The sequence below is a fragment of the Castanea sativa genome, chromosome 12 (genome assembly GCF_040712315.1).
Source record: "Castanea sativa cultivar Marrone di Chiusa Pesio chromosome 12, ASM4071231v1".
Classification (NCBI taxonomy): domain Eukaryota; kingdom Viridiplantae; phylum Streptophyta; class Magnoliopsida; order Fagales; family Fagaceae; genus Castanea; species Castanea sativa.
Window position 1 is genome coordinate 11437478 of NC_134024.1, and position 144179 is coordinate 11581656.

Sequence of the window (144179 nt, forward strand, 5' to 3'; positions counted from 1 at the left end):
TGTTGCCTGAGAAGCAAGGTGTGAATTGTGCCTTCCCCACTGATAGGCTGCCCATTGAAGATGTTCAGTTGAAGACTTGTATAGCTTCCTAATAAATTATTTTTTTGGAGGAAAAGCCTCCTAATAAGATAAAACACCATATATGTAATGTACATGCATACTCACGAACACGAATAATTTCAAAATCTATTCTTTCTTGGAAGATTTATTTTTATTTAATTTTTATAAAAAAATATCTTGCACATTAACAAGCAAAGGGTGAAAAAAAATTTATTTTACAACAATTTAACAAAATATTGATGTGGCCAACCTCTTGTTAGTTTTCATTTAGATCTACCATTAATATCACTTTTTCATTTACCAATAATCACTCACTACATCAGCAGTTTATAAAATATTTTGTAAAATAGTTTGTATCTCTAGCATTATTCTTTTTTCATTTACCAATAATCACTCACCACATCAACAGTTTGTAAAAAAATTTGTAAAATAGTTTGTATCTATAGCATTATTCTTCGCATAAAAGTAGTATTAAAACTTTCCTAAAATGTATTGTTAACCATTGCTCTCAAGGTAACCATTAGCATGACCCATACATTAATACCTCTTTATATTCACATAAATGGCATTTTTTAAGGAATTTAGAAACCAAAAAAAACTTAATTCCTCTATGATATGGTTACAAAAATAAATAAAAATAATATGAGTTAGGTTAATGAGAGCTCTTAAAACATTTGATACTGAACCATTTTAGGAAAGTTTTATTATAATTTTTATAGGAAATATAAAAAAAATTGTTAAAAAATCAAAAAAAAAATTTTACATAAAAAGTTTTGGAAAATACTTTTTAAATCAATGCCTCATCATCAATTAACTTTTTCCGAAAATCAAATCCTAACTTTATAAGGTAATTTTACATTTTAACTACCAATTAAAATCACTTTGGAGTTTACACACATCCCCATCCCTATTACCTCAGGCATGGTTTTTCTTGAAACTCGTCAAGCATGTTAATTATATGAGTCCTTCTTGTGCCACAAAAAATGGCACAAAAAAAGCCACAACTCGCCACATGGGTGAGTTGTGGTTGGTGAAGGTGTGGTGGGACACCCTTCCACCAACCACAACTCGCCACATGGGCGAGTTGTGGCTTTTTTTGTGCCATTTTTTGTGGCACAAGATTTATCCTAATTATATTGTTAGGTATCTGTCATTTTGCCTTTTTACTTACCATGTGCTTTTCATACTAGTAGAAGATGCAGAGAGTCTTTATCCGGTGAACTAAATCTTGACATTAGCTAACTTCCATGCTCATCATCTATCTTCTTTGTTTTTAATATAACATACTCATTTATCAACGCATATAATAACGGCATAATCAATCCCAAGTGAATTGGTTTAATTTCCATGGTTGTTAAACTTGGATTAGCGAGTCCGGTCAAATAAATGATCCAGTGAATTGATACTTAAGTTAGTTTGGTTGTTTAATTATGAAAAACTCACTAAATGTATAAAACACTTGTGAATGTTTAGACCCCCAAATACAAATTTTTTAATACAAGCTTATATTCAAACAATATATGTGCGGAATATGAAATATAAGCAATACCCAAATTAGCAAACTACTCTAAGTCATTAATTAATCACAACCAGCAAAAATTAAAAGCTAAGAGTAAGGGAAAGAGATTCAAACACAAGATAACAACAGTACATGTTATCGAAAAGAAAACCAAAGAACTTAGGGAAAAACCTCTCCGCCGTCCTCCAAGCGATAAATGATCCACTATAAAATCAATTGAGATACATGAATAGCAATAGACCCTCCAAGTCTAATCTACCCAATGCACCTAAGCCCTCCAAGCTTCTTGCTCCAACAAGGTTATGCTGAACCGTGTCTTCTCTAACTTACCGAATCCCGCAATTAGCCCATTGCATCAACCAATATGAATTATTTCTCTCTCGAACTGCTTCCCAAACACCAAGAACCTTCTCACTACTTTGAATTTGGTGAGGTAAGGATTTGGTTTATGATCCTCTCATGGGTATGACAATGGAGAAGGTGAGAGTAGAAGAATTTGGAGAATCAAGTGTATAAGATTGTGAATGAATCATTATTGTTTTTTTCTAGGGTTTCTCTCTCAAAATTCTCTCTAGAAACTCTCTACATTTCGTGAGTATAAGGGTATTTATAGTAAGGTATGAGATGGAATGTGAAAAGTCACTTTTCAGCAAAACAGAGTGCACTGGCGAGTCACTTGCGACTGTAATGAGTCGCAAGTTCCAGTCACCAGTTACCAAACTAGGCCAAACTGTACTTTTTGTTTAGTAGTGATCCAGGTAGCATGACTCTTCATTTTCCTGCATGCTTCACACGTGTGCTTCGTTTTGGTATGTCACCACTCGCGAGTCAATCACGAGTCACCTTCTTATTGCACACTCTTAATCAAATCTTCACACTCTCTCACACACAACCCTTACTTATTCCCACTTAAATACAGGGTTTCTAAATGCTGAATTACTAACAAATTTAGCACAGAATAAAGCCAACACATAATTGAATAAATTAAACTTTACAAATTAGATTACTTATACGATTAAACTGATAAATCCAGTCAGACCCAATGGGTTTTTTTGAAACCCGTGCAACTCAGCCAAGTAGTCCATTGGTTTTATAATTCTGCACAAAATCACCTCTATAAGTCCATGGTAGTACTGTTTTTTTAATAAATAGGGTAATGAAAATAGAGGAGTTTATAATGAATTTATGCTGGATTTTTCGATGAAGATGAGTTTTAAGTACTAGCTCAGATTATAATTCATAGGATTGGAGTAGTTAGGGAGATTAATATATATGCAATATCCATAAAATGTGATTTTGGAGTTTGAGATATGCTTTTGTAATTTTTAAGACCTAGTATAATATTTAGTAAAGACTTCACTGCATTTTATGACATCATCTTTTTATTTTATGTTTTCTTATTATATGTCTAGTTTTTTAGGCTTTATTTTAATTAGTAATTTAGGTATGCCTTTATTTAATTTATATATTTATATTACAATCTCTTAAACTTTTTTTTTCTTATTTAACCTTGGGTCACCATATCCAATTTGGATTTAATAACTATATGTTCATGTTTTTAGGCATATTAGGATAGGAAAAAAGATTTTCTCCATTTGAAATCATTTAATTTTTATGATTTGAATTAAATATTACAATAGAATATATATTGACTTTATAACTGTAAGATTGATGTCATTTCTAAGTCTTATTAGATTTGTGATTTTTTTTTCCATATAATTATAGGGATGGAATGAAAAGGATTATACGTATAATGATCATCCAATGATACCTAGGTATAACATAACAATGTTTCAGTTTTTGAAAGCATATCTAAGCACTAAAAACGAATTGCCTTATAATATTTAATCATGTAATTTTGTAATTGGGGTTGTGTGATTATGGCTAGAAATTAAGAGCTAGTAGTCATAGGGGTTTTTTTTTTTTTTTTTCCTTACTCTCTTTTTCGATGAGTTATTCATCGGTGCTATCAGATCGTAATCATTATCATTCTTTTGATGGCAGGTATGGGAGCAAACTCTCCATGACATTGTTGACAAACTTTTTACCGAAATATATACTCTCTGCCCATCCTCATTTCCATTTCGTCAATCAAACGCTACATAATATATATATATATACACACACACATACGTGCATGTTTAGAAAACGTGTTAGGCAGGAAGTGAAAACATTAGAGCAGTCACATGAAGCTTGTGAAAAGCATGGTTCAATTCGTATAAATGTTCTGCCATATATGGAGGGAACTTAAATTTCTTTACCTGTACGAAAGTAAACTAGCTAGGCCTCAGGCAAAACTTGTATATTGAATAATATTAGCGAAAGATAATAACTCAAGCTTTACTTTATTGAATAAACTTGGCGAAGGAGTAAAACTTAAGCTTGATTGAGAAAATTGCTATTGCATTTAACAGATAATAGTATTCCCTCCTTTCACATTTATAATGATGTCCTCTTGTTAAATTTATGATAGGGTCCATCATGAATGTATAAGAGAGAGGGAACACAATTTCTCCATACTCTGAGCAAACCTAAAATTTTTTCCCGCATTTAAGTCATTTCAGAGAAGTTTCGTCAAAGATAAATAATGACTCTGTGAATGTGACTCTGTCCCATATCTATTTCTCTTTGATTTTCTTCATCACAGTGCTAGTAATTTCCTTTTGAAATTTTGTCGTGTGCAGTGTGCTCATGACAATATATATGACATGCTGCTGAAAGATAAAAGGCTCTTGTGAGGAAATGTCAAATAAACAGCCATTTGGCCCATGTCAAATTATGTTTACTTTGTTTTCATTTCTTTCTCTCTCAGACCTTTTTCTTTTTGGGTCTGATAAATTAGATTATTGAAATACAAACACACAAACAATTAAGCAGATTGTGTTTGTTTAAAAACAACTTATCTAACTTTTTCTGAAAATACTGTAGATAAAAGATAAAAATAAAATAAAATAAGTATAGATAACTTGCATGAAACCCACTAATAGTAAGAAAAATAAGCAATAAGCTAGCTTATAAGTGCATCCCAAACATGCATTAACCTGCCAACAATCATGTCATACATACAAGCTGCTCAAGCTACACAAACAAGATAACCAAGGCATAATCAAGGGGGTCATGGCTTAAAATAGATTCTAGAACTCCCAAAGAGAATATAAAATCATGTTATAAAGGTGTGTGTAACATGTAACATCAAGCTAGACTAAGATTTAGCCTATTATGAATATCTCTCAATAGATTCATTGCGAAACATAAATCTTAATAGTAATAGTACTGCTATCATAGACTTTTCATCGTAGATGTTGGCTGGGCCGAAGAGGCAAAACCACGTTAATGCCATGTATTCTCTCTCATTCCTTTAATTTTGTATTCATGTTTACTCACACACTACATGTGATTTCAAATTTCTTGCATTTATCACTCTCTCTTGTTGAGACTTAAAAGTCAGTTAGGGAAGGGAAAAACAGAAACATATGCAAATTATTGAGTACTCCCAAAGTACAATAAATGCATACTCACTCCTCTCACATAATTGTGGGTCTCACTAATTAAATTCATGGTGGAACCCACAATTAATATGAAAAGAGGGAATACGCATTTATGATACTCCAGAAGTACCTAATAATTTTCCCTTAAAAGCTGATCTAGAAAGGGAGAAACATAAGTATTAAGCCAATCATAGATTGGTTAGAGTAAATGGCAACTGATTGCATTATAGCAAAAGCCAATCTGTACAGAACTTTCCCTTGGACAACCAATCTGTTTAACAAAATTATAGTTGTTAATACTTAATACCATATAAAATTATCAAACACAATTTCACCTATACATTTTAGGCATTAGAATGTATGTAGTGGCAATTCAAGATAATATATAAAAAATTTGTACACATTCAAATATTCAGATTTATTCGTCATGTATTTTCAGCTGCATTTGTGTTGGCACTAAATATTTTCTCCATCTTTTAGGTGTTTAGCCCAGTTGAAAATATTGATACAACAAAAAACAATTTTGGTTTGACAAGGAAAAACACTTTCACAGAGTGTAAATCGTTTAATGCATCACATTTACATCAAGCCCCTCCTTCAAGGTTGAACTCTTTCACCTCCCTCTACCATCATTGTACCCAATCTCTCTCTCTCTCTCTCTCTCTCTCTCTCTCTCTCTCTCTCTCTCTCTCTCTCTCTCTCTCTCTCTCTCAACAATTTCAATTTTTTGTTTAACGTACAAGATGATTTTTTGAAATGAATAAAATTAAATCTTTTGAAAATGAATAAATTTTGTGATTGTTCGTGTTGTCAATATGCATGTACATATATGGTGTTGTTCCTTATTAGCAAAATTACTATTTTGAAAATATGCGAATATATTTGTTTTTACATAGCCAAATGATAGATAATGTTTTTCTAAACATTTTCAGGAATGCAATCAAATATAGGAAAACAAAAATGTTATCAAAAGTTTTGCATGCTTCATTTTCTTTTAATTAACCATAATTAGTCTTTTTTGGGTGGTCAGGACTTATCGGCATGCTGTTATACCCAAACGTGTTAATGGCCCAATCTTATCACAGTGATGGAGTTGGGCCACATCCAATAAGCAGACATCTTTAGTTTCAGATCAAATCCATAAAGGAGATTTTTAAGGATGGTAATCGAAAAGGAGATAAAGCCCACGAGGCCCATTTAGAGTCCAATTCGATTGTTCTTCTCTAACTGGACAGCTCCAGTAGGCTAATATAAAGAAGGTAGTCTTTTCTTGTCCAAAAACTCTTTCAGATTGAATTCCAAGGAGTCACACACTTGAAGAAAAAAAAAAAAAAAAAGATATCTTCACTGATGTCATATGCCAAAGGTTAAAAAATATTAATTAAAAAGCACTTTTTAAAAAATATATATATATTTACTATTTTTTTTCAATGCATAATTCAAGATGGTTGTGTCATTGTGTGTTTTTAATTTTTTTTTTTGAGTTTTTCTTTTTTATAGCCTTTTTTTAAGTGCAATTATATTTCTTTTTCCACTTTTAGTAAATCAGTCAATAAAAAGCTAATTAATCTAAAGGCACGTAAACCCTGACAAGTAGTGTGTGGATATGGCGCCACAGCATGAGACGATGATGCAACAACTCGAACATTCTAGGCTAGCAACTCAACTATGCCTAGCTAGTCTTGGTGAGAATCGACGAAAAGTCCAATGGTTATAGTCATAAAATGACATCTAGCTAAAACCTAACTGGCACCGAGAACTCTGGAATTAATCACTGTTTTTGCGAAATATTATCCTTGTCGTTTTTTGTGAGATATTATATCCATATATATCAGCTGGAAAACCACTTGCCATTGATTTGGATTTCAACCTCATACTTGGATGATGACTTAAGTTCTTCTCCTATCAAGCATAAAATGAAATGAGAACTCATTTACAAAGGAACCTTCCCGCCAATCAACCCCCAATGATTTTTTATATGTTTTATTTTTCCTTTATAACAAATCATTTACAAAGGAAGCATGGAAGATTGGAAAGTCCTATAACCATTCTCCTATCCTTTTATCATATATACACGTAATTCAATAAATTAACACTATCAAAAGTAGATAACATCTGCACTAATTAAATAACTTGCTAAATGGAAAATTAAAAATAAGGAAAAGTACTAGAAAAGTACAATTTTAGGCTCAGTTGGGTTGAATTAAAGACAAATCTATTGGCAAAATAAAAACAAAGTTTGGCATACTCGTATTTACTAAATTTGAATTAAATATTAAAGTACAGAAATAAAATGTTAAAAACTAATTTATTTTATGAAGAAGTTGTAGTTCACGTGGGTTGGTGTGATAACTGATAAGTGTTAAGAGGGAAAAGTGGCAGACTGCTTCTCCGCTATAAACATGTAGGTTTATATTAGTTTAAAGAAAAAAAAATTAAAAACTTAAAAGACTAAATAAAAGCACCGAAGAGACTATAAGAGAGTTTCTCATTAAGCCATTACAAAATAAAGCAAAAAAACCAACAACAATAGAAGAGTGCAATATTGTAACAAAAGAAAAGGAAGAGTAAATAGATGCCAACCTGAAATGAAGAACAAATGAGAGCAATCAACACACCATAAACCTACACCGATTGATGAGTAGCTAGCCATGTACAAAGAAAAAGATGGAGAGTAACAAGGTTATCAGTGAGAAGGGAAAAAAAGGGTGGGGGGTGGTGGGGTGGAATTTGATTTATTAAGAAAATCAAATTTGTATGTAAAGCTATAAATTCAAATTTTAATTAATTGGTGAGAAACAAGCATTGATTTTATCAATGAATTCGTATGTAAAACTATTAATTCAAGTTTTAATTTTTATAGGAACGTTGGATTTTTTTATTTTTTTAAGTTTGCCTCTTCATCTTCTACATGTGGTTTTCTTGATTAAAAGAAAAGGCATTCCATTGGCCAATAAAAAAAGTCCTTATTTTCTTAGATGAATATATTTTATTAATTAATGAAGGGACTTTTTTCCATTTGGGAGCCTAGTGGTTGAATCAAGACTGCCTATAGGTTAAAATTTGAAGTTCTTCTTCTTCTTAGAAATCTTAGGCGATCGACTTAATTGCCTATACTATACTAATTAAGAAAATATTTGCTATCAAATGATACTACATTAGCCGTATCAAAATCTAATAAATGATAGACTTGTGCGCAAAATTATAACCTCACTAACACCCCTTGAGAATAATGGTAGAATACTAATATGGTTATTTTACACCAATGTCTCTTAATTGTTACATTTTGATATCGATAACGTAGTATCACTTTATAGTTAATACTAAATACTTTTCCATACTTTAGAGCCAACCTTGATTATTGCTAAACGTGAAACATTTTATATTACCTAAAGAAATACATAACATGGATTGAGGGTATCACCATCATATCCCTTCACTTAATATTTGGTGTGGTTGAAGCAATATTGTTTTAACAAATATGTTGTACCCAGAATACCCTATTAAGATGTTGATGGTATACTTAGTATTACCTTTATTGTCGACATTGAGTCAATGAGACACACGGAAGACTTTTTTTTTATTAATTTTTTTAAGTTGGGGGTACCTGTTGACACTTGAATTGGTGTACCCAAATTGTATGCCAGGTGTCAACTGTGGACGGCAGTAAACATGACACGTGTCCACTTTTTGGTGTCTAAAGTTAGGCCAATCCGTGTGGGGTGCATTAATGTTACATCGTCAAAAAGTACCAAGTTGTTAAGAAAATAAAATGGAAGCTACGTGGCACTCTATAACTAAGAGAAACTTGAATCTAAAATCCAGAATTACCAATAAAACCCAACGTGGACCAAGTGCAATCTGAGATGTGATTCGCTGTGTTCTCCATCAGCAATCCTGGTGCAGCCCCGTCCACCTTACGTTACTGACATGTGTTGCTTGGGTCTTGTCCACACGTCAATCTCCACTTTACCCTCCACTGCACGCTCCTTAAAAAATCCAAAAATATCAGTTAGTGCCAAAATTGTAGGCATTTCTTTGTTTTCTTTTTCTTTTTCTTTTTTTTAATTTATATAAGAATATTTTTTTAAAACTAAACTTTTATATGGTTTAAAAATGCTTCTAAATCTTGTTTTTAATAAGAAAAAAACTTGATGGCAACCTAGTAAAAATATATATTTAACTCTATTTAAAATGCTTACAAAATAAGATACCTTCTTACTAATTCATGTTTTTATAACAAACTTATCCAATTTTTTTTTAAAGGAAAAGTATGATACTAAAAGAAAAAAACAAAAAAACTATATTGTACACGCAAAGCACGTGTAATGAGGCCAATATAAGAGTTTATTTGGGAACAGCTTATTTAGTTAAAATTGAAAATTTTTTGTTAAAAGTACTATAGATAAAACTAAAAGTTAACTGAAATAGGACAGTGAAACTCATAAATAATAACAAAAAGTGTTATGGGACTCATAAGTAGTAGCAAAAATAAATTAAAATAGTAGCAAAAAGAAGCTAAATAGTAAAAAGTGCTACATTTTGTCAGGCAATGTAAAACACAACTTAAGTAACAAATTCATACATTTAAAGAAAAAAACAATGATATAATATTTAGTAGAGCCGTGTGAGACTCATATGACAATATAATATATGCTATTTATAGTAACGTTAAACTTTGTATTACGTAATAAAGTTTGATAGTGGACATACTCTAGATTGCAAATAAATGATTTTATAAAATGTGTGACCAATAGGGTTGTAAACGAATTGAGATGTTCGTGGACAACACGATTTCACTCAAATTAAAAAAAAAATTAAAAAAAAAAGTTTATGTTTATTTATCTACAAATAACGTAAGCTTTAGCCTAACTTTGAGACTTGTTTGGTAGATGTATCTAGTTCAAACAAATTGTTTTGTTCATGAACAAGCTTATGACCATATGAAACATGAATATATATGCAGAACCTAGGTTCGTCTTAAAGCTTGCTAATAAGATGTAAAAAATATCTACGCATGCAAATTGGCATGGCTTATTTGCAGCTCAGATCTATTCATGTGAAAGTTATCACTTTTGCATTTTCTATTCTTTAGGTGCAGTTTATTCTGAACACAACTTGTTTAGAGGATAGAGTTTGAGCTTGAGTTTGTCTTGAGGGATTAACTCATGAATAACCATACTTGATCCGAATTGACTCAACTCAATTATAATTCTAGTAGTAACATCACTTTTTTTTTTTTTTTAATAAGGTAAGTTTTCCTTATTTGCAACCTCAAATGCAATAATAGATTTAGATTCGAATCTCGCACACACAAAAAATCAATTGAAATCTTAGCCTATATAAGGAAGAACAATTATTATGAAAGGAACACTATAAATTCAATTCTATCTAATATGTGTACATATAAAGAACAAAATTTAGTTACAAAATTTGTTGTAGTCTAAGGCTATAACTTTCCTTTAAAAAAAATAAATATTACTACTGTGGGGTATAGAAATTTAATATGGTAATAGTGTCACGTGTCATACCTGATGCCGAGGAGGCCGGCGCAGTTCCAAGAAGGCCATATCCTCGGACGGCGAGGCCATGGAGGCGCCATGGCTACATCGATGGCACATCACCAGAGGAGGCTTCACTGTAAATGAAGAACTTCAGAGATGGGGATTAGCCCTAACATGACTGGAGAGATGGTAGCTGCCACTACATTTAATGCACCCCACCAAACCTAATGGCCGCAGTTATGTGGAGAAAACTCTTGAACAATGTTGTCTCAATTGCCATAACTCACAAAGGACCTAGGAAAGGCATTTGATGAGACAAACACTCGAATAGCGTCCTGCACAATCAACAAGTGGAAGGCCAAGATCAGCTGAAAGAGGCTATATAACGTAAGAGATCCTCCAAGGGGAGGATCATCTAAAGAGAGGGAAAAAAGATACCGTAGCAACCAAGAATTGAAACTGTAACTAAGTCTAAAGAAATATATTCAAGAACTACTCTCCTCGGACTTTGCTGAGGAGAAATTTTCTTTGCACACAACTTAATTCTCTTTGTTTTCTTATTGTCCCTAAACCCCTGTACGCGTTGCTCAATCTATCGAAGCCTAGTTTTAAGTCCACCCTCTACAAATTTATTGTGTTGGCTTTTTGGGCCCTAATCCAATCACTTCTTGGGCTTAGGACTCAAAACCGACCCCTATAACTACATATTTTTAAAATCTAACTGTTGAATTGCATGTTTTTATGCTCTTAATACACATGTCAAATTTTGTGTCAATCAAATATTATTTATTATATAATTTGTAAGTTTATATTTTATACATAATTATAAACTACAAAAACTTACAATTTAAATAATTTATTGATAACATAGCTATTGATCTTCAATTTTCTATAAATTTTGCAAGTATGGAGGATATAAGAAGAAAATGTAATCCAATAATAGATTTATCAAAATTCATCTTTGATAAAAATATATTGAGTAAGGTTGTCAGTAGCGGCGCCATCTTATGGCCATGGTGGTCTCAAGACCACCCTGACCTAAAAAAAATTATATAATAATTTAAAATTTTATATTTATTTACCTTTAAAAAAAATTTGGGATCACCCTAAATTTTTTTATACTAATAAAATTAAATTTTGATCCATAATTTAAGCAACTTAAAAATATACTGGGATCTTTCAAGCAAAAAGGAAAAACTCAAAAAAAAAATTTTGAACTAAAATCTGAAAAAAAAAAAATTATAATAAAATTACTACAGGTTGGGCAGTGGCTTGATTCCTTCAACTAGGTGCGTTGCCCAATACAACACAATTTTGAATATTTTATTATTTTTTATTACAGTATTATTTTTCCTCACCAGACATATATTATTTACTTCTCAATTTTAATTATTTTTTCTTATTTATTCTTAACCACACGCGTCTTCTGTCTCCTTTATTTTTACACCTCTTACTTTTAAATTTTATCACATCTTCATCTACACTTTTACATCTACATTTTGCCTTCCTTCTTGTTCGTAACTTATGTGTCTTCTACCAATACTAGTGAGGCAATGTCTCTTTTCTAGTTTTAAGTCTCAAATTTCTCAATACGATTTTTTTTTTTAGCTGTACAGGTACCTTTTTTCATTTCTTTTCTTTTCATTTTTTTTTTCCTTTTGAGGTTTTTTGTTTTACAAAATGCAAATTTGTTTTGGTTTTAGGAACAATTTTTTTTTTTTTTTAAGCACAAACTTCATGCCAGCCAAATCTTGAATTTCAGCCAGTATTTATCAAAACACCTGAAATAGACTAGAATGACCCGAAATTTTCCCTGAAGTGGACTAGGGTGTTACTATTCCAGTTTGTTTACCAGCACGGTATTTTCCGGCCGTTTCAACTGGAACATAATGGAATTAATAACATTGAATCAAACCTAATTATCTAAAGGCTAAAAAGAAATAAGATTGTATAATTTATACTTCTTAAGGAACATACTGAACAAAATTTCTGGAGCCGCCACTAAAGGTTGTAATCTTATGTTACAACAAATTTTGTAGCTAAACTTTTTTTTTTTTTTTTGTATATATAGACATAACAATAAGCTTAATTGCAATAGAATAAATTCTGATTATTTATAAATATATCACTTTGGTTGCATATTTTACTCTTTATTATTTTGTGTGCACATCTTTTACTCTCACAAATTTACTATTGTTTAAAAAAGTGCAAGGAGTGCTCAGAAAAAATAATAATAAATAAGAAAGTGCGAGGAGTGAAGCCGTTTCACATCATTTTGTAACAACAAAAATATAGTAGTTTGTTTCTTCTCTAGTTTGCAAGTGATTTTTTTTTTCTTGAATAAATAATAAGGTCTATAGTGTGGACTCATCAACCCCATGTCACGTGATTGTAATGGATAGTATCACATGTACTACATGAATTTTGTTGGGATTATCACTTGAATCGCTCGTCTCTAAATACTGAGATAAAAACTCTTACCATCAGGCCACATCGCGTGTAACGTTTGAAAGTGAAATTACTGAACACCGAACTAGTAATGTTTATGTATAAAAACAAAAAACAAAATAGTTGACAATGCCATAATAACTTTTTGACTGAAACGATAGAAAATGCCATAATAACTATATATACTGTAGTTGATTCTTTTCCCAAAAAGACAAGTTTGGCCGAATAGTAAGTTGATTTATGCATTTGACACATGCCAACTTCGACATGCATACCCAATTTTTTTCCTTTTTATTTATTTATTTTTACATATTAGCAGCTGGGACTTGAAGTTGAGTAGATTAATTTTTGAGCTTCGAATGTTCCTATTAAAAACATTATAAGTGTCAATTAAATTACAAGACTCATAACATATATTCTTATATCTATTTGCACACAAGTTTTTATATTAATAACAACTTAATAAATCACTCCCTACACCTTAGTAACCACTGGGTTTGAATAATGGGCATTCCAATTTCTCTACTTATGCATAAGGAAAATGTCAAAGGAAAAAGCTAACAACGTGGAATTAATCCTAGGTAGAATTGCTAAATAAAATCCAATTAAATTTTAGGACAAAGTAAGATTTTAGACTATCAACTATGAGTTGAATTTAATCTTGTTGATGAGCTTTTTTTTTTTTATAGGGATGAACTATCTATTATGTTAATTTAGAATTTGAGTGACTTCTTTTTTCCTTCTCACAACTAGTGAGCCTTCCTTCCCACGTCTGGTGAGGTTTTTCTACTTCTCACTATAGGTGAGTCAGTTTTTCTCTTACTACCTCAGGCCCAAGTAATTATTTTCACTTGCTCTAGACAACCAAATTCTCTTCAGAGGTAATATGGATTCGGAATTCCTTGAGAGGGTGCAGAATATAACTCTGACCGAGGAAGAAGGGGAAGTGATTAAGGTCAAAAGTACACACAGGGACAAAATACTTGAAGCATGTTCACTAGCCTGCTTGGACGCTTTCTAACAACAAGGCCATACGACCAAAGTGTTGCCAAATCACTACTTCGCTCGGTGTGGAAGATGGGGGCCGATCTGAAGATTGTGGATGTGGGTGATGGACTGTTTTAGTTCAAGTTTGCACTAGAAAGTCAGCTGAAGTGGGTTATCCATAATGGTCCGTGGAGTTTTGAAAATCATCATCTAGTCTTGAGGAGATGGGAGAGGAGGATGACGGCTAGGACGGTTACTTTCAACTCTGTTCCACCGTGGGTTCAAGTGTGGGGTTTACCATTCGACTTAATATCTAAGGAAGCGACTAGGGAAATTGGTGGTGGACTAGGGACAGTTGTGGAGATTGACAATAAAGCTGTTTCATCGGAGCAAGCCCGCTTTGTTCGGGTAAGGGTCGAAATTCCCCTTGATAAACCACTACGGTGGAGTGCAGTGGTAGCTAATCCAGAGGACGATATGGTTCGGATAGGTTTCAAATATGAAAGACTGGTTGACTTTTGCTATCAATGTGGGAAAATTGGCCATGAAGCTAGGGAATGCTCCTGCCCAAGAGACAAAAATCAACGTGGGCTTCTATATGGGGAGTGGCTAAAGGCAGGTTTCAGGGGGTTTGTTAGCAATCTGGACCTACGAAGTAGACAACCATCACACCGAGGCAGTGGAGACGAGGGGGTTCACGGCGGTAGGGTTCCATCCTGCACCACACACACGCCAGGGTCTAATACCGTTAGGAGTCCAATTGGCGTCAAAGTTATTTGAGGAAACGTTACAGATCCTCCGTATCCACCAGGTGCAAAATTAATGGGGAGAAATAATTATGAGGATAATCATGAGGCCAATAATGCAGTAACAGACCAATTAATCTCGGGAAGTATTGAGAGTCAAAAGGAAACCAATTCATCAAATGAGGAAGAAGAGTTGAGCATGAACGTTGTTGCTCTAGAAACAGTTGCTTTATTGATGGCACATCCATGTGAAACTGAAAATCTGATTAGTGTACTTGTTGACTACGTATCTGTGGAAGTGGAACAGCACAAGCTCATTGAGAATTCACATGAGGTAGCACGTAAGTCAATTAATGCACACATGGGGAAAACTTGGAAAAGAATAGCACGTGATCCACACTTCTCCACACACGCCCCTTTTGTGAACTTTGAAACCATGGGTCCAAAGAGGCCGTTCCAGGAAACAATAACAGAGAAAGATGACTAAATGGTGGATAGGTTCAACAAGAGAAGGAAACAGGGCAAGAGTGCGGCAAACAACCATGACAATGACTATACAATGGCGGAGGCTAATGACCAGCCCCGCCGAGCCCAATGAAGATCCTAAGCTGGAACTGTCGTAGGCTTGGGAACCAAACGGCAGTTGACGTACTCTCTCATTTAGTGAGGGAGAAAGCTCCTAATATTTTGTTTCTCATGGAGACAAAGCAATCCGTGGTAGAGATGAGAAGGATACAAGCGGACTTACCTTACCGCTGTATGGTAGTTGTTCCAAGTGTTTGTAGAAGGGGTGGTTTGGCCCTTTCATGGATGGCAGATGTTGATTTGCATGTACAAACCTACTCACCAAATCATATGGATGCTCTGATTACAAAAGACAATTCTTTTTGGAGATTAACTGGTTTCTATGGATGGCTTGAAGAGCAAAGGAAACATGAATCGTGGCAATTGCTAAAGCACCTTCACTCTAGGAGTTCATATCCATGGCTATGTTGTGGAGATTTCAACAAAATTTTGTGTATGGAAGAAAAGCAAGGCCGAATTCCAAGGCCCTAAGGCCGATGCAGGATTTCAGGGAGGCACTATTATTTTGTGGGCTAGCAGACTTGGGTTTTTGTGGTAATATGTTTACTTGGGATAATGGAAGGTTGGGCTAGGACTTGGTGCAAGAGAGGTTAGATAGGGCGTGTGCCAATATGGAGTGGAGAGACATATTTCCTCATGCCAAAGTTAGTCACCTCCAAGTATCATATTCGGATCATGTGCCTAATTTAATATCAACAGAACCACTCAATCCTAGAAGGAGAAAGAAGTTGCCAAGGCGCTTTGAAGAAAAGTGGGTTACTTATCCAGAATGTGAAAGAGTGATCCATGAGGCTTGGGGAGGGCCAATCCGAAATGGGAGTCCAATGTTTAGATTATTTGAAAAAATCAAATAATGTCGACATGCCTTGGTGGATTGGAGCAGGTCTAATTTTGGGAATTTTAAAGCAAAATTACATGAGAAACAAGTAGCACTTGAAGAGTTTATCAAGGGAGAATAAGGCTGACCACATCCAAAGAATTAGAACACTGAAAGCAAAAAGAAACACTATTTTACACCAGGATGAACTCTTTTGGCAACAAAGATCTCATTCCATTTGGCTACCCGCAGGTGATAAAAATACTAAATTTTTTCACCAACGAGCTAGTCAAAGGCGCTGCAAAAATCAACTATTTGGCATTCAGGACGTAGATGGTAGCTGGAAAACATCTAAGGACCAGATTACACAGGTTGTGGAAAAATATTTCCACTATCTCTTCACTTCAAAAAATCCCACAGATATGGAGAGTGTACTGGATGTGGTGGAGAAGTGGTTTACAACAGAGATGAACAATTCTTTATTACAACCGTACACAGCTGAAGAAGTCAGAAAAGTCCTTTTCCAAATGCACCCATCAAAATCTTCGGGTCCCGATGGTATGCCTCCTTTTTTCTTTCAGAAATTTTGGAATATTGTGGGGGTTGATGTAACTGAGGCTATCCTTTCAGTCTTAAATTCTAGACATATGTTGCGTAAAATGAATTATTCTCATATAGTGCTTATTCCAAAAAAGAATGACCTATCACTGATGTTTGACTATAGGCATATAAATTCGGCTAATGTTGTCTCTAGAATTTTATCTAAGGTGATTACAAACAGATTAAAGCTTGTGCTGCTGAATGTGATACCTGACAACCAAGGTGCTTTTGTTCCAAACCAGTTGATCATTGACAATACCATCGTAGCCTATAAATTACTACACAAGATAAGGAATAAAAGAAAAGGCAAGGTGGGACAAATGGCAGTAAAATTGGACATTAGCAAGGCATACGATCGGGTTGAGTGGGGATTTTTGCGGAATGTAATGCTAAAGCTTGGCCTAGACCGTAGATGAGTAGATATGACCATGGAGAAAATTACTACAGCATCTTATTCAATCCTTATCAATGGAGAACCGAAGGGTTTTAACTACCACAAGAGGAATAAAACAAGGAGACCCGCTTTCCCCATACTTGTATCTCCTATGTACTGAAGGCCTATCTGCTCTATTGAGGAAAGCAGAAGAGACCCTATCACTAAAGGGTGTGTTGTCCAGCCGACAAGGGGTATGTATTTCCCATCTTTTGTTTGCTGATGATAGTATGTTATTTTGTCAAGCCACAGTTGAGGAGTGTCAAAGATTGTTAGATATTTTTGGGCAAATATGAAGCGGCATCTAGGCAGGCAATAAATAGACAAAAGACAACCTTATTTTTCAGCAAGAATACAAGGCAGGAAGTAAGGAATGATATTTAGCAAATGTTGGGGGCTTGAGTCATGTCAGAATGTGAGAAGTATTTGGGTCTCCCAATGCCGAATGGGAAGTCCAAGGTGGGAACGTTCAAAGAGCTCCAAGAAAAAATAACTAAAAGAGTGTTGGGGTGGAAGGAGAAATTTATTTCTAAGGCAGGGCGAGAAATCCTTATCAAAACAGTGGCACAAGCCATCCCTATATACTCTATGAGCTTATTCAAACTCCCACGGTCAATATGTGATAGTATCAATTCCATGGTCGCTAGATATTGGTGGGGTCAAAACAGAGAGGAGAGGAAAATCCATTGGATAAATTGGAGTAAACTATGCACTTCAAAGAAGAAGGGGGGAATGGGTTTTAGGGTCCTTCATGCTTTTAACCTTGCAATGCTCGCCAAGCAAGCATGGCACCTAATTCATAATAATGGGTCGCTGTTTTTTAGAGTATATAAAGCAAGGTACTTCTAGATTACTTCCTTTTTGGAGGCTGAGCTAGGCAATAATCCTTCATTTGTGTGGCATTCTTTAATGGCAGCTAGGGATATTATTCATGCAGGGTCCAGGTGGACAATTGGAGATGGCAGAAATATTTCCGTGGCATCTCACTCTTGGCTGCCTCACCCACCAGTTTTCTTGAATACACCCTCATAGGATATGAAGGTGGTGGATTTAATTGACAACGACACTCGGCAATGGGATAGGAGAAAGCTATATGCTACCTTTGATAGGAGAACATGTTAGACCATTTTAGCGCTGCCCCTTACTCAACAGAATTCCCAGGATCAGCTGATTTGGAAGGAAAACAGATCACAAATATTTACGGTCTGCTTGGCGTATCAGGTAGCTCTCCGTTTAAAACATCCAAATCAGGCTGAACACTCATCGACGCATGCACACGGGTCCACTTGGAGGAGGATATGGAAGCTGAATGTGCCACCTAAGGTTCGTACTTTTCTGTGGAGGGCATGTACAGGATGCTTGCCCACAAGGGAGAACCTCCACAAAAAACGGATCAGCGATGAAGAACGATGCGAGCTGTGCTACCACCATAGTGAGACAACAAGTCATGTGTTGTGGGAATGCCCAGCTGTGCAAAATGTATGGGCTTTGTTTAAAGGGACAATCCAAAAGTGCAGCAATGAAGCAGGTGACTTCTACCTTCTGTTCAAAGTGTTATAGCAGAAGCTTTGCTCATTTGAGTTGGAAAAGTGGGCAATCATGGCTTGGATGATATGGAATGCTAGGAATAGGTTCTATTTTGAGTAGACACAAGTACACCCAAAGTATATCTTTGACAACGCAATGGGCCTACTGGAGGAGTATCAACACCTAAATGCAGCGCAAAGAGTGATGGAATGAGTTCCTGCCAATGCGTATGTGTATTTGGTCATTTTTACTTTTCTGGGACATCACAATTTGCCTACTTCTTGTTGTCCCCCAACACTAGAGTTATAAAGTTATACTTGTACACTATTATTTATCTCTTAATGAAATTCTATTGTATTTCGCTCAAAAAAAATTATGTTAATTAAATTATAATTTTGAAAACGATTCACTATTACCATTCTACCACTTTATTCTTTAAAGAATTGTGAATTTTTTAAATTTGTTTTACCAAACAAATAATTCAACATACAGTTAATTAATACAACACTAAAGAATTCAAAGGAGATACAATTTGTAACCTTTCAACCATTATATTCAAATGAGAGCAAAAATAAAAATAAAAAATAAAAAAATTGAATATTTTTCAAAACTTTAAAACTACCGTGTTTGATTCAACTTATTTTCATTTCTATTATTGTCTTAAAATATTATATTTCTTAAATATAATTATATTTTACACAATAATTAATAATTTAGGTGAAATTGAACAATCAAATATAGGGTAAAGATTGAAATAATCAAAAGTCGTGTAGTTTAGCTGCATAATCTATTCTTTTTTATTAGAAGACCCATCAAGAATTCCTCCCCATTATTTTAAAAGAAATGTTATATTCACAACATTCATACAACAAATCTTAAGTGATAGGCTATTATTAGCTATTAGTTTGTTATTGGAGGATAAAAATAATAATTTATTTTGAATGTTTTTGTTAAAAACATTTCCATGTGCTTTAATGTAAAATATTTTCAGGAAAATATTTTCACATTTTACAATGTTTGTTTTGCAGTAAAATATTTTGTCAAAAGTAAAATATTTTTAGTTAACCAAATCAATCTAGGAAAATTTGTGTAAAATATTTTACACTTGAAATTTCAATAAAATATTTTACATTTTTTTTCTCCCTCTTGCCTGATACCTTTCATGCTTTCTCCCTCTCACGCTCTCTCTCCCTCTCATATTTATCTCCATAACCCAAGTTACCCAGCCACCTCTGATCCCTCTATCCCACCACTAGCAAGCTCTAGTCGACACCACCAGCCAACTTCAAGCTCCATCAGCGCCGCCCATCACTAGCTGCAAGCTCTGCTGGTAAACATATTCAAGATCGGTACTGAACTTCACAGAACACAATTCCTTCACCATGCTTGAGAGAAAAATCAGGCCATTGATGCTAAATTTCATCTACTGAAGCTATGACTTAATGTTAAACTTCATATGGTAACTATGGTTGTTGAATGGTTGATGTGAAAACTTTGTGAGAGTGACAGAAACATCATATACCACCCTCATGTGAGAGGGAGGATGCATGCACCAAAAACACCATATACCACCTCGTGTAGAGCATGACTACCATCAAAGGACCTTTTGCTTAAGTTATTGCATGTTAGACATGTGGCATATAATGCTCTCATTTTGAGATATACTCTTATTGTGTGGTCCATCAATGACTGCAACTTTGGAGAGAAAAACGTGTGAGGAGGAAAATTAAAAAGAAAAATGGTTTAATGCTCATATATTGTGAATTGCTAGTGGTTTATGGTCAAATTTATAGTTTAATGGTCAGATTTGTAGGCAGTGGCTGGCATGTTGCGATGGTCGTGGCGGTCTTTTTTCTCTCTTCTAGATCTAGTTTTTTGGGGTGGAGTTTATGCTCATTTGGTGGTGGTTTTGGGGTAATTGGTGGTGGCTTTTGCTCATTTGGGGATGACTAGTAATGGCTTGCATTTTCATGTGTTTTGTCATTCCAAACACTTGAAAATGTTTTCTGTAAAATATTTTACTTTTAAAATTACTTTACATTGAAACAAATGGAACGTAAATATCAGGTAAACTACAAGACTCGTAACATACATACCCATATCTATTTGCACACGAGTCTATATATTAATAACAACATAAGAAATCACTCCATACACATTAGTTACCACTGGGTTTGATTAATGGGCATTCCCATTTCTCTACTTGTCCATAAGGAAAAGGATAATAATGTGGAATGAATCCTAGGTAGAATTGCTAAATAAAATCCAATTAAATTTTTTAAGATTGTAGTCCATCAACTACAAGTTGGAGTTTAATCTTGTTGATGAGCTTTTTTTTTTGGATAGGATGAACTATCAATTGTGTTAATTTAATTATAATTTTGGAAACAATTCAATGTTACTGTAAGGACACAATTTGCACCTAAACCCCAAAAATAAGAGTGGGGTAGGTCCAAAAAGCCCGATACAATGAATTTGTAGAGAGTGGGCTTGAAACTTAGGTTCTAGTGAGGTTAAATAACAAAGATGATGGGTTAGATCGCAACATCATATAAATGGAGTAGTTTTTATAACAAAAATTGTCCTCGGACTCAAGCCGAGGAGGTTGGATCCTATATTTCTCCTTCTTAAAGACAGGTTATAGATATTGATCTTGATGTTTACAGTATTTTTCCTCCTCCTCTCTTTCCGATCCCTCCTCTTGAAAGTCTTCTCTTCCTTTTATATCATCTCCCTTCCTTTCTCCATCTTCCACGTATAGATCAGATTACTGGTTTGGATACTTGTCTCATTAATCCATCCCTAAAGTCTTTGGAGGTAGTTGTAAGGCTGAAACCTGATGCTCAGGCATTACCTCCCCATTAATGCGGCTAGGTGTTTAGCTGCAGAGCATTTAATGCGGTGGTAGCAGCTTTATCTTGGATATTTCACAACCCTTCTTCTTATCATGTACATCCACCACGCATGTCCTTACATGCAGGATCTCCTAAAACATCGCTTCTGGACATCAGACAACCCTTTCCTACCTCGGCCTTATCTAGCTAACAAGGGAATCCTCCTCAAACCAACTTTCGAGATGACGATGATCAATCTCCGCTTCTCTACCCATTAATATTACTTCTTAGAGTTAATATTCCCACATCCTCGGACCATTTAGTGTCCTCGGATTGGGCCTTTGACCCAATACATACTCGTAGGCCCATTGACCCTACCGTTACCATTCTGCCACTTTCTTCTTTAAAGAATTGTGAATTGTTTAAATCTGTTTTACCAAACAAATAATTCAACATATGATCCTCAAAAAAAAAAAAAAAAAAATTCAACATATAGTTAATTAATACAACACTGAAGAATTCAAAGGAGATACAATTTGTAACCTTTCAACCATTATATTCAAATGAGAGAAAATATAAATAAATAAATAAAATTTAAATACTCTTCAAAACTTCAAAAATTACCTTGTTTGATTCAACTTATTTATATTTATATTATTGTCTTAAAATACTATATTTCTCAAATATAATTATATTTTACACAATAATCAATAATTTAGGTGAAAGCAAACAATTAAATATAGGTTAATAATCGAAATAATCAAAAGTCTTGTAGCTTAGTCACATAATGTTTGCTTTTTTATTAGAAGACCCATCAAGATTCCTCCCCCATTATTTTAAGAAAAGTGTTATATTCATAACATTCACACAACAAATTTTAAGTGATAGGTTATTATTGGTTATTAGCTTATTAGTTGTGAATAAAAATGTAATTTAAGCGGTGAGTTTAAATTAAAATTAGTACTGCCTAAGATTTGTTTTGAAAATATTGCAGACATGGAACTTCTCTTATTTTAATCATTAAATAATTTATTAAAAATAGAGAGATATTGAAATAATAATTGAAATGGTGTTAATTAAGGGTTCGTTTGGGATCCGCTTATTTTGCTGAAAGTATTATAGATAATAGATAAAGGTAAAAGTTAGCTGAAATAGTAAAATGAGACCCGTGAATAATACCAAAAAACGCTGTGAGACCCAATATAATTACAAAAATAAGCTAAATAATAAAATAAGTTAGCAAAATTAATCATGCTAAATGAATACTTAAATGTGTGTAGCAAAAATTATTTTTATCAGCTTATTTTTGCTACTATTCATGAGTCTACTACACTTTTTGATACTATTCATGAGTTTTACTATATTATTTCAGTTAATTTTCTCCTTTATCTAGTAAAAAATTTTCAATTTTAGCAAAATAGGCAAATGTCCAACGATGCTTAAGAATGTCATTAAAGGAAATAAAGAAAAAGAATGGTGGCAATTGGTATTTGCATCATTTTCCACATAGTTTCCACAAGTGGTTAAATATTCCTATGATGAGATCGCACGTTCAGAGAAGATGTGGTCTCTGTGCATTTGGAGTATTTAACCCCTTCACTCGAAACGCCAAACCCAGAACACCATACACTGTCCACAACATTCCACACAATCTCTCTCACACACACACACACTCACACACACTCTCTCTCTCTCTCTCTCTCACAGCTTTTTGCAAAGTCTCAAGCTCACCCCAATTGCTCCCATGGCGGCTGGACTCTCCGCCTCCATAACCCCCAAGCCCTTCCGTCTCTTCCAACACTCTCACCTCCCAAAACCCACAACCCTCTTTGCTCCCTCAGTTCTCCGCCACAGCACAATGAAAAAAACCAGAAGAAAAGCTTGCTTAACCGTCTATGTGATCTTGGAGGACCAAAAACAAAGTACCCAGTTGGTGAATCCTAAAGATGAAGACTCTGATGGCCTGACTAAATTTCAGATCCCATCTCCACGTGTGGCAGAGAAGTTGGCCAGGAAAAGATCCGAGAGGTTCACTTATCTAGTGGCTGCTGTTATGTCTACCTTTGGTATTACTTCCATGGCTGTCATGGCTGTTTATTATAGATTTTCTTGGCAAATGGAGGTACTTTCTCTGCCTCTCTCTCTCAAAGATTATGTATTTGTGTATATTATATTTAGTAGTGAAAATTGGGTTTTGTTTTTGGTATAGGGTGGGGAAGTGCCTATGTCTGAAATGTTAGGTACATTTGCTCTATCTGTTGGTGCTGCTGTAAGTTCTCTTATCTTTTCTTTGGGAAATTTTAAGTGATTGGAAATTCAAAAAGTTGTAATCTTTAGGTGATTTTGTAGCTGAATCGAATTGGGTAATTTTGATTTTCAGGTGGGAATGGAATTTTGGGCAAGATGGGCTCACAAAGCTCTCTGGCACGCTTCCCTGTGGCATATGCACGAGGTTTGCTTTCAATATCTCTATCAGAGGCTTGAAAACATTTTTCTGGAAACAGTTTTCAAATAATACAGTTGAAAAAACAGAGTCCACATATATAAAATGACACGACGTGGAAGTATGCCAAAACATCGTACAGTTCCTTTATCGTTTTAATTAAATTTAAACATATAATTGTACTGACATATATAATAAATTAAAAACATTAATTGCTTCCTGATAAAATAAAATAAAAACATTAATTATTTCAAAACAATTAAATTCAATGTCTTATACGTTTGAATTTAATCGAAGAATATAAGCAAGATAGTTTTTTTGTTGGTATTTGCAGTCCCATCATCGACCAAGAGAAGGACCATTCGAGCTCAACGATGTTTTCGCCATTATCAACGCTGGCCCAGCTATTGCTCTCCTTTCCTATGGCTTCTTCCACAAAGGACTTGTTCCTGGTCTATGTTTTGGTGCTGTAAGTCTCTCTCTCTCTTATCTTTCTGAATTTTATTTAATATTCCGTGGTTAACGGTTTAATCGTACTTAATTAACTGGGGATTGCAAATTATTCTTCATGTGTGACCGAAAATGACCCTGTAAATTTCTCATATTGACATTTTTGGACTTTGTACAGGGTCTTGGAATTACAGTGTTTGGCATGGCTTACATGTTTGTACACGATGGCCTGGTTCACAAAAGATTCCCAGTGGGGCCCATTGCCAACGTGCCCTACTTTCGTAAGGTTGCTGCAGCTCACCAGGTAAATACTCACCACTCGTACAAACCAATTATTTTTTATTGTCGATGTACCAAATGTTTATTAAAAAAATCGAGCAAATTACAATTTATCCCAGCTGGATTAGCAGACTGTTAATTGTAGTTTAAAATTTAACATTTTATCTACCTAAAATTAGATTAATTAGATTTTTATATTTCACATTTATTAAAAGTATGGCTAAATATGTAATTTTACTCGGCTTTTATGTCTTGTCTTTCCAAAAACATTAAAAAAATATAAAAATATAATATCAAATAAGATAAAAAAGAATCCAATTAAACACTTGCATAGTAGGATTTCAAATTAAGAAAACTTAAATTTCGGTCAAATTTCAAATAGCTAAAGTGTCAAATTTCAAACTAATAGTAGACAACTAAAATTTTAGGCTAAGTTGTAATTTGCCCAAAATAATTTTAATTTTTGTAATGGTTTTTTTCTCTAACAGAATCTAACGGTCAAGATTTTTTTTTTTTTTTGGTGATCTTTTTTCTGTAGCTCCACCATATGGACCTGTTCGATGGTGTGCCATATGGGTTGTTTCTGGGACCTAAGGTATGCCTTTTAAAGTTAAAAGAATTGGTTTTCTTTGTAAGTTTATTACTGATGCAATCTTAAAGAGGTTGGTTTTGAGTTTTAAGTCTCTTAACCAACAATTTGAGATCATTTTCAAGAAATTTCTTACTCAATGTATGTGGAACATAAGCAATTCTTACATATTCGTAGAGCAGTGCTTCAAGCTCTCATTAAGGGAGTGAGCCCCATGATGGGTCTCACATGTGAAGCCCGCCCTCTTTGTGAGAGCCCGGAGAATTACTCCGGGAGTATGCTAGTTTTTTCTATGGAGCAAGGTTATACTCATCTTGTGATTAGTTATGAGTCTAAAAGTCCTAGACACTGCACTAAAAAATTAAAAATAAAAAGTTTAATACAGAGGCAGGTGGCTGATCTTGTGCATTGTGGTGCAGGAACTGGAAGAAGTGGGAGGTCTGGAAGAGTTGGAAAAGGAGATTAATAGGAGAATCAAATCAAATAGTGGTTCATGACAAATTAGTCCGGGGGACCTCGTTTCCAAGCACAATTATCAGAGTGGGCAAACAGTGCAGTGATAAATATCAAAAGATTTTGAGGCTCTCATTTACTGTCTTATTACAATGATATGAAAAGAGGCAAGAGAATGAAACAGTAGATTAAGGAGGCTTTTACAAAAATTTTACTTGTGTTTTTGTGAGTGTTATATTTAGTGGGATCAATGATCAGAATAAAAAAGATATACAGTAATGGGATTCTAGAATCCCACTGAATTTGATTACTCGCTGGAGTAGACTGTACTTGGCTCTTGTACAAAATCCCAAACTAGTAGATGATATTTCTTAAAATTGTCACACCTCAATCAGTATTTTATTTATTTTTAAAATTTTGCAATTTAGTCAGTACTTAGACTAAATTTTGTGGTGCATGATTTAATTGGAAGGGTAAAATCAGTTTTTTTTTTTTTTTGAGAGTCAAGTAATCGAACTTTATTTAAGGTAAACCAGCAATGTCTGACAATACAATTGAAAGAAAAGGTGGTAGAACATTTTTCATCCACACGACAAAATTTGAAATACTTAAAGCATAATGAGCTAAACTATGAGCGACCATATTACCCTCCCTCTTAACATGAGAGTAGTGTAAATTTGTAAACAACGTTGCATTGAATCTAACATCATCAATTAGTAAACCATCCGTGGATAAAAATGGTGTATCATCAACTAAGGCATTCATCAACACTTGTGAGTCACCTTCAAGGACAACCCGATTGAAGCCCAATTCTGCAGCTAGCGGTAGCGTTGAGGACGCTGCTCTTGCTTCAATCTCTAGTGGGTTATGGAGCTGAGGTAACACCTGTGATAGTGAAGCTAATACATTGCCTTGAGTATCTCAGATAACCACCCCAATATCGGACTTTCCTTCCTTCGTGAAAATTGCGCCGTCAAAGTTCACCTTAACCAATACTTGTTAAGGTTGACCAGTTTGAATCTCTCATTTCCTCCAAAATAAAACAAAAAATAAAACAAAAGGCTTGAACATATACCAAACATTTTAATTATGAGATATATTTTAAACTAGCTATTTATTTATTTATTTATTTTTACTTTATGATACTTGTTCTTTATTACCATATTAATGTATAAATATTTTTTTTTTTTTTGTATAAATGAGATTCAAACTCATGTCTGTAATCTGATTATAAAATGCTTTATCAGTTACTTAATCAAAAGAATTTGAAACTCTGCAGTACAAGATTGAAATGGGCCAAAAACACAATTTTCTGTTGCATGCTTGAATTGGGAAGGAAATCTCAATTTTATGATGCAAGAGAAATTGAAAGGACTTAGGGTTTCAATTTTTATCATAAACCTATTTAATTTATATCAAGGGTGAATACACTTAAAGCTTGGCAAGAATTGAAAATTTTGAGGGACTAGAGGAAAAATTATCAATTCTAAACACAATCAAGCTTTTAAAGTCGTTTGGTATTACTTACAGTCACCCACCTTTTCTTTATTTAGGTAGGTATTATTCCACCATAAAAGGTTTTTCCATTGTGAAATGAAATCCACTGTACTGTCAAGCTCTTTGTTGACCCATCCTAACTTTGCATCACTAATGTTCGGTTGAATTAGTATTTTTTGAAAAATGTGTCTTTTTAAAATTACAATTAAACATTTGGTAAAATATGAAAAAGTGTTGTATCAATTGACCATTTGGATAATATTATTTAGCCCAAAAAAAAAAAAGACTATTTGGATAATATTGGTATAAAATTACCGTTTCAGGTGTTAATTACAAAAAAAAAAATGACTCAACGTAAATTACAGCCTTAACAATCAAGGTTCCTTTATGTTCTCCATATGGAAATTACCCATCACCATTTAATTATGAATTTCACAATCTCATAAATTTTAACAAGGCTTGGGGTCGCATTTCCCTTAAAAGAAAAAACCAATAAGAGTTTTGACAGTACCTCTAAATTGGCATTATGGCCAAAAAGCTTTACCCTCAAGAGGCATCACGTATCTCACAAAAATCAACTTCTCATTAACTTCTTCAAAAACTTTAGGACGAATAAATTTAGCATGTACAAGAATATGCCCACGAACAAGGCTATACCTGAAGTCAAATACCCACTAATGAAATCAATGTGGTCGATACCGCACCGGTACCGGCCGTACCGGCTAGTGCACCGGTACCGGTACACTTCTATATTGTACCGGAAAAAATACCGGCCGTACCGGCTGCGTACCGGTCGTACCGGCCAATTTCAGGCAATACCGGCCGGTACAGAAAAAAGCTTTTTTTTTTTTTTTTTTTAGTTTTGTAATTTTTGAATTTTTGTAAAGGCATAATGGTAACTTATTTACATTAACTTCTTAGTATTATTTGTTTTCTTAGTATGCAATGAACAACTAAGTTTTCTATTTTTTATATTGTGTTTTTTTTTTCTTTTATTTGATACTAAAGTCTAAAACTATGAATAATTTGTTCTGAATTGAGGTAATGTTTTATAATAAACTTTTATATTTACTATAATATAAGTGAAATATTATATGTTTATAAACATGGTTCTAAAGATTTTGGTGTGTGTGTGTGTGTGTGTGTGTGTGTGTGTGTGTATATATAAAATAGCGGTAAACCCGAAACGGTACACCGGTATTGACTGGTATCCGAAATATATCGTACCGGTGACCAAACCGGTACAGCCTCCGGTACGGTATTGACTTCCTTGAATGAAATTGGTACTTTTCTTGAAAAAATGAGAGTTTTGACAGCACCTGTAAATTAGCATCAAGGCCTAAAAGCTCCAGCCTCAAGAGGTATAACATATCTCACAAAAATTAACTTCTCATTAACTCCTTCACAAAACTTTTAAGGCCAATAAATTTAGCATGTACAAGAATATGCCCACAAACTCCAATTCTCAAGGCTATAGCTTAGTCAAATACCCACCAATGAAAGTGGTATTTTTCTTGAAAAAATGAGAGTTTTGACAATACCTCTTTTTTAAAAAAAATAATTACAATATGTTGTTAATCCCATAACTCGAACATTTTTCCCTCTAAACCCCCAAGCATTTTATGCATGGGAATGTGTCAATTCAGTTACAAGGTCTTTAACACGGTACCTCTAAATTGGCATTAAGGCCTAAAAGCTCCAACCTCATCTTGAGGCTAACGTATCTCACAAAAATCAACTTCTCATTAACTCCTTCACAAAACTTTAGGGCCAATACGTTTAGCACAAACATTTGAGTCATTTTCCGCACTCATCACATCACCCCAAATTTACCTACTTTTGTGATTCAGAATCATACATCGTTATACTTGGTTAGCCTATCCATTCTCTTTTGCAAGTTCGTTGACTCAAGTGCGATTTTGAGACGCATCACTAGTCCTTTTCACTCTCCGTGTTGATGCGAGATTCGTACTGGACTTCCCCAACTTAAACCCATATTCAAAAGCTAAGCCAAATCAAAGTTCGCCTACTTTCTACCTTCTAGGTTTATATGGTAAAAAGAGACTACTCCATCATTGGACCACATGGCCGTATTAATAAAATGCAAATCAGAATTCATAAAGTAGGAGAATTTTATACAATGATAGAGCCATTGATCATAGAGGTATCTAATCTAATTTGTTAATGTGCATGCTCTATGGACCATGGGCAACCCCAATCAAGTTTTTTGTGGGACACCTTGTAAAGTATAAACCTACCGGCCATTTTTGTTCTAGATATGGCTACGTGTGGATTACATATAGCTCTAGCATTCCCATTTGGGGTCCTCCAACTTTGTTCTCCAATGCAAAAACGAAACATAAGTGGTTCATGCACTTCACTTTTAGTGGGCTTTCCAAATTGCAAATTCAATACCTGTCAAATTTTGAGAAAAAGTCCCACGTAGTTATGAGATTATGTCTATTAATTTAATTAAAAAGGTCCAAACTCAAAAAGACCAGATCTTCTTGGTCGGAAGATTAAAAAAAAGAAAGAAGAAAGTTTTGATCAATTCATCCAATTATTTTATGTATATAATTATATATTGCTTCCGACATCAAAATGCGCATTTTATAGTAAACTTATCTTCATTTTGATATTGACTACAACCGAAAAATTTGCATAAAGATGGCAAGGTGGACCATCCAATATCATATATAGTTGACCATGTTCCAGGTTCTATGAACAGTAAGCAATCAATTATTCCGAAGAACTATTGTTGAGGACAAAAAATTTACTGTTTGTGTTTGTAATATATACATTTTCATGACTATAATCAAAGCGAGAATCACGTAAAATTACGCCATTTTTATTACAATTCGTCATGTAATAAGTTATAAACAATAAATGTGTAATGAATCGTGTTTATATGACGAGTTATAACAAAAATTATGTAAATTATATGATGTTAGTATTTTTTCCATAACGAAGAGCTCAAGTTTGATGTGATATACTATTTGCCAATAGAGGAGGTTTAAAGTTGCTTAGGGAAAAGGCCTACCTAGCAAGTGTTCCAAGCAACTAGGCTCGGTGTTATGTCCATACGTAATTGTGTTAATTTGCACTAAGATTAATCTTTCTTTTCTTTTTTTTTACATTTTAAAAGTCAATAAGTTTAGACGCATAATTTTGTTGACAATTTTTTTTCATAATTGTTAAAGTTATAGGTAAAACTGATAATAAAAGACCACAAATAGTGTCGGTGATAGATTAAAGTGAAAATCAATCATATATATTTTTTATTAAATAGATAACAATGTGTCATTTTAATATGATGTGAACAAAAATTGTGTTTGTTAATCACTATCTCACAATGTACGTGGCTTTATAATATTGGCACTTCTTTAATAATTGGAGTATTTATTTTTTCTTAAAGTTTGAATGTGGACTTCGTCAGAGTTTAGACAGCGGATTTTCCCCACCGCCCAAGAACATTTAGAACGACAAACATCCATTTGAGTGGAATTTGGGCCCATGTTGTATCTTTGGTCTCCCACTTTATGCTCTGGAAATGGGGAGAAAAGGCCAGCATTTTGACCAACAAAGAAAAAGGAAAGGGTGTGTTATCTTATCTCCGTGTCATCTTATTAGTCATAACTCAACCGATGAGTTTTATGGTGGGTCTGCGTTTGGAGAAGGTGGACTCGAATCACTTGATTTTTTTTTTTTTTTTTGGTAGAAAAAAAAAAGGTGGAAGAGGAGTGAGACTCTATACTCTCGGTCTGTAAGAAACTTACTTATTTTCTTTGAACCATTTGAGATGGAGATGAGATATAAGAAGCACCAATACACAACTAGTTGTTGAAACTAGAACTCAAGTCCTGAGACTTGTCGGCCCGGTATCTAACCAACTAGGCCACTCAATACATGCATCTTACTTCTTCTCATGTGTGAATCTCAACTTGCAAACACAACACAAGGGTTAGGGTTTTGCTTTATGAATTTGGGTCAAATTAGGTCAACATGAAATTGACACAATAAAAAACGTGTCCATTGTGGGTTAACTCGGTTAACCCATGATCACAAGATTAGACATGTTTACTTATTTGTGTAGATACAAAATGACCAATTTTAACACCACTTGTTTAACTTGAACAACAATTAAATATTTATTTTGTTTTAAATGTTATGAGTTATGATTTTGTTTAAAATGGTTGGTTATTAAATTAAAAAAAATATTAATTATTCAAATAGGTTGAAATGGGTTGTGTTTGAAGTGGGTTAAATGGATTGTATTTGTGTTAACCTAATACAACCTATTTATTATTAAGCATGTTGAAACTGGTGGTGTTGCATTTGTGTCAACTCAACATGACATGTTTATTAAGCGTGTCATATGGGTCATATTGTGTCAACCAGCTTTAACACGTTGTGTTAGGGTTTAAAATCAAAACAAGATAAAAGGGATGATGTAGATTTCAGATGCATAAAATATTTATTAAAATATCTCTAAGTCAACGTGACATGCCAACAAGAATTTTCAGCTCATTATATTATAAGAGTGATGATGTAGATTTCGAATGCATAAAATATTTATTGATATGTTTAAATAAGTTCTTTTATTTTAGTTTATTTTATTCAAAAGTAAATTAAGTCAAATTAAATGTTTCATAATGATTATTCTTTATCATTAGATTAAAATACCAATTAATTTTTGACATGAGTGGAGATCAAATCTCAAATCTTATTAAGCGAATTGAAACACATCATTAAAAGTTAAAACAAATGGTTAATTTATAGAGCATCTGCATTACTGGGCATAGCAAATTAGGCTGAGAGGCTGAAATGGACCATAGTCTGAACTCGGCCCAATTCATTGGGCCTATTACAACCACCACTCTTTCTTTTTAGGCCCAATAATAAATATGATCTCCCTGTTTTCAACACTGTCACTTTCCCGGGAAAATCATGGATTTTCCGGTACTATCTCAGTCCAACTCCCTTCGTTTTCCATCAGATTTTCTCGAGAAGCCAAAGCCCTACTTTCCCATACGTCGCAGAAGTACTCCTCTCTGGTCCACAACCAATCACACTCCACCATCTGTCCCTGCTTTGGGTAAAATCAGTAGCATAAAATGTACGGTCAAGGAAACTCAAAATCAAGAACCGTTTCAATCGGAAAATGGTCGAAAGGGTTGGATTCACTTTGTAGGTATTGGAGGTTGTGGATTGTCTGCACTGGCAATGCTTGCTCTCAAACAAGTAAGTGTGTGTGTTTTTTTTTTTTTTAAGTCTAATGCCATGTTTGGTTTCCGAGAAAGTGGAAAAAGAAAAAGGAAAGTTAAAATGAAAGAACAAAGAAAAGTAGAGAAGATAAGAGAAGTGAAGTGAAAAGAATCAGTTTTGTTTGTTTCTAGAGGATGACAGAAGCTCAACTTGACAATGCCAAAATAGTTATGTATTGAAGTTGATAACAAATGGGCTTTACAGTTTACATTCTGTTTGGATCACTAGAAAATTTTGGAAAGTGAAGAAAAATATAATTTTGAGTCTCCTGATTTTGTTTCAACTTAACTAAGGCATAGAATCGTTTTGAGTTTAGTAGAGTTTGTATTTTTTATTTTTTTTTTTATAAGTAGTAGAGTAAAATTCATTGCATCTTGGACCTTGTTACTGGATAATGAAAGCTTAAAGATTGAAAATTTTATATCCCATCTTATGCCCAAATAAAAAAGATGGAACTTTGTTTTTGTTTCGTTCTGTTTGTTTTACAATTCAAATGAATTTTTTTTTAGAAACCAAATTAATTTATTAATTTTTCAATAATCTTTTCATTGGCTGAACCGTAGAAACATGTTTGACGGAATTTTAATTGTGTTGCTTGTTAATTTCAAGGTGTTACAAGTGAATATTTCTTAGGTTTTGAATATTAATAGTGTGAATTGATTATAGGGTTTTGAGGTTAGTGGCTCGGATGTTAAATGGAGCAGCTACATGGACGGCCTGCAAGAGGCCGGTGCACGTTTGCATATTGGTCATTCGGTTTTGAATTTGAAAGGGAGTGATGGGTCAAGATTACCTAATGCGATTGTTGTTTCAAGTGCTATTCCTCATGACAATGTGGAGATTTTGCACGCAAAGTCTGCTGGAGTGCCTGTGTGAGTACATCAATATGTGTCAAATTTGGCATTTTTGGCTACAATACCTTTTTGTGTGTGCGTGTGTAAGTACTTTGGCTCCTTTTCAATGTATTCACATTTGGAATCCTATGGTCTGCTTTTGAAAGGAAAAATTTCTTTGAAATTTCCTCATTAGATCAATAAAAGTACTTTTCAATGTTGCCAATGAGCTCTATCTCAACTGGCACCTCCTCCCCTTGCAAGTGCTAGTTGGACCAGTGAGGTCATGGGTTTTTAGCCCACCAGGTGCGTGTGTAACTTACTAATCCAAAATAACAAAAAGTAATTCCCTGTGTTAGCCATTAGTAGATTGGTTAACTTTGTAGTTCAACTTGTCTAACTGTTTGTTTCACTAGGCAGATGATAGAATTTTTCAATGTTTGATTTATGAAATATAGTACATTGGTTTACTTGATTTTCCCTTAACCCCTTATTTACAGACACAAACGGGATTATTGGCTGGGAAGGCTAACAGAGTGCTACAAGCTTATTGCTGTTAGTGGTAGCCATGGTAATAATATTATAGGCTGTAGTTCAGTGGTTCATACAAATTGTAATTCATACAGACTTCTCTAAACTCTAAAATTGATTTTTTAACTTGTAGCTCACTTTGTATATTTAATATAGGACTTTGATTAGTTGTTCTCTGATCTATTACACCATAATATATGAAATATTGCTTGGTTGATTAGGTGTGGATTTAGAATCATAAATTTTCTTTTGTACTGAATCAACCAAGTTATGAAGATTAGGTTAAATATTTTTTTTTCTATTGTAATCGGAGACCAAGATTGCAATTATGTAAACATTGGAACTATCATTATAGTTTAAGATTTATTTTATTTTTTTAAGTGGTTAGTTTACGCACATACCCAGTGAGTTTGTGAATGTAAGTTTAACCAATCAATTTATTAGAGATTTATATTGAATCTTCCTATCTCAATTAAGTGTTACTACTAGCTTGCTTAAATTTCCAACAACAAACTTTCAATACTGCAAATAAGTTGAATTGAGCAACTAATATGTTTTATTTCACTTGAGTACACTTCTGATAGTGAGCCGAACAAAAAATCAAGTTAGCATATTTTATCTTCTATCCTATTTAGTAAGTTACCACCCTTATTAATCTTCATTTTCCTTGAAAGAAGTATACACATTATCGTTTTTGCAGGCAAGAGTACAACAGCAAGTATGCTGGCTTATGTTTTGAAAGCAATGGGCGATGATCTTACAGCTGTAATTGGAGCACATGTCCCACAGGTTTCTACTTTACTTTGAGCAGCTCTGCAGTAGAGCTTAATTTTACACACATGGGTATCTTTTATTATTTGGCTATACGCTCCAATGAGTTCTCATAATGCTTTCTCCTTTTCTTTGAACTTCGCATTTGCAATTGGTTCCACTACTTGATTGGCTTGTTTTCTGTAGTTGAGACACTTTTCATGATATCACTAGATGCTGGAATTAATCAAAGCTATCCTTTTGCAGTTTCCAGAAGGAAATATTATTTCAGGTGGTGGTCAAAATTTTGTGCTGGAGGTACCCTATCCACTTCTATGAATTGATGAAGAATTTTGTTTCATGGTTTCTGCCCGAAAATAGAAAAATTCAAATTTCTCATTTGTCAAATAATGGAATCTCTCAGTGAAAATATGAAGCAATTTATTAATGAAAAAGGATTGGTATTTCATCACCATTGCTGGATCCCACTCCACATTTCTGTATGGACAGTACAGATCTGATAATTGTAACTTTTTTGTCTGTTTCTACTGATAAAAAAAAAAAACTTTTTTGTCTGTTTCTAGAGTATTGCAACTTTATGCTCGTGCACTTTATGTTCAGGGTAGGCTGATGAATACGATGGCTGTTTCTTGGGATTATCACCTTACATTACTGTAGTAACCAATCTGGACTGGGAGCATGTTGATATCTTTCAAGATAAGGTGTGTTGATTGATAAGCTTTTTATGCATTGGAACTAATATTACAAGACTGTATTTTCGTAGGCATAGTTTAGACTGATTAAATCTATGCTCTGAACATTAGGAGGCAGTTATATCTACTTTCAGGAGGTTCCTTGATCTAATCAAGGTGGGTGGACATCTCATCATATATGGGGACAGGTATCCATCGCCCACTTGTCTTGTTAAGGATATAATCGGTGGCACTAAGTTAGAACTTCTGGGGCATTGATAGTTTTATTTCTCATTTCTCGTTGCAAGTACATAATTCTTGTTTGTATGTGATCAGGCTTGTATAGGGGTGTGATAACCAAGGATTTGGTCCAGTTAACTCTAATTTTCAGTGCAAAAAGCCAAAAACCTCAAATCATGATTTGTTACCAACTATATAAATAAAACTAGTTACACAATTCATGGCTGGGCCAACTTTTTGCTATGATCTTATATATACATATACATACATATACATACATATATATATACATACATACATACATACATACATATATATATATATATATATATTCAAAGTCGGCAATTTACTAAGTCAAGCAAAGAAATTTTTTTGACAAATACTAATAATTTTATTTACAAAGCTCCAATTCATTCAAAGTTCATTTTAGTTTATCAGCATGAGCATCTAGTTAGAATTATTAAATTCCTTGAGCAATTAGGCATAAGAAACTAGAATGTATGAGTGATAAATAGCTAAACTTACATGATGTTGCTTCACATGGATGGTGTGAGTCGGATTGTGATATGAACCTTTTTCAAAGATTAAGGCCCAGCATCTCACCACAATATGGTGAGTCCCATAATCCCGTTACCATAACCTATTTAAGGCAGAGACTATAAACTCAAGTTCTCCACCTCAAATTGCTTCCTCATATTCATATGCTGCAACACCAACGCTGTATAAGAAGTTCATGAATGCTGCTTATATGATTTTATCTATTATAGTAATTTTGGAATTTCCTTGGGAGGTACACAACAGTCCAGATACACGTTCTTTGCTAAATCACAGAAGACAAACGACTGGATCAGAGTATTCCAGTCGTATGATGCCGGCTCCAAACTTGGAGCTATATGATGAGCATTACAGAATAACTACTTATGGAATCTCAAGTCTTAATGATTGGCATGCATCCTCAATTCGTCCCAACTGTCATGGCGGCAGTGATTACACACTGGTGGGTTATAATTTTATTTCTACATCTCTGTTTGCCCCTAATGTGGACCCAACCTATTTATAGAAAGCTAAAGCACATATATATTGAAGCTTCTTTGGTCTTTGGAAAAGGATTTGCCAAAGTTATGATACAAATTTTGGCAGGTAAATTACATTCTTTGATATCGACATGTATCATCTCAATTAATAATTTCTAGATTTGCCTCACTTTTCTTTGAGAGCATTGAATGGTGCCCAGAAAATATAAGCTTTCGCAAAATGTAAGAAAGATATGCATGATCTAAAAAATCTAATTTCATTATTTCTATGGATATGAAACGCTAAATTATTAAAGTAATCCTCCCCCCCCCCCCCCCGCCCTCCTTTTTTTCTTTTTCTTTTTATTTGGGCCTTGAGAAATAAGGTACACTGCAAGCAGAGCAAAATAAAAAAACCAAAACAGCAAAAAGATTAGGAGAAAATAATAACTCAAATAGAAAGGACTACAGAACTAATGTGGAGAGGTGGGGGTCTATTCCTTGTTATATAGTACTTGTTCTTAATACCGATTATTACAGAGTGATTTAAACCAAAAAGGGTCATTATCCAGTGTCAGTCCTGCCTAAGAGAGTTCTTGAAACGGTTTCTTGGATTCAGTTCTAACTTTACTCGTTTTTGCATGAGCTGGTTACTCTAAATTATAATTTAATCTAGAATTATAAATATTTCTTAATTTTAGGATGGTTCTCATAAAAATATAGGTGTTTCAACTTGCATGTTTAGGCTATGTCTTTTGCATGCTCTTGTGATTTATTCCCTCTTCCAGAATTGTTTTTATCAGTAAAATAAGAAATTTTATTGCATCAAAAAATACATTAGCAAAACAGACTACCCCGTACACAGGTGGTGAACCAAAGAATCTATAGAGCTAACAAAAATTACATAAATCCAGAAATTCCTCCAAGGAGGAAAAAGAAGGCCTACTCATAGCAGCCATCCAATCATACAAAAGTCTCGAGAAAAACGGCTTCAACTCTAGCAATGAGTGTTCAATCCCTCTGCCAGAATGCCATCCAAATTCTGAAATTCGTGCCTTTTAACTGTTTACATGAGTTTTTCTAAATATGAAATTTCTAAGACATAATACATTCATCTAATCTAATTTAGTACTTGATTATCTGCAGTTCCATCGGGAGTTTCCAGAGGTAGAGATCAGTCTACAGATTTCGGGAGTTCATAATGTCCTCAATTCATTAGCAGTGAGTGAAAATGTTTACTTAGTTTTACAAAAAAAAAAATCTTAATGCTCAAAAGCTCCAGTTTCTTTTTGTATTTCGTATAGAGTTATAACTTCTGCATCACATCTATTTTTTTCTGATGTCGGTTGGTATTGTAAGTTAGTCAGATGGAGTTTTACGTGCAGATTGACTGTTAATTTTTTCTTTAATAGTTTGATTATTAGGATTGGAAATATTAGAGGTTGATGCATGTGTACTATGCTTCACTTTCTAGTTTCTTGGGATATTGGTCTCTTAAGTTCCTCAAATATACTCTTAATTTTTCTCTCTTTATTGGGTTAAGCTATCTTATTTTATGTTATTGTCAGGTTATTGCCACAGTGATGGCACTTTTTAGTGACAGAACGCAATATTATGAGCTAATCAGTCATGTAAGACTACACTTGAAAAGTTTCAATGGTGTTTCCAGACGTTTTGAGATGATTGGTACAATTTGTGGATGCCATATATATGATGATTATGCACACCATCCAACAGAAGTCCGTGCAGTTCTTCAAGCAGCACGTCAAAGGTTCCCATTCAAGGCTATATGGGTGGTATTCCAACCTCATTCTTACAGGTATTCTCACATAGAATGGGAACAAAAACACTTTTTTTTTTCTCCAAATGGTTAAATTACTTAAGCACTCGGTTGGTCCTGAACCCATGACCTCCCACTATAACTTGCTTTTTACAAGGAGGGAAGGCCTTTGAGCTAGAGCTACAGGTCCATCTGTCAATGTAGTCATTATTTTATATGACTCATTTTACTTTCTGCTTATGGTAGCTTTTTTCTTTTGCAGTCGTCTGGCAGCATTGAAAGATGAATTTGCCACTGCACTCAGTGATGCAGATCATGTTGTGGTTACAGCGGTACAGTCATCTTGGTCCATAATCTTTGTTATTTACAGTTGCTAACGGCAACTAACAGTTTGAGTTATGGTGTCAGGTTTATGCTGCCAGAGACAAAGGTTTTTGGGATGCTAGTGGAAGTGATTTAGCTGCTTCTATTAATGGCCCACCGTGTGAATATATCTCTTCTCTGGTAAGACCTGTATCTTACCTTCACAAATGAGGGACTTTATATGTGATGGTCACTCGTCATTCATGATGTCAGAATGGTAAAAGACTACTTGCTGTGCTCTACTTTGATCAATTTGGTGATTTAAAAATCACGAGAAAAATGTTGTAGAGATTATTTAGAATTAGGTGTTCCATTTGCTCTCCTATGAAGGTCTCTGGTTGCTAGATCTCTCTCCTGAGAGTTGACATCAGCTAAAAACATTCACTTAGTAAATAGAGTTGTCTCATTAAAGGTCTTCATTTTTGTGTAAATCCAAAAGTGAAGTCTTCATTCCAGAGAATAAATACAAGATCAACTCTACAAGAAAAAGCAGCTATGTTATATTGATTGATAGGTCACAAACAAGATGATTTCTTTGCTTTTGCAACCTTTTATTTATTGTCCATCTTGTTCTTTTGTGGCTTGACAGGAGGCTGTAGTTGATAAGTTGGTGTTTCAGATATCCAAGGACCTCCATCGCCAAGTTGTTGTTTTGACCCTTGGACCAGGCAAAGATCTTTACTGCTTACCTTTGGATTTTCTTTCATCACATTTTGCGATTGTCTTAACCCTTTAAACAAACAGGTGATATTACTACTGTAGGCCCCAAAGTGCTTCATAAGTTGCAACAGCAATACAAGTGAACTTGTAGATTCCATGTTGCACCTTCTTGCACATTACTTGATTGATTTTTGAAATTCAGAGATTTCATGATTCCAAACCTTTGAATGAAGATTCCCCAAGACGAAGATAATTCATACACTTCTCCAAGATAAGTGTGAGATGGTCTTGCCAATTGCCACTGATTCTGTCTGGTATGGTACATGGGTATTTATTGTAAGATGACAGCTTCTTTTGTGTGACTTCCCGTTGATTCTGCTATGCAAAGATGAAACCGGTGGCCGGCAAATTATGTTATTAGTAATGAGAGTTTCTTCTATAGACATGGATGGATGTGGAAGTGGAAGTGGAACTATCAAGAAGAAAGCTGATGACGCTGCAACTGCAAATTGTGTTCCATGTAATGAATTTGCATTCCCAACTTGTCTTGAACTATGTTCCCATTTAAGGAAAACGAAAAGAAAAGAATGAATGTTTTGTTGTATTGTGAGGAACTGAACAACAGAGTTCATTTCAAGTCTATTAGAGGCTTGAATGGTTGATTGGCTGGATATTTCAAGAAAATGTATCATCATTTATCGTTAAAAGAATTCAAGAAACAAGCTTGTAAGGAACTCCTCAAACAACTCCAGTATTGGGTACTATCTTATCTTTTCTTATACAGGTTTTCTATGGAAACTCTGTAAGAGAAACTCCACACTCAAATTTGTCAGGCACCATATAAAGAGGATGCAAGTGTAACAGGATAATGTAGTGCTACATTACAAAGTTTGTTTGGACAGACAGTTTGTATGTAATTTCCTTTCCCACTTGCCACTTCAATTTTTAAATCCCCACTCCACCTCCATCCAATCAAAATAGTTTTTAAAGAAAGAAAAGAAAAGATGGTGATTTGATTTCTTGTCAATTTCTTGGACTTTATTAGTGATGATAGTATTGTTTTAATAATCTGGCCCAAAACTAGCCCAAAATTTATAAAAAAATAAAAATTGGGCTTTCAGTTCCTCTGCTTCACAGGAGCAATTTTAACTTTTTTCAATATCCCAACATTTTCAATACGTACAATGTTAATTTTTTTTAAAAAAATAAAATTTTATTACCTAAAACTTAACATTACAGACCATCAATATCAATATCATGTGATGTGTACAACCCCACCTTGTTGGTATTTTTTTTCTCATTTGCAGTGGCTACCAACTTGGCAGATAAAAAGCGGTTGAATTTTAAAGTTTAAACAGAATATATAAATATATATGTTTTATGCACTAATCTGAAAAAGCCTCTATCCCCCAAGAGCTCACGAGAATGAGGAGAAAGCACTCACTCTCTCTGATAAATATATGTTTTAAACAGAATGACGATACATCATTCCTTTTGAATTTTCTCATCTCTCTCTCTCTCTCTCTCGGTGTTTCTTTATTCTTTCACATTATTATTATTATTATTATTATTCAAAGCTCTAAATTACATTATTCTTTCAAGTTTCAACGCGTGCTTTAAACGCCTACTGAGTACTGGCTACTAGTGTCTACAACTACATACAAAACACAAAAACAAAATCCCTTTTTGACTTCACCGTTAAACTTAACCCTAACAATAGTTTTACAATCGCAGACAATCAGATATGTATCATCTCTGTGCTCCTACTCACTATGTCTCCTTCAAACTACTTCAACCACCACTAAGTGCTCCAAAGGTCAGTATCACTCAATTCTCCTTTCTTTTCTTTTTTTTTCTTTTTTTTTCACTCTCTGTTCAATAAAAGTAAGTTAAGTTTAAGAAAGAAACTCTGTATTTCATCACTGTCACAGTGTCAGAGGGAATTCAAAATACTCGCCACTGCTAATGACGCCTCCAACTCCAATTGCATTCCTAAGGCTCCCATTTTTCTCCCCCAAGGCCCATGGAACCAGGTGATCATCTTCTCTCTCTTTTTCTTTCTTTTTTCTTTTACCAAATTTTGCTTTATTTGTCAAAAAAGTACTTTTGTGGAAACAAATTGAGGATATGAAAAGTTAGTTAAGAGGCACATGCACATGCTAGATTTTATGAAATTTAACATGTGATTAATGTGCTACAATTGTATTCTAGCATGTGATAAAATGTAGGTGGGTTGGTTAGTTATGGATGATCTCAATAACTAACCACATGCATTGTAATAGATAGATGGACCGTTGGTAAATTTCATGTGTTTGGACGGTGCTAATTAATTTGAAATCTATGATTGTATAGATTCCTGGGGGAGTCACTGCTGCCGAAGGATTCAAAGCTGCCGGTATGTATGGCGGTTTGCGTGCTAAAGGCGAGAAACCTGATCTTGCACTTGTCACTTGTGATGTCGATGCCATATCTGCAGGTTAGCTAGCTTTAATTTTTCTTAGGGAGTTTATTTGCATTGTAACTCGGATTAGTACCTTTCATTTTGTAGTGAAAAAATATATGTATTTTACAATTGTTTGTAGTTTGAAGTTATTTCTTGACTTGTGTGCACTTCAACAAATGTGGTACTTTGAGAATTTAAGCAAATAAAGGATTTGATTGGAGGTACTTTTTCATTTTAAAATTTATTTTACAGGGGCATTTACTACGAATGTGGTTGCTGCTGCACCAGTGTTGTATTGCAAGAAGGCGTTGGACATTTCAAAAACGGTATCCCCAGAGTTTTGAATGTGCTATGCTCATTTTTGTGTCAATTATGATTATGAGCCGATAAAGACAGGGATGAACTTGTGCGTAGCATGAATTTTAGAAATTATATTTTTATGATCATTAACTTTTCCTGCTAGATTTCAAATGTGGTAGATTGTATTTTTTAAATTATTTTCTTTTGAAATGCTTGTTACCTTGAACATATGCTGTAGAAGTTACTCACATATTTTTCCAGTAGATTTAGGAATATAGTTTTTTTTTTTTTGGGGTCGCTTTTCAGATTCTTTATTATGTTTTCAGTTTCTTGACTATCTTCTAATGACTCAACTTGGCAACTCATCAGGCACGTGCAGTGTTAATAAATGCTGGCCAAGCTAATGCAGCAACGGTAAGATGTCTGATTATCTAGACATTTTCCTTGTACTTTCTTGTCCAGACACGGCATAGTTTCAATCTAAATGTAGTAAAGCACCAAAGAACATCCTTGTTACTCCCCATGGGGGCATCTGTGGCCATGTCCAATCCAAAGACTTAGGATTTCTTCAAGTCACCCAACATGATATTCTGTTGCCCTGTTACTGTGAGATGTATTCATCAAAGAGTGAAAAAATGATGTTGCTTTGAGCCTGAATTATGTCTTATGTGGCTAATTGACCAACCAATGATGTCCAGGGTGATGCAGGATATCAGGACGTGATAGAATGTGCCAGCACGCTTGCTGAGGTATGCTACCTTTAGAGTTTTGAACATCTCATATTAACGGTGTGGTTGTACAGGTTCAATTTGTTTTCACTAATCAGATTAAGAATATTCGTTGTTGCAGCTTCTTCAAATGAGACCAGAGGAAGTGTTTATTGAATCCACAGGTGTAATTGGTCATAGAATAAAGAAGGTAACATGGTGATCTTATGTATGTTATGTTTGATCACATTGATATGTGCTATGCCTGCTGAATATAGATCAGCTGAAAATTTCTGCAGCAATTTTTTTGTCATATAAATAATGTGCCTTGTTGTTTTCAATCTTTTACATATAATTGATGCTTTATTGCATATGCAGGAAGCACTTTTAAATTCCCTTCCAAAACTAGTTGCTTCGCTGTCATCATCAACTGAGGGGTAATGCTCATGCTTTGTTCATTTTAGTTTGTGTAATTGACATTTATCCATGTTTTTAAAGGCACCTTCTTGTCTATGTTTTGTCCTTCTAGTCATATATATATATATATATATATATTCCTATTGTATTCAAGTGATCTCCTTAACAGGTTGTTTAGTCTCCTATATCCTGTTTGTTAAAACATTCTTGAACTTGATCAGCGCATGTGCAGGGCAGATTCTGCAGCAGTGGCAATCACGACGACTGACCTTGTTAGTAAGAGCATAGCAGTTGAGTCTCAGGTGTGCAAGTACTTGATTTCTACGTGTATATATGTTACCTTGACAAATTTAAACTGATGATTATTAGTATTATCCATATATTGGGTTAATTGTGCTACTTGCTTGGATGAGGCATTGAATCTAGATACTGGATCAAAGACCCAAAACAGGAGCAACTCTTAGATTGGTTGCTTGATTTCTAATGCATAATTGGTGACTCAGCTGAAGTTAGATATCAAGAAACAATGTTAAAAGTAAATGGTTTGATTTGGCAACTTCTTGTATTTTATTACGCTTGTTAACAAGTAAAGATCAGTAAACAAATTGAAATTCTTCCTTTGTAGAAAATGTTGTTGGATGTGTACAATAGCCTTATCTCAATTTAATAGAACTTGCACCCAGGAAATTAGAATTCCTTAAATTTTTTGCTTTTGGAAATCAACTTCCTAGCAAATAGACAAACCTTATAAAGTTGATAAATTCCTCAGGTTGGAGGGAGAACAGTAAGAGTTGGGGGGATGGCAAAAGGTTCTGGGATGATCCACCCAAATATGGCTACCATGCTTGGTGTATGTATCCTCACAGTTATCTTGCAATTTTTGCGGGAAGCGTACTTATTTTTCCATTCCTTAATATTGGTTTATGTGCTCCAGGTAATAACAACTGATGCCCTGGTTACAAGTGATGTTTGGAGAAAGATGGTGCAGATTGCTGTAAACAGAAGTTTCAACCAAATAACTGTACAGAATATCAATTCTTTAATCCTGTTCATATCAATAAATATATGCATATGCATAACCTAGTTCCTTGTCTTATAAATTTGCATACAAGTGGTACTCTGTTCTATGAACTATGTGTCATCTTTGGCAAGCATGCTTGTTGATGTTAATGGGCACCCAAGCTATCCTTTCTAACACGGTGTGATTCACACCTGGGACATTATGAAAATTATTATATATAATAGCTGGTTGATTTGGTGCAACAGGTAGATGGAGATACTAGTACCAATGATACTGTTATTGCATTGGCTAGTGGCTTATCTGGATCAACCAGGATAGCTTCTATAGACAGTTATGAGGCATTGGAACTCCAAGCATGCCTTGATGTGGTATGTTATGCTGCCATTAAACTATTCACTCATTTATATAAACTTATAAGTATTATTTTACTTCTCATTGATATAGATCCATTTTCTGCAATACTGGCACCAATTTTTCATTGCATTTGTACTCTGTTCCCTTCGCCCAACAAAACCTCTTTGTTTATTTACTCTAAGTCCTAATATAAAATTACTTCTTTTTTCTCACTTCACTAAGATTGTAAAAGATCCTATTTCTTCTTCTTCTTCTTTCCCCCCCCCCCCCCCCCTTTTTTAAATGTAGTGTTTACCAAACACTTTGCCATTGCTAGTGCTCAAATTTGTTCCTAGGCCTTGGTCCTGCCTCTTTTATGGTTGTACAAGAGGCCTGTAATCAGTCAGAGGCCTCAAATTGTATCTATCTGAACCAATTATTGGGTTTTATATATATAAAGTTTTATAAATGTCAAATTTTCAGGTAATGCAAGGTCTTGCCAAAGCAATAGCTTGGGATGGAGAAGGAGCAACATGCCTAATAGAGGTCTGCATCTAGTATTAATGTTATCTCTACTTATTATGAGCCAAATTTGATGCTTTGCATTTGCCCCATTCTATAAAATGGACATCCAATAGTGACCTACCAAACCTACTCTTGTCGCTGAATCATAACTAGTGCTGGATAAGTGGATATGAACACAAATATGAGCAATGAACAAATCTCTTAAGAGGAGCAATGCAAGCAGGAACACTCACATCTACTATGAACCAGTATCCTCTTATTCATTACATTAAAAAATAAATATATTATGAATAAGTATAATTCTTTCACAAAGAATGAGAATGCAAAAATTTGAAGCTTATCTTAGTGACTTATTCTAGTTCAAATGGCACTTCCTCCTCCCATAAGAATGGGTTTGAGGGTGAGGTTGTGTCATCATGGGTGACCCACTGGGTCTGTAGGTAATTTACAAATAAATAATTAAATAATCTTTGTGACATAATTATGATTTCAAACTCAGCAATATGATATGATTTTAGAGAAGTGACCAGCCTATACGTTAAAATCTTCCAGCTAATTCTACCTTGGTCTTGTAGGTGTCTGTGACAGGAGCAGGCAGTGAGGCTGAAGCAGCAAAGATTGCACGCACAGTGGCATCTTCTTCACTTGTTAAGGCATGATTTTTAAACTTGACAATCCTTCCAATACCCCACTTTAGTTAAGTCTAATCTACTGACAGTTTTGTTAAGCAGGCTGCTGTATACGGCAGAGATCCAAATTGGGGGCGCATTGCTGCTGCTGCAGGATATGCAGGGATTTCTTTCCACCAAAACAAGCTTCGAGTATTGCTAGGAGACATTCTGCTCATGGATGCTGGGGAGCCACAACCGTTTGACCGGTAAGGTTTGACTTTTTAGATTAAAATCTGGGATATAACCAAGAACTGGTTCTTTTCTCTGTAAGATTTGATCTTTCTTATGTTTCTTTTCTTCTCCTCATTTATGCTCTGTGGAACTAGATCATAAGCTTCTTCTTTTCTTCTTTACTTGGTTCTTTTCCTTTTTCTTTTCCTTTTTTGTGGGGAGGGGACTTGTCGCATGTCATGGGGTCACTTGAAAATATTATATATTATACTTTTTTGGTTGCTCAGTATTAAAAAATGTAATCAACTTTGCAATCATAGTTGCAGTTTTGATAGATACAAGATGTAGCCATCATCCAGATGCTAGTGCAAGCGCCTTGTCTCTTTCCCAAGCTAGCATACTTCTAACTGAATTTATAAGGGAGAGGACTCGTATTTGTATATATGTGCATGCAGTTTTTATTGTGTGAATGCATACATGTTGCGTGTGCACTTTGCCTTTTAAGCATGTCACTTTTTGTTTTCCAAATATCTTCTCACCTTGTACCTAAACTATCTCTGATTCTCTCGAGTAATTGGTGATATTTTCAGAGCTGCAGCAAGTAACTATCTGAGAAAGGCTGGTGAAACCCACAGTACAGTTGAAATTCTTATATCAGTTGGTAAGCTTCTGTTCTGAAGTACGCATGAAGCATACATATGCTACTTTTGCTCTCTATTGACAGTGAATTCTAAAACCAAGTCTACTAATATTAGCTAGTTGGGGGATCACACTCGCCTAGAGGGTGGGATTGACATAATTTTGTAAAATATACCATCAAATAATTATCTGCAATTTGGCCTGCTAACCTTTCTTGCACAATGAATACTAATATTAGTATAGTATGTTAGTACATCAATCTAAATCCAAACAATTCAGTTAGGCTCACATTCCTGCTTATGCTGCACATTTGCTTAGTTGCTGAAGCGCTAGGATAACTGAATTCTCTTCTAAAACAATTTAAATAACTACTACACTTTTGAAAACAATGTGTTAGCTCTTTTGCTTCGCAGCAATTAATATGGGATGCATTTCTTAAAGCGAACAAGTCCCCTAGCTGAATTTAGAATTGCTCTTTGACCAGCCATCTTCAAAAATTGAGATTTACTCTAGTATGTAGTTGACAACTCATGTTTAGTTAGCCAACACTTGATGACTCCAAAAGAATAAAAAATTATCACCAGCTAGTCTTGCTTTGATGAGGTTAACATTCCTAGTCTTGTGGCATCGCATATTCTCACTGCATGTGTATCTTTGCAAGTATAAATGATTCCAATGAGATTGAACATCTTTCAGTGAATCTTATTTGATTTGCCTCATATCTTCTTCCAAACAGGTGATGGCTTGGGAAGCGGGCAAGCATGGGGATGCGATTTAAGTTATGATTATGTCAAAATAAACGCAGAATACACAACATAGGAGAATTTGCGTTGTGTCTTCTCAGATTTCTTCTCACTTCACAGAATTTTCAAATAATAAAGCCCACTTATCACATTTTTCTTGGTTTAATATTTTATCATTGTTGTATCTTGTGTGTTTTTCAATGAAGATCTGCCTATGCAAAGCATTTTTCTGCAATCAACACGAGCTATTCCTTGATATTGGATTGAGAGGAATTGATATTATCTACTCAATGTTACAAATATATTTCAAAGCTCATTCCTACTATCATAAGAAATAATTAAAAGTTTAACTGGACATAGCATAGGAAATCAAATAAAGGAGTCTACAGTAAAAGCTCCTTCCCATGATAAACTACATGATCAACCTAAAACGTTATTTATGCAGCAAAAAGCCTACAAATTTGTGGTAAGTTAGCAACAGAAACATATTCCCCATTCCAAACAACCCCTACACATTCCCATATCAATATTTATCTCGAAGGTAAATCTCTACCTTGAAAAAGGAAAAGTATCACCCAGTAACAAGACTTTTATGAAATAGTTCTTCTACAGACAACTTTTATCACAACTTGCTTAAATGGTTAACTGTGAATGGTGGATAATCACTTTCATATTGATCCACCATTTTTTTCCTATCACTCACAGTCAAACACTTCAACAAGTTGTGACAAAATTTTTCCATAGACTTTCCCTTTATAAAAAGACTTCAGAACTGAAAATAAGATTTCGGCCCTCCATTTCAACATAATTTGTGCCCCAGCTCCGGTATTAAAAACCTAAGGTTTTGAATCAAAACCAAACTACCTCCAATGGTCCACTGTTTTTTAACCTGATTATGAGAACTGACAGGCCAGGCTTAGGCAAAGCTATCAAAATGCTGGTTAGACGTGAAAAAAGGTTCTACCTGTTCTATGGAAACAAAAGGAATCCATCACATAATTAGTACTAGGCAGTCTTCTTTCATCACAGACTAGGCATTGATACAAATCTACCAACAGGACAAACTTTGAAATCAATGCCACTATATACAAAAGAGCGAACGCCTTACGTTAAACTAGTTGAAAGTTATCACCACTGTCAACCAAATAACGCATGTATCATCCAAAGCTCTTAGACCATCAGAAACTAACAAAATGACCATATAGATAAATATTGAGAACAGCAAATACATGAAAGTCACGTCATAACAGATCTTTGGTCAAGAAAAAAAGTAGGCAGGCTAAAATGTAATAATGTGTAGGATAGTAGATACATATAGCAGTTCCAAATGATTAATTGCCACAAAGTGTCTCAATTGATTAAGGTACACCTGAGGACGCAGGTTCAGATAACAATGATACCACTGAGAAGAAAGGACAGAAAATTTCTAACACCAAACAAGTTCAAATAACAACCCTGGCACTAACTTTGATGATGTTCAATAGACAAACACATTTTGTGATTTAATTCAAGTACAGATTCATCCACCAACAAGTTGGCATACTGAAATAAGTTGCAATAAGCATTGACACCAGCGCTGATCCTAAACTAAAGTTAGGATTAGCATTAGACTAACCGGAAGGCTAGTTGAGCAAAATATTTGTCACAAGCCCAAAATACACCTAGCAGTGAGCTAGGTTGTTGCTAACCAAACTAACTACAAGCTACAGTGCATAGCCAAGTCTGGATAGCATTGTAAAAGTTAGCAAAATGAATAATTCTCTCTCTCTCTCTCTCTCTCTCTCTCTCTTTTGAGAGGAAATTTCTGCAGAAAGCACTTAGTTGGTAGCCGCAATTACATGACTGGATGTATGACAATACACATGAATCTCACTTACACACGGGGATTAAACAAGGGATGAAACGTAGAATCAAACAATAATATAAACTACATCAATCATCCATCTTTCATTCATATTTACTTCTCTATCTTTCTGAATTTATGATTACATAAAATCCTAGTTTGACATGGTCAGTTAACAAGTATGATACATTCAACAGTCATAAATGATTGATTTCCACAAACTATTCATATCTCAGTTGATCACATTACACCCAAAAGACAGGGCAGAAAATTTGTAAAACCAAATAACTTCAAAGAACAATGATTTCCCAAAATTAAGCTTGAACCTTCCAATTCCACAATGTTAACAAAACAAATAGAGATTTTGTCTTGACTAAATACAGAAAATCAATCCTTGAAGAACCAACATGTTGTCATTACCCTACTGAAAGCATTGAATCTTAACTAAAAGCTACAAGCACACACTCCTAACATTAACACTACAAAACATCTAACAATCAAACAAACAAAACATTAAATTATCAAAAATGAAGACTTGAAGAGAGTGACAAACTTTACTGACCCCACTGTAACTGTACACAGCCTCACCCTTTCCCATCCTCCAAAATTCAACATAATCCCATGCACATGGTGTTATGATGTTCAATTCTTATCCTCCGAAAAATGAGAAGAACCCGCGCTTTTTGGGTTCCTCCTCCATCATCACAGCCTTCATACTATCCTGCTCAACAAGCCGCCAAGCAGCTTGCTCGAAAGCCAACCCGGCCAATGTGGGTGGCTTATTCAACACAAGAGGGTACCCTCTATTGGTACTTCTTATAACTTCCGAGTCCTCAGGAATCACACCCAACAAAGACAAACCCAACATTTCTTGCACATCAAGCACAGACATCATATCCTCACCTTTGATCATATCAGTCCGAACCCGATTCACAATCATCTTAATGTCTCTAATCCCATCACATTCCAACAACCCCGTGACCCTATCTGCATCTCGCAAGCTCGTGATGTCCGGCGTGGTGACGAGGACGGCCTCATTGGCCGGAGTAATGGCGGTGATGAACCCGGCATCGATTCCAGCCGGACAATCAATGATGATGAAATCAGGGGAACCCTCTTGGCGAGATTTCAACGCGTCAACGAGCCAAACCAATGCTTTTCCGCCGAACCCAATTGGCAATTTGGATCTGGGCTTCGAAATACAGAGGAGTTCGAAGTTGGACCAGCGTTTGTCGCGGACTAGAGCTTGGTCGAGGCGGCAATCGCCATTGAGGACCTCGACGAGGGTGTAGTTGACACGGTTTTCGAGGCCGAGGAGGAGGTCGAGGTTGCGGAGGCCAACGTCGGCGTCTACGGCGACGACGGAGAAGCCGAGGCGGGCGAGGGAGAGGCCGACATTGGCGGTGGTGGTGGTCTTGCCTACGCCGCCTTTGCCGGAGGTGATGACAACGACACGCGGGGTCTCTCCGGCCAATTGGGGCTTCCTGTTGTATTGGAGGAGTGACTGGGTTTTGGTTGTGAAGTGGGGTTTGTGGGGTTTTGGGGGTTTTAGAGTGTTTGGGAAATGGGGTTTGAATGTGGTGGAGAAAGGTGGGGTGGAGTTGTTGAGGTTTATGGAGGGTTTGGGGGTTGTGGGAAATGGGTTGTGGAGAGAAAGCATTGTTGCAGTGTTTGTATAGAGAGAAAGAGAAGTTTTACTTAGGGGAAGAAGAATAAAACCATTTTTGTGTGAGTGAGGCAATGAGCTAAAGTTGTAATAAGAAATGAGAAGTAAAGGACTAATGTGAAGTGAGAACTCAGAAGGCCCTACAGCTGGGCCTCTGGAGTCAAGATTCAAGAGCACAGGTTGGTAATTGGCCTTTGTTTGGAAATTCCATCATCTGCCTTCCTTTTTCTTTTTTGAATGCAAATTTTGACAAAAGCACACTAGATTACAGAGTCAAGACTCAAGAGCACAGGTTGGTAATTGGTCTTTGTTTTGAAATTCCATCATCTGCCTTCCTTTTTCTTTTTTGAATGCAAATTTTGACAAAAGTCCGCAACTAGATTACGTTATCTTTAAATGTTTTGTCATACTTGCAAAATTTCAAAGTGGTTAAAAATTAATAGTCATGTCATCAATCAATTGCTTAAATTCAAGTTTTTATAGTTTAAAATAATGCATAAAAGTTGAGTTTATAGATTAAATGTTAAATAACATCCAATTGACATTAAAATTAGCATGAATATTAAGAATATATAAAACATGATTTTCAAAATATGAATTGTATAACAAGTTATTAGGTGGTGTAACATTATATAAAGTTACATCAAGTGTAACTTGAACTCGACACTTACAATTATTATAAAATTAACATTCTTTTGTGAGTTTTGTAACTTAATTGGTTTGACACGTATAAGCAAGAAAGTAAAAACAAGTTAATTAGAAAGGTATTCAATTGACTAAAGCAAAACCAAGTTAATTGTTATATATGGGTTTGCATCTGATAATATAGTACAGTTGGGGCGGTTCACCAAAGTCTTATATTGGCATGAGACTTGGGTTTTAAATTCTTGAGATTGATTCTATGACAGTTCTTTCTTTGTTAACTACTACTAATGATTTATCACCAGATGTTATCCCATTAATCTCTGATTGCAAGAACCTTATAGCGCTTGTGGACTGTCCAATTGCTTCACATATACCATAAGGCTAATGGCTACGCAGATGCTCTAACAAAAAGGGGTCGTTAACAACAGTGTCTTTTGAAAGTTTAAGATACCTGCCCATCCTTTGTATGTACACATTTTATTTAGGATATGAAGCACCTCGGGACTAATAAACTGTGTCCCTTGGAGGTTTTTGATCATGTTGTTGTATAAACTTTTATAAATAAATAAGACTTTCCCCTTTTATCACCAAAAAAAAAAAAAGTTAATTTGAAAGATTCAATTGAGTAAAGCAGTTAGTAATAGAATGATATAAGCATGATGCAAGAAAGTTTTCATGTTGACGTGAAAAGTTGGTGAAAAATGCGATCAAGGAATAGGGATGTTAATACAAAATTCTCATAATTTATAAGTTCATTTTACGAGATTCTAAATAAATAAAAAATCATTTTATGACAAAAATTTAGGTTTGATTTTTTTTTTTGGTAGTTATTATTGGAACTAAAAAGAAACAAAAAAAGTAATTGTGTCTCTTCCTTGTCTTTATCCCCCTTTCTCACTATCTCATGAAAAAATAGTGATTGTTAGGCAATTACCGAAAGAAGAAAAAAAAAAATTATAAAATTATCTTTGGAATTTGGAACACTATAAGCCCCATAGTCAAAACTTTCATAAATGTATATTTCATGGGTAAGGGGTGGGATTTGTATGGGATTTCCGAATTTCATAAATGTACATTTCATATGTAAGGGTGGGATTTGTTTGGAGGTTTCTTTGAGTACATTTATGAAAGTTTAGGGTTTTAAATGTCTCATTTGAAAGTTTTTGGTTTAATATGTTCCAATAATAAAATTACAGGATTATTTGTACCTTCTTCTAATTTTTCAATAAATATAAAGGTATAGAGAATTTAATATATTATTGAGTATAAAGTTGTTGAGAATTTAATATAAGCACTATCATCCGAGAATGCAAAGAAATTTATATTTACATTCTCAAAACCTACTTTATTTATTTTACCATCCTATTTTACAACTCACTCAACATCCCAAATTCTAATTTTACATACAACTCGTTAAATTAATATAAACTATTCTAGCAAATAATATAAAAAATTTGGTTTCTCTCTCTTCTCTTCCATCTCTCTTTTCTCTGTACCTTTTTGTCTCTTTTTTCTCATTAAAATAATATATATCTTTTAGATCATTCTGATCAATTGGTTCTCATATATGAGAACCAACTGTTCATAGTTGGCATAAAAAAATAAAAACCCACCCCTAAATGTGGCTTGATTTTAGCTTGTTGATTGCTAAAATAGCAAATGAGAAGTTTTTACACCTTCAATACTAGTGCTAACAGACAAGAGTTTTCTATTTTTCTTTCTTTTTTTTAACTAATGGGAAGGGAAACCACTTGTATAACTTAAAAAAAAAAATCATATGACTAACTTTTTATATGCCTCATCAAAAAGTTAGTAGCAAATGATTTAAAATTTAATAATGTGTATTTTTTTTAAGGAAAATGCGTGTATCAATAATAATATAAAAAAATAACATGTAATCCTTTTTTTTTTTTTTTTTTTTGATTTGGAATAGAGGAAGGTGAAACTACTCAATATTATTTGATACATGTAATCCTATTTGATACAAGTACCATCTAATTGTAGGATAAGACTTATCACCTATTTGGAAAAAAGAGGAATAAAATAAGAGATTATTTTAATTTCACTTTAGGCCCTAAAAAGAATGAAAAATCTTCCTTTAAGACCCCCTAATAACTGAACTAATTTCAGTATCTACCCTCCAAACGTTGTTAGGTTCCAGAATCTGGACCATAATCACACCCCAAAAAAAAAAGTAACCCAATCAGACGGATCAAAAGTGGTTTATAAGTAGGACCCACATAACAATTCTAATCCACCGCAAATCTTGCCACCTGTCAAAAACCCAAAGCAGTGACACACCACAAACACTGTTGTCGGTCCCAAATCCCAATCCAATGAGAACACAGAAAAGTCAAATATTTCTAGGTTTTCCTTACCTTGTACATCAACCTGGTCCCACAAAATGCCACGTGTCAACATTTCATTGGTAATTCAAACGATTACCCTTCCCCCCCTACCATGTGATTAGTTATTTTCTCTCTCTCACACTCTTCTCTGGACGCAAGAAAAATTCACTTTCTTCTCCTACCCAACTACGTTTCTCTGGATCCAAACACAAAAAAAAAAAAAAACTCCAAAACCCTAGAAATTTTATCCCTTATTTATTCACTACTCATTGCAACTTTGAAAAAGCTTGAGAGCCTCTCTTTCTCTCTTTCTCTCCTCCCTCTGTGGTGTTCCAATCAGGTCTTTACTTATTCTTCTTTTTCTTTTTCTTTTTTGTTCAATTGTTGTATTGTGTTGCAAAAATATATGATTTGGACTTAATTCTTGTTATTTGATTTAGATATGTGCCTTTTGGATTAATGGGTATTTGGATCTGATGCTAGGTTTACTAAAAAATGATGTTTTTGTATCTGGGTCTAGTAGATCACACAGTTGCAGTTATGGGTTTGTACTGGATTAGTGCCTTTTAATTCAATCTTCTAGAATATCTAGGTGGGATTCTAGGAGGCTTATCTTCTATTTTGATGAGAAAAGGTGAAGAATTTATATGGGAATTTTGATTTGATGTAAATAGGGTTATTTTTGGGTTCTAACAAAATTGAGAAACTTAACTGTATGTCAATTGGTTAACATTGGTTTCAGTGGTAATTTTTATTTTCTTGCTTCATATGATGATTTGAATGAGAATTTAGATGCAGATTAAGTTTGTTCTTTCATACAATATCACTGCAACCAAATGGAGAATTAGGGTTTTCAGTTTAGGTAGGTAATACCTATTAGAATTGGTACTGAGAATGAGAATTCAGATCTGATATGCCCTCAGGTAGAGGGTGATTAGGGTGAGCTCCTGCCTTAGGTTCAAGTGGATCTTCTTTCAGGGATTCTTCGTTTCAGTTAGAAATTCTTGACTATTTTGCTGGGATTAGGGATTGCAGTGAGGATGGGAATCATGTACTAGTTGGTTTTCCGTGTAACTGTTGTGTGTGCATCTGTGTGCTTTTGTCCATGCACGTTATAGATTGTAATTTTTCTTGGAAATTTCCTCTTTTTTACATTCACATGATCTACGAGTTTATTTCCTTTTTGTTTTAGGCATGTATTTTAATTTGGGTCACCAAGGATTGCTTGCAGTAGCTAGTCTTTGCAATTGTCAATTTGAAGAATTCTTGATGGTTTATTTATTTAAGTTGTAATTAGTTATTAGACTATGTTATTGAGATCTTCATGAGCTAATTATCTTCCTTAAGAATTTGATAATCCTAATGTTGCTTCAATCATGATAGGCCATGTCAATTGAACATTGTGGCCCTAGCATTACTCGATGGAAGTTTAAGCAATTGAGCCTTTTGTTGTGGTCTGTTATTGACTTATTGTAACTGTCAAGGACTTAGAATAGACTAGTGTCCGCAACTGTTATGCGTACTTGTACCTATCAAAATATAAAAACTTTTATGTGTACTTGTGTGTTTATGCAGTTCAGTGGGATTTGCTGTTTCAACCGAATGACTTATATGCTGATTCTCCATTTCCATTGCAGTAGGGAAGGAATGTGAGCTGTTTGAAGTTTGAACCTCACTATATTTGTGGCTTTGACTAGCATTTCCATCTTAATGGTTCTTTTGGCACAAAGAATGGGTAAATGCAAAGGTTGTGGAAAATTAGGAAGAATGGTGCCAAGGGGTGGATCTGTAAGTGCTTATGACTCTGCTCTTCTGTTGTCTCCTGTTGTTTCTGTTTGGGATTGCATTGTTCGTAAAATGAGGTATTCCTTCAGACCTGAGTGGGTGTAGTTATCAGGGCCATCACATTATAATATTAGTTTTTTTATACTATATTCTATTAGAATTTACTTAGTATTAATTAAAGAAAAGAAACGAGGGAAAGAACAGCTATAGGGAAATGTATACATTTTGAGGAATTTACTTAAATAGTAGTGGAGCAAAGGCACTAAGTAGGTTATTACTTAATGGATAACATGGGATGTAATAAATTGCAACCTGTTGTGAGAAAGGGGAAGAAGAAACAGGTGAAGGATGAAGTCGATCGAATGAAACAGGCTGAGAAGAAAAAGAGGCGCTTGGAGAAAGCTCTGGCTACTTCTGCAGCCATCATTTCTGAATTAGAAAAGAAGAAACAGAAAAAGAAAGAAGAGCAACAGAGGCTTGATGAAGAGGGTGCTGCAATTGCTGAGGCTGTTGCTCTACACGTCTTACTTGATGAAGAATCAGATGATTCATGTAAGATTGTTCTAAACAAAGATGATGGGTTCAACTCTTGGGAATGTCCTGGTAATATTGACCTCTTTGTGAGTGGAGGAACAGGCTTTCCTTATCAGGATTCTGCCAAGCACTCACTTGAAGGGATTGGGTGGGTGTCTAATGCTTATAGATCCGGATGCGAGTGCGGTAGCTCAGTGGGCAGTGACTGGTCACTCGCATCTGGACCTTTTGAGGAAGCAGGTTGGGGGACTACAGGATTCTCTGCTGGTCTCATTGCGGCGCAGGCGGTTTCATCCCTCCAGATTGCAGAGGATGCTCATGAAGACGCAATTGTCCTTAATGGAATGCTAAGAGAGTAGAATGATCGTTCAATCACTTGCCAAGAGTCTTGATCATACATCTTAATAATGGTTGTATATAATTATCATGAATGTGTTATTTCATTCATCAGATACTCGTGTTTGTGTTGCTTCCAGAGTACTGAACAATGTTTAAAGCGTCACGCCCGCTGTCATGATTTTTTATTACTATAATCTGTTGTCATATATTTCTAGAGGATGCAAGTTTTCCCATTGAGTTGACTATTGCCGTCACCCGGAGACATCAAATAGGCCCATCATCTTGTTTGCCTGCGTGGAGTGATTCTTATATTAGTGTCTTGCTGTATTGAACTAGTGTTGCTCCATCCTGAATCATTATATTAAGATCCTTTTGTTTTGCTTTATGAATATTCCAAATTCACAGCAAATTCATTTTGATTTTATCAAGCTTTATCAATTATTAGATCAATTTCTGGTGCTACTTTCTTTTCCCCGCTTCATCTCCATTCATTTATCGTACCAACATTTCTGGGTTACTTTAAATGTCTGTTTGGATAGAACTCACAAAAAGCTTGTAGTTCCTTAAGGTCTTTCTAGTCAGCTTTCGGATCATTACTGCCAACGTCCTTCGATTTCTCCTTAACCATTTTTGCTACAACTTTCTTTTATACTCATTAAGACATTTCAACAAATAGTTTGTGTGCATATCATAATCAGTTAGGCATGCCCACATGAAAAATGCAAAGTAAACTCATATATATCCAAATACAACAGAGGTAGGAAGAGAAACAATGGTATTACACGAAGGATTAAGAAACCCACATACTAGTGTCATGGAAAACACAAAAGAACCACACACAAACACATAAGAACCACACAAAAACGTTGAACACAAAAACCACACAAACTTTGAACACAAAAAACCACAGATTGATGAAGCCTCATAGAAAATAATATAATCACACACCAACAGATCAGAGAGCATGAGAAGTTAGAAACAACTTACCCGTGAATGTAGAAACCCACAGTGGCAGCAACGATGTCCCAAGCGGAGAGAAGGTGAGCTCGAGCGAAGGAAGAGCAGAGGGGATCTTTTCAGAGAGTTCTGCGTAATGGGTTTGCTTGTACCGTGTGTGCTCTGTTTTGATGGTTTTGTGGTTGGTGGGTAGGTGCAATTCATTGAAGAGGATTCGGACAGAGCATTGAAGAGCTTTGATGACATTCTGCCATGGTAGTTGAGAGAAAAGAAGAAAGCTGAAGAGAATGAAAATAGCCGTTGAACAGAGTGCACCGTTTTTATTAGATGATAGTTGTGCTTGTGCAATGAACAGTACACGCACCGTTTTTCACAGTACACGCACACGCCATGAATAGTACACACACGCCTTGGAGTTTAATGAAACAGTGCGTCTCTTTTGCGTTTCAGCTCTTTTCAATTCATTCCTAAATTTTGCTGGCTTTGGTGTCCATGAGCAGTACCTCAACATGCGTTTGGAGTTTAATGAGACCTTGCGTTTCAGCTCTATTCATTCCTGCGTTTCCTTGGCTTTTATTTTGTGTCTACTGTGTAGCGTGGGTCCCAACAAATAATAAACACAAACGTGAAATGCAGCACAAAATGTGGATCCAAATAAATACTTATAGTTTAGTGATGATTGTGTAAAACACTAACAAATACCATATCCAAAAAAACAGTACTTTTATGGAGTACTTTTATGGATAAGTGGGGTTTATTATTTCACTATCATGGAGTGGGATTAATTATTTAATTACATTTTACTCAAAACAACAAGAAGAAGTCTTAATCCTCCTGACTATTGGGGTCGGCTATATATCAGATCCTTTTCTTGCATGCTATTCTATTTGAAGAAATACTTTTTGTTACTTCTTTAATTAATAAGTTTGTTTTAGTACTTATATTTAACTTTTTCTTTTTTCTTTTTTAAGAAGGCCAATTTTTCTCTTCAATGTTTCAAGAGAGGAATGGCCTGCCCTGTGGTGAACGTATGCCGGGACAAAAATTTTGAGTGCTTTCTTTTCTTAAAGCGACTGGCTGGACCACCCTTCACTCCCTTTCATGCCATGTGCGGGAAGATATAAGTTGGTTAACCTTTAAGGTTCATGCTAATTGATTGGATAAGGAAAGCATGTAAGGAATGTAGGGCCACTGATCTGGACCATCTGCTATACAATACTACTACTTTTTATTAAAAAATAAATAAATAAATAAATAAAAATTCCCGGGACCATTGGATTATTTTAGAGGATTGACGTCATTCATTTCTTCTTCTTCTTTGGTTTGATTCGTTTCTGCATAATTAAATATTCGCTCAGGCTAAGCTGTGTGAAACAAAAATTAATGTACATATTTACCCCCATTGCGTCAAGGGAAGCATTGGCATCTACCGTTGCTGGGGACCCTTGAAAGTTTGAAACTAGAGATTAAACATGAAGGACCGCAAAACGAGAACTAATATAGATTTCAATTTTCTATAAGCAGGGTTGAGAAAACGCTCAATAGTCGCAAAGCTTGTGTCAATTGCATATGTAGCCAGAACGACCCTGAACACTCGCAAACAGATTACTCGGGTATCCGGCCATGTGCAGTGCTGTAGTGTGGTAATTTCATTCTTGACCAAGGCCACATTACACTATGATTTTTCCTACAGACTACAGCCATCTGATCCAAGACTCGAGCCACTTCCTAGTACAACCGAAGACTTGGTTCTTCAAATATTAAATTCCATAACAGAGATTTCTTAATCTGCCACTCTGGCACAAGATATATGCAAGTGTAAAGACGATGCTGACAACCACTTGCATCTGATGCAAGCAAGAGTCTATGAACTTAAATGGGCATGCATAAGCCAAGAAACAAATTGAATTAGAAAGATTATATCCATACAAATAGGTCTACATCTAAATATCTAATTGCAGACTTACAAACAGCATACTACACAGAACCTTGCCCCAACCACCATACGAGAGCTTCAAGAATGTGTGGAGATCAATTCATCCTGCCATATATGGTGAAAAACGCTATAAGATGGACAGTCTTCTGTGCTTTAGTCCTTCGGGGGCATCACTGGGCAGAATGTAGCTGATCAACAAATGGAAATTTTACATTGATACACAATGAATAAATGTCAATGGCCTTCGCCAACTACATGTAGTAGTTACACAACCAAGATGACTTCGGAATATACCCCTCACATGTCATGCCGTGGCTGTGACTTTTGCCAAAGAGGTGATTTATCATCATGTTGCTGTTGCAGCCGACTTGCACCCTCATCCTGATTCTCAATTTCTGAGCTACTAGATGGTTTTGCACCATTTGTGATGAGGTTTTTAAACCAAGTACCTTGAAATCTAGGAGTAGTGCCTCTGCTTGAATTTTCAGGTGACTCAGAGTCAGGAGCACCTGTGGTATTGTTAGCAACTCTCACAATAAACTGGTAGGCCACTTTGCTTGCTGATACAATTTCTGTCTTGGCTTGTCTCAACTGCAATAACCCAGAAAATTATCAGAACTAATGAACCTTCTTTTCTTAAGGACCAGAATCTAAGACATACCCCAACCTGCAGCACCCACTACTTAACTAAACAAGCAATGAAACTGGGAAAAAAACATTTGTAAATTTAATCCAAAATGAAAATATAAAGATTCAAAATTGCTTCTTAAATGGTAATGTTCCATCTGATTATTTATCCACATTACCATGCCATTTTGAAATTGCTCCATTGGAGCATGCCAAATATAAGTTCAGTACATGCATCAAGTTGTAGGAAACTTCACACTAAGCACATTAACAATGAGATATCCACTACACTTTTAAATAACAACGGCGAATTTATTTAGTATAATAACGAATACAATGCCCATGCGGCCAATTAAAATCTATAGATGTGAAGCAGCAGGAGATAATACAAAGCTGAGCATCAAGTAATGTACCACATGCATAAATTGATTGGTCCACAAAGCCTGAACTGAATAACTCATGCCCACAAATAGTTTGCACATGTGAAAATATAAGTACCATTTGTATTTATAAAGGAACCATAGCAATTTAATCAAGTGCCCATCAGCCAGCATTAATGATGCAGAGATAACAAATTATTTCAGCAGACTCTGACAATAACAAAATGAATACAAGCTTCTCACCCGCAGTGCCGTATTTCCAGCAACTTCCATGGCAGCATCACCAGCATTGGCAAAACGATTAACCCAACCTGTCAAAAGTAGATGTGAGAATATGCACTACATGCTAATATGCAAAAAGTAATTGTTCTCTTTTCAAATACAAAAGGCACCCACAGGGGGAAGAAGAAGAAGAAGAAGAAGAAGAAGAAGCACTCAGGTGACCAACAAATTCATTATGAATGTAGAGAATTGGTTTCTTCATGTCAAGTTTGTGACGCAGCAGATCGTCTAAAAAAGCAATTTTAGTAGATCTAAAGTAATGCAAACACACACACACACACATTTTAAAAGCAATGGAACAATGCACACGCATGCTAAAATATCAATGTATATTAAAGCAATCAGATTGAAAGATGAGTAAAAAAATCAAATGAGACATTTTTCTAAGATATAAAATGAGTTGCTGCAAAATGTGGACACAACATGAATCAAGTAGCCTAATTAAAGACTTTCATGTAATATGTGAATTGAAGAGAAGGAATTCCTATAAAATCCGGACAGCTTTGTTTAAACCTTGAGAGTGTGATTTCCTGGGTTTTATCTTCTCTTCTTTTTCTTCCATCACTGTTTTAATAACAAACAACCATCACATTCCTTTTAAGATTACTTTTTTCCTCCTAGCCTAATGATCCCTAAAATTGTTATACATCAAACCCCATCTCAGAAGCCTTCAAAAGCCTATCAAGAATCTTGATCTAGTGTTGTTTTCTTAAAACCCTGCATCATATTTAGTATCAAAGTCCACTACTGCTTTCTGTCCTGCATCGTTTAATTATCAAGTTTTGACCAATTTTAGGTTCTTGTGGTCCTAGAAACTCACAAGTGGTATGCTAATAAATAAACAAGAGTTATGTATTTCTCCAATACATCAGCAATAGTACATGGGATCTAAAATAGTTGATTTTCATACAGTAGGTCCAAAATACTCCATATCTGTTTCTTAATCATAAGACTTGTAATGGGGACTATTTCTGTGATTGACTATAGGATTCTTATGAGGTTTTTCAACAAGAATGCAATCAATAGTAGGAGATAAATCATAATTCAATAACAAAAATAAGCAATAAAAAATGGTGCTTTGACAAAAGAGTAAAGAGAAAAAAAGGAAGATGGCTCTAGATGTTCACAAAACACCCTACTGCAGGTGGTCTTCAGGAAAATTCTAATTCTCAATAGTCAAGCCAAATGCAAGCGATCAAGGCATAGGTATATCTTGGTGTTTTTCCACCGATGCTAACCGGGATCAATTAAAAAAGAACAGGCAAGACACGTATCAATATAGAAAGTTATTTGTCAAAAAATAAAAGTATCAATATAGTATGTCACCGAATAAAAGGAGGTAGTCAACACACACCATGTAAATCTTCCATTTGCAATTACATTTTGATGCACCATAAAATTGTGTATTCAGCATTTGCAATTAAAAGGGATAATACGCTGCTCTTAATATATCAACAGTAGATAAAAGTCAAACGTACTATTAGCCAAGCAATCCTGAGTTGCACAAATACACGTTTAAAAATGAAAACACATAACAGAAAATGTAATCCTAGCTGAACTTTACCTGGAAGCTTCTGCACTCCAAGCTTTTCACAAAACTCATCACAAAAGTGATTGCAGTTTTTTGCCAACAAGTCATATGAATTTCCAGGCCATTCTCTACTAAGTTCCCTCAAGATCTGTTTTACCTTTAATATTGAACAGTTTGTTTTTCCAAGAACAATGCATTCACGATATGTATACATTGGATTTCTCTGGGAAGGGCAGCTGAAAACTCCAGGTCCTTGTTCACAGAACCCAAATGACCATTCTTCATCTCCATAAACCTGTAACATACAGCATAAAGGATCCAATTACCTCTACAAGAATTTCTTGTCATCATAATTTGGAACCAAAAAAACAAAAACATTTAAGAATATCTGTGAATACATATGATAATAATATAGTAATACTCAAGCAAAGAAGCTCAACTGGCACCTCCTAGTGTTTCCAATGGAGCTATCCAAGGTTCAAATCCCCCCTCCCCCATTGTAAATATCAAATTATCAAAAAATAACATACAAATACTGAAAACCAAAGAAATGGGGGGAAAATAAGAAACAATTGAGATACACACAATGACAGCATTACATACTCAGTAAGGTATAACCAATAATCTTCAGAGCCTTGAATGGTTAACCTCCCACACTTCTTCTCCACCCCCCCCCCCCCAAAAAAAAGGAGTAATAGAAACAGTATTTACTGTTGAAAAACATATGCTAAACATAGAGTTTGCGATTTAAATAATGCTTATGGATTAACAAAGACAATTCAGGGATTTCATCTGATTAAAGAAATGATTTGATAAAAACTAAGTTTTTCTCAGCAATCAAGGCCAAGCTTCCCATTGGGTCTCACTCACTTACAGGTTAGTTTTGAGATATTGCATGGCACTTTGTCATGCAAAACTGGGCCTATTGTGAACTTAAAAATTGTACAAACATCCATAAAGATAGTAAATATGTCCTCAAGCCTTTGTTTTTGACGATCCATGGAACATGATGTAGGATAAGAGCCAAAGGCCTTATCAACAACTTCACAACCAAATAGAGGTACACAGCTGCATTTCTTCACTCTATTGCATGCTTTCTTGGTGCTATCAGTGTGCTGATTATAAAGCAAGTTTTCGACATCATCTTGATGCTTTACAGTGGTACTTTAAGCACGCGTTTGTGGATAAGAGTAATTCTAGGTTCTTTTAGTATGTAGCCCTTCGGTTACATAAAGGGCCAATGCATCAGTAACGACGGAGCTATACTGATTGCAATGACTATAGATGGCAAAAGCACCATCCAATGCGCCAAATCATTGTTGCTGGAATCATAAGCCAGACATTTGTTCAGCAAAAACATTATTCTTTATCACCAAACAATCTAATCAATCTCACATCTTTATATTTTAGCAAAATACCAAACTATAACGCTAGCTGTTCTTCAAGATTTGCATATTGCATAAATTCCTTTTTTTCTAATTACGCATACTCCAATGAACTAACTAAGCATACTCAAAACACATACCAAAACAACGAACAAGAACTCCTTAAGTATTGAATTGAACTCATGGTTTGAAAATTCACACCTATGCATAGCAAAACCCTAGATCACTGCAAAATCAATCAATATACATACATACAGAGATTGAACTATCACACAACAAAATTAAAGATTTCCAGAAATATTCACCAAAGTGAAAAAAATTCCAAGAACCAAAACTATAACTCAAGATCTCATCTGCCATAACAGAACTCCCTTAGAGAGAGAGAGAGAGACCTGGACAGCGCTGTGGAAAATGCCACCGAGGCCAATACCGTCCTTGAAGATCTTGTTGATCTGAAGAATGGTGCTGTTGGTCTTGTCCGATCCACTATTCGTCACATCGTACACATGCAATCTCACCTCCACCTCCATCGTCATCATCTTCTTCTTCTTCTTCTTCACGAAGAACTCGAACTCAAACCCTAACCTTAACCCTAATTCTAAATCTTAGCTCCTTTTCTCTCTCTCTCTCTCTCTCTCTCTCTGGGTCTAAACTCTAAACACTCGCTTTTGATGAAATGAAATGATTCAATTCAAGAACTCTGGCAGTGCGAGCCAAAGCTTATTTACACTTTTTCCATTTCCGCTTTCAATTTTTTGAGACGAATTGAATTTTTTTTTTTTTTTTTTTTTGAATCGCCTCGATATGCTAAACTTTGTCTACAATGGTGTGAGTATTTTTTTTTTTTTTTTCTCTCTGAATTTTGGCCTAAGTTTCAAAAACCGAAAAAAGTTGTGCGGTAATTTGTAGGTATGTTAATTTTTTTTTTTTTTTTTTTTTTGACTGAAAAGTTAGAAGGTACGTTAGGTTTTAAAACCCCCTTTTCAGTTACTGTTGGTAGGAAAAATGTGTAATTCCCTCTAATTTTGACTTTTTTTCAATTTACTACTTTTTAACTGTCAAAACCTAATTTGTTACTATGAAAAAAAAATTTAATGGACGCCAGAGAGGATTTGTATAAGTTTGTGCAAAATTTTTTGTCTATTTTAATATAGGAGTTTACTTTTTTTATTTTACATACTTACTTTTCAAAACGTCTTATATCATAGTTATTAAAAAAGTAAACTACTTTTACTACCCTAACAAGAGCTTACTTTTTTTATTTTACATATTCATTTTTCAAAACGTCTCATATCATAGTTATCAAAAAAAAAAAAATTACACTTTATCACTCTAAAATATGTCTCACATTACACTTTACACCCTAAACTATTTAGATGCACAGTTTGCATCTAAACTATGACTCTTGTTACACTTTGTTACACTTTGCACACCGACATTAGTTTTACCGTTGAGTTTGATGGAAATGTAAAGCATGTGACTTGCACATGTGTATTATTTAAGTGGGACAAATATAAAAGACCAAAAAAAAACCTCTCTTTCCAATCAACTAAAAACAAAAACTGTTTTTTTTCATCTCTATCTCATGCTTATCAGCCCCTATCCCCAAATCAAAATCCCTACAACCCTAAATCCCTAAAGCAAAATCATCTTTAGCACCACCATTGTTTCACCACTACTATGAAATCCCTAAAACTATGTTCATATTCTTTATAAATTTTTGTAATAGGAGGTAGAATCAACGGAATCTACTGCAAAGTTCAAGATTGTTGTTGGTCACCATGCCATTAGAAGTGTTGGACATCATGATGATACAAAGGAACTTACAAAGTGGCTTGGTGGATATGAAAAAGCCGAGTGGGAATCACATAAGCAATTAAGATTTTAAAAAACCCAAAACAACATGCAGGTAATGTTCCATTTAAAATGAGATGCGTAAACCATTCAAGGACCAATTTCAATTTTCATGGCTACAACAAGCGCCAACCAGAACAAGAAGTGAACAAAGTATAGTTCCTCGTAAAGGTCCTAATCCAAAATCCGATCCAATTACACCACACAATTTAGAGATCTCGCGAAGACTGACCCAATTTTGTTCCCATCTCCTTGTGTAGACTGCAGTGTAAAATTTTTTATACTCTTTATAAATCTACGATGGTGTTAAGAGAGAGACGAAAAAAAAATGTTTTTAATTGATTTGGAAGAGGGGTTTTTTGGTCTTTTATGTTTGTCTCACTTAAGTAAGTAGGGACGAAGCTAGAACTTAGAGTTAGGGGGGTGGTTTTGCTGCCAGTTGTATGCAGTGACTTCGACTTTCGACTCTACTGCTAATTGTTCAAAAAATTTTAAAATGTTAGATTGTTTATTTTGAGTAAAATTGGTTGATTAGGCTTAATTTTTTTTTTTTTAGTTTTACTATTGGTAATTTTGTTGTTGGACTAATTTTTTTAGGTTTGTATATTTTGTTTTAGATTTGGTCTTTAAAATGGAGAAAATGCTAGAGCTATAAACTTTGTTATAGATTGCTGATGTGATAAGTGGTTATTGATAAATAAAAAAAATAATGTAAGTGGTAGGCCCAAATGCAAACCAATAAGAATTTGCTACTTTAACAATTTGTAAAAATGTCGTAGAAAAATTTGTGACTCTAACAATATTTTTAAAAGAATCAATGATATTGTTAAGGAAAAATGTAATTTTATAAAAAAAAATTGCTAAAATTAGTACTTACATATATAATAATATATTTATAAAAAATTGGGAGGGGTCCAACCATGGCTCTATCCATGTAAATAAGTCACATATGCAAGTCACATGCTTCATATTTCCATTCAATTTAACGATAAAACTAACGTCGAGATGCAAAGTGTAAAAAATGTCATAGTTTAGGGTGCAAACTGTGCATCTGAATAATTTAGATGTAAAGTGTAATCTGAGGCATAATTTAGAGTGGTAAAGTATAATTTTCAAAAAAATAAATAATAAATAACTAAAATGCCTCATATCATTTTATCTATTTTACACTACACATTTCATTAAAATATCAATTTTTTTAATTGTTTTTTTTTTCACACAATGACAACTATCATCCACTATTTTCCTTCATCCTCGGATACATAAAAAAAACTAAATACAAAATGAATAGCATTAATGTAAATTTAGATGGTTACTGTAGCAAACTTGTAGACTTATACAATTATATATGGACTTATATGAGTCATTTTTAGGAAAAATTGTGTAAATTTTATACATTCTTTTATTATACACTGACTAATGTGAGTTTTCTAAATATTGGTTTATGAAATATTTTTATAAACTTTTTATGAAAAATGAAAATATTAATTGATTTTTTGACAACTTTTTATACTTCTCATAAAAGTAGTATCAAAACTTTTTTTTAAATAATCTATTAACAAATGCTTTAAGGAGATTTGTTATTTTAAGGTTTTTTTTTGCTTTAATTTATATTTAATTTTTCTAAATTCCTTCCACTATAATTTTTAATATATTTTACTTTTCAAAATGATGTAATTTTGGTGGATTTAATTGTGTCAATTGTGATGAGTATAACTAGGAAGGACAAAAAGGTAGGCTTCCTATTCCTTCCCCTCCTCCCACCCTTATTTCGTGGTGGCCCTTGCTCCTATCCTAGGGGGCACTTGCTGATACTTGTCCCGTCCTAATCTATTTTTTAAAAAAAAATTTATAATTTATTAAAATTTAACTAAAAATATATCATATATAAAACTAAAAACTCATAAAATACACACACACACAATACAACAAGTTAAATCTTAAACATAAAAATAAAAATTCAATAATACAGCTATAAAAGATATCATAAATTCAAGTTCAAAGGTTAAATAACATATGTATGCCCTAAAGAAACAATACAAAATATTATAAAAAGAATTTTTAAAAAATTTATAGAAATAAACATGGGCGAGAAGGAGTTAATCCCATCCATGGGTAAACCCCACTTCATTAGGGGCGAGGTTATGTAGTACCCACCAAACACGTTTAAATTGTCATCTCTAAGCGTAACATCATTTTTATTGGGATCACTACTTATATTATTTTAACTATACACTATCCACAATCCAACATCTTTATAATTGTAAAAAATATAAAATATGTTGTGCCTTTAAACATATTCATTAATATTTATTTATTTGATAAGGTATTTTTTTTCTTATGGGAACATAGATCAATTGATCAAAGATAAAAACACCACAAAAAATTTGTAATTTTATTTGGAAGCTGTTGCATGACAGTCTTCCAACCAGGTAACTTCTAAGAAACAGGGGAATCACTGACATTGCTTTTTGCCCTTATGCAATTGTGAAGAGGAATCCACTTCCCACCTGTTCCTGCTATGCACTTTTGCCAAAGCTTGTTGGCATGGATTACCACTAGCTGTTCACACTTCTGACCTTATTGGTATTTTTGTGCAGCAATGGTTAAGGGATTTGATTGTTTCTCATAATCTAGATGATGAGATTTTTATGGAGTATATGCAGAACATATTCATTACATTGTGGACCATTTAGACTCATAGGAATTTGGTGGTTCATGAGGAAAAACAACCAAATCCCATGGATGTTGTCCTCACAGCTCAAAATTTGTATTGCAGGTACAAAGAAACTTTCTACATCCACCATGACTCAAACAAAAGATGCAGCAGATCAAGAGTTGAACACAACACAGCTGCAGGACACTGGTAGTTGCTAATCAAGGTTGCAGGGGTTATAAACTCAAGGTTTAATAGAAGTGCTTGGGCCTATGAAGCTAAGGATCTACAAGAAGTTATCAAGTTGTATGGTGTAGTTAGTAGTAATGCAGTTTCAACAAATGAGGCTGTACAGGATGCCTTGATGGAAGCAGTCATCACAGTAAAAAACTATGAATTTCATAGGATTATATTTTTTATCAACAACAAGAATCTAGTCCAACTTTTGAACAAGTCTAAGAATCCAGCTTGGCAAGAGAGATCGTTGATTGCTGATATGGAGTTTTTGTACCAAAGTGGACTTGTTTGTAATCTGTTAGTTGTTCCCAAATGTGTTATTGATTTTGTTTATGTTGCTGCAAAATTGGCAATCCGAATGTCAATACACCATAGTTGGGTTGATCCAACTTTTTTATAATCTTGATAAACTCTGTATCTTGCTTAATTGGTATTAAAAAAAAGTTAAAAAGGGTATCCTATCCATCAATTTTAAAAAATAAAAAAGTATAGTTTATAATTTAACAAAAAAATATATAAAAGGAATGGTGTGGTCCATATGGTGTATGGTCCCATGGACATAAATTGACTAGCTAGTGAAATTACGGAAATAGTCGTTTGAGCTATGATTGACTTTGAATTAGATAAAGGGCCCCACGAAGTGATGCACACCATTACTCTTAATAATAATGTGAGTAAAAACACAGACAGCTGTGAAGAGTAGTGAAATGACGAAAATATCCTTACTTAAAATCAAAGTACTAGCCCGCCTAAAAAAGAAGGAAACATTTCCATGTGAGCTGTGTGTGTGAGGAAAGCCTTTTTGCCTTGTTCATGATACTAATTCCCAGGAAGAAGTGGGCATCACATGATAGCTAATAATAATGTACTATATAATAAGCAAAGTTTAAATTATTTTGCCAAAAAGTGGCAAACTTATAATCTATTTTGCACCCAAAAAAAAACTAATTTTTTTCTATTTTACACACTCATTTTTACAAAACGTTTATATCAGTTTATCTGTTCTATACATTTATTCAATAAAATATTTATTCTTTTACAATTTTTTATTATTTACTCCTTCACTACCCCTCTCTCTCTCACAAACCCAACACTACCAACAATCACTCCACACCCAGCCACTATCATCACCACCCAACCAACATCATCAAGGAAAGCCAACCCAAAAAATAAGAAACACAAGATTTCATCATTTCTTAAGCCATACACATAAAACAAAACAAACAAAGAAATACAAACTTTGATAGACATGGTCAACCTCAAAGGAAAACACCCAAAAACCAAACTAAAATTACAGAACCCAAAAGAAAGAAAGAGAGAGAGAGGGAGAGAGAGCTTCACCATGAAACTCAAACCAACGTTACTGCTAGACCACCACAACAAACCATCGCCGCTAACAACAAACCCAAATCCAAACACAAACCATCGTGAACTCATACCCATCAAACCCAAGACCCACGACGAGCTGCTACCCACAACCCCACAACTACCCACGGCCCTATAAACCCAATACCACCCACATCCCCACCCACCCAAAGTCGATCTTGAGAGAGAAAGAGGGAGAGAGAGCTTCATTTGATGATCGGCGTGGTGTGATCAAATGAGGAAAGGAAGAGTGACCAAAACCCAGAGACAAGGAGAGAGAAAAAATCATTAAAATATTAAATGCAAGTGTTACAGTAACTGTGCATATATGCATGGTTACTTTAGCAATTGTGCATTTATGCACAATTTTACATCCACTGATGTGGATATTTTTTTGATCAATATGTGCAAAATGATGCATTTTTTGTATTATGCAAGATTTTGCATCCACTGATGTGGATGCTCTAAGCAAAGTTTAAATTATTTAGCCAAAAAGTGGCAAATTTTATATTTTAATTTTTAAACTGGAACTCATAAAGATTATTATTATTATTATTGTAAGAACACGGGATCGGGATGCCCAAGCCCACTTAGAATAGTGAGATTGGAATTTCTAAGCCCGGCCCAAATCAATAGATATTTGTATAGAGAGTGAGATAAACAAGTTTTGTGCTTCGCTCAAGGATAAAGATAAAGAAAGAAAAGACCAGGGGCCTAAGGTTTGAATATATGAATGGATCTTTACAAGCTTACCCGATAACAATATTCTTGATTGTTACAAATACTGTTCACTCTCTCCCTCAGTTACTGTTTTCTTTGTAATCTCTTTTCTCTCAATTCTCGCTGGATCCCCTCTATCTGAGAATATCTTTCCTTTATATACTCCATGGTCTCATGCATCCTAGCCCTCCACCTTTAATTTCCCCAAACCTCCTTAGTACACTTGTCCCATTAGACTTCTGGTGAATGTGGTAGAATGAGCTACTGAGTTGTGGATCCACTGTTCAGGTCACTTCCTCATTAATGCAGCTGATAAAGCTGTTGCCAATCATTTAATGTGGAGGAACATGTGAGGCTTTTACAAGAAACTTCCTACAAAGATCCGATTCAACCCCTGATGCACCCATCTGCACTCATCATAACCCTCGCAAGCGCTCCGTCACTTACCATTCTATCCTCGGGCCACCTCACTCATCGGGCTGTGGATGCTCCTTTTAGAGGAACAACTGAAGACTACAACGGTGCTTCCCATCTTCGGTCCTCGAGTCCTCACAATTATTATTATTATTATTATTATTATCATCATCATCATCATCATCATCATCTTGAAAAGATTTTATATTATTTCTGATTATGTTGATACTTGATAGCTACCCTGCCAAGAATTTGATGGTGTGCATGTTCTAAGCTAAAGATACTTTCTTTAACCAATTTTAATGAATTAGATTGACATGAGATGTTTTGAGACCAAAAAGAAAGGGGGGATGTACATATCTTAAGTACATGCGTTTGGCATTGACTTAAAAAATCAGTTTTTTTTACTATTCGCTTATTTTTGTTACTATTTACGAGTATTATTATACTTTTTAGTACTATTTATGGATTTCAATGTACTATTTCAGTTATCTTTTAATTTTATTTACAATACTTTCAGTAAAAAAATTTCAGTTTCAGCTAAATAAGTTGTTTCTAAACAAACACTACAACTATATTTATCAAAGGCAAGTAAAGAGTAGTGGAGTCTGGATTTAATTTTAGGAGACAATTTATAAATATGAATGCATAAGTGACATATGCATGTATCTGCATACATGTTTACTACACATATGACACATAGCAATTGACGTAGTCCCTTTTTTTTTTTTTTTTTTTTAATACATGTTGTTATTGCATAGTTCTAGACTATGCTCCCTCCTTCTCACAAAGAGATAGGTCTCACTAACCATGAGGTTGAAAGGGAGGAAGTATTGTTAGGGACTGTACAATCAATATATATATATATATATATATATATATATTTGATACACACAATAACTGCACTACATGCTCACTAAGGTAATAGCCACTTCCACCCCCCCATCAACAAATTAAAATAAGTAACAGAATATAGAGTTTGCAGTTTAAATAATGCTTTGGGATTAACAAAGACGAATTCAGGTTTTTTATCTGATTAAAGAAATGATTTGATAAAAAAAAAATGTTTTTCTCAGCAATCAAGGCCAGGCTTCCTATTGGGTCTCACTTACAGGTTAGTTTTGACTTTTGAGATATTGCCATGAAACTTTGTCATGCAAAATTGCGCCTTAAGTGTGCGTTCGGATGTGTTGAAAAGCACTAACTTGGGTCTGCGTTTTATTCTTCTTCTTTTCTTTTCTTTTTTTTTTCTTTTTTTTGGAGAAGCACGTTCTGTGATTGTGTTGGCTTGTTTCAGTGAGTCCTGTGCACTATTTACGGGACTCAAAAACTTCTTTTTTTAACAAAACTTTCATTATAAATGGGTTTCATGGCACTATTCACATATTTAAAAATTATTTTGACATAGTATTTTCAGTTTTCAATTTTCAGCAAAATAAGCGGTATTTAAACATACCTAAGAGGAACTAAAAAATTGGACAAACATCCGAAAAGACAGTAAACAGGTCCTCAGCCTTTGTTTTTGAAAAGTCATGGAACATGATGCAGGATCAGATAAGGCCTTATCAATACCTTCACAACCAAATAGAGGTATGCAGCCCCAATTTCTTCACTAAATTGCATGCTTTCTTGGTTTTAACAGTGCGCCGTAAAGCAAGTTTTTAACTGTGAGAAGCATCGTCTTGACGTTTGTGGATAAGAGTAATTATAGATTCTTTTATTAGTATGCAGCCATTTGGCTATTAATTAAGGCGATACTTAAATAAAGGGTCAATGTTTCAGCAACGACGAAGCTATATATCAACCTCATATCTTATATTTTAGCAAAATATAAGACTATAAGCTAGCTGTCCTTCAAGATTTACATATTGCAAATATTCGTATTCTAATTACGCATACTACGAAGAACTAATTAAGAATACTCAAACACATACCAAAACAATGAACAAAATCTCCATCTTATAAATGTATTGAATTGAACTCATGGTTTGAAAAATCACACCAATGCATATCTCAAGCAAAGCAAAACCCTATATCACTGCAAAATCAATCAATATACATACATACATGCATACATATATACAAAGATTGAGGGGGTGTTTGAGAGAGTAATTTAAATTATGTTGTTTGGGTGTTTTTGATATATATGTGGGTGAAAAAGTGTGTGAAAAAGTGTGTAATATTGTTTAAAATGTGTGGAAATGTGTTTAAACTAACTTGCCAAATACCCCCTGAATTTACGGATTTATCTAACATGTTATGTAAGAATCATACATAACAATATAAAAAACACTCTAGAAATATTCACCAAAGTAAAAAATTTCAAGAACCAAAACCATAACACAAGATCTCATCTGCCATCACAGAACTCTATAATACAATTGTATGAGAGAGAGAGAGAGAGAGAGAGAGAGAGAGAGAGAGAGAGAGAGAGAGAGAGAGAGAGAGAGAGAGAGAGGCCATTACCATGTTTGAAGATCTGGTTGATCTGAAGAATTAATGGTGTTGTTGGTCTTGTCTGATCCACTTTTCATCACATTGAATATATGCACTCTCACCTCCACCTCCATCTTTATCGTCATCATCATCTTCTTTTTCTTCTTCTTCTTCTTCTTCTTCTTCAAGAAGAACTCGAACTCTAACCCTAACCCTAACCCTAATTCTAACCTTAGCTCCTTTCTCTTTCTCTCTTGGTCTAAACTCTAAACTGTAAACACTCGCTTTTGATGAGACTAAACAAGAAAAGGAATGAAATGATTTGATTCAAGAACTTTGGTAGTGCGAGCTAGCCAAAGCTTATTTTCACCTTTTCCATTTCCGCTTCAATTTTGAGAGGAATTGATTTTTTTTTTTAATGAATCGCTTCTATATGCTAAACTTTGTCTGTAATGGTGCAAATATTATTTCTCTCTGAATTTGGTTTCAAACCAAAAAAAGTTGTGCTGTAATTTGCAAGTATGTTAGTTTTTAGTATTTCTCATTTTTTTTTGGCAGATGATAGCTTAATTTTTTGCAAAGCATTTTTGGAAGAATGTGATTCTTTACAAAGACTGATTGGCTCGTATGACAAAGTTTCTAGCCAACAATTAAACAAGTCAAATACATCTTTATTCTCTAGCAAAAATGCCCTAGATGACATTCGGGAGGAGTTCAAATCTAAATTTGATGCACAGGTTATTCGCCAACTTACATGAAAAGTATCTTGGCCTATCTTCGTTGGTGGGAATATTTAAAAATAGTACTTTTTTGGATCTAAAGAAGAAGTTGGCTAACAAATTGACTGGGTGAAAAGAAAGTTACTATCAAAAGCGGGGAAGAAAATTTTAAATAAAGCTATAGTTTCAGTGGTTCTGACATACATAACGAGTTGTTCCAAATTTCCAAAAATTTGACACCTGCTAGTATTAAAAATTGTTGATAGTAGCTACTAAAAAAGTAATGTCAACAATACCCTAAATGACAGCTTATCAACTCAACTGTTGTAAAAAATATTATATATATTTTTTTGTGTGTGGTATGAAGCACAACTCTCATACCATAAGGAGGATAAATGTAGTACTAATAAAGATTGAATTGGTTAAGTGACTTGAGCCCACATCTTGTGTGGAGATTGAAAGGCCACTCTCTCCCACTTCTCTCCGTCATTCAGACTGGTATTGCTGCACCCAAAAGCCAATGGATTTAATTAATAAGGCATATAAACATGTCAAGTTAAACTAGGGCCCTCTAATAAAGCCAATAATAGATGGTGTTGATTGTTGTATTTTCAGCAAATGTTGTTGCAGTCCTGTAAACCAAGCCTTTCGGGTTGTTAATTTGTTTGTGGGTTGATACATTGGGTTGGGTTCTAATTTTTTTTAAGCTTGAATTAGGTCAGGTTAGCGATATTTTAAAACCAATTAACACAACCCAACTTGCACTATTAATATTTTTAAAAATTATACAAATTAGCAAGTTTGATTTAATTTGGATTTTGGGGCATTGTTCTAATTTTTTTAGTTTGATTTATTTTTTATTTTTGATATTTATTTTTGATGAAATTGAACCATTAGACCCAATTATATAAATTGTAGTCATACACTGAATAATGGGTTTACTGAATGAAACCATTTTTTTTTTATAAGACCTAACTAAAAAAATGGTCCCAACCCAAAACTGATAATTTGTTCAACCCAATGGGCCACTAGTCACTTAACTAACGAAATGAATATGATTGAGTTTGAATATCGTAATTTCTGGTTGTTTTCCTTCCTTATATAGACAACAACAGCATCATTCATTTGCATACCAACTCATGATACGCATTTGCACACATGGTTTTGATTCATCCATTGAATAAGTGAGTTAGGTTCGATCCCTGTTTATTTTAATGGCAAATTTATACATGTCATATAGTCCTTACGTTATCCTTTCAACAAAAGAGCAATTGAAAAGCAAATAACCATTAGTTTCACCATGATTTCTACAAAGGGTACGGTAAGTTAGATTATTTATAAGTCAAGAGTCTTGTAATTCATTGACATAACAAAATTCTCTTCATTTGGTAATCTTTTTTTTTAGAATGTCCATTTGGCAAACCTGAATTCAAATATCCCTCCATTTATTGTAAGCAAATAAATAAATTATTTTATTTACAGGCATAGGCTCCAAAAAGTTAGGCAAGAGTCAAATGCATGCAATAAATTTGAATTAGTGTAAACTTTGTAATTCTCAAGGTTTTACACAAGATAATGCGTACCAATTCTTTTGTAACTTAATTTAGTTCATATTAAAGCATTATTTAGTGCATATTAAAGCATTAGTTACCAACCACCTAACGTTCATATCTATTGATCACATTTTCCTTTTTCATGTGATTTAGTAAGAGCAATGTAGTTTGGAACAACTCCTGCATTTAGAATTGACTCTTACCAATCTCAGTTACCACATTAGTGTTAGGAAGTCTGAATTATCTTAAACTTACACTATCAAACTTGGTCTAGGTGCTCCTTATTTTTAGACTTTAGATTTTCTCAGCACAATAAGGTTGTATTGTGTAAATGCATTCCCCTTAATCATTGCCTTGGATGTGCCAAGGAGTGTTTACTTTCCCCATGGTTTGGCCCATAAATGAGGACTAAGGTTGCGGATCTAATCATCCTACTTCTTTCTTCATAGGTTTGGTTCAAATAAAACAAAATTGCTGGAAGTTTTGAACTTCCAGAATATGTAGTTATAAATAAAGCACTAATTTTTTTCTTAATTCTTCATTTTCTCTTCCTTCCCGAGAAATCATCTTATAAGACAGTCTTATTAGACATTTCTCTCACAATATATGTGGATCTCACACATGTAAACCCCACTTATTGTAAGAGATAAGTATCATAAGACCGTCTCATAAGATACTTTTTCTCCTTCCTGCCCCTCTCCTGTATATGATGATGTGCATTTCTTAGTGTTTATACCTGTTATACCAATATGCCACAAGTTTTTCTCATGAAGACAATAATTTAAATATGGAATGAGAGAAATAGATTAAAGCCTTCGTAGATGTAAAATCTTTTTAAGGTGGACTTTGGACTTACACCTATAAGCCTTTTGTGTACCCTTCTCATTTTACTCAAAAGATGCTGTGGGCTATGTAGTTGATTATTATGACTTTAGGAGCTTTGAGAACTCATCCACTAGTAATCTCTAGATGTTAGGTGATCGTGCATTGACTTCTCGAATAAAAAAGACAGGTAGGCAAGTAATTACCCATTCAGGCATTGATGATTACACGGGTTTGCTAGTGGTAGTGGGTGAGTAGTGGCCAGTGACTCTTAAAAATGTTAAAATCATACAAAATTCTTCCAAACTTTAATTCACAAGAGCCCGGATAAGCAGTTTTCCCTTGATTTTTGTAACTATAAATTTAAAATGCCTTCATAGCATATATATATATAATGTACGGCACGGGCCTCCCCAGGCCTATTTGGGCCTTTGGCCCAGAACTCCAGCCTTATAGCACGGCCCATAGGCCCAACCTTCTTATCTAAAAGCTTGGCCCTGAACCGAATGAAGCCATGGGACCAAGCCTTATGCCATTTTGCTTAGCCCACAACCCATTGAGCAAGCTATCGTCATACGTGCACGTCATTGTTCATAGCCTGGGAATTGTCCAACAAAACACATCTTAGGCGAAAGCATGATTGGTCGGAAACGTAATATCTTGGCTATTCGGCACCACCTTAATGAGTATCGCCGCCGAACATCCCTCCTGAGGTGGGGATCTATTTCCAATGCCACTCTCACTGCACCCCACTCCCAACTAAAATATCCACTTTGCAACGATAACATTGGATCCCCAATACCACTAACCGCAAGAGTAATCATAACCCACCACTAACTATGAGGCTATAAATATGAGAAGCTAAAGGAAAAGAGGGAACTTTGGGAGGGGAAGGAGGAGAGAGAGAGGGATCTAAAAAGAGGGAGAAAGAGAAGAATAACAGAAGCGTGGCAGCAGCGAAAGGAGTAAACTTCATAAGGAGTAGTGTCCATATCGAGTCTCTGCATCATGAACTACCCAAAGTAGGAAATTCAAAACCCACATTATAAATAGATTGTGAGCCCAAGTGAGAACCAACCCATCCACTTCACTTTTGGCGCGCACAATATATATAGTTGGGTTTAGAGGATTCGAACTGTAGACATTTTAGTTGAAAATTTCCTAAACACTAACAAAAAATGCCAATTGAGCTACAGGTCTAGGCTAAATTACATTCAATTTGATACTGTTAATTTTGACATTTTTTTGGTTTTAACTTTTAATATCCAGGACATGACTCAGAGCAAAATTATTCTAACAACTCCGAAATAGCAACTCTGTCTCCTATACAAAGTAACAAAATTGAAGAATTTTCGGTTTTGAGAAAATGCAGGGTCCTTGTGATTGATCATTTCTCTATATTTAAATAGCATTACTTGTATGTTTATCACAACCATTCCATTTAATACAAAACTCAACATAGCATCTGATGATGATTTGACCATGACACTGATGGTTGAAATGTAATGTTTATTATAAATAACTCTCTCTCATACCACTTTGTCTTAAATATCACTTAAATATCTATAATAACTCTCTCTCATTCCACTCTCTCTCATACCACTTTGTCTTAAATATCACTTAAATATCTATAATAACTCTCTCTCATACCACTTTGTCTTAAATATCACTGGAAAGTACTCAGTTTGCTTTTTTTAAATCTAAATGATTAGACTTGTTAATGCATAGGATTACTCAAGTCTCCACCATTGTTGTGATGGTTCCATTTAAGTTGGGACTCCATTTTAAAGTAGTGGCATCAAATGCAATGGCGACCAATTTAGAATAAGTGATGACTATCTATTACTGTGCAATATCCAACCATGCCCTCATGCATGATTTACAGTCAAAACAACCCAGAGGGTAAATAAACGGAGCTTGGGTTCATCTTTATATAGAACAATTTAATGGCAAAAAAGTAACTCTCTATATAGACAAAAAGTAGATTATAAGTTGCTGCTGTTGTATCTATTTAGTATACAATGAGACAACAACTATATATAGAAAGAATACATTTTCTTGAAGACCCTGATCAAATTATCTACATCTAAAGAAACCCATTATATTCCATGAGAAAATCTATTGAAAAAAAGACACAAAATAGTAAAATAACAAACATCACGGCACACAAAATTTACAAGTTCTATGCTTACATCTATAGGCAATACCAACTATAAATCTACTATAAATATAGGAATTACAACCACATATAAACTCTCATAAACTTACAAACACATGCTAACACAAATCTCAGTTCACCCATATGTGCACTAATATATTAGACAAAGCTTGGCCTCCAGCTCTCGCATTAGACGTAGGTTTGTCTTCTAACTTTCACAAAGTTACTCCACCAAACCCTTTTGAATACTTCCTATATATAAAACTTTAATAAACATTCCTGAGTGGACATTGAACACCTTTTTTGGGAGACAAGGAACATCACATTACTTCTTTGATAAGGAACAAACTTTTCTTCTACATCAAGATAACTCAAATAACTTCACCAAGTCTAACTAAGAAACCTTCAAACTATTCCTCTCATGGATTGACTTAACAAAATCAAAATAAAATATAGATTCACTTGCAACTTAAAAGAAAATATGAGAACAAGTGGTACGAGAAGAACTTTAGAAGTTTAGATTGATACCTATAATATGTTTTTCAGTGGAAGTTTTAACAATTAAATAAGCTACCTTGAGATCACTTATATTTTAGGGACTATAATTGGAGGAGACTAAAGCTATCTGCCTTCATTAGTTATCAACTGGGAAAATACTTTGGTTGTAGACATGTCTGAAGTTGGATCACCATCTTCTCCCTCTGTCCTTGTGTTAATAGAAGGAGCACAGGGTTCAATTCCAGGTGTTGGAAGCTCTGGCACATCAATATTACCATCTTCATGTGGTTCTCTTTGCTGTCTGGTTTCCTGAAGCTGAAGTGCACATTCCAGATTCCATAACACATCACCCATAGTTGGCCTATCAACACCATAATCAGCTAAACATTTCTCTGCTGTTTCTCCAAATTTCTTCAAAGAGCTTGGTTTAATCTGTCCAACAAGATGAGGGTCAATTATTTTCTCGAGCATGCCCTTCTTATACCATTGCATTGCCCATTCAGCTAAATTCACCTGCTCCCTAGCAAGCAATGGGTCAACAGCAGGTCTAGCACAAAGAACCTCAAAAAGCACAACCCCAAATGAATAAACATCTGACTTATCTGTAAGCTGCTGTCTCCGGAAATACTCAGGATCGAGATACCCAAAACTACCTTTTACACCAGTACTTACATGGCTTTCATTGAGACATGGACCATCTTTTGAAAGACCAAAGTCAGCAACCTTGGCCACATAATTCTCATCAAGCAAAATATTGGTTGATTTAATGTCACGATGGATGATTCCTTGTGCTGAACCTGTATGAAGGTAGTGAAGACCTCTGGCTGAGCCAATGCATATTTGAAGACGCTGCTTCCAAGACAAAGGTGGAATCCCTGAACCATACAAGTGATTTTTCAAAGGCCCTTTTTCCATATATTCATACACTAATATCATTTCTGACTGTTCTTCACAATACCCAACAAGAGAAACAAGATGGCGGTGGCGAATTTTGGACAGAACTGTTATTTCAGTCTGGAATTCTGGAAGGCCCTGCCTGGATCCTGGCACACCTCTCTTCACTGCAACCTTTATACTGTCTCTAAGAACCCCTTTGTAAACCGTTCCAAATCCACCAGATCCTATAATCAGATTCTGGTCAAAATTGTTTGTTGCCGATTGAATATCAGCAAAAGGGATTCTCAATGCAAGATATCCATTTGTTCCAGGAGATCCATAGGCTGTCACATCAGACATTCTACTGTGTGAACTGCCCCCATACACACGTAAAGGTGTCCAAGCCACACTTTCTGCACGTCTTGGCTTTGGTTTCTTCCTCCTGCATTTCATGGCAAGCAGCACTGCAAGTAACACTACCACTACACATAGACCAACAATGCCACCAACAATTGAACCCACAAGAACCCAAATAGTCTTCTTCGAGCCCATATCTGACCTCTCAAGATTCACCATTTTCATAATTTCTGCCCCATTCAATATAGCATTCATTTTCAAAGTAGTACTCAGAACAGAAGGACCAACACTTACTTGCACAACCCCTGAATCATCTGAATCCACAACAAAATCCACATAGAATGGAGATGCAAGCACATGGGACGTAAGTACTGACAAATCAAGATCCCCATATGCAAGGTACCCATTGAGATATACATTGAAGTACAGTGAGTTAAGTGCACGACTAACAATATCACAGAAATGCAATCGAACCAAGTATTGAGCACCACCTGAACCCACTGGAAAATTCCAAGTGATGTTAAACCCTGAATCCAAATTTGTGTTTAACCTATTCATTTCTTGGGCAGTCATATACACAGCATCAGGCCCAATCTCTTGACTTACACCTCCAGGCTGATAATTCGGCCGGTGAGTGGTGCTCACATGCTTTGCAGCTGATTTCAAAACAAGATAATCATCATCAGGGATCCAAGTTCTCCATAGGGTATCATTAAAAGGTGTCAATTTTGGACCTCCAACATTAATCCTGTGAATAGTCTCTAAAACCTTTGATGAAAGTTTCTTGAAATCTGCACTTCCATCAACACTAATTAACCTAATTCCCACATCAATTATAAAGTCTTTAGGAGCTGAAAAAACTTCGATTGCATTGACAAACCCGAAACTCGAATCATTTACGGGAGTGAACACAACATCAGCCACATTTCCATCTATTTCTAATATATACTCTTTAAGGACAGCACTATTACTATTGTTACCATAATCCAAATGTGAGCTTGTCAGAAGCAAAACCCCATTAACCAAAACACTAAACTTTGCAGAAGTAAGATTAAAACCTTGAGCTACAAAGGGTGAGAAATGCAAACGTACCAAATGAGTCCCATTTCCATTGATGTTAAACTTGTACCCTGAACTGGTGGTGAAAACTCTAGCTGTATGGTACAAATTGGATGAGTTTGCAGGTGGGTTTTGCTTGTTGAGTGGAATGGACCGGCGTGCTGTGAGAAAATCCGAACCGGGTTTGGTTGAATCTGCGAGAAAGAGGCGGTTATCGAGAGAAGTGTTGGTAGTTGAGCCACAGTTGAGGAGGTAGTTGTCTAAGGGAGTGAAAGAAGTTGAGAAGGAGATAAGGAGAGAGACAAGAATTAAAGAAAGGAAGTAAAGGTTTTTGATCACCATGTTACTATGTTAGGAACTAGGATGTTCTTTGAGGATGCTTGCAGAGGTTCAAGATTTGGCACTAATGGAAGTGATGGCGTGTGTGAATGAACTTGGGACTGAGAGAGAAAGAAGTGCTGCTTTCTAGTTGTCTAGCATTAATTAAATTCAACGTCTTTGTACCGTTCATTTTGGTGGGGGAATGTTGTGTGTGTGCTTACATTATTTACTTATACTATTATTATTATTTTAAGCCATTATAAGATGACAAGTGTCTTCTATTTAGAACGGCAGGTCGCATATTTAAGACTCGAGTATGATAATTAATCTTTTTAAAAATTAAGGATAAGATTATTTATTAATCACTTCTCTTTTAAATTAAAAAAAGAGAGTTCTATAAACTATTTTTTTCTTCTTCTTTTTTTAAATGATTAATTATAAGAAATATGGAATGAAAGGATCTGATTATTTTTTGTTTGCATTTTAAGACCAAGCTTTTAGTATGTTCCAATGATCATATTTCATGAGATAAATGTAGTTTGTTTTAATGATCTGACCATACTTGCGGCTTCAAAAAATAAAAAATAAAAAGACCATATTTGAGAGTTTGGCATTCTATAATTTTTGGTAGCTTATTTACGCTCTGTTTGTTTCAACAATGATACTTTCTAGAAATTGAATTATTTTTTAAAAAGCATTTTCTATAAAACTATCTCATTTTTCAATGTTTGGTAGCAACTTTAAATGAGTTGAAAAATAACTTCCTAACTTCTCTTATTTAGCTTGCTGTGAGATAGAGTTGTTTTCCAAAAAAATTTAATGGAAAACAATCTCTAAAAATAAGCCATACTTTTTATGTTGACCAAATATAGTTTTCCTTTGATTCATTTTTTTTTATGCTATCAAACACTGGAAAACAAGGAAAACTATCTTTACACAAGGTTTTCCATTGAAACAAACGGAGCATTAGTGAAAAGAGAGGCAAAAAGAAATAAATTTACGCTCTGTTTGTTTCAACAATGATGCTTTCTAGAAATTGAATTATTTTTTAAAAAACATTTTCTATAAAACTATCTCATTTTTCAATGTTTGGTAGCAACTTTAAATGAGTTGAAAAATAACTTCCTAACTTCTCTTATTTAGCTTGCTGTGAGATAAAGTTGTTTTCCAAAAAAATTTAATGGAAAACAATCTCTAAAAATAAGCCATACTTTTTATGTTGACCAAATATAGTTTTCCTTTGATTCATCTTTTTTTATGCTATCAAACATTGGAAAACAAGGAAAACTATCTTTACACAAGGTTTTCCATTGAAACAAACGGAGCATTAGTGAAAAGAGAGGCAAAAAGAAATAAATTTATTTTTTTAAAAATATAGTTTATTTGTTTATCTAGTAAAATACTAAAATGTGAGACCAAAAAAAAACAAAGGAATTAAGCAAAAAGGTGGGGGAGAAAAATGTGAAACAGATCATCTTCACTTATTGTGAATGGATCCATGGGATGCTTCATGCTTGATAGCTCTGCGCTCATGCCAGTGTGGGAAGAGTACACTGGTAGAGAAGAGCATCTCATCATGGAGCATAAAACTTTTAGCAGTGTGGGAAGAGGCAATGCTTGATAGCAAATTCAAAATTTTCCTTGGGGGTTAAAACATAAAATATTATTAGAGAAAAGCAGGATATAATTTTTGTTCCTTATTTGGTCATAACAATGGGAAAATAAGAACAATATTGATTGAAATATGTTTTTATTCGTCTGTTTTGGGAAGTGATTATAAGTTCGCGTTTTGCTTATTTTATCTAATGTTTGTAAGTCTCGTACTACTTTTTGTTTGAGTTTTATTTCAAATAATATAATTTTCAATTTCTTTGAAAATAAGATAATTTTTAGCATTTTAATCTAACATTATACGAATAAGTTATCAAAAATAAACAATTTTCAAAATGACAGTATGTAGAAATAGTTTAGTTGTTATGTTTTTGGCAGTTACAAGAATAACAAAATTAATACCAAATTTTATCTATGAATTCTAATTAGCTCAATTGGTAATTTGAATTTTATTGTATTTAAAAAAAAATTCTTCAAAGTTTTTTTTATAGGCTTCAATAAAAAAGGTTTATGTAGTTCTCAATTCTTGCCAAGTACATATTTAACGTAGAGAAGCATAATTGTAGAAGTTACCTCTCTCACATGCTTTTTTTTTTTTTTGTGTGTGTGTTGATAGTCTCTCTCTCACATGCTTGAAAAGCTGTCTAGGACCACATTACAGTATTTTGGCGTTTTTAATGTGGTGGTGGCCAAATTTGTTGAACTTTAATTAAGTCGGCGGGTGGGCATCATTTTGAAGTGAAAATTGAAATACATAAGTTGACACCTATACATGAAGATGACATCAAACTCCCCATAATACGAATACTGAAATGATAAATTAAAGAAATTAAGCTCCAAACAATATCCTCAGTGTAGTGCGGACACTTTCACATCCATCTTCAATATAATGCGTCATTGGAATTTGGGACCTCATGTATATGCCTACCACTACGATCTACGATCTACAAACCTCCACTTCCATTTTGTTCATACTTCATACTATTACTATATTATTGGCATGTTCCTAGTAGTTATGGTTAGGGTTGTAAATCAGCCGAGTTGGATCAAGTATTAAAATTTTAAATTTGCTTAAATAATTTTACTTCGACGAGTTGAGCTTGAATTCATTATCAATTGAATACTTTTTTTAAATGTGAAATTTTCCTAAATCTCTCACCACATTGCATCTAAATGGGGTTGGTGATCGAATCGGTTCGGTTCAGTTTGAATGGTGTGATTGGTTTGGTTAAATCATAGTTGGGTTGGGCTTTTCTTTTTCAGTTTTGGGCTTGTTTGGGGTAACCCGAACATTTTGTAAATAATAACAACAGCAATAAAATAATAGGTGTGGTTTATTGCAATTTTTTGCTATTTTCTAAAAACATAGCCACTTAGGAGTCCAAATTTTCTATACTATTTTTTGTATATCACTTTATGTTTCACCAATCACTACTTGCCATGTTTTCATTTTACTTTTCTTATAAAATAACTAAATTTTAAAATGAAAAGCAATCATACACATGGTAAGTAGTAATTGATGGAACATAGAGTAGTATACAAAAAGTGATATAGAAGATTTGGACTCCTTATTGCAATGCACCTCTACCATGATTAGTAGTCCAATGAGTGCTTATGGCAATTACTTTTGGTAGGTTTCGATGCAATTATTAAGGGAGTCTAATTTTGTGTAGTTGTACACTCCTAGGAACCAAAAGTGTATTTTGATCATAAAAATATATTTAAATATACATCCATGACATGATTGGGTCACAGAGGGCAAGACCAACAAAATCTATACCTATCCCTACCCCTCATCTCTTGAGAACGAAAAAAAAAAAAAAATTCACACGAGAGAGAGCAACACAAAGATTGTCAAACGAGATATAACATTTTACTTTCCTTATAGGTAATTTGAAATAGCATGAATTCATGGTGCTTTTTGTTTTTTCTTCATAGTTTTGTGTAAGAAGTTAGAATATTTTTAATTCTCAAAAAAAAAAAAAAGTTAGAACATTTTTATTTTTTTTTTAAAGAAAAATAATTTCCTAAATTTATTGGTAAGGAAAATAGCAAGTAGTCAATATTGTACCAGTACAGGTTCTACCGGCCGGTATGTACCGTACTAGTACATATTTCGGTATTGAATTGCCAACATTTCGTATCGGTTTAAATACCGACCATGTACCGGCCCTACTGGCCGATTTCGGGCAATACCAGCTGGTACCAGGCGTACCGACCGATACTTACTTGCATTAACTTATTAGTATTATTTGTTTTTTTAGTATGCAATGAACAATTAATCTTTCTATTTTTTATATTATTTTTTTCCTTTTAATTGATGTTAAAGTCTAAAATCATGAATAATTTGTTCTGGATTGAGGTAATGTTTTATGGTAAACTTTTATATTTATTAACATACACACACACACACACACATATATATAAAATAACTGTAAATCCGAAATGATACACATGTATTAACGGGTACTGAAATATATCGTTCTACTAAACAAACCGGTATTGCCTCCGGTACGAGATTGACTCCCTTGAAAAATAGTAAAAGAATTTATAATGATAATAATAATAATAATAATAATAATAATAATAATAATAATAATAATATATATATATATTTAAAAGCTGAAGCGTAGCATTTATTATTGCTACGCTTATGTTGAGCCATATCAGTGACCACATCATTTACTTATTTCTCACTTCTCTCCACTACTTCCACCCATAACTTTTCTTTTACAATTTCATCTCTCCACTACTCTCAACCTTAATATCACTCCTCATCTATCTTTTCATGTTCCTTTTATTTTGACTCTTCTTATCCCCATTTTATTAGTATAAATATGACATTCTTTATCCCATTTTATACATATTTTCTCACATGAAAAAGGTTATTACTCTCTCTCTCTCTCATGTTTTATTTTTGTGTGCATTTTTTATTTTTTGTATCTTTACTTTAGATTGATGTATTTTACTTTGGGTTTGCAATTTGGTTTTGTGTTTTAAGTTATTATTATCTTTTCTTTCCCATAATTGTTAAATGTTATTTTATTGCATATAAATATAGTTTACAAGAAAATAATGTTATTCTATTATATATCATGGCTTGAATAATTTGATGCTTCTTTTTCTCATTTTATTTTATATTTCTCTCCCGAAAAATGTGATTAGTCTCTCTCTCTCTCTCTCTCTCTCTCTCTCTATATATATATATATATATATATATATATATATATATATATATATTCTTTTTTGCAACTTCACTTTAGGTTGATGAATCATTGTATTTTTTATATAATACCATTTTGGGTTAATACGATTTGTTAGTGTGTTTGATTTTTTAAGTTTTCCGTCACAACTCACAAGTCTTCTATCTCCCTCGTTTAGCTTTTGTTTGATTTTTTTTTTAACATAATACTTAATTAGTTATTTTGGAAGTGAGATTTTGAATTTATATCAAAATACAATGTTGACTATGTATTTGAATGTGTCTATCAACTATTAAAATTAAACCCCCTAAAAAAACCATTAAAATTTAAATTGCCCAAAATGAATATGTATAGACAATATTTTTATTTTTATTTTTCATTGATTTACTATTTAGTTATAACATCAAAATTAAAGTAAATGAATATGTAAAGTTAAAACTGCTTAAGATGAATTTGTAAAGCCAATATATTTATATATTTAATATTTTCAAGAAATTAGAAGTAAAAAAATAAGAATAATGATGTGGCCATGATGTGGCGGATGAGAAGGCTCTTCAAGAGCGTAGTGACAAAAATGCGATATGAAGATCCAGTTGAAGGGAATTAAATCTTAATAAAGAAAAGTGTACGTAGTTAAAGAAAAAATTAGATCGAGTTATCTTTATGTTATATATATATATATATATTTTTTTTTTTTTTTTTCATTTTGATAGGTGAAATGTTCAATTTTAGACATAAAGTCTAATTTTTTCCTACATATTATTTTAAATATTAAATTTATAATATGGTAATATCTAAAATATATGCAGTTCCACTTTCATGTATCTATATTAATAAAAGAAATTCAATCAATAGTTCAAAGCTACTCCTATTGTAAGGACACAATTGCACCCAAACCCAAAAAATAAGATTGGGATAGGGCCAAAAAGCCCAATACAATAAATTTGTAGAGAGTGAGTTTGAAATATAGGTTCTAGTGATTTTATATAACAAAGATAATGGGTTAGATCGCAACATCATACGAATGAGATAGTTTATATAACAAAAATTGTCCTCAGACTCAAGCCAAGGAGATTGGATTCTATATCTCTCTTTCTCAAAGACAGGTTATAGATATTGATCTTAATGTCTACAGTGTTTCCTTTCTTCTATTTTCGATCCCCTTTCTTGAATGTCTTTTCCTCCTTTTATATCATCTTTCTTCCTCTCTCCATCCTCCACGTATGGATCAGATTACTGGTTTGGATACTTGTCCCATTAACCCATCCTTGAAGTCTTTGGAGGTAGCTGTAAGGCTGAACCCTAATGCTCAGACATCACTTCCCCATTAATGCAGCCAGAGGTTTAGCTGCAGAGCATTTAATGCGGTGGTAGCAGCTTTATCTTTGGATATTTCATAACCCTTCTTCCTATCCTGTGCACCCACCATGATCTCCTATACTTATAGGATCTCCTCGAACATCACTTTTAGATGTCGAGCAACCCTTTCCCATCTCGGCTTTATCTAGCCGAGGACGGACTCCTCCTCGGACCATATTCCGGGATGACCTTAATCAGCCTTCGCCTCTTTATCCATTAACACTACCTCTTGGGTCGATACTCCCACATTCTCAGACCATTTAGTGTTCTAGGATTGGGCCTCTGGCCCAATACATACTCCTAAGCCCGTTGATCCTACACCTACGATAAAAAAATTATAAATATAATAAGAGAATAAAAATTTTGAATAATATATTTGAAACTCAAACAGTTTAGTTGTACAGGAAAAATAAATTAGGAAAATATAACGTACGATAAAATAATTTATCAAAATATGGACCACCTAAAAAATGAATAATATCAATCAAATAAAGTCAGATAATAAAATGATTATATATTTTTTGAGATAAATAAATGAAAAATAATTTTAGAAATTGTTTTAAGTTTTTGAGAGAATAAATTATTTTCTATAAAATTTAGAGAACAAATTATATATTATATCATACTAAAATACAATTATTTATTCCCACACATCGCATGAGTTTGCGACTAGTAATAACTAGTTGCTAACCCGTGATATGCATGAGAACCTATCTATTTGTGAGGTAGACTAAATTTTTTTTATAAAATCTTAAATTGATTAAGAAACTACACCATTACATGATTTACTCTTGTATGACTTTAATTTGTGTTACAATTTGATGAAGAAGTCATTGCTTGAACGTGAAATGACTTACAAAAAATTTGTCAAACAATTTCAGATACTGTAAAAAATAACTTAAAAATTCAGATATTAGACCTTTTGAAAGACCAAAAAATATTAAAGAATCAAATGATTCACGGCTTAAAAATTATTGAAACAAAACAAAATATATATGATTTAAAAATAGAAAAATATAAGAAAAAGATTGGGTTACATTCAAAAGAATAATCCATGACTATAAGTTTACACCCTATCATAAAATATAATGTTAGTGGAGTAAATAGATAATAATAATAATAATAATAATAATAATAATAATAATAATAATAATATCAATGTTTGAGTTTAAGTTGAATTTGTTAGAAAGATAGAGTTTCACTCCTTGTTAAATTTAGATTAAACATAAATAATTTTGTTTAAAAAATTGTGAGAGCGATTCGGTTATAAATACTGTGGTCTGCTGAGGGAGTATAAAATTATAAAACGACGTCGCCTAGATATTGAAAAGTTCCTCAAAACGCTGTTGCTTGGAAAGCGGCTTTCATGCCCACTTCTTCGTTTACTGTGTAGACACAAATCCTGAAAATTTCAACCCATGTTCTCGCTTTCTCTCGCAACCTCTTGATCCTCTTGTAACTCGTTCGAGCTCGACTCAGTATCCGATACCGCACCCATTCGACGTCGTTTAGCAGTGAAAGTGTAAGCCTTATAATTTTTCCCTCTTTTTATTTCTAGGGTTTTTTTTTTTTTTTAAAATTTTAAAATTTGTTTATTTTTTCTCTCGCAATTATGCTTTGTGGGATTTGAATTGTGTTAAATGTTACCAATAAAAAAAAAGAAAGAATTTTGTTAAAAATTTCAATTGCGAATTCCTGAAAATTTGATGCTCCTTACTCTGTTGTGTTTGATTAGGTACTCTTTATTTAGGGTTTTTTTTTTTTTTTTTGCTGGTGATTTAGAAAATTTGAACTTTCATGTGCATTACTGTAATGGGTTTCGATTAATTTCAAATATTATTGTCCTATGTACGGATTAGATACCGTAGAAGTGTGATTTTAGCATAGATTTATTAATTGGAAGTTGTAGAGCTCTGCTTTGAGTTATTGTAGTTGAATCAAGGTGGAAATGCAGCATAAATTTATTGTTGGAAGCCGTATATAATGCGCCATAACTCGTTTATTTCATGTATTAAATGCAAACATAATATATCATATGTGTGGCTAGTGATATCTTTGCTGTTGAATACATGGCTTTGATTATGGAATAATGCTGGTTGAAAAGTGGGAGTTATTGATGCAATCTAGAAATTATATGGTGTGAGCACAATTTGATGTTTCGAAGAAACATAGCTCTTACAGTCTTGTAAAATTGTTTACGTGCAGGTGTGTGCATACTGTTATTCTCTGAATTCCGGGCGGTTTCTTTTGCTTGTGGTTGTGGACTGGATCTCCAATTGTCGAAATATTGGTTTCACGGTGTCATGGTTAGTTTCAATGTTCTCAAGTATATTTGAAAAACTTAAAGCAGTATTATGTATTGGAAACATGACTCACTTTATGGAATTCTTTGCTTTTTCATGTACGATCTTAAGTATTCCATGGGGATTTGATGTTGATGCGTCTTTTTTATGTTGTCGATTGTGTTTTCTTTTAACCATTGATTGTTGGTAGCTGGTGCACAGCTTGTGCGTTGCCTAGTGTTTCACCTATTAAATTGGTTACACTTGCATCTTACTGATAAATTCTCTTTGGGTTTAGCCTATCTAGTTCTGGAACCATGGTTAATGTGATTTTTGTGTCTGACATTGCAACTAAATCATGAGCCATTAATATTCATTATTGAATAATTGTATGCTGATGTAGGATTTGTGTGTTACTTTTGCCCCATCTGTTAAATGCCATACCAAACTCAGAATGTTTTCAACCAATCCCTAGATATTGTTTGGGATTCGAAAAATATTTCAGATGTTGAAACATGATGTGTTGAAGTATCATCTTGAAGTTTTCTATATAAATCTATTTTTGCTCATCATTAGTTGAAGTTAGTTTGTCTACTTATCCTTGTGTCTACAGGGTGCTTATGCAGCATCAGCCAGGTTCAAGATGTTTCTATGCTCTGTTTCAGCAAATAATGTTTTCCTAAACATGACTAATTTTCTAGAAAACAATTTCTAGGTTTTATGTTTTTATACTTTATTATGCGAAGAAACAGTTTTTCTCTGGATTTACTTTGAGAGTGAAGTTATTTCTTTGAATCCTAAAAAGGTTCAAATGATTGTAATAATTTTTAAGCTTAATTAATGTAGTAGTAGTATTATAAAATATTTTAGGTCGACTTAGATCTATGCCAGTGAACTCTTGCTCAAATGACACTACTCCCATAAGAGTGAGGCCGAGGGTAATGTTATGGGTAGTATAACTAATAAACAAACAAACAAAAAAAACCTAGTCTGATCTATCGTGGCATTATGTTGTAATGATTGAGTGCAGGATCCCAATGGTTTTACTGACGAGAAGAGTGAAAGCAGGCTTTATGTTGGTAACCTTGATTTGAGAATAACAGAGTAAGGAACACTTTTGAACTTTGTGTTCTTTGTTGGGCTGATGCACTTGACCGAGAATTATGTTTCTCTGCTATATTGAAATATTAATCTCCTTTTTATTTTTATTATTCAGGGCTGCTCTGATTAAGATGTTTTCTCCCTTTGGAAAGATTGTAGCTGAAGACTTTCTGTGGCATACTCGTGGTCCAAAACGCGGCGAGCCACGAGGCTTTGCTTTCATCCAGTATAGCACAAAAGAGGTAAGCTGATTGCTTTTTCAATTTTTTTTGTTTTTGTTTTTGTTTTCAAGCATTTCCTGATTCCCACCATTAAAGTGAGCATGCAGGAAGCTAAATTGGCCAAGGAGAAGATGCATGGGAAATTAGCTTGTGGGCGCCCGTTGGTTGTCCGTCTTGCTAGTGAGAAGTACTTGGTGGAAACAGCAGAGAAGTTGTCCAAAGGTGTGGGTGACTCACATAAGACAAGCCTTTCTGGTAATAGTTCAGGACAGATGAGTCGAACTGCTAAAATTGCGGCAATCAAGAACAAATTAAAAGCTTTGGAGGAGGATAGCTCTATTTCAAAGAAGCAGAAGCTAGCTGAAAGCGTCTCTACTAGTGAAAGTTTGGATCGGCCCTCTGGCAAAAGATGATAAGAAATTGTAATTGGGGTAGAATTCTATCTAACCGAGAGATTCTGCGAAACCTTTTACCGGACTTCAGAACCTGTGAGGTATTAGCATGGTGCTGAAATTGAAATGATTTCAGAATTTCATGTGATATTCCATGATGTTGTAATTGTCAATGGAATGCTTGTCAATCGAATTCTGATCCTAGCGTTGATAGTGCAAAGCAATTGTGAATTTGAGTTCTGGGCTCCTTTGCTTATTTACGACTTTTAATTTATATTCAGCTAAAATGTAAAGATACGAACAGCAACCTTAAAGTCGAGGGTTGAAATTGAAAGATGGTCATGAAAATGAACCTTTTGAGTTGGACCTAGGAAGGAAACTGAAGAGGGAAAATGAATGTCAATGGATCTGGAAGTCATCTCATCAATAATTTTCTTATGCATTTTGCATATACGACATATCTGTAATATGTCTTTAATAACGTGTGGAACTTTTAGTTGAATGGATTATGAGAGACATGTATGTACCTATATGAAAAATTAAATTATCCTATGAAACTGTCTCATGAGACATCTTTCTCATGAAGTGTGTATTTCACATATCATGTGAAAAATGTCTCATGAGATACCTTCAGAAATTAAAGTTTGAGGAAGGGGTCTATAGATTCACTAATTGCTATTAGTTCCTAATGGGGTTGATGCTAGCCCCGTAAACTGAAGTGGACTAAGAAATCCTAATCTGCCATATAAAACAGGTATAGGAGAGGACATGATAAAGACTACTATATAAAATAGGTATAAAAGAGGGCATGATAAAGGCTGCCATATAAAATAAGTCCCGGAGAGAGCTTGTTAAAGACTATGCTTCTAGAATAACTCAACAACTCTTAATGAAGCAATTCTAGTATCACATAAAAAGTCATAATTTTTGTCAATATTATCCTATGTGGTAGATTGTAATGGATTGAATATCGCTTTCATATGAATCCACCACTTTTTCTTTACCACTCATAATCTGCCACATAGATACTTATTTACTTGTTATTAGAATTTTTTTGCTCCCAACATGTCAAAACTTCCCTTTTTTAATTTTTTTAATTTTTATTTGAGAATTAAACAAGTCAAAAGACTCAAAACTACTTACAATATTCTTTTTTATTTTATTTTATAATATTTGATGGGATCTGCGCAGGTAAAATATTCTAGCAAGTCTCCGACAGGCTATGAGTCCCCAAGTTGGCAGAGAGGCCTCGCTCTCCGGAGGAAACTTTGCTTGACAATGGCGATGATGTTACATCTTCCTTCTCCGTCTGTCTTTACTCCCAACTCGAACTCGAACTCGAACTCCAACTCCAAGTTCCAACGCTCATATTTCTCTTCCCGCCAAATCCCATCAACCGTCATCACTTCAATTCAAGCTCAACCTCATCATTTATCATCATCTTCTTCATCTTCCAATACCTTTCTATCTCCTCCTTTAATTACCACCAAACCCAGTTCGATTCGATACGTAACAGCTCGGTCACTCTCCAATCTCCCTCTCATTTCTCCTAATGACCACTGGGGCACCTGGACCTCTCTCTTCGCCATCGGTGCTTTCGGTATCTGGTAACTCTCTCTCTCTCTCATAGTTTGTTAGTTTTCTCTGAGGACCCAAATGGGGAAACTTTGTGAAAATGAAATAAAATTACATGTAGACTTCAATTTTGTGTTGTATGTACTGTTTTGCTTTTGGTCAAAACAAGAAGGAAAAGTAAAAGGTTGCTCCCAGCTAAGCTACTGGTTGTACTGGTTGCAAATAAGGAAAGTTGCTGCTAGTGTTCTTTAAGCTAAATGAATTTATTTTATAAATTTGTAACTACTTGTTAAGAAGAAGTTGTGTATATGATTTGGTTGAAATTGAAGGTCGGAGAATACTAAGATTGGAAGTACACTGAGTGGAGCTTTAGTGAGCATTTTGGTAGGACTTGCAGCAAGTAATTTGGGGGTTATTGAGAATGAAGCTCCCGCGTATTCTGTTGTTTTGGGATTTCTGCTCCCAATGGCCGTTCCATTGTTGTTGTTTAGAGCAGACTTGCGTCGTGTTATAAAGTCAACTGGGACACTTCTGTTGGCTTTCTTGCTAGGCTCAGGTAATACTAGTTAATATCAGAGTATGCACTATAATGTGCTTTTATATTAAATTGTTATTCTTTTGTTACTCTGTGCTTTCTATGTATTGATAAGGAGGATGTGACTGCTTTCTCGGCTGTGATCTGTTTCAAGAATAGGTGCATTACTGGTCAATTAAGTAGTCATCTCAAATAATGGAATTACCATATGCTACTTGTTAGTTAAGCTCAATTAGCGCTAGGTCTGTGTTAACATTGATTTTTAAAAGGACATGCAGATCAATGTGTAGCTTAAATTTTGCAGGGATTTTCAATTTATAAATCCAGCCTTTTTTATTCTAGTGTAAACTTTAGGAGGTTAATTAAAATTATATATTTTCAGAACAGATGTAAAAACATAGAAGAAGAAACTGAATCTACGAATTGTCTCCCAATGCTTGCCGCTTTTTTCTATTCAAATTTAATTTGACCTATAGTTTTTCTATTTATTTCTAGGCTAGCTGATCGAAGGCTTAGGTCCATAGTTTTTAGTGGACTACGTGTGATGGATCTTAGTGATAGAGCGACTACTCTCATACTAATTTCATTTGCAATGTAGTAAGTCCCTTCAAGTCAATGATTTGGTTTTTCTAATTATCTCTTTTGGTTCTGTAATTACTTCATTCAAATTGTATCAAATGTTCTTTTATTTCTTTGCTTTTTTGGGTGCGTTAAAGGTTGAACCCAGTGCACAAAGCTTCCACTTTTGTGGGGGTCTAAGAGAGGTAATTAGTAGGTAGCCTTACCCCCTTTTTTTTGGAGGATGCTTTACAATATAGAAAAAGATTTTACGTGGACTGTAGTTACCTATCAGATAATTCATCTAAATTTGGGAATAAATGAAGCAAGTTTTAATTTGAAGGCAACCATGCAACCAAGCCCTGTCAAAATCACCTTACTGAAACCTGTGTTTCATGTATTTGTGGCCAATATATTTCACTCTATGTATCTACATATGGGTGGGCTTGGCTTTTTATTTATTAAAGGATTATAGAGCAATGTGGTAGTTATGACTTATGCTTTGGGAAATGTTAAGAATATTATTCAAGTAATCACTCATATAGTCAACTTTTCCATGTGTTGGACTTTTCCTACATACACTGATTTAGAGTCTTGTTGACATTATTTGCATTTTGCTTTGTTCATATTATAGTTGCAACAACAGTTGGAACAGTGGTGGCATATGTGTTGGTACCAATGCGATCACTTGGTCAAGATAGTTGGAAAATAGCAGCTGCACTCATGGGCAGACATATTGGCGGAGGTAATTTGAATAAGCTTCTTACTACGATATATCTATTTAGTTGTGATAGTCTCTTGCTTTTCTCATTTATTTTCCCAATATTCTGTATCATGACTGACGCTACCTTTTTTTGTCTTTTTGAGATGTTGTGTAGCTGTCAACTACGTTGCCGTATCTGAAGCCCTTGGTGTTTCTCCATCAGTTTTGGCTGCTGGTCTAGCTGCAGATAATGTCATCTGTGCAGTATATTTTACGACATTGTTTGCGTTAGCTTCTAAAATACCTCCTGAGACTTCAACGTCAACTAATGGTGCAAAAAACTATATGTTGTTGTGGTTTAACTTTGTCATTGTGGTAGAGTCGTTGGTTCAGCTCTCTTATACTCAGTAGTTTAGTTTAATCCTTAAATCGAATAAAATGCAAATTATGCCCTCTAAGTTTTTGTTGGTTTTCATTGTGGTCCTTAACATTTCAAAATTGGAATTTAGTCCATGACGTCTGATAGCGTTTTCAGTCTTGTGTCTGTTAAGAGGTGGCTGTTTAGTCCCAAATTAAAGTCACCCCAAACTTAGAGTGTTTAAGTTACATTTTAGTTCTGTAAATCCTTTTCCATCTTATTGTAATGTATGATTTTGCATCCATCACCATTTTTTTATAACTAATATCTCTCAAATCTCAAGTTGTTTATGTCCTCTCTATTAATGAGTTTAGTAATCAAATATGAAAGTAGCAGGTTAATGTAATTGTATTACCATAATAGTTAATGAAAGCTGGAACTTTGACAGATGTTGCAATGGATGTTGATTCTGAGCCTGGCAACAAACTGCCTGTGCTACAAATGGCTACAGCCCTTGCTGTGTCCTTTGCCATCTGCAAGACCGGCACTTTCCTCGCAAAATATTTTGGAATTCACGGGGGCAGCCTTCCAGCCATAACAGCAATCGTTGTTATTCTAGCAACTGCATTTCCAAAACAGTTTGCTTATCTTGCACCATCTGGTGAGGCTATGGCTTTGATTCTAATGCAGGTGAGATTACAAATTTAGTTGGATTTCAAAATTCCAAAAGTAGCACTAGTTTTTGTGAAAGATGATTAAAATTTTCAGGAAGTGACTTGTTTTTGGTAACTTGTTTTCTTGATCAACAGGTATTTTTTGCTGTGATTGGTGCTAATGGAAGCATACGGAATGTCATGATCACAGCACCTAGTATCTTTTTGTTTTCTCTAGTGCAAATAGCAGTTCATCTTGCCGCGATACTCGGGTTTGGAAAGCTCTTTCGCTTTGACTTAAAGCTTTTACTTTTAGCATCAAATGCAAATGTTGGTGGCCCTACAACGGCATGTGGAATGGCCACAGCAAAAGGGTGGAGTTCTATGGTTGTTCCTGGCATTCTTGCAGGCATTTTTGGAATTGCCATTGCGACTTTTCTTGGCATTGTATTTGGCGTCAAAGTGTTAAAATACATGTAAAATCTTCGTATTTTGAATGTCAAAACTGGCATGAGTTGTAACCAATGTAAGCTTCATGTCATGCAATAAGAGAACCAGCACATTAGCAAAAAATTCATTTCTGAGAATGGTTCAACATTCTTGGTGAATGCTTGAGTGGTAAGGATTATGCATATCATTATAGGCGATATTTTCCTTGAAAAGAAGAATCTTGCTCCTGAAAGGTTATATAGAAGGGCGAGTGCTTAATTGTTACCATAATGTTTTTGGTGAGGGAAATGAAGTGTTTTAATATTTCCATATCTGTAAGTACACTGTAGCATAGTCGGCAATATGGCTTCAGAATCTTTTAAGCAAAAAAGTGGGTGCCACATAAACATGGAGTCAATAAAAAAAAAGAAAAAAAGAGAGAAGAAGATGCATATTTGTTATGCATGAGATACCTTGTTTACAACAAGCAGGAGATTTAAATCTAAGTTATTTTCATTAACTATTTGGAAAATTGGTTGGCAGTTGGTAATTGACACCAAACTAAAGCTAGGGTTAAGATTTCAGAGTTGATTACAATAAGGCTTTGTTTGGTTGGGGAATGAAAAAGTGGGGGATAGAAGAGATTTAGTTTTTTTTTTGAGTGTATAGCTGGGGGATGGAAATGTGGAGAAATGAAAAATTCTTTTGTTTAGGTGAGAAAAATAATGAGGATAGAAAATGTAATTTGTATAAATTTACTCACATGTCACAATTACATAAAAAAAAATTATATATTTGAAAGGAAAAAAAAATTTCTATTAATATTAATTAAAAACAAAACCCCTAAACATAAAAGTTGAAAAACGAAAAAAAGTAGAAGAAACCAACGTTATATATATATATATATATATATATATATATATATATATATATATATATATATATATATATATAGACACACACACACACTAGCCTCTAAGCATGTACTCACGCGTGCTCAGATGTTCTTCTATTTTTTTAGGTAAGTTTTTCATAATTTATATCTATTATAATTTAGAAATATATATCTTTTTAATTTTTCAAACAAATAAAAATGATAAACTTTAGAGATAAGCAATAATTGTAATTTCTTTTTTGAATGTAAAGGGAAAAAGATCATAAATTTTAGGATTTTTTTTTTGAATTCAAATTGAATTTGTTATTTGACATTTATGACCCATTTCTAAATAAAGTTCCCTTCATTAATAAGGATATTTTTGAATCACATAAAAATCCAGTTGAAAGAGAAGAATCCTCTTATATATGGTGTGTGTGTGTATATATACATATACTATTAATAACAGGATTCTCCTTTCTCAAAAAAAAAAAAAAGGATTCTCTATTTGGGTTCCAACTTTTTGCGTACTAAAATACCCTTATACAAATTCTTAAACTCTCTAAAACACCCCTATATTTTAGTTAGACAATTTCAAATTAAAAAAACACAAATTGGTTAAAAGAGTGATTTACTGTTCCTAAGTTTTAGGCATTTTTCTTTATCTTTCTCATGACACTATCTTTATCTCATTTTTAAATATTATTTCATGTTAAGTTTTCTTTCTGTAAAAAACAAAATATTAGCTATTTATATATCATTTTTAAACATTGTAACACTAAATAAAAAAAAAGAGAATTATTACACGCGCAAAACACGTGTGATGAGTCTAGTATACAAGAGAGCCAACACATTAGCAAAGCATTCGTTTCAGAGTTTAGAAGAATTATCTCATGGTTCAACATCCTTGGTGAATGATGAGATTATGCATATCATTATCAGCACATTATTATAGATTTTGCAAAAAGATTTTTTTCTTGAAAAGAAGATTCTTGCTTATGAAAAGGTTTTATATAAGGGGAGAAGTTTAGGTCCAGTATTCAGTGACATTGAACCCAGTTAGGTTATAACACGTGTCCAAAAATTTGGACGGTAAATTTGGACCATATCATTTTTGGACCCCAAATACCGAACTCATTTGTCCATTTCTTCCAATATCACCGACATCAGCTCATCCGCTGCTTGTTTTAATTTTTGTTCATTCTCGTATGTTTTTAGATCTTCTAATTGTATGGCCCATGCTTCAACTTCCTGGGCCTCTTTTTATTAGGTCCCTTGTTACTTTCCCAGCTCAGGTTCTTGAGGCGGAGAAGGTATATGGGCCTGGCCCTACTTCCGCTTCCTTTTTAATTAAATACTACTACTACTACTTATTATTATTATTATTATTACTATCTAGTCTATATCTATATCCATACTGTAAGTGCACAACTTGTACCCGGTCCAATCATTAGATGGACTCAGGTCCAAAGAGCCTTATACAATGAAATTTGTAAAGTATGGGCTTGAAACCTAGGTTTATGGATACTAGACAAATGGTAAACTGGCTAGATTGCCGCTATGTACGCAGTCTATAGATGAATATAACAAAAAAAAAAAACTCTCATTGGATGTAAGCCGAGTTCCACTTGTATTCCTTTTCTTTCTTTAAGCAAGAGATTACAAATGAAATTCCAAAAGTCCCCCCCTTCCTTCTCTCGTCTTCTTATATCCATCTTCTTCTTCCCTTTTTCATCTACGTGTAACACAGATCTTCCAAATAGATATTTGTCTCATCCATCACATTCTTGAAGTTTTCAAATAATAGCTGGAAGGCTAAATATTACTGTTTAGAGGTCATTTCTCCATTAATGCGGTTAGGGAGGTAGGTGCAGGGTCTTTAATGCGGTGGTAGTAGCTTTTCCCTTGATCAGCCTCATATATTCTTCTTTTTTGTTACCATATGGTACATATCTTTACCCACCAAAACTTCTAGAATTCTCTCACCAAACACCATGATGCGTCATACAATTTTTATTGGACTCCGCCGAGAAGATGCCCCTTCTTGGACAACACCACCAACTTTTCCAGCAAAAGTTAGCTTGTGGCCCCCAAAGGCTCTTCTCGGACAGGTTTACACCACCAAATCAGGCCTAAGGCCCAAATGCATATTTTGACCATTTTACTCCCACACATACTATCATTTAAGGGGTTTGAATTTCTACTTTTAGATGCCCTAAGTACTTTCAAATACACCTATTTAGAAAGTTTACATGATAGAGTAGACATGTAAAATTACTAATTTAAAAAAAATTCTAAATTAAAGTTTTGTACATTTTTTTTCTTTGTTTTCTTAAACATATCTATCCCTACGTTTCCATTAACTTTTATACTCTCAATAACAAACAATTACTTTATTTTACATGTCTTTCCATCTTTACTATTTTTTCTCTTTCTTCTTCAAATTCTAAAAAGCAAATCAAATCCTGCACATCTATTCCTAAATTCCCACTCAAAACTCAATTAAAAAGGTATTAATATGCCGTTTGTTTTTAATAAATTTTATTATATTTCTTTTTGTTTCCCTTTGTCTTTTCTCTAAGGCTAGTTGTTGTTATTATTATTATTATTATTTAAAAAGGAAGGGCATGAGATATCTTCTTTATAACAAAGAATACAAATTTAAGTTCCTTTGCTTAACTACTTGAAAAGTTAAAATCAAACTCAATCTAATGTTAAGATTTGATGGCAGATTACAATAAGTTTATGGACACATTTTCATAATTTAATAGACACCTAAAGACATTGCTTGAATCACATCTTAAACAAATGGTAAAAAATATTCGGTTCTTACTTCTTAACTCTCTCAACTAAGATGGCATTGAGTTTCACATGAGATGCCAGGATATTACACTTATTCTCGTTATCTATAAATTTTATGGATTTAAATTAACTGGATTAAAATTAAAGTACAATAACACTTCCAAGAGTTAAAATTAAAAGTTAAAAAGTTGACTTTTGATTTTTTATTTAAAAGTCAATCCTTTCCCCACTCTCTCCAGCACCGCCAATCCCGTTGCTCCACCTCTCTTCCCGCCATGACAAACTCGCTCTCACTCTCTGTTCCCATAATAGTAATTCTCATTCTCAAACAACAGAGAACACATTTTTGTCACCGTTGGTTTTACCTGCAGAGAAGAACGTTGACTTGGCTCGATCTGTGAAGCTAAGGTCACAGCTGAGGTATCCTATTATATCTCCGGACGACCATTGGGGCACATGGGCTGCTCTCTTTGCCGCTAGTGCTTTTGGTCTCTGGTACCTACTCTCCTTCAGTGTCTGTGTTTCTATTTTTGTTTGGGACATGCAGTTGTAATTCTTAAATTAAGGACATGTTTGGCTTCTGCCTAGACTTTCTTTGGTAATGAAGAAATCAAAATGTGGAACGAAAATACATTTTTCTGGGGATTTTTTTAATGAAGTGGCTCTCAAATAGCTTTCTTAATTATGGTTCTTTTACAATTTTTTGTTGAATAATTTAAGAACAACCCAACATAGAATTAGACATCATACATGTTACCATGGCGGTTTTTGATCTTTAACTGTCATCCAAGAAGTTGGGTCCATTTTGTTTAGGGATCAAATTTACCTTTTGAAAATAGTCTTTTGGAATTTTTTTTTAATGGATACATAATTAACAATTTATGACATTCCTAGAAAGATTCTCTCTTTTTGTGTGTGTGTGTGTGTGGGAAACTCTTGAAAATCATTTTAGATTGAAAAGTACACAAAATTTTTCACAATGGCTGATATGACCAGTTGTGATTAGTGTGCATTATAGAAGTGGTGTCACTAATGGACTAAGGTGAAGGCAATGTTCTCCAATTACAATCTCAATAGGCCATGTCTGCATTAGTGTGAAAAATGTTGTAAAACGTTCTGTTTTTGTATTAAATTTTGGATAGGACTTTTCTTGGTAACTTAATAGAGGATAAATGACATGAATATGTTTCTGGGTGCTAAGGTCAGAGAAGACCAAAATAGGGAGCATGGTAAGTGCTGCCCTGGTGAGCACATTTTTTGGCCTTGCAGCAAGTAATATTGGCATTATTCCATATGAAGCGCGGGGCATATTCAATTATCATGGAGTTTATGCTTCCTTTAACTGTTCCATTGCTGTTGTTTAGAGCAGACCTGCGCCGTGTCATATGGTCTACTGGGACATTGCTGTTAGTTTTTTTTGCTTGGATCGGGTATTGTACTTAACATTATAAAGTTGCTAAGCGTCGGCATTCTACTAAATCTACTTCTAGCTGTTGCCTTAATAGTGTAAAAAATTAATTTGTTTTGTTTCCTGAATTGTTTCACAACTACATTTGATCACCTTAAGATTTGTTTTTGTACATATTATTAAAATTTATGGTAAAAAAAAGCTTAAAGAATTCTGTATCTGTTGTTTATGCTCAATAACAGAATGTATCAAAAGATGGAAAACAAATGCTTGTGTATGTACTCAGTAACACATAGGAATGTGCATTCTTTTCAATGAATAGATTATCAAATCAACCTTTCTATGGTATTGGTTTTCTTTTAGTTACTTTTGTTTATTTTTGTTATTGACAGTTGCAACTATAGTTGGCACTGTTGTGGCATTTCGGTTGGTGCCAATGCGATCACTTGGACAAGATAATTGGAAGATAGCTGCTGCTCTCATGGGTATTTATATTGGTGGATGTAAGTTGTCAGGAAATGTTATTGAATATTGCTTCTGGAGTGAGCTCTTGTAACATATGTAAGGAGATATCATGTCATTTCAGTGACAAAAATCATTTTTGTTCGTAGTACTTTCAAATGATGTCAGATTCCTAACAGCATTATATCATCAATTAGCTCTGGGTAACTTCACCTTGTGTCCTTTTCTCTTGAAAAAACTTAGTTTGTTACTTTATTTGTTGTACTACAGCTTCCAGTAGTTACACATCATTGTAAGAATAGAGAATATGGTTTTTCCAATTAGTTTATATTAATTTCAGTTTAAGCTTTAAAAGTGTAAATATTATATGTTAACTAACTATTTCAATCAAGTGTTGTCATCAGTTTAATATTGATTTTGAGAAATACAGGTAACACAATATGTCCTTAATCTTGTTATCAAATCCGTAAATTCATTGGAAGATGTTGCTGTGGATGTGGAGTCTGATTTTGGAGAGAAACTCCCTGTGCTACAGGCTGCAACTGCTGTTGCTATATCCTTTCTGATATGTAAGACTTCAACTTATCTCACAAACATATGCGGAATTCAAGGAGTCACCCTTCCAGCAATAACTGCTATTGTTGTCATCTTAGCAACTGTTTTCCCAACACAATTTGGTTTCCTTGCACCTGCTGGTGAAACTATTGCGCAGGTAATTGAAGTATTTCCGGTTAAGTCAATTTACATCATATGGAAATGCTCCTCTGACATGCAATTATTGCTTTATGGTGTGAATGCTTATGCAGGTATATTTTTGGATTTGGGTACTTAGCATTTGCATCTTGCTCACATGCATAGACACGTAGACAGATTGTGCTGATATATATATATGGGTTCATCTTAGTTGCTTTGGAACAATTAGGAGATTCTATAGAAGAAATACGGGGTTATGCTTCCAGCTGCAACATGCTATAGGGCAGTGGGCCCGCTTATGGGGTCAAATCAATATGTAATGAGCATAACAGCCCTGTTGTTCCGATGGAGAGAAGAACCTATGATTAGCTTTTCGGGAGATTTCCAAAAGAACAATTTCAATGAAATCTTTCAATTTCTTATTTTACTATGTTCAACTTTTTATTGGATTTGTTGCTAAAATATCGTTATTAAACCCAAAAGCCCCGGCGGATGACCATAAACCCAAAGAAAGGAAAGAATTGGTTAGATTTTTCATATAATCTCCTCTTACATATAGATAGACTAATTATCTATTTATTTATTTTCCTATTTTATATTTTATTTAACTTTATTTAGAAAAATAAAATGGATTTTTTTCTCAATTGGAAAATTTAAGTGGTGTTGTCAATTACAATGACAATTACATTTCTAGTTACATTTTTTATGAAAGCAGAAATAGTAGTGAAACCAAGATTCTGAGTTGAAAAGGAAAAAAAAAAAGATTCTTATCTAGCAAATTGTGGTGACTGTGGAAAGCAAAAACAAACCTGTTGAGCTTTCATGCTGCAAATCCAATTCTTCTTATTTGTTTGCAGGATATGATCTAGTTAGGCAAAAAAAAAAGCATCGTGTGAATGCTATAATCATCAACATTAAACCCTCAATTAATTTGTTTTCTTTACTAGTTTCTACATGTTCAGTTTATTGGTTATCATTTATCTTGTTTTTGGTTCCCCCTATCTTATAAAAGTACTAATAATGGTTCAAATGAAGCCAAATCCCGCCACCTATATCTAATCTGATCTGTTCATTCAATCTGTTTTATTCTTCTGAAAATAGACGTGTCCTGAACATGTTTGGACTACACTTTCTGAACTTACAAAAAAAGACAAGACTAATTTGCTTGCAAATTTTAGAATTGATCTTAACCTTCTATGAAGGACCCCATTTAATTATCTTGTGATGTAATAAGTATATATGATCTGAAACGTGTAACTCAAGGTGGTTTACTTGGCAGATATTTTTCGCTGCGGTGGGTGCTAGTGGGAGCATATGGAATGTCATCAATACAGCACCTAGCATTTTCATGTTTGCTCTCGTTCAAGTCACTGTTCATCTTGCTGTGATCCTTGGACTTGGAAAACTGTTTCACTTTGACTTGAAGCTGTTACTTTTGGCATCAAATGCCAATATTGGAGGCCCTACAACAGCATGTGGAATGGCCACAGCCAAAGGATGGGGCTCATTGATCGTCCTGCCATTCTTGCTGGCATTTTTGGAATTGCGATTGCAAATTTTCTTGGCATTGGTTTTGGATTGACAGTCCACAGACATATGTAGAAAATGCCACTTCTGAATGTCAGTCTTATACTATTTGTGTGCTCTCGCGAAGACATTACGTGTTTGTTTGGATTTGGCATCTGCGTTTTGTTTTTGTTTTTTAATCCCAGTGCCTGTTGCACTGTTCATGGAACATGACTAGTGCAATTAGGATTATGAACAGTGACCAAAGCTCAAACAGTAACTTTTTTATTATTTTTTTATTTTCAATTTTCAGCAAAATAAGCAGTATCCAAACGCACACTACATTGTCAATATGGCAGTTTGTTTATAATTTAGTTTAATGTCTTGGTGAAGTATACAAGTGAAGCACCAAATATAAGAGTGACTTCACACAAAATTTCACAATTTGGTGATATGACAAATTGTGATTGGTGATGGTATCTTTTGCTTGAGTTCTCGTTAACATTATTTTTATTGTACACCAATCACAACATGTCACTTCGACAGAGTGATTTGCAAGAAGTTAGCATCTTTTAATGCATATAAAGGTGATTCGCCCTCATCTCCTTGAAAGCATCCCATTTCTCTCTCCCCCAAATGTTTCATATCAAACGAGCAGGTACTGCCCTCCGCATCTCTAGTCTAACTCTTATGGAACACAGACCATGGATCTTTCACGGAAAAGAGGTTTGGCAATGTAGATGCTAGACTGGAGCAGACACTCTTGTACCAAATTCATTTAGGAAATTGCAGTTGTATTTGCATCTATGAAGCACGGGTGCGTTTCGGGATTCGGGTGCGGGTGCGGGTGCGGGAGCGGGTGCGGGACTCGGCAATTTTTGAAAAAGTAGGGTGCGGGTGCGGCGATTAAAAAATTATTAAAAATATTTTTATTTATATTGCTAAACATACTTTTTTCATATTATATAAATATATATCAAATTTAAGAGTAATGGTAAATAATAACTAGAATACAGAGAATAGGAGAGAGCCTAGCTGAAGAGTGAAGGTAGAGAGTGGGAGAGAGGCTCAAGAAAAATGAAGAGGGAGAGGGTTGGGTCTTGGTTTTTTTCCGAACGGTGCGTTTGCACCTTTTTTTTTTTTTTTTTTCCAGCCATACGCACCTGTTGTTGTTTTTTTTTTTTTTTTTGAATTTCGGCCGGTATCGGCCGGACCGATTTCACCCGATACGTACCGATTCGGGCCGAATCGGCGTGAATCGGCCCGATTTCGCGCGCGTCGGCCCGAATTGGCGCGGATCGCGCCGAAAAAAATGATTTTTTATTGCCGGACGCGCAGGCAGCGGCGTCGCCTGCGCGTCGCCGCGTCCGGCCGCGTCCGACGCGGATGCGGCGGCCCAAACGCCGCACCCGTGCTTCATAGATTTGCATTAACAATGGTTTGCATTCCTCCCCACCTTCCCCTCTTCCAAGAAAACAAGACCAACTTATATGTCTTGCATGTTGGTACTATGAGCTATGCAATTGTAGAAGGTGTAGCTTCTCCATTTTGTCCTATGTTTCTGATATCCAATTGCATTCACCTTGAAGTCGATTGGTTTCTCTTTGACATAGCACGAGTCCTTGGTGATAGTAAATTGAGGTATTGGCACACTGCTTTCATCTACATAATCAGCAAAATCATTGTCCAAAGCACCAAACCAGACAGCCACATTCCAGTCTAGCTCATTTGTGCCTCACAAGAATAAAGAAATCGATTTAAATTCCCTTATCCTAGTCCTCTTGCTTTGTTGTGACTTGTGAGTATACCGTACATAATACCTTAACTTATGTAGATTTGAATTGTGAAGATTTGTGTGGGAGTATGTTTTGAGTTCCACATCAAGTGCCTATATGTTAAGTTCCACATCAAGTGTCTATTAGGTTGTTTTGTGCTATATAAAAGATCAAGAAGAATTTTGATTATGACAAGCATTTTGGGTTTATACCATATTAATATAGTATATATCTGGCTAGCATTTCCCTAGATCGTGACAACACAGTAAGGAATTGAGCTACTAGACCTTTAGGATATGTTAAGTTGAGTCCCACATGGAGAAAAAGTTGAAATCATGAAACGCATGATTGGCACTCCATGTTTGGGCTCCCACGAAATAGTATGAATCTAGAGCTTAATTAGATGATCAGTCAGGACTCAGAAGTCTATGGGAGACATTAAAGCATTATCAGGAAGAAACTTCAGTTGCAATGCCAAATTGTGTTGATGCGGAATAAAAATTAAAGAATTCCCATTGGTGAAGTTATGATGCTGCTATATTTTGATCTTTTTTATTTTTTATTTCAGATATTTCTTATTAGATAACTAAGTTTGGCTTGATTAATGGGCATGCCTTCATATGCACAAACCATAAAAAGTTCAGTGAAGATTATTATATTTTTCTGCATCTTCATGCACCATTTAAATTATATATTAAATGTAGCATGTCAGCAGCCAAATTTTTTTTAATAAAAAATCTAACATGTCAACTTGTATTTTGTACTTCCTGTTCATACTCCAGTTGGTAGTCAACTGTACTTGCATTACCCAATAAAAGGAAGGGGGAAAAATCAGTCTACTTAGCATTGGTGGTGTTAAAATAGCCAAAAATATATATAAATATTTTTAGCACACTCCAAACACCAAAATGCATTATATATTGGAGCGGCTAAATCTAAAAAAATTTAACAACTTACTACAGTAAATTGCTACTATAGCAAGTTGCTACTAGTAGCAGTCCACCGTAGCAAGTTGCTACTTGTTTTTATTGATTTTTTATTCTCTTTCTCATCGTAGCCTCTAACTCTATCTTTTGTGAGTGGATGTTTTATATTATTTAAATAGGTGTTTATAAACTCTATGTTAAAATAATTGGGCGATGTGCTAACGTAAGAAGTGAGATATTGGGCGTATTGTTAAATGAGATGTTAAAATAGATAAAATAGGTTTTTGAAGTACTAAAAGCTCAATTTTTTAATACCGCTAATGTAAATGCTTGCTAGCATTGTATATCTAATAACTCTATAGAAATACCAAATTTAAACACCATTGCTTCAAGAAAACATATGCACCACATCCTTATATTGTATGATTTATTCATAGCAAACATTAAAGACCAAAATTATACTTATTTCTTGTTTTTAAGCTATTTTGATATATCTTATATAATAATGTTACTTCTGCTCACTTTCACACTCACTTTGTCACAACTATTGTGGATTGTGATTAATTGTATGTTACTATCACATAAACTAAGCATTTTTTCTCTGTAATTTACAATGCACATATGTAGGGTCTGTTTGAGATCCGTTTATTTTGCTGAAACTGAAATTTTTTTGCTGAAAGTACTGTAGGTTAATGTAAAAGTTAGCTGAAATAGTATAGTGAAATTATAAATAGTACCAAATAGTACAATAGAACCCATAAATAATAGCAAAAATAAACTAAATAGTAAAATAAATTGATTATTTTTTTATACCAAACACACGTGTTATGACGCATGGAGGGAATTTAATTTGCCACTATAAATCTTTTGTCAGAAGGCTTCTTAGTGCATAGCAGAAGTTAAGTAGTTTGTCTTTATTATTATAGCTTTTCCGTATAAGAAAAGGGCCTCTTCCCATAATTAGTTCTCCTATTACCAGGGAAAGAGCTAAGAAGATGAGTATGGAAACTGCCTTGAGGATGATTTTCATTGTGGTGTTTCTTGGGTGGCTCATGGTTTGGGTTTTGTTACCAACAAAGACATACACACAAGCATGGACTCCTAAGCTAAAAACCAAGCTCAATTCAACATATTTTGGAGTACAAGGTTGCCTTTATTTCTCTAATTTGCTTCTTCTTCTTCTTCTTTAAACTTGACTGAACTACTTTACATCATTGTACAGGAACAAATCTTCTTCTTCTTACATTTCCCATGATGTTCATAGCAGCTTTGAGCTGTGTTTATCTCCATATTCAGAAGAAACCAAAGAATTTTAACTCAAAAAGGTTACATTTTTAAAAAAAAATTTCAATTTCTTAAGAAAATATGAATATTTTCTATTCATATAACTCATATGGAGTAACATAAATTCTGTAGTGTTGTTAAAAGCAATCTTTTGGCCTTCTGGAGACGTCCAGTGCTTGTGATGGCTCCTCTGGGAATTGTTACTGCAATGGAGCTTGCCTTTGCAGCCATGTTCGTTGTACTCTTAATTTGGTCCCTATCCAATTACTTATATGTCAGCTTCGGTCACCTCCATATGCATAAAGCAGGCGAGAAAGTGTATGTAGAAATCTTCTTCCTTTAAATTTCTATATTTACTAAGATGAAGCTTAATTTGAAAGTATATTGGAAGACAGTTTATAAGCTTTGTTTCAAGGATGATAGCCTAATTTTATTAAAAGAAACACCTTATTTTGATGATTCCTTATATCAATCTATTTTTCTTTAGACAAATGATGTCTTAATTTTTCTCTACTATCTTTAATTAGGATAGCTTTTGAAGATGAGAAATATAGAAATATGAAAAACTTTACCACGCATACGTAATCCTCGCAAATCGATTTATCACCAGTTATCACAATTAAGTAATTTGATATTAGTTTATTATGTTATTGAAGTAATATCAATCATTTTCATTTTTATGTCAGTTTGTAAATTAATATTTTGCAGTACCATTCATTTTTATGTCAGTTTGTAAATTAATATTTTTCAGTACCATTTTAGTACTTTTAGTATTTTCTTTTGAGGGTAATAATTCTATTGGGATTTCCTGACAGGTGGCAAGCAAAGTTTCGAAGTGTATCATTGAGACTGGGGTATGTTGGAAACATATGCTGGGCATTTCTCTTCTTTCCAGTGAGTCGAGGGTCTTCAATTTTGCCTCTTGTTGGGCTCACATCAGAGTCTAGCATCAAGTATCATATCTGGCTAGGTCATCTTTCAATGATTCTTTTTGCTGCTCATGCTATCGGTTTCATCATCTACTGGGCCATGACTAAACAAATGGCTGAGGTAATTAATTTAGTCACTACTGAAGCAATTTAATCTTCATTAATGTATGTGCCCTGTCTTTGATTGTTTTTTGTGTGATAATAAGTTTTTTTTTTTTTTTTTTTGAGAAACCCGTGATAATTAAGTTAATACACGGGACATCTCTTTATCAACTGTGCACTTTGAATTTATTGTCTCTTTGTTTTTGGAAGTGAATTATTGTTGTCCTTGTTTGGTAGATGAGAGGGATGTGTGATGGTACTTAGATTCCTTCGTGCTTTCCTGTAATTTGTCCATATCTTATTCTTTTACAAGGAAGAAAGATATATTAGTGGTTGATTTTGTGTATCCTGTTCGGCTGTTCAGATAAGAGTATGACAGGGAAGAAAAAAAACAATACCATCTATACACGTAAATAACAGGAGTAGGAGCATATTATATATATATATATATATATATATATATATACAAAATTAAAATTTAACTTTTTAATGGAAGATTCTATATTAGAGAATCTTAAAAAAATTCTTTTATTTTAAAATGCTTTGATTTTATTAGAACCTCATGCGCGAAGCATGGCAGTGCATGGAGATGCAATTTTAACGTGTGGGCACAAGGGTGGAGCCATCCCCCTAGCCTGTTTGTAGATAAATTGTCCCACATCTTAAAATATGATTTTTTTTCTTATATATATATTTTTTCATTTATACTACCAAACTAATAATAGACTAATATTTATTTTTATATTTCAAAAAACTTCATTTATTTAGGAAAAAAAATCTTTTCAACTTTAACATTTTTTTAAAAGGGTCAAAGATAACAAATTTTGATATAGATATAAAAAATAAATAATTTTAATTGATAAAGAACATAACAACATTATTATTACCTTTAATCTAACAGAAAATGATAAAAGAATCTCAAAGTCTTAATGTAATAATTTATTTTCCTAATAAAATTTGTGTATAAGTAATAAAATATAAGGAAAACCAAAGTATCAATTCACGTTTGAGGCAACTTAACTATTAAAAATATTTTCATGTGAATCGTACGTAGGTACAATTTTGACTAAAATAAAATCATAAAATGACTTATTTATCTTTAATCGAATCCCTAATAGATTAGCACAATATATGTTATTATTCAATGGACTTATGCTAAAATATCACTTAATGCTCACTTTTTATTATTTAGATGGGTCTGAAGTAATTGTGTGTGTCTCAATTATAACTTTGCTCCCACGTAACAAATCCTAGCTCCACCACTAGTTAGAAAAATTACAAATTTTATCATACAAGTCTTACAAATTAATGGGTTAATTTTAAAAATATAATTAAAAAGTAATTAAAAATTTTATTTTATTATGTTGTTGATATGGTATTTATCACATTTATTGTTATTTCATTCCATAAACCTTTTGTAGTAAATTTGGTAGTAATTTTAAAATTTTCCCAATTCGGACTAATACCAAGTATTACCAAGACTTTAAAAAAAATATACAATTTGATTCCCAAGCACAAACAACATTGAGCATCATTTGAAAATTCCCTGCTCCTTCAAGTCTTTGGTCTTTTGCCAATAGCTTATCTTGATTAATAAGTGTCATAATAACTGCATTGTGACAATTATATGGGTAAAAGAGTGCCTAAATAGTTCATGGTAGATAAATAGTAGCTAGAGATATGGAGAAAGAAGCACGAACAGTACTGGGATTTTCAAATGATGTTAAGTGATGTTTGTGCTTGGGATATTTTGAAAAGTTTTGGTAGTATCTGACATTAACCCAAAATTTAGGATTAGTTATATATTTTGTCCTTTTAGAAATAACTAGTATGTTGTGTGTGTGTTCTTGCCAGAGGCAGAGTTAGGGGAGTCGAGAGGGGGCAGCTGCCCCTTTGACTCCACCTAAAAGACCTTATAGTTGCTAATATTCAGGAACCACAAACGTTTTGCCCCCCGCCATGGTAAAAAACAGAAAACCTTTCTCTATTCATATATAAAACTTTCCTGACACCAAAAAATATGCAAAACAAAATTCCCTAACACGGTAAAATACAGCACTGGAGTCGAAATTCTTGTGTTTTATATTTTCCACACTATTCATGGAATCATTTTTTTTTTAGTGAAATCTAGTCACTTGTTTAGAAAAGAAAAAAGTCATGGCACTTTTAGTGTTTATCCTCTTTTATTCTTTCACACCATTTTTTTTTTATAGTCACAACATTTCAATTGGTGGGTCTTATATTTTTACACAAATTATTATTATTTATATAAAAAAATCCTTCCTAATTTCCTTTATGGCACTAAAACCCTAAAGCCTCCAATGTCTTTTTTTTTTTTTCCCTTTTATCTCTTGAAATTTTAGTTTCAAAATCTAGATTTTTGTTATAAACCAAAATTTTAAACCAATCATATTTATTAACACGTCAATTTTTGTAACTTTGATGTAGTATAACCTGTAGTACTTTTAGTATTTTTTCTAATTTTAAATACTTTGAAGTTAAATCTGTAAAAACAATCTATGCACTGCATTGTGTATACAATACAACTTTGCATGTATATTGCTATATTCTTAATGCTTTTAAATTGATTTATTTCTCTCAATTTATTTAAGGAATCATATTAGATGTCTAAGCTTAATACATTTAGACCAATCTCTTACTTTGATTGTTAAAAACTATGTATTGGTTATTTTTGTTTATATATTTTAATGATATGAAATACGTCCTTGTAGTTAATTTAAACTATAGAAAATCCTAAGCGTAACAATAGTTCAAATTTTAATTGAAACTAGGTAAATTTTGTATAACAATTACATTTGTCTATTTATTTTGTTATTAGTATGTTTAATATTTTTTAGGGTTTTTTTTTTAATATTGCATTTTAATTAATCTTGCCACCCTGAAGTGAAATTCTAGCTCAGCCATTGGTGCTTGCACGCCCAAAAGGGCATGACTTCTCAATTTGAAGTATATTTGTTTCATGATTTCAATTAAATAATCAAAATCTAAAAATATATCGGCTGTCGCATTTTAAATGACGTGATCTCTGAGCATACATGCTTGTGTGACTTTTACTACTCATTTAAAATTTTAAAATAAGAGGTTTCTACAATGTTACAGATGCTTCAATGGGGTAAAAATTGGGTGCCAAATGTAGCTGGGGAGATTGCAATTGTATTTGCAATGGCAATGTGGGTGACAAGCTTTCCTCGTGTAAGGCGAAAGATGTTTGAGGTTTTCTTCTATACCCACCATCTCTATACACTCTATATCTTCTTCTATGTACTGCATGTAGGGTCTGCCTACTTTTGCATGATCCTTCCCGGTATATTCCTCTTCCTTGTCGATCGGTTCTTGAGATTCCTACAGTCCAGACAAAGGGCTAGGTTAGTCTCCGCACGCCTTTTACCTAGTGGCATTGTTGAACTGAACTTCTCCAAGAGCCAAGGTAAAACAACATTGATGATTTACTTGAATAGCAAACTTTCAAACTACCATTTTTCTAAAATTAACATGGAATTTTGCCTCCCAGGATTGACTTATAATCCCACAAGCACATTGTTTATAAATGTGCATAGCATTTCCAAGCTTCAATGGCACCCTTTTACAGTTACTTCTAATTGTAACATGGAGCCAGATAGGCTAAGCATTGTCATCAAACGAGAAGGAAGGTGGTCTCAAAAGCTTTACCAAGAACTTTCTTCTTCTGTGGATCACCTCAATGTTTCTCTTGAAGGACCTTATGGTCCTACTTCGTCTCCTTTCTTGAGGTAAGTTTTAACCAGTGGTGGTTCCAGGATTATTTTTTAGGGGTTCAATAAGAAACATAAATTATACAAAATTTTGAACAAAAGATAAATTAAATATATTAATATCATAAAAAAAATCTAAATACATAAAATTCTACAACTGTCTTCTAAAATGTTTCATATTTTGAAATTGTTGCATGATATTCTCATTATCAATCCTACTAGCAATATCTGTTTCAATGCACATAGTCAAGCAATCAATCATCCACTAATTTTTCATTTAATTTATTTATTTAAAATTTGTTAAGATCTAAATGAGCTTTTTTAAGGTTTAAAATTAGTAAATTCTAGTTTTGTTGTTGGGTTAATTAAAATTTTTTCCCAAATTTTAGATCAACTTGGTTTGTTATTGAGATTTTTCTATGTGTTTACAAATATCAAGATATTATTAAGAATTAAAATGATCATATTTAAGTTTATTTCAATTGGGCTTAAGGTTAGGGAGTTCAAAATTTTACTTTAAGTGTCAAACATGAAAAATAAGATAAAAAATATTATAATAAATTTTTTTTGGTCCAATTCAGGGGGTTCATTGGGCTCCAAGTGGAGCCGCCCCCTAGTTTTACCTATATGAAAGAGTTCCTTAAAAAAAAAAAACTATTTGAAAGAGTTACTTACTATAGCATGGTACTCGAGTATTGAGGGTTTTAACTATCATACAAAGATAAAGCTACAACGAATTTTTACTATAAAAATCTTACAAAAGTGACGTGTTAATGAATTTGATTAATGTTTCTTTTCAATAATATAATAAACAAATGCTTTTTTTTAAAGTAATATAACTAATGACAACAAAATATGTTAGGATTTTCTCTTTTTGAAATGAATTTATTTTATACTTCACATTAAATATTATAAAGCATTTAATACCAAGTTATTTAAAATTTTAAATAACGTGATATAATGTATACTACTAAATCCAAAAAATAAAATCTTAATTATAAAATGAACTTTTTCAATTTTAAATGAAACTGAAAGAAATTTATTGTTCTTGTTTGAATGATTTCTTTTGTCATTGATGATCGTTTAGTTTAAGACAATTATTTAGAAAAAATTGTAATATTCTTAGCATCGCTCAATATGTTAATGATTTTGAAATTCTTTTTCATTCGATATGAATGGCTTTGTATGGCCCCAGGCACGAGTCCTTGGTGATGGTGAGTGGAGGAAGTGGCATTACTCCTTTTATCTCCATAATTCGTGAGATCATTTTCCGAAGCCAAAGTACAAATTTACATATTCCTCGAGTTCTCCTAATTTGTGCATTCAAGAACTCGGGGGATCTCACCATGCTAGATCTCTTGCTTCCCATCTCTGGCACACACACAGAGATTTCCAAAATGCAGTTCCAAATAGAAGCATATGTCACCAGAGAGAGTGAGCAGTCTTTTGCAGATTCCCAAAAACTCCTCGAAACCATTTGGTTCAAGTCAGACCCATCAGACTCACCTGTTTCTGCAACTGTAGGCCCAAACAACTGGTTATGGCTTGGTGCAATAATTTCATCATCATTTGTCATGTTTCTTCTCTTTTTAGGCATTGTCACTCGTTACTACATTTTTCCAATTGAATACAAAACCAATGAGACTTACCATTTCACCTTGAGAGCTCTTTGGGACATGTTTTTGGTTTGTATCTCCATTTTTATCGCTTCTAGTGCAATCTTTCTTTGGTGCAAGAAACAAAATGCAATGGAAGTGAAGCCAATCCTAAACTTGGAAGTGCCAACACCAACAACTTCAGCAGGTTCTCACTTTCATGTTGGGGATAGGGAGCTTGAAAGCCTTCCCCATCAGTCCCTAGTTCAAGCGACCAAGGTGCATTTTGGTTCAAGGCCTGATCTTAAGAGTAAGTTACTAAGTTACCAGTTACCACCACCACACCCAAATATGAGAGTAAATGCACCAACTTATGATTAAGAATTATATTAAAGATATTGCAAAATTTACCAAATAAACTTTACAAAAGTGAGTGTCACCAATCCCAACAAATTAATTTAGACATTTTTTTTTATTGGAGTGACACCAATTGCAATCATTATCAGGTTAATTTGTAAGCTTTTTTTTATAGTAAAATTGATAGTAATTTTAACATTCTCCTATGATTAATATGTTTGATGGCATTGCAGAAATTCTAACTGAGTCCAAAGGATCGGATATTGGAGTCTTAGTTTGTGGTCCAAGGAAGATGCGACATGAAGTTGCCAAAATTTGTTCATCTCGGTTGGCAGATAAGCTGCATTTAGAGTCCATCAGCTTTAACTGGTGATGCATTTGGAAGGTGATTGTATGACACAATTTGATTCTGCATGATAGCATTGCAGATAGTCTCTTTTAGTGCATGCTGAGAATGCGATGTTGGAGTCTTTAAGTATGTGGCTCAAGAAATATGTGACATTTTCAAATATTTGTTCACCCTGTTTGGCGGAGGAGATGTGCACGTTTGTTTCATTAGCCAGTGATGAATGTTATTGTTTGAGGTTAAAGGTGCGTATCCGTTTTCAGTTTGTACCATACTATCATGGGAACTCTTTTTGTAAATCTTCATTGTAAAGTATTTATAATACTATTTAAGGGGCTTCCAAATCGTTTAAGTCATGAACTTTAAGTTTTGAATATCCTAAAATATCTTCTCCCTACTCACTTAATTACAGTTTTCAATTAAGGGAGACAAATTTGTAAAATAAAAACTCACAATTTAAAACCTCCACTAAACGACATTCTCAATAGTTAATTTATAATCCCTTATCTCTTATCATTTTTGAAATTTAAACAAACCCACTCTATTTTCCTCTTTCATCTCTTATCCTTTTTAAAAAAAAATTTAAAGGACGTACTCTATTTCCTCCCCATCTTTTATCTCCTCTAAAAATAAAAATAAAAATTTAGACAAATGTACTCTAATTTCTCTTCTTGCTTCTTCTATGTTCTCTTTTATTTTGAACGGAAAAATCTCTATAGGCATTCAGCAAATTCAAATTCACCATAGATTTCTAGTGCATGATAGTCAATCCAAAGGTAAATATAAAAGTAATTGTTAGATGATGACATCCAAATTTATCTAAAATTTAGAAGAAATTTATGACCCTAAAAGAGATGAATAAATGGAAATTTATGATACCAAACCTAAAAAAAAAAAGGGTCTCATTGCACATGCAAAAAGTGTATAATGAGGTTAGTATCAATTATGTGACAACTATAGACTACCAAAATAATTTTCCCTTAGACGTAGGAAACAATATTCAAATTTCAAAGTGATAGGTTTAGTCTTTTGTTTTTGTTTTTGATATATAGATAGTTAAGAGTAAGTGATTTGAATAAGAGATATCTTTATTAGAAATGTTAGGAAGTACGTGTATAATTGTGAGATCTCAAATATTTATGTAGCACAATATGATAAGGTTAGCCAAAAGTCAAATAATTTCATAAAGAGTATAGATAATTCTATAACTCTGGTGCGTCATTCTTCATCAGTAAGGAGAATCCTGCACAGTAAAAAATAATTGGAAAATCTTAAAGAGGCAATCTTACTTTGACTGTTTGACTTTTTACAATTATCCAAATTAATTAGATTTGAATTTTTACACTTTGTTTGTTTGATAGAAAGCCTTAAGTGAACATAGTTTTTCGCATTTCTGGTATTTGATGGTATTAGAAAAAATGAGTCAACAAAAAATTATCTATAGTTAACAGAAAACACTATTAAAAGCATGGTTTATTTTTTAGAGGTTATTTTCCGCTAAAATATTTTCGAAAACAACTTTATCTCACATCAAGCTAAATAATCGAAGTCAAGAAATAGTTTTCCAACTCATTTTTAAAGTTGCTACTAAACATAGGAAAATAAGCTTGATTGGTAGGAGGATTTTTGTTTTTGTTTTCAAAACAGTAACAATTTTCAAAAAATTGAACTTAAAACTAGTTTTCAGATAATAATTTTTATATTATACGTGTTTGGCCCCTACTTTTAAGAACAATTTTCAAAATACTAAAAACAAAAAATAATTATTTGGGAGACCCTTTCTATTTTTGAAATTTAAAAAATATATATTTACAAAAAGTAATGTGTAGAATTTGTAGATTACCTTTTTTTTTTTTGTGTGGATAATGATAAGGGAATAGATCTCGTTATGTCATTTTAAAAAAAAAAAATGATAAGTTTCAAATTTGAAGTGTAGGAATTCTTTTTGTGACAAAGATAAGCTTCTTAATTTAAGAAATAAAAGAGTTTGGACAAATATGTAGAGTCCACTGTTTTCAATTTATTTACAACTATGTTATTAAAAAATATTTTTGTATCCAAAAAACACCCTTTTAGTCGATTTCAAAATTCTACACTAATCAACTGTTCTCTCACACTTCTAAATACAATTTTTTGAAAATTGTATTTAGAAAATATTAGTAAAACAATAAATTTAAATACTTTATTAAAAATGGCTCATTTTTCAAAAAACAATAACGTGGAAACAACAAGAAGTGCGAGAGAACTAAGGATGAGTGTGGAGACTACCTTAAGAAGTTGTGTAGTTTGTCTCCATTATAGCTTTTCCATTGAGGGATAGGGTCTCTTCCCATAATTATTTCTCCTATTACAATGGAAACAACTAAGAAGATGAGTATGGAGACTGCCCTAAGGGTGATTTTCTTTGTGGTGTTTCTTGGGTGGCTCATAATTTGGGTTTTATTACCAACAAAGATGTACGAAAACTCATGGAATGACAAGCTAAAAACCAAGCTCAATTCAACATATTTTAGAGATCAAGGTTGCCTTTATTTCTCTGGTTTGTTTCCTTATTTATTTATTTCTGTTAGAACTTTGTTGAACTTTGCATCATTGTACAGGGCCAATTCTACTGCTTTTTACTTTTCCCATAATGTTCATAGCAGCTTTGAGCTGTGTTTATCTCCATATTCAGCAGAAATCAAAGAATTTTAACTCCAAAAGGTTACATTTTTTATATATTTAAATTTCCAATTTCTTAAGCAAAATATGAATGTTTTTCTATTCATATAACTCATATGGAGTAACACAAGTACTGGCATATTATTGCAGCGTTGTAAATGGCCGTCGTTTGGCCTTTTGGAGACGTCCACTGCTTGTGATGGCTCCTCTGGGAATTGTTACAGCAACAGATCTTGCCTTTGCAGCCATGTTCATTGCACTCTTAATCTGGTCCCTATCCAATTACTTACATGTCAGCTTCATTCACCTCGATATGCAGAAAGCAGACGAGAAAGTGTATGTCAGCTTCACTCTTCTTAATGTACATTCTTTGTACACATCGCCATTTTACATTTTAAATGCAGATATCGTTTGTACATTGCGTGTATGTAGTGTACATCAATAAGCGTGAGAGAACAACTACCATTGTTTATATTAATCTGCCTTAAGCCAACATTTTAAGATAATAAGTCTATTATGATTGCCCGGCAGGTGGCAAGCAAAAATTAGAAGTGTGGCAATGAGGCTCGCGTATGTAGGAAACATATGCTGGGCATTTCTCTTCTTTCCTGTAAGTCGAGGGTCTTCAATTTTGCCTCTTGTTGGGCTCACATCGGAGTCTAGCATCATGTACCATACTTGGCTTGGTCATCTTTCAATGATTTTATTTGCTGCTCATACTATAGGTTGCATTTTGTATCGGGCCGTGACTAACCAAATGTCTGAGGTAATTAAGTCACTATTAAAGCATTTAATCTTTATTGTGGCATGTTTTTGATTGTATTTATTTATTTATAAGACAATACACATGAGATCTCCTTATCTATTGTGCAATTAGAATTCATTGCCTCTTTGTGTTTGGAAGAGAGTTATGTTGTCCTCCTTGTCTGACATAAAGAACATAATAACTTGTAGAAATTAAAAAAAAAAAAAATCTAAAAGCATTAAATATAATGATTTGTTCTTCTCCATGAAATTAATTTGTGATATATAAGTAATAAACTCCGAAATTTAATTTTTTTTTGTTTTCAAGTTAAACTTTAAAATTCAAGTGTATGTATATGTTCACAGTTTAATTTTAAAAATTTTACAATTCAATCATTTATGAGGTTATAGTAACCAAAATATCAAAATTCACTTGAGTTGTACTTGAGGTGAATCTAACTACTAAAATCTTTTCATGTGAATAGTACGTAAATGCAATTTTAAAATGTATTTATTTTATTATTCAAATGAAATATTCAAAATCTAAGAGTATATTTGGTGTCTCATTTTAAATGAAGTGACACTCTGAGTATGCATACATGTGTGATTACTCTTGTTATGAATTTAAGTATGGGGTGTCGACAATAATACAGGTTTTTGAATGGAGGAGTGATGGGGTGCCAAATCTAGCTGGTGATATAGCACTTGTATTTGCAATGGCAATGTGGGCGACAAGCTCTACTCCCATAAGGCGAAAGATGTTTGAGGTTTTCTTCTATACCCACCATCTCTATGCACTATATATCCTCTTCTACATACTGCACGTTGGCGCTGCCTACTCCTGCATGATTTTGCCTGGGATATACCTCTTCCTTGTGGATCGGTACTTGAGATTCCTACAGTCCAGACGAAGGGCTAGATTAGTCTCGGCACGCATTCTACCTTGTGACACTGTTGAACTGAACTTCTCCAAGAGCCCATGTATAAAACAACAATCATGATTTGCTTAAATAGCAAACTTTATTCAGAAACAACTTTTCCACATTTAATTTGCAATTTTGCCTCTCAGGGTTGATTTATAATCCCACAAGCATATTGTTTGTAAACGTGCCTAGCATTTCCAAGCTTCAGTGGCACCCTATTACAATTACTTCTAATTGTAATATTGAGTCAGATATTCTTAGCATTATCATCAAACGCGAAGGAAGTTGGTCTCATATGCTTTACCAAGAACTTTCTTCTTTTTCCGTGGATCATCTCAATGTTTCTGTTGAAGGACCTTATGGTCCTACTTCGTCTCATTTTTTGAGGTCAGTTTAACTATGAAAGACTTCCCTAGCTAGCTGCTTTTTTTTTTTTTTTTGTGGCAAAAGACTTCAGGCTATCTACTGTAGTGCTACAAAGAGTTTTACTTCTAGAAAATGCTAAACCTATTATAAATTTTACTAATTTTTATGACAATGAATATGATTGGTGAATTTTTAAAATATAAAAATTTAATATAAAAATTATTTTATTTTTTATAATTAATGATACCTCAGTTTGTAAAGGTTATGTTGTAAAAATTCATTATGTTTATGATTTCGAATTGCTTTCTCATTTAATCTCTAACTGATATTTGTTTGGTGCTAGGCATGAGTCATTGGTATTGGTGAGTGGAGGTAGTGGCATTACTCCTTTTATCTCCATAATTCGTGAGATCATTTTCCAAAGCCAAACTGAAGAATTAGATGTTCCGCCAGTTCTCCTAATTTGTGCATTCAAGAAATTTGCAGATCTCACCATGCTAGATCTCTTACCTCCCAATTCTGTCTCACACACAGAGATTTCCAAAATAAAATTGAAAATAGAAGCCTATGTGACCAGAGAGAATGAGCAATCTCTTACAGATTCCCAAAAGCACATCCAAACCATTTGGTTCAAGTCACACCCATCTGACTCACCTATTTCTGCAGCTTTAGGCACAAACAACTGGTTATGGCTTGGTGCAATTATCTCTTCATCATTTGTCATGTTCCTTCTCATTTTGGGCATGGTCAATCATTACTACATTCTCGCTATTGAACAAAAAAACAATGAGACTTACCATTTCACCTTGACAGCTCTTTGGAACATATTTTTGGTTTGTACCTGCATTTTTATAGCTTCTAGTGCAATCTTTCTTTGGTGCAAGAAACAAAATGCCAAGGAATTGGAGGGTGTCCTATACCTGCAAGTTCCAACATCACCAACTTCATCAGGGTCTCAATTTTATGTTGCGGATAGGGAGCTTGAAAGCCTTCCCCATCAGTCCCTTGCTCAAGCCACCAAGGTGCATTTTGGTGCAAGGCCCGATCTTAAGAGTAAGTTACCACCACCACACTTAAAATATGATAGTAAATGCACAACCTTTTGAATAAGAGTGATGCTAGATATAATACACATTTTAATACATATGATTTATAAATTTATGTCACCAATAACCAAAAAGTGCATAATCCAATTATTCATTTATTAAACAGTGTTTATTACACGCTATGTTACTTACCCATTTACACACGCATAAAATTAACTAAAATTATAACTTGAAGCTAGATTTTAATTGTTTTTTTTTAAAAAATATATATATTTGTAACAGCTTTTTCCCTTACCTATTTATGTTATATATTGAAGTGACTCAAATTATGCATGCATATTTATTATCATATCTATAGTAAGTTGATAGTGACGTTAGCATTTTCCTATGATTAATATGTTTCGTGCCATTGTAGAAATTCTGCCTGAGTGCGAAGGATCAGATATCGGAGTCTTGGTTTGTGGCCCAAGGATTATGCGACATGAGGTTGCCAAAATTTGTTCAGGGTTGGCAAATAATAGTTTGCACTTCGAGTCCATCAGCTTTGATTGGTGATGCATTCGGAAGGTCATTATGTCTGATAGCATTGCAGAAAGTTCACTTTTAGTATAGGGGATGCGATTTTGGAATCTTTAACGCCGTAGCTAAAGTTTTTTTTTTTTTTTTTTTAAAATTTTTTTTTTTACAAGATAAAAATTCTATTTTAGCTTACTGTAAGTGTATATGTATGTGAAGCTCTCTTCTGAAGATTTGAACTCTGACCTTTACTTCTTCACACTCTTCAAACACTTATACTTGTGGAATGATCATTGCACCAAAGATGTGTGGTGGTGTAGTTAAAGAAATTAATGTGTGACATTTGTAAATATTTGTTCACCCTATTTGATGGATAATGAGATAATACTTAATAGGGAAAAATTTTGGGGCACCAACTTCTTCACAAATTTTTTTTTTCACACCTTTGCTTATATTTATGTGCTGTGGTGGGCTTGGAGTGAGACCAAAAGAAAAAAAAAAAAAAAATAGAGAGAGCATGTTTATTATATTTTATTTATTTATTAGGGTTTTTTCACATGAATAATAATAATTTTTTTTATTTAAAAAATTCAAAGCTGAAACTCCGGCCATGAATAGAAAGATCTTTAGTAGTTACATGAAAATTTTACATAAATTTCTACTATTTGTGGACTTTTTCAAACGCGAAGACCAGCTCGCAACTATAATAACCCTCTTTATGGTTCTTTCTAGCAGCTTGTATGATTAGATGCAACAACTTCAACAGAAGCACTGGATGTTTAGAAAACTTCAATTTGATACGTGTGAGAAATATCTAAGGAAAAAGCTGTGACCACCGCATTAAAGGCCCTGCATCTACCTCCCTGGCCGCATTAATGGAGAAATGACCTCTGAACAGTAATATTCAGCCTTCCAGCTATTATTTGAAGACTTTAAGAAGGTGGTGGATGTGACAAGTATCTATGGGGAAAATCTGTGTGACACGTGGATGAAGCAAAGAAGAAGAAGAATGTTATAAGAAGACAAGAGAGGAAAGAAGAAAGGGGACTTTGCTGAAAAACTAAAAATTGTAATTTTTTGTTTAGAGAAAGAAAGGCTATACAAGTGGTCATCGGCTTACGTCCGAGGAGAGCTTTTTGTCATATTTATCTATTATTTGCATAGATTGCGGCATATTAGCTTGTTTATCAGTTCTCTAATATCCCTAACCTAGGTTTCAAACTTATACTCTACAAATTTCATTGTATAAGGCTCTTTGGGCCTGAGCCCATCACTCGTTTGGGTCTGGGTACAAATTGTGCACCTACAATTGGCGCCGTCTGTGGGAAATCTAGTGTTGAAGGAATTGGAACATCATGGCAGGCTTAGGTTCGCATCATGTAAAGTCTCAGGGGTCCCAGTGCGAAGATCATTTTGAGCGTCTTGAGCGTCGGAGGGATCGAGAGGGAAGTGTGCATACAGTACACCCTGATGCAAGCCATTCACGTGGGGGAAGCAGGGCCACCCATGAGGATGATGCCAAGGCCATGCAGAAGGAGATTGACCATCTTAAGAAAAAGCTACGCCGTGTCAGATGAAGGCGGGCTTCATCTCCGTCCCATCCTTCCTCTGGGGGGTCTCGGGGAAGCAGTTACAGTCCAAGGTCCAGGACTCCCCCTAGCGAAACCTTCTCTTACGAGGAGGATGAGCTTCCAAGTCGTAAGCATAAGAAGTTTCCCTCTAGGGGCTTAGGAAACGATGCTATGAGCCGAGCGTTGCACCAACTCTCTAAGTCACCCTTCTCACGCAGAATCGAGAAGGGAAGGCTCCCACGGTGGTTCACTCAGCCCACCTTCACCATCTATAATGGCAGGACAGACCTAGTCGAACATGTAAGCCATTTTAATCAGAGGATGGCGGTACATTCTTAGAACGAAACCTTGATGTGCAAAGTCTTTCCTTCTAGCTTGGGACCTGTTGCTATGAGATGGTTTAATGGACTAAAGCCGGGGTCTGTCGATTCTTTCATGGAACTCACCAGGGCATTCGCATCTCAATTCATTACATGCAGTAGAGTCCCTCGGCCTTTGGACTCATTGTTATCCATGGCCATGAGGGAGGGTGAGACTTTGAAAGCATATTCTGACAGATACTGAGAAATGTTTAATGAAATCGACGGTGATTTTGACGAAGTGACGATTAACACTTTCAAAGTGGGCCTCCCAACTGATCACGATTTAAGGAAATCTCTTACCAAAAAGCCCGTGCGGAGTATACATCACCTCATGGATCGTATCGACGAGTACAAAAGGGTTGAGGAAGATCAACAACAAGGTAAAGGTAAGGCGAAGGTTATCCCTCAAGAGAGAAATGATTTTAGGTCGGACAGGTACCATAACAATAAGCCGAGGAGAGATTTCTCTAGGCAATCTGGTTCAGCCACTCCTCAAGTAGTTAATACCGTATTTCGAGAACCAGTGCACCAATTGCTGGAGAAAGTCCGTAAGGAACCCTACTTTAAGTGGCCCAGTAAGATGGCAGGGGACCCTACGAAACAGAATCAGGACCTCTTTTGCCAGTATCATCAGGATGTGGGTCATACTACTGAGAATTGTCGGACCCTTTGGAACCATTTAGAGCAGCTTGTTAGCGGGGAAAAATTGAAGCAGCACCTATATCAACCCAACGGACAAGGAAATCATTCGGGTTCAAATAATCATCAGAACAACTTATCTCAGCCACCCTTGGGAACGATTAATGTCATCTTCGCTGCACCTGGCAGGACTGGTTCCTGTCCTACAAGGGTGATGGCGGTATCACATTCCCAGGCCGAGGAGTCTGGCTCGAGGCCGAAGAGGATCAAAGGGAGTACGCCTATTTTGGGATTCTCTGATGAGGATAAGGTTGAGACTATTCAACCACATGACGATGCCCTGGTGGTCACATTGAGGATAGGGAATTATGACGTCAGGAGGGTGATGGTCGATCAGGGCAACGGTGCGGATATTATGTACCTTGACTTATTTAAGGGGCTTAAGTTAGAACTGGAGGATCTCACTCCCTATGATTCGCTGTTGATAAGCTTTGAAGAGAAGACTGTCATACCAAAGGGAAAAATTCGATTGCCCGTACAGTCGGGCTCGGAAACGGTTGATGTAGATTTCATTGTGGTTGATGCATATTCTCCATACACGGCCATCGTCGCCAGGCCTTGGTTGCATGCTTTGGGTGCTGTCTCCTCGACTTTACATGTTAAAGTGAAATTTCCCTCAGGTGGATTGATTGAAGAAATTCTTGGTAGCTAATCAGTAGTAAGGCAATGTATATCGGCCGCAGTGCTGCATCAAGCCAAATCAGAATCCTTGACCTCGGCTGTGGAAGACTTATAGCAATTAAAAACTCTGGATGCCGGTGCGGTGACAGCAGAGGAGGCCACGTGTGAAGATTTAGAAAGATTTCTCATAAATGATAACCTCGAAAGGTTCTTCCAAGTTGGGATACGGCTACCACACCAAGAGAAGATGGAATTGGTGATGTTTTTGAAAAATAATATCGATGTTTTTGCATGGGATCCCTATGAGGCTTCGGGGGTTGACCCAAATTTCATTTGCCATCATTTGAATGTCAACCCTGCCGTTATTCTCAGGAGGCAACCACCTCGGCGTTCTTCGAAAAAACATGCCGAGGCCGTCAAAGAAGAGGTGCTCAAGCTCAAAAGGGTTGGGGCTATTAAAGAAGTCTTCTACCCAGAATGGTTGGCGCACATTGTCGTAGTAAAAAAGAAGAGCAGAAAGTGGAGAGTATGTGTGGATTTCACAGACCTGAACAAAGCCTGCCCAAAAGACTCGTTCCTGATGCCTCGCATCGATCAACTAGTGGATGTGACGGTTGGGCATCCTCGGATGAGTTTTTTAGATGCCTTCCAAGATTATCACAAAATACCCTTGGCATTGTGTGATCAAGAGAAGACTGCCTTCATTACTCTTACGGGGAATTATCACTATAAAGTGATGCCATTCAGTTTGAAAAATACAGGGGCTACTTACCAAAGGATGATGACCAGGATGTTCGAATCGTAGCTTGGGAAGACCATTGAGGTATATGTGGATGATATGGTAGTGAAGAGTAAGACAGTACCTATGCATGTGAAAGATTTGGACGATACCTTTCAAACACTTAGAAAATACAAGCTGCCCCTTAACTCCTCAAAGTGTTCTTTTGGGGTGGGCTCCGGAAAGTTCCTAGGCTACATGGTGACTCATAGAGGAATAGAGGTAAATCCAGCACAGGTCAGAGCCATTCAGGGCTTGCAACCACATCGGAATCCGAAGGAAGTTCAGAAATTGACCGGGATGACTGCTGCTCTTAGCAGATTTATCTCTCAGTCCGCTGATAGGTGTAGACCTTTTTTCCAATTGTTAAATTAGTGGAAAGGATTCCATTGGTCCGAGGAGTGCGCTTTAGCTTTTCAGAAACTTAAGGAATATCTTACCCGGCCACCCATCATGTCTCGGCTGGAGGTCGATGAAATCTTGTTTGCATACCTGGCTGTAGCTATCCATGCAGTCAACTTGGTTCTGATAAGGGACGACGGTGGAGTGCAAAGACCCGTTTATTATGTTAGAAAATCTTTGAATGAAGCTGAGGTGCGTTATTTGCCTTTGGAGAAGGTAATTCTGGCCGTTGTCCATGCTACACGAAAGCTTCCTCACTACTTCCAATTCTACACCGTTGTGGTTTTGACTCAACTACCTCTCAAGTCAGTATTGCGAAGTGCTGACTACTCGGGGAGGGTAGCCAAGTGGGGAACTATTCTGGGAGCTTTTGATATCAAATATATGCCGTGCATCTTGGTGAAGGGCCAGGTTCTTGTTGATTTGGTGGCAGAATTCGTCGAACCATCATTAGAAGAAACTGCAAAGGAATCACACACGAATGAAAAATCAGTTGGCATGATCACATGCAAAGGGCCTCCGATTTGGAAAGCGTATGTTGATGGGGACAGCAAACCAGAGGGGATCAGGCGTTGGAGTTGTTTTGGTATCCCCTGAAGGAATTACCTTTGAGAAATCATTGAGATTAGCGTTCTCGGCCACTAATAATGAGGCTGAGTACGAAGCTGTCTTAGTCGGTATGGATATGGTACGAAAAATTAGGGGAAAGGCAGTTTATATGTCCTCGGATTCTTAATTAGTTGTAGGCCAAGTGACGGGGACCATGGAGGCTAGGGATCCAAGAATGCAAGAGTACCTGACCCAAGTCAAATGTTTACAATCCAAGTTTGATTCTTTCATCCTTTCGCATGTTTCTAGAAGTGGAAACACGCATGCAGACTTGTTGGCCACTTTGACGACGTCTTCGGCTCAGTGTTTGCCTAGAATTATCCTCGTCGAAGACTTGTTGAAATCGACTTTAACCACCACAAGTGTCGTCCATATCCATCTGATAAGGCCTGGACCTAGCTGGATCGACCCCGTGGTTTCTTTTCTAAAAAGCGATGTTCTGCCTGAGGAGAAGTTTGAAGCAGATAAAATTTGTCGAAAGGCACCTCGATTCTGGTTGTCCAAGGATCAGAAGTTGTATAAACGCTCCTTTTCCGGACCATACCTGCTATGTGTACATCCTGAAGCGACGGAGGCACTTTTGGAAGAATTGCACGAGGGAATTTGTGGAAGCCATACTAAGGGGAGATCCTTAGCCCATAGAGCTCTGACTCAGGGATATTGGTGGCCCAATATGTAGAGAAAAGCTCAGGACTACGGAAGAAAATGTGACCAATGCCAAATGTTTGCTCCCAATATTCATCAGCCCGGTGGTGTCCTTAATCCTTTGTCTAGTCCTTGGTCATTCGCTTAATGGAGACTGGATATAGTTAGGCCTTTTTCGAGGGCTGTGGGAAACAAAAGCTAGCTACTTGTGGGAACTGATTATTTCACCAAGTGGGTCAAAACTGAGCCTTTATTAAATATTAGGGATGTGGACTCCAAGAAATTCATCTGGAAGAACATTATCACTAGATTCGGGGTACCTCACACACTTATTTCAGATAATGGCGTGTAATTTGATAGTAAAGCTTTCAGGAAATATTGTAATGACTTGGGCATCACAAATAGATACTCCACTCTAGCTTATCCTCAGGGAAATGGACAGGCCGAGGCCATTAACAAAGTTATAGTCAGTGGACTTAAGAAGAGGCTGGATGACGCAAAGGGTAGATGGGCAGAGGAATTGCCACACGTTTTGTGGACATATCGGACTACATCGCGAAGATCCACTAGAGAAACATCCTTCTCCATGACTTACGGGGCCGAGGCGGTGATACCTTTGGAATCTGGGTTTCCTACATTAAGGACGAGTTCTTTCAGCCCGAAAAATAACGATGGCCTCCTGGAAAGAAGCCTGGATCTGGTTGAGGAACGGCGAGAGGCCGTCATGGTCCAAATGGCTTATTATCAACAGAAGCTCAAACAAGGATATAATGCTCATGTGAAGCTAAGGCCACTAGCGCTTAGGGATTTGGTGTTGAGGAAAGTCATGGGTACTTCTGAAAATCCAGTGTGGGGAAAGCTAGCACCAAATTGGGAAGGACCATACTAGATCATCTCTGTAGTGGGCATAGGGTCTTATCGCTTAGCTGATCTAGATGAAAAAATTGTACAACACCCTTGGAATGTAAATAACCTACGAATGTATTATTATTAATAAAAAAACACTTTTGTCGTTCGTTGTTCAAATTATCATTATGCAGTTCGATTTACTTATTTCTAAATATCAAACAGAAACTTGGTCATGTATGGTCCTTAGACCACATACCTCGTGGAAATTGGTATCTTATTGATTGTTAAATAGAACCTTAGTTATGTTGGGTCCTCGGACCTTCTACTTTGGGGAAATTAAGATTTCAATTCGCTATTCATAAATATTAAACAGAAACTTGGTCATGTATGGTCCTTGGACCACATACCTCGAGAAAATTGGTATCTTATTGATTGTTAAATAGAACCTTAGTTATGTTGGGTCCTCAGACCTTCTACTTTGGGGAAATTAACATTTCAATTCACTATTCATAAATATCAAGCAGAAACTTGGTCATGTATGGTCCTTGGACCACATACCTCGTGGAAATTGGTATCTTATTGATTGTTAAACAGAACCTTAGTTATGTCGGGTCCTTGGATCTTCTACTTTAGGGAAATTAACATTTCAATTCGCTATTCATAAATAGCAAACAGAAACTTGGTCATGTATGGTCCTTGGACCACATACCTCGTGTAAATTGGTATCTTATTGATTGTTAAACAGAACCTTAGTTATGTTGGGTCCTCGGATCTTCTATTTTGGAGAAATTAAAATTTCAATTCGCTATTCATAAATATCAAACAGAAACTTGGTCATGTATGATCCTTGGACCAAATACCTCGTGGAAATTGGTATCTTATTGATTGTTAAACAGAACCTTAGTTATGTCGGGTCCTCGGACCTTCTACTTTGAAGAAATTAACATTTCAATTCGTTATTCATAAATATCAAACAGAAACTTGGTCATGTATGGTCCTTGGACCACATACATCGTGGAAATTGGTATCTTATTGATTGTTAAACAGAACCTTAGTTATGTCGGGTCCTCAGACCTTCTACTTTGGGAAAATTAACATTTCAATTCGCTATTCATAAATATCAAATAGAAACTTGGTCATGTATGGTTCTTGGACCACATACCTCGTGGAAATTGGTATCTTATTGATTGTTAAACAGAACCTTAGTTATGTTGAATCCTCGGACCTTCTACTTTGGAGAAATTAACATTTCAATTCACTATTCATAAATGTCAAACAGAAACTTAGTCATGTATGGTCCTTGGACCACATACATCGTGGAAATTGGTATCTTATTGATTGTTAAACAGAACCTTAGTTATGTCAGGTCCTCGGACCTTCTACTTTGGGGAAATTAACGTTTCAATTTACTATTTTTAAATATCAAACAGAAACTTGGTCATGTATGGTCCTCGGACCACATACCTCGTGGAAATTGACATCCTATTGACTGTTAAACAGAACCTTAGTTACGTCAAGTCCTCGGACCCTCTACTTCGGGGAAATTAGCAGAAATCGTGCCTCATGAGTGTTGATGAGCCACAGTAAGTTTGATGGATTGCTTTATGCTCCAAACTAAATGCTAAGTTCAGTTTTAGATTGTGTATTGATGTATTACATGTATTATGGTTTTGAGGCATAATTTACATATATACGCTAAGTGTATGTACTGTTATTTGAAGTTACTGCTAATGGAAATGTTGTAAAGACCTTACTATGTATTAGGAGGTGGAGTTAATTGTTCCATTCATGTAATTTTGCGCTAAAGAGAAGCGAATTAGTATTTTTGTATTGAAGGTTGGAAGTCATTTGAAGATCAAACCTTTCAAATTTCTCATTAATTTTTGTCAAAATATACACTAGAAATGAAAGCCCTAATACAAAAATTATTACATAAGAAAAGGGGAAGGGGTCCTAACTAGCCTAGGTCCTACACCTTGGTGGGGGGATCCTGCTTGGATGTGCTCGCAGCCCCTTTTGCTTTGCTGTCCTCCTCTGTTTGTTTTAGCTCTGCTTCAAATGAGGTCTGGACTTGTTTCCCTTTGTCTTTAGCCTCTGGTGGAGGAGCATTGGGCTCGGCATTCTTGTTCGGAGGCTTCTCGGCTTCGTCGCCTTGTTCCTTCTCTTCGTCAGAACCAGCAGGTTCTTTAGGAGTTGGAATGGGCAGTGGAATCATGGATGGATGTGTTGAAGGCGCTGTCTCGGGGGTAGGTGCGACAGGAGGAAGCTCCTCGAGTACTTAGATGTCTTGAGGAAGCCAAATGTTCTCAGGCTTCCTCAACTCGGAGGTTGTGGGAATCCCTGCCACATTTAGAGCTTCCACCCACACTTGTTGGCAGTACTCCCAGCATAGCTCGGCGAACTCCTCTGTCAGCTGATTTTCTGTCGCCTCAACCCTTTCTTTGTAAGCAGCCTTCTTCGCAGCCTCCATGCTTTCCTTGAGGGTATAAGCCTCTTACCTCATTCGAGCAAGCTCCTTCTTCAAGTCTGAGTTTTATTATATATATTCGAGCAAGCTCCTCATTCGAGCAGAAGTTTGCGTTGCCCCTCCACCTGGGTTCTCATCGTCTTTAGGCTGGCCTTGGCACCATCTCTCTCCCTCTTCTCCTCGGTCAGCTGCTTGGTTAGGTTCTCGTTCTCCGCAAGGGCTTGGCCTAAGACCTTCTCGGTCTCCTATCTAACCTGAAGTTCAGCTGTAGCTTTCTTCCGAGAATCCTCCACCCACTTTTTTGCAGCAAAGACTTCTTGTATGGCCTGCGTTAAAGTGTTAAAATAAATGCATTATTGTTAAAGCAAATTCAAAGTACATGTGAACGATTTTTTTTTCTGCTAAAGTGTAATGAAAGTAGTAAGGTAGGGGTAAATACAAGATACTCACCAAAGCTAGGTCCCTTTTGAAAGAGAGAAAAAGATGTGGTTGAGCCATCTTGTCTAGGGCATCCATGTCCTTTGGCAGAAGAAGAGGCCGTTCCAAAGCCTCAGCCAGGTGATAAGCGTGTCCTTGCTAGAACGTCCTAATGCTGGATTGGCAAGAGATTGGGGCCCCATCCAACTTCAATTTGGGAGACCAGTTGGCCTGTATACGGCGTACCTCGGCCAGGTCACGGTTCTCCCCACTCTATACAGAAGAGGCACGTCCCTTACCTTTGCCAGCTTTCTGTTGTTGTTGCTGCTTTAGTTTCTTCTGCCTCTCCATATCTGCCTCCTCAGCCTCATTTTTCCTCTTCTTTTGAGGCTCCGAAATGGGAATCTTAGGATCAGAGGGAGGAAGGGGTGGTGGCAGAGGGGGAGGGATCTGCGACTCACCCGTGTCCTTTTTAAAGGCTTTCATGCCCCTCTTAGACATCAGCTTCCTAAGAGTGGACATGTCGTCTTCTTCGGAGCTAAAGTCGGGTTGTGCTATTATTAAACCTTTTATGCCAGAAGTTTCTGCCGACACGTGCTCTTCGTCCGAGAGGATGACGAGTTGATCCTCTCGAGGTCTCTCAGCTTCTTCAAGGCGAAACTGGTCAATCTCTTCGTCCAACGATTGTTGCGAGGACGCAGATTCTTCTCAGATGGCTGTTGTTTGGGAATGCGCCGAGAGAGGAATTGCTGCGATGGGACGAGAGTATAGGATGATGGATGGGTCGTCGGGGAGTTCGTGGTCAGAAAGGAAGCCTCGTCGTGAAACGTCTATCCTTTTGTGTCATTTGTCTCCTGCAGTGATCGTATTGTCAATCTCTTGGAAGTCATCTGATAAAGGATCGTATCCTAATATCAGGTGGGCTACTCTCACTTGTAGGTCTTTGCTAACAAAGACTTTAGAGCGAAGAACGCGATTGAGGTCTGCGACGCTGCAAAGACTTAGACGCGGCCGTACATGTTGTTTATCTGTGAAAAACATCCAAGGAGACGAGCATGGTTAAATCAGCAACAAATATCAAAGAAAGGTGTAGTAACATTCAATGTAATCAAAAAAGGTAAAGTTAATGGGACTAAGTCACAGGTTAGGGAATCTAACTCCTATGGAGTCACACCTGGGTCTCCCCATTCGATTGGGCAGTGAGGGCCGTCAGACCAGTTTCTCGAGGCGATAAGGTAGTCGTCTTTCATGCCTTTGTTGGATTTGGGAAGGCAGGATATGAGCCTAACAATGCTAGATCTGGATTTAAGGTAGTATCCTACGCTTTTAAGTTTATGGCACTCGTACATGTAAACGTCGTCGTGCCATGTGAGGTTCAGACCCATTTGTTCATTTAAAGCGTCGACACAACCTAAGACTCTAAATACATTTGGTGTGCACTAATCTGGGCATAACCTATGGTTGCGTATCCCTCTCTTCTAGCGTTACCTATGGCTTTTACTGGGCAATATCTTAAGCCTACATCTTGGAGAATTTGATATTTGACCCGAAAACCCTCCATACCGGCGTCGGTATCTACTAAACACTTAAATTTACCCATTTGGTGGGAGTGAGAATGAAAGTTTAGAGAAGGGAAGGGGTTTAGTTGGTGGCCGAGGACAGAAGCCGAGGAGAAATGAGTAAAGGAAGTTGAGAACTTACGAGAAATAATTAGGCGATTCTTCATGAGCTTCTTGAGAGGAAAGATAGTGATTAACTCTTAGATTTGATTGATTTATGAAAGAATGGATTGAGATACGATTTCCTAGGCGTTTTGGCGTGTGGGAGGCGGTTTCGAATCAGAATTATCCCGCCTAATTTTTTAGAACGAACCTAGACCGTTGGATGTGTATCTCACCGTTGAACGTGGGGAACAAGACGTAACTTGCAGTCATTAATGCGAGTGTTCCAGGTTTCGAAGTGTCAGAGGTGGTTTCGAAGGAATGAAAGGACCCCTACACGTGTGGCGGTTTGCAAAGTGTGTGGAGGGTGCGCTGTTGGTTCAAAACTCCATTTCTCTTCTCGGATGGAGGGAAAAATGATGTTTTGAGGGGCTATTGTGGGGGGTAAAAATGCTTAAATGCACGTTTGGGCCTTGGGCCTGGTTAGTTGGTATAAGTCTGTTCAATTAAAGTCTTCAAGGCCCACAGGCCAGTCCACGCTACAAGGGGTAGAGGAGTTGTCCGATGAGGAGTATCTCCTTGGATCTCCTCGGACGGGCCCAGTAAAGGCCATGGGCCGTGCTAAAGGGTTTAGAGACAGAATTCTGGAAGATCTGTTGGGTAAAGGCATGATCCAAGCACTCATTAGAAGGAGGAACGTGTGAGAAATATCTGAGGAAAAGCTGCTACCACCGCATTAAAGGCCCTGCATCTACCTCCTCAGCCGCATTAATGGAGAAATGACCTCTGAATAGTAATATTCAGCCTTCCAGCTATTATTTGAAGACTTTAAGAAGGTGGTGGATGGGACAAGTATCTATGAGGAAAATTTGTGTGACACGTGGATGAAGTAAGGAAGAAGAAGAAGAAGGTTATAAGAAGACGAGAGAGGAAAGAAGAAAGAGGACTTTGCTGAAAAACTAAAAATTGTAATCTTTTGTTTAGAGAAAGAAAGGCTATACAAGTGGTCCTCGGCTTACGTCCGAGGAGAGTTTTTTGTCATACTTATCTATTATTTGCATAGATTGCGGCATACTAACTTGTTTATCATCTCTCCAATATCCCTAACCTAGGTTTCAAACCCATACTCTACAAATTTCATTGTATAAGGCTCTTTGGGCCTGAGCCCATCACTCGTTTGGGTCCGGGTACAAATTTTGCACCTACAATATCAAAATGACGTTTTGAGAGATCTTGGTTAACCCAAACCCTAGGTGTACAATGCACTATACGACTTTCCAAAAATCTGAAGTAATGTGCTTTATGTCTCATTTTATACCTTCACTTAGAATCCAAAAAACACTCTAGAAGCACTGATGACTAAGGGTCTATTTAGTACATATGTTTAAACACATGTTTTTAATTTTTAAACAACATTACATGTATGTTTACACATTTTTCCACCCATTTGTATTTTAAAAAAAATACAAACAACGTTACTAAAATAACATTATCAAACAGGCCCTAATTTTTTTTTGGATTCAAAAAACAAGCCCTAATTGAGCTGAAACAAAATTGTTACACATTTATTTTTATATTCTCAATTACATGTGTGATTAAATTTTCTTTTGCCTTTGATGGATTTTGTTTTAGCCGTTTCAAAGCAACTAAACATGACAAAAAAAAACATATTTCAAAGCCCCTTCAAAAAAAATAGAGTACTCCAAATAAATTTTATATATATATATATATATATATATATATATATATATATATATATATATATATATATATATCTCATCATATAAATGTAAACATATAAATTTCCTTTACATGAGTAATTAGTTTACCTTAAAATATAAATGAAAATGATTTTCCATGAAAAATGGAAATAAAAGTTGTTACCCCATTAATAGATGGTAATTAATATATATATATATATATATATATATATCTCATCATATAAATGTAAACATATAAATTTCCTTTACATGAGTAATTAGTTTACCTTAAAATATAAATGAAAATAATTTTCCCTGAAAAATGGAAATAAAAGTTGTTACCCCATTAATACATGGTAATTAATTTATACTGATATAATAAATTTTGGTGACATGGAAGGTTAAATGAAGACAATATTATTTCCTTCTCAAAGAATGTACCATGTGACAATAAAACATTAGCTAATGTGTGCAATGTGTGTGCACTTTAAGTTCTTTTTGAAATATTTTAAAAGAAATTTTCTTTATGAACAAGTTGATGTCGCAAAAGCCTGAAGAAAGCACACATGATACTCTCTTTGATGGACAGAAACTAAACTATTAGTTTATGGATAATAAACTTCGCATCCACAAGGGGTTCCTTGAATCCACAAGGTGATAAATTGGAATCTACCAGAAAAAGAATTTGACAAAAAAAGTCTGTATTTTATTAATAATAATTTGAAAACTGAATTGCCTTTGGAAGATACAATGCGTTTAAATAGTAAAAATAAAACCTAGGGCAACTAAAAACCCTAAGGCGACTACAAAAGCATATAAAACCCTAATTTGCCTAAAAAAATTAAAAGAACCTAAAAAGAAGGAAATAAATAACTTAAACCTAAAATAACAAAAAGTACATAAAAATGCTAAATTCAAATAATTACAAAAATTAAATATTAAATTGTGTCCTACATCAGGCCCCTCCACTTGAAACAAACTCGTCCTCGAGTTGATGGTCGAAATCTAAAATCTTCCGCTCTAAATAGACAAATACTTTAAATGCTTTCATAACTTGATCTGGTTTTGAAACTTGAATTCTTCATAATGTTTAGCATGAAATTTATTCTCATCTACCTTTAATTTATTTGCAACATCAATCAACAAAGGGTTGATAATAAAATTAAAATTTTCTCTCCAAGAAAATCAAAATATTGTGTATTCATCTTCAAAAAATCAACCAGAACCTGGGGATTGTGGGTGATGAACTCATACTTATTGTAAGGACACAAATTGATCCACAACCCAAGATGTTAGGTCTATGGCCTAATAAGTCCAAAACAATAAATTTGATAGAGAGTGGGTTTGAAACTTAACACTAAATGGGTTAGGTGTAATTCACAGTGGATTAGCTTACTACAAGAATGATTAAGTGAAGTAGATTGAAAAGAAAAACACTTCTCGATCAAGTCGGAGGAAGGTATATTCTTATATAAATATCTTTCAAACTTATACAAATATTTAAGTTCTTGATTACTGAGTTTTCTCTTCTTTTTTTTTTGATCACCCTTCTGTAATGGAATCATTTCCCTTTTATACTTCCTTCCCTTCTTTCATCTTAGCCTTTCATGTGTAGATCAAACTGATAATCTCCTTGATACTTGTTCCATCAGTACATTCCTGAAGTTTTTTTGGGTAGCTGTGAGGTTAGAAATCAATGTTCAGGTATCACTTCCACGTTAATGCGGCCAATTATTTGGGTGCAAACCATTCAATGCGGTAGTAACAGCTTTCTTCCCAGATATTTCTCAATTCTCCGTTGACTCACCTCTCACCTTTTATCCCCACACTCATTTTTAACCTCAATTGGATCTTCCATAATATTCTCAATAATTGCCATCTCTTGACTTCTGTCACTATCCACAATAAACTCAACCTTTTTTTATTTGAAACCTTCATCAAACTTTTGATAAGTGGTATCTTTAATTTTCAATCCAACAACATGTTGCTAGTCTTAATCTTTTTTAATCACTTCAAAATTTTCTTTTAGAAATAGGCTGCTTTTTCTCAACCCTCAAACCCTTTCCTTTACTTGACACATGGACTTAGCTATGATAATTTTGTTTTTGTGGTTAACCTTTCATGTTTTGAACATATTGATTTTCATATGAATATACAGATTTATAATCAACACTTGTATAATCTAGTATATCATACTAGTCATTAAGAAATCATAAATCAATTAATACCTTTTTCATTCTTTGCCAAGAGTAAATTGGATGCTTACCTCGTGGCTTTCTATTGATTTGAATGTTCCCTCAATTTATTTGCTTCATCATTCAATTCATTAGATGCAAGCCGTATTTTTTCTTTATCACAAATCTTCTAAAAATTAAAATACTCTTCCAAATCAAGAAGACAGTCAATAAAATCCAACTTACACATATCGCCATCAAAGAATGAAATTTTCTTGTAGTTAGGAGTGTGTCTTTGAATATATTGATCATTGTTGTTGTGAGATGATTTTTTAGCAAGAAAAGCAGTAATCATTTGCTAGATTTTGCCTATAATTTGCCGTGTCTCTTCACAAAATTGGTGGAACGCAGCCCTAGTGTGAACTTCATCTTCAACTTCATTGATGTAGTTGTGGTGGTTACCGTCACGCTGGTTAGCCATTAGACCAGTGTAAGTTAAAACTCTAATATCAATTGATGTCGCAGATTATTGAAGAAAGCACACACGATGCTCTATTTGATTAGTTTCTAGGTAGTAAACCTCGAATCCACAATGGGTTCCTTAAATTGACAAGGGATTCCTTGAATTCACAAGGTGATAAACTAGAATCCACCAGAGAAAAGTTTGAGAATATAACTAAGAACATAAGCCTATCACTTTCGTAATTGACAAATATTTAATTATTTTTTAAGACTTATGCACAGATTTTTTTCTATATATTCTTGATTGTATATTATTAATTTTTTAGATACAAGATAGAAATTCAACTCTAACCTAATTTAATTGTATATTTGTGTGAAACTCCTTCATGGAGACTTACCCCCCCCCCCCCACCCCACAAGAACTTTGTACTTATGAAGTAACTATCACATTAAGGGTGCACAATAGTATTTATTAAATTTCCTTTTGCTATCTGTTGGATTTTGCTTCAATTGCTAAAAAAAACAACAAAATTTGTGCAAGAGTGCAATAAATATATAACTAGTTCACCACTACGAGATAATTCATACATGGAAATAAATGTGGTAACCCTATCAATACTCTTTTTAATGACATGACACAAATTTAAGCTATCATAGCTGCACGCGCGCGCACACACACACACACAATAAGTCAAGCACTTAAGAATATGAAAATATATTGTTTTAGTGAAATGATAAATATTTAAATAATTTTTTCGAATAAATTAAATGAACAAGTTTTGATATTAATTATTTCTTTGATGAACAATTTACATTTGCTACTAAATTTACTTTACTTTTTGATGATTTTTGTTTTAATCGTTACCAAACTAACTAAACATGAGCAAGAATGTTGTATTTCATATTAGTAATTTTTTTGTTAATAATTAAAGGGAAACTTCGAATCCACAAGGGGTTCCTTAAATTGACAAGGGATTCCTTGAATTCACAAGGTGATAAACTAGAATCCACCAGAGAAAAGTTTGAGAATATAACTAAGAATATAAACCTATCACTTTCATAATTGACAAATATTTAATTATTTTTTAAGACTTATGCACAAATTTTTTTTCTATATATTCTTGATTGTATATTATTAATTCTTTAGATATAAGATAGAAATTCAACTCTAACCTAATTTAATTGTATATTTGTGTGAAACTCCTTCATGGAAACTTACCCCCCCCTCCACCCTACAAGAACTTTGTACTTATGAAGTAACTATCACATTAAGGGTGCACGGTAGTATTTATTAAATTTCCTTTTGCTATCTGTTGGATTTTGCTTCAATTGCTAAAAAAAACAACAAAATTTGTGCAAGAGTGCAATAAATATATAACTAGTTCACCACTACGAGATAATTCATACATGGAAATAAATGTAGTAACCCTATCAATACTCTTTTTAATGACATGACACAAATTTAAGCTATCATAGCTTTGGCGTGCGTGCACGCGCACACACACACGCACACAATAAGTCAAGCACTTAAGAATATGAATATATTGTTTTAGTGAAATGATAAATATTTAATTAATTTTTTTGAATAAATCAAATGAACAACACACACGCACACAATAAGTCAAGCACTTAAGAATATGAATATATTGTTTTAGTGAAATGATAAATATTTAATTAATTTTTTTGAATAAATCAAATGAACAAGTTTGGATATTAATTATTTCTTTGATGAAAAAATTACATTTGCTACTAAATTTACTTTATCCTTTTGATGATTTTTGTTTTAATCGTTACCAAACTAACTAAACATGAGCAAGAATGTCGTATTTCATATTAGTAATTTTTTTGTTAATAATTAAAGAGAAATGCTAACGGCTGCTCTCAGGAAAAATGGTTAAAAATTCATTTAAAGAAAGTTTTATGGGAAAAAGAAAAAAAAACAATTAATTTTTTGACAATTTTTTCTATTTCCCATAAAAGTTGTGTCAAAACTTTCCTAAAATGAATTGTTAACCATTATCCTAAGAGCACTTATTAGCATGACCCATATTTAAATAAGTATTACAAATAAATTTAAGAAGTCATATATTAAATATATATTTAAGAAAAGTAAATGGCTGAATTCCTTTTACATAAATAATTAGTGCACCTTTTATATATATTTAATATATGGAAATAAATTAAATTACTCCATTATCACATGACAATAAATTAATGTTTTGAGATAAATGCAAACTTTTAATGGAGTAGAATGCTAAATGAAGAAGTTATTTTTAACATTAATAGTAGGTCCCATTAATTAAATTTATGATAGAACTCACCATTTATTTAAGAAGAGAGAATACTATCCCTATAGATAATTAATATATAGCACATAGAAATAAATGCAATTACTTCATTAACACATGAAAATAAATTATTCTTCCATATATGTGTAAAGTTTTATGGAGGGCTAAATGAAACAGTAATTATTCATTTATTTACATGTATGTTGATCTCACTAATTAAATTTGTAGGAACACAATTTGCACCTAAGCCCAAAACTGAAAGGGAATAGACCCAAAGAGCCCAATACAATGAATTTGTAGAGAGTGAGTTTGAAATCTAAATTCTAATAAGTTTGTCTATCAATTGCAATGACCCAAGATGACCAAAAAGTAAAGATAAAATAATTTTATATAAGAAAAATCGTCCTCGGACTCAATCCGAGGAAGCTAGTTCTTCTATATATCTCACTTAAAGATAGATTACAAATATTGTTCTTTGGTCTACAGTGCTTTTTCTCTTCCTCTCCCATCCCTCATTCTAGAGGTTTCCTCTACCTTTTATACTATTCTTCCTCCTCTCTTTAACCTCCACGTATGGATCAGCTTGTTCGTCTGGATACTTGTCCCATTAACACTTTCCTAAAGTCTTTGGAAACAGCTGTAAGGCTGAACTATGCTACTCAGACATCACTTCTTCATTAATGTGGCTAGAGAGTTAGCTGTAGAGCATTCAATGCGGTGGTAGCAGATTTCTCTTAGACATTTCATAACCTTTCCTTGTCTTGTGCTCTCATTACCTACAGGATCTCTTAGGCGATGTTCCAGGGTTGCAAACCGTACCCTCCAACCTTGGCTTTACTCAACCGAGGAAGTATTCCTCCTTAGACCACCTTCTTGGATGATCACGATCAGGCTTTACCTTTTTACCTACCAACACGGATTCTTAGGAAGACATTCACCCGCCCTCAGACTATTTAACGTTCTCGGATTGGGCCTCTGGCCCAATACATACTCTTGGACCTACCACCCCACAATAGCCCCTCGGGATTCTTCTTTCTAGCTCCTCGGGAAGAAATGAGGATTCAGATTTCACTATAATTACCCTGTACTTGTCATGAATCATCCCTAATTGCGCAGGTGCCTTTTTAACTACCCAAGGCATGCTCCTGACACTTCGGCACACGAGACGCGTCTTCATTAATTTTTATGGCTCCTTGTTCCCCACATTCTACGGCGCGATGCGGATCCAACGGTTGAGAATTTTGCTGGAATTCAAGCGAGAATTTTCCTGCTTGTAACTTTTATTTGATATAAATACTACCCAAATTAAACACTCATCTCACTTTTGCACCCATACACTGAACCTGCAAACCCACCTAATCTACTCGTGCCCTCACAGTTTCAAAGAGCTAGTCTGAGGAGAATTTTCTCTTTCGTGTAAGTCTTTTTATAAATCCTTGTGTTTATTATTTTTTATCCACTTTTCTTTTCTCTGTCTTTTTCTGCTCAACTCTTCTTTCTTTCCTCTATCTTCTAAATACCTTCACACCTCCCTTAGAAATGGGTAGATTCACCGGTCTAGTGGACTCCGAGGAAGGAATAGAGAGTTTCAAAGCCGTCTATACGATCCCACCAAGAGTATCGATTAGATACTGTAAGAAAGGGGAATGACATGAGAACAGGCAGGAGGGAGAAGTAGCAATCCCGATGATCGCTTTTATAGAGGGAGGGATGAGAATCCTCATGGGTGCAATCACTAGGGATTACCTTAGGGCTCACCGATTAGCTCCTACCTAGTGTGCCACAAATATGTTTAGAATTTTAGGTTGTGTAGACGTGCTTAATAAGAGAATGGGGTTGGGACATACCCACCATGATGACAATCGGATCTATAATCTCCACCACATAAAACGGCAGGGTTATTACCTAAAGTCTAGGTTTCCTGAGGTTAGGCTGATCGAATGCCTCCTCGATTCTAACAAGGGCTTGAAAAAGGACTTCTTAATCGTATCAAAGGAGTGGCACGATGACCTCCCCTGCCCGATGAGAGAGGGGAAACCAGGTGGGGTTCTAGGTTTAGGTCGATTATTTTAAAAAAATCATCCCTCTTTCTATTTCTTTAATTCGTGTCTATATATAATTGTTCCTTTGATTCACACTAACTTTTGTTGATGATTTTGCAGATAAATGCGCTGCTATTCCAAAATTCGGTCTTATTAACCAGTCGAGTTTGGACAAGATACTGAAGGCAGAGGTGTTCGTCCATAGCGACGGTCAGCTCAGAGCGGCGCACCTAATTCTCGGATATACTCCCATATCCAAAAGCTTCCAAGCGCCAAAGTGCGTCATAAAGGCTAGAGATCCCCACCTGCACCAGATAAGCGTTGTCGTTCCGGGTTTTCTCCTTCCCGAGGGCGTTCTTATCCCAGAAGGCACTTTTACCACCCAACCAATTGCTGAAGGCATTCCTAGGGTAGCCGTTCCACATCAACACACAACTGATGAAGCTACCTCCTCCCAACCTATCATTGAAGAAGAGGAGGAAAAAGAGATAGTAGAGGTTTCGGATTCAGAAGATCTCTACGAGGTTTTTGACCAACCCTTGTCCTCCGATACTTTAATTGGTGATCTCGACCAGCTTCTACCAACTCAAATCAGTCATCTTGAAGAAGCTTCTTCCCTACCAGATGAGATGGGGATACAATGCAAACCTAAGGGCAGCCTAATGGAAATGATGGAGTCCCAGGATGGGAATAAGGCGCCCGAGGCTACTAGTTAAGCTAAACTCCCCCCTCCCCCTACTTCTTATGATACCCAACAGGAGGCTGCAGATAAAAAGAGAAAGAGATATCAAAGAGGGAAAGAAGTAATAGAAGAAGGCAGGGATGTTTCCTCCAAGGAAACTGAGCCTCAACGAGGAACCAAGGCCACTAAGACTGCCCAGTCTAGGTCACAAGTTGATGTAGCCCCAGGAGATAGAGGACGTGACCTTCGCACCAAGGTGCCAACTTGGAATCCATCCTTTGTGTTGGATGGGTCCCTACTCCCAGCAAATTCTTCCATCAAGGATCCTCAGCAAGGGAAGGTTGGGTATGTAGCAGATGCTATAGAGCAGGCTCTACTACTTCCCAATGATATAATCGAGCTGAGGACTCTGGGGACGTATGAGGTGTTCTTAGGTCTGAAGAGAGACCTTTTCAAGGTAAGCTAAGTCTGACACCCATTACTTATTCATTTATCTTATTTACTCGTGTTTATTTATTTATTATTATTATTATTATTATTATTATTATTATTATTATTATTATTATTATTATATATTGGTTTGCCTTTTCTTACTTGTTGTGCTTCCTATGTAGGCTGTCCATGCTACCTTTAGGGCTGAGGAGCTTGTGGAATATTCTCATTGGTAATACAAGAGCGAGGAAGGAAGGAGGATTGTTGCTGTTGAGGCCTTCACTGTGGTTGAGAAGAGTGTAAAGGACCTGAAAACTCAACTCTCCCAATCCGAAAATGAGAGGAAAAGCGCAACAGCTGCCTCGGAGGGGGCAAAAAGGCAGGTCAAGACACAACGCAAGCAGCTTCGCCAAGCCGAGCTTGACCTTGCTACTGCCAGGAAGCAAAACAAATTACTGACAAAAAAGCTAGAGGAGGCCAAAAAGGCCAAGGATCAGGCTAAGTAGGACGGCTACAATATGGGGGTAGCTGAGACTGAGGAAGCTTTTAGGTCTGAAGTCACGGGGGTATGTAGAGTTTACTGCCTCCAAGTGTGGAACGAGACCCTTAACCAGGCAGGGGTTAAGGCCTCCTCGGCACTCAGGAGGACAGAAAATGTCTACTACCCTCCTGCCATTCGGCCCTCAGGCCCCTCACCCCATCATTGCTAGCCCTACTAAAAAGGCCCTGTCCAAGGACCCTCCTCCTCCCAACGAATCTCAAAAAGGGGGAAAGCAGACCAAGGAGCAGAGGCCCTCAAGAAAGTTCCCTCCAAGGTGACCCAGCCTTCTGACTCACCCAAGGATTCCTCTAAAGAAGGGGTGGCTGTTCGGAGCCACGATTTGACCCCGGCAACCCTCCCCATCCTTGCCAAGGAAGATCCAAAGGGTAAAGGCGTAGCCTCTTCAACAGCAACAACAACCCAGCCTGCTAAGACCTCCAAGGACAAGCTTGTAATAAAGATTAAATCTTAAGATGTCTTTCTTTTGTTATTTATCTTTCTTTTTTTATTTTATATATTTTTTTTTTACAAGTAGGCCTTTGTAAGTAAACTACCTCTTTCCAAGGCACAGTTCAATGAAAAGTATATATATATTTTCCTTTCACAATTGTGACACCTGTGTATTTTTTACAGTCTCTTTTTTACTTAACACTTAACTAGTCTGGTAATGAAATGTGACTCCCTTTAGTTATTTGCATAAGTAGTGATACAATTCCCACATCTTTTTGACTAACAACTGAACAGATTAAAAACTACTAAGTCCATAACACTATTAAAACATACCTTTACTTCAAAATTCATTCATCATAATAGAACACTTATCCATATCATCTCCAATAAGCTTAATGACCTTGAGGAAATATCTAGATATTGACCAGACAACATATATGTTTGATATACTTACAAATGCTTTAAGTGATGCTCATGAACTTCCACTTGTTTAGATCACTATTGTGGGAATCTCCAAGGTATGTGATCCAAGGAGCTAAACATAACCAAGATCATTTTCAACACTTAGAAAAATGTTGAAAATTTTCAATTTATCCAAGGTATGTGGACCGAGGAGCCAGG

General features: G+C 34.8%; 11 protein-coding genes and 1 pseudogene across 15 annotated transcripts; 9 read left to right on the forward strand and 3 right to left on the reverse strand.

The window, feature by feature from the left end:
- The first annotated feature begins 23102 nt into the window (after positions 1 to 23102).
- LOC142619883 (beta-carotene hydroxylase 2, chloroplastic-like) lies at positions 23103 to 26153 on the forward strand. Its single transcript, XM_075793233.1, has 7 exons — positions 23103 to 23670; positions 23758 to 23817; positions 23929 to 24000; positions 24326 to 24460; positions 24620 to 24745; positions 25259 to 25315; positions 25729 to 26153. Exons 1-7 carry the CDS (start codon positions 23293 to 23295, stop codon positions 25804 to 25806), a joined length of 906 nt encoding a protein of 301 aa, XP_075649348.1. The 5' UTR covers positions 23103 to 23292; the 3' UTR covers positions 25807 to 26153.
- Positions 26154 to 32058: 5905 nt separating this feature from the next.
- On the forward strand, positions 32059 to 40403 carry LOC142618550 (uncharacterized). The gene is made up of 14 exons (XM_075791499.1): positions 32059 to 32500; positions 33191 to 33396; positions 33858 to 33928; positions 34589 to 34677; positions 34906 to 34956; positions 35265 to 35360; positions 35463 to 35539; positions 36372 to 36567; positions 37730 to 37804; positions 38152 to 38402; positions 38626 to 38695; positions 38772 to 38867; positions 39316 to 39394; positions 39471 to 40403. Exons 1-14 carry the CDS (start codon positions 32207 to 32209, stop codon positions 39527 to 39529), a joined length of 1710 nt encoding a protein of 569 aa, XP_075647614.1. The 5' UTR covers positions 32059 to 32206; the 3' UTR covers positions 39530 to 40403.
- Positions 40404 to 40777: 374 nt separating this feature from the next.
- Positions 40778 to 47591, forward strand: LOC142620933 (arginine biosynthesis bifunctional protein ArgJ, chloroplastic-like). The gene is made up of 17 exons (XM_075794248.1): positions 40778 to 41202; positions 41318 to 41419; positions 41739 to 41862; positions 42082 to 42155; positions 42499 to 42543; positions 42828 to 42878; positions 42979 to 43047; positions 43215 to 43273; positions 43486 to 43555; positions 44023 to 44103; positions 44188 to 44274; positions 44520 to 44642; positions 45091 to 45153; positions 45708 to 45785; positions 45864 to 46009; positions 46565 to 46635; positions 47350 to 47591. Exons 1-17 carry the CDS (start codon positions 41131 to 41133, stop codon positions 47430 to 47432), a joined length of 1398 nt encoding a protein of 465 aa, XP_075650363.1. The 5' UTR covers positions 40778 to 41130; the 3' UTR covers positions 47433 to 47591.
- Positions 47592 to 49503: 1912 nt separating this feature from the next.
- On the reverse strand, positions 49504 to 51062 carry LOC142618621 (septum site-determining protein minD homolog, chloroplastic). Its single transcript, XM_075791568.1, has one exon. The coding sequence runs from the start codon at positions 50857 to 50859 to the stop codon at positions 49849 to 49851; it is 1011 nt and encodes a 336-aa protein (XP_075647683.1). The 5' UTR covers positions 50860 to 51062; the 3' UTR covers positions 49504 to 49848.
- Positions 51063 to 53978: 2916 nt separating this feature from the next.
- Positions 53979 to 56925, forward strand: LOC142618420 (uncharacterized). 3 transcript variants are annotated; one of them, XM_075791348.1, is made up of 2 exons: positions 53979 to 54198; positions 55434 to 56925. In XM_075791348.1, exon 2 carries the CDS (start codon positions 55925 to 55927, stop codon positions 56534 to 56536), a length of 612 nt encoding a protein of 203 aa, XP_075647463.1. In that variant the 5' UTR covers positions 53979 to 54198; positions 55434 to 55924; the 3' UTR covers positions 56537 to 56925. The 3 variants fall into 3 exon arrangements, with proteins under 3 accessions (XP_075647463.1, XP_075647465.1, XP_075647466.1); XM_075791350.1 differs by having other exon boundaries at positions 55496 to 56925; XM_075791351.1 differs by having other exon boundaries at positions 54013 to 54198; positions 55439 to 56925.
- A 2420-nt stretch (positions 56926 to 59345) lies between these two features.
- On the reverse strand, positions 59346 to 64483 carry LOC142619840 (deSI-like protein sdu1). Of its 2 annotated transcripts, XM_075793147.1 has the most exons (5): positions 64007 to 64482; positions 62263 to 62524; positions 60660 to 60727; positions 59704 to 60000; positions 59346 to 59597 (listed from the first exon to the last, which is right to left on the reverse strand). In XM_075793147.1, the coding sequence occupies exons 1-4, from the start codon at positions 64151 to 64153 to the stop codon at positions 59707 to 59709; spliced, it is 771 nt and encodes a 256-aa protein (XP_075649262.1). In that variant the 5' UTR covers positions 64154 to 64482; the 3' UTR covers positions 59346 to 59597; positions 59704 to 59706. The 2 variants fall into 2 exon arrangements, with proteins under 2 accessions (XP_075649262.1, XP_075649263.1); XM_075793148.1 differs by having other exon boundaries at positions 59346 to 60000; positions 64007 to 64483.
- Positions 64484 to 78982: 14499 nt separating this feature from the next.
- LOC142621165 (putative receptor-like protein kinase At5g24010) lies at positions 78983 to 81820 on the reverse strand. The gene has a single exon (XM_075794482.1). It carries the CDS (start codon positions 81678 to 81680, stop codon positions 79170 to 79172), a length of 2511 nt encoding a protein of 836 aa, XP_075650597.1. The 5' UTR covers positions 81681 to 81820; the 3' UTR covers positions 78983 to 79169.
- A 7394-nt stretch (positions 81821 to 89214) lies between these two features.
- On the forward strand, positions 89215 to 92068 carry LOC142618421 (uncharacterized). 2 transcript variants are annotated; one of them, XM_075791352.1, is made up of 5 exons: positions 89215 to 89354; positions 90038 to 90138; positions 91145 to 91218; positions 91331 to 91457; positions 91544 to 92068. In XM_075791352.1, exons 2-5 carry the CDS (start codon positions 90136 to 90138, stop codon positions 91847 to 91849), a joined length of 510 nt encoding a protein of 169 aa, XP_075647467.1. In that variant the 5' UTR covers positions 89215 to 89354; positions 90038 to 90135; the 3' UTR covers positions 91850 to 92068. The 2 variants fall into 2 exon arrangements, with proteins under 2 accessions (XP_075647467.1, XP_075647468.1); XM_075791353.1 differs by lacking the exons at positions 89215 to 89354; positions 90038 to 90138 and having other exon boundaries at positions 91205 to 91218; positions 91533 to 92068.
- Positions 92069 to 92890: 822 nt separating this feature from the next.
- Positions 92891 to 96828, forward strand: LOC142619055 (uncharacterized). Its single transcript, XM_075792132.1, has 6 exons — positions 92891 to 93435; positions 93733 to 93959; positions 95131 to 95241; positions 95375 to 95530; positions 96006 to 96247; positions 96367 to 96828. The coding sequence occupies exons 1-6, from the start codon at positions 93005 to 93007 to the stop codon at positions 96688 to 96690; spliced, it is 1491 nt and encodes a 496-aa protein (XP_075648247.1). The 5' UTR covers positions 92891 to 93004; the 3' UTR covers positions 96691 to 96828.
- A 2679-nt stretch (positions 96829 to 99507) lies between these two features.
- On the forward strand, positions 99508 to 104480 carry LOC142620184 (uncharacterized; annotated as a pseudogene).
- Positions 104481 to 108009: 3529 nt separating this feature from the next.
- Positions 108010 to 115802, forward strand: LOC142618499 (ferric reduction oxidase 4-like). The gene is made up of 8 exons (XM_075791444.1): positions 108010 to 108231; positions 108308 to 108410; positions 108502 to 108687; positions 109185 to 109419; positions 112521 to 112848; positions 112933 to 113170; positions 114348 to 115057; positions 115338 to 115802. Exons 1-8 carry the CDS (start codon positions 108081 to 108083, stop codon positions 115475 to 115477), a joined length of 2091 nt encoding a protein of 696 aa, XP_075647559.1. The 5' UTR covers positions 108010 to 108080; the 3' UTR covers positions 115478 to 115802.
- Positions 115803 to 118061: 2259 nt separating this feature from the next.
- Positions 118062 to 121796, forward strand: LOC142618500 (ferric reduction oxidase 4-like). Its single transcript, XM_075791445.1, has 7 exons — positions 118062 to 118153; positions 118262 to 118447; positions 118643 to 118877; positions 119509 to 119836; positions 119925 to 120165; positions 120488 to 121197; positions 121606 to 121796. Exons 1-7 carry the CDS (start codon positions 118083 to 118085, stop codon positions 121743 to 121745), a joined length of 1911 nt encoding a protein of 636 aa, XP_075647560.1. The 5' UTR covers positions 118062 to 118082; the 3' UTR covers positions 121746 to 121796.
- The last annotated feature ends 22383 nt before the right edge of the window (positions 121797 to 144179 follow it).

Coding starts and splice junctions, on each gene's coding strand:
- LOC142620933 (XM_075794248.1), top strand. CDS start 41,131: ATGTATCATCTCTGTGCTCCTACTCACTATGTCTCCTTCAAACTACTT. Junction 41,203..41,317: donor CACCACTAAGTGCTCCAAAG/GTCAGTATCACT, acceptor TCACTGTCACAG/TGTCAGAGGGAATTCAAAAT. Junction 42,879..42,978: donor GTGCCAGCACGCTTGCTGAG/GTATGCTACCTT, acceptor TCGTTGTTGCAG/CTTCTTCAAATGAGACCAGA.
- LOC142618550 (XM_075791499.1), top strand. CDS start 32,207: ATGGATTTTCCGGTACTATCTCAGTCCAACTCCCTTCGTTTTCCATCA. Junction 33,397..33,857: donor AAGTCTGCTGGAGTGCCTGT/GTGAGTACATCA, acceptor CCTTATTTACAG/ACACAAACGGGATTATTGGC. Junction 39,395..39,470: donor TGTTTTGACCCTTGGACCAG/GCAAAGATCTTT, acceptor TTAAACAAACAG/GTGATATTACTACTGTAGGC.
- LOC142618421 (XM_075791352.1), top strand. Junction 91,219..91,330: donor CTTGATTTGAGAATAACAGA/GTAAGGAACACT, acceptor TTTATTATTCAG/GGCTGCTCTGATTAAGATGT. Junction 91,458..91,543: donor TCCAGTATAGCACAAAAGAG/GTAAGCTGATTG, acceptor GTGAGCATGCAG/GAAGCTAAATTGGCCAAGGA.
- LOC142619840 (XM_075793148.1), bottom strand. CDS start 64,153: ATGATGACGATGGAGGTGGAGGTGAGATTGCATGTGTACGATGTGACG. Junction 60,728..62,262: donor TGGAGTGCAGAAGCTTCCAG/GTAAAGTTCAGC, acceptor TACTTTTGACAG/GTTGGGTTAATCGTTTTGCC. Junction 60,001..60,659: donor CTGGAAATACGGCACTGCGG/GTGAGAAGCTTG, acceptor GGGTTATTGCAG/TTGAGACAAGCCAAGACAGA.
- LOC142618500 (XM_075791445.1), top strand. CDS start 118,083: ATGTTCATAGCAGCTTTGAGCTGTGTTTATCTCCATATTCAGCAGAAA. Junction 118,448..118,642: donor CAGAAAGCAGACGAGAAAGT/GTATGTCAGCTT, acceptor ATTGCCCGGCAG/GTGGCAAGCAAAAATTAGAA. Junction 118,878..119,508: donor TGACTAACCAAATGTCTGAG/GTAATTAAGTCA, acceptor ACAATAATACAG/GTTTTTGAATGGAGGAGTGA.
- LOC142619883 (XM_075793233.1), top strand. CDS start 23,293: ATGGCGGCTGGACTCTCCGCCTCCATAACCCCCAAGCCCTTCCGTCTC. Junction 23,671..23,757: donor GATTTTCTTGGCAAATGGAG/GTACTTTCTCTG, acceptor TTTTTGGTATAG/GGTGGGGAAGTGCCTATGTC. Junction 24,746..25,258: donor AGGTTGCTGCAGCTCACCAG/GTAAATACTCAC, acceptor TTTTTTCTGTAG/CTCCACCATATGGACCTGTT.
- LOC142618621 (XM_075791568.1), bottom strand. CDS start 50,859: ATGCTTTCTCTCCACAACCCATTTCCCACAACCCCCAAACCCTCCATA.
- LOC142621165 (XM_075794482.1), bottom strand. CDS start 81,680: ATGGTGATCAAAAACCTTTACTTCCTTTCTTTAATTCTTGTCTCTCTC.
- LOC142618420 (XM_075791348.1), top strand. CDS start 55,925: ATGGATAACATGGGATGTAATAAATTGCAACCTGTTGTGAGAAAGGGG.
- LOC142619055 (XM_075792132.1), top strand. CDS start 93,005: ATGGGATCTGCGCAGGTAAAATATTCTAGCAAGTCTCCGACAGGCTAT. Junction 93,960..95,130: donor GGCTTTCTTGCTAGGCTCAG/GTAATACTAGTT, acceptor TTCATATTATAG/TTGCAACAACAGTTGGAACA. Junction 95,531..96,005: donor GACTTCAACGTCAACTAATG/GTGCAAAAAACT, acceptor GAACTTTGACAG/ATGTTGCAATGGATGTTGAT.
- LOC142618499 (XM_075791444.1), top strand. CDS start 108,081: ATGAGTATGGAAACTGCCTTGAGGATGATTTTCATTGTGGTGTTTCTT. Junction 109,420..112,520: donor TGACTAAACAAATGGCTGAG/GTAATTAATTTA, acceptor ACAATGTTACAG/ATGCTTCAATGGGGTAAAAA. Junction 113,171..114,347: donor ACTTCGTCTCCTTTCTTGAG/GTAAGTTTTAAC, acceptor GTATGGCCCCAG/GCACGAGTCCTTGGTGATGG.